Genomic DNA, 144,179 nt, shown 5'->3' with positions numbered 1-144,179 from the left:
TGGTAAGCTGTTCAGATAAAATAGTGTCATACTGTATATTTAATCGATATGATTACATTTGATCACTTAGGGACGCACCTGGGATTTAAAATCACACTCTCTATATTTGGAGTACGCTGATCTTTCTGCTGTGTCACAAAGTCTGTAGTATTCTCAGAAGTCCTCCACAGATTAATTACCTACAATGCATCTCTGCAATTAGCTCAAGAGTGCCATCTGCACTGCTATTTTAGTTCTAAATTAATCTGACGATCTCATCATTGATTTCCTTTACTTATTTCATCAATTTGGGGGTTTTCTATATAGTTGACAATATGTTGGTGGGGCATATTATTTACTTACTCCTGAATCACAATGATAGATATAATAGTTATTATTGAGTGTTTTGTTTTTTTAACAAAGCTGAGATTTACTTTGAAGTCCAAAGTATAGGAATAGAGGTAAAATCAGTTATTGGCACAGACATGGTGGCGTAGCAGGAAGATTGTACGTAATGCATTGAACCAAGAGGTTGTGAGTTCATATCCCAGGGGAGGGCATAAATAAATAAACAATGTAATCATGTGTGTCAACTATGTAAATTGAAAACACTGTGACTGTGTGACATTTTGTTTGCAGGGCATGGCCTATGTAATCATGTGAAATATCCCAAAATGTACTGTAAATCCTACCAAAACCACATGAAAGGTTATGTGATCACGTAAAAATATAATCTAATACAGTGGTAGAAAGGCTGTGACCTAGAAGGAGATTGTTGTCTAAAATATGCTATTGGAGTCACAGATGGTTGGCTGTATGAGATCAAATGTTGTGAAACTTCATCATAACAAAGACAACAATGCTACAGTATCAACATGCTAGGTTGATGAAGAGGTTGCTGGAGCTACAGTATCAACATGCTAGGTTGATGAAGAGGTTGCTGGAACTATTGTATCAACATGCTAGGTTGATGAAGAGGTTGCTGGAGCTACAGTATCAACATGCTAGGTTGATGAAGAGATGGCTGGAGCTACAGTATCAACATGCTAGGTTGATGAAGAGGTTGCTGGAGTATTGTATCAACATGCTAGGTTGATGGAGAGGTTGCTGGAACTATTGTATCAACATACTAGGTTGATGAAGAGGTTGCTGGAGCTATTGTATCAACATGCTAGCTTGATGAAGAGGTTGCTGGAGCTATTATGTTAGCCTTTGCATTGTTTTAGCACTAAATAGTCAAGCATATTGTAGTGGTGCTTTTCCATTCTCCGGCCAAGCTACACATGCAAGTAGCCCAAGAGCTACAAACTAACTCCACCAATCTGGTTTGGAATCTACTAACTAGCTACCAGCCTAGCCTATACATGACATTTGGTGAACCAACGAAGAGAGCAGACTAATCGGGGAGGAGAGAGCTGCTATCTGTTTTCACTCTCAGGCTAGAGGAAGGAGGCAGCTTTTGTTTCAGGGTGCCAGTAGGGAGGCACTATTTTGTAGGCTGTAATGGGGGAGTATGGATAGGGGTGAAGGGAAGGGCCTTGGAGTATGAGAGAGTAGGTTAGGAGGAAGGGCAGTAGTAGAGGGGGTGGGGTACCACTGAATGGTGGCAAACCTCTCCTAATTGGCACTTGACATTTTTCTGCCATTGGCACTAAAGTGGGCCGGCTTTCAAGCCCGCTCCGAGTCCTTTCAAGCCCGCTCCGAGTCCTTTCAAGCCCGCTCCGAGTCCTTTCAAGCCCGCTCCGAGTCCTTGTTGGAAAAGTGCCATATGCAAATATGGCGAATGGGTTCCATTATGAAGCCTCTGATATTAACAGCTCAGGGAACAATGAAATTGTGTGCTTACTCTGGACTCGTAGGTGTGTGAGCGAGAACAAGACAATGGCTGCCATAGCAGCTTCGGTCTGAACAGCCCCTTCACATGACGTTCTGACAAGTCATTTCACCAGAATGGCCTTCTGTGGACTGAGGCTCTGTCTGGCTCTGTCCAAAAGCTTTGTTCAAGACTGAAATAGTTTGTTTCAGTTTGTGCAATATTTTCCGAACTTCTGAAAATGTAATATTTATCTTTTTGTTGAGAGGCTCTTTTTCCTAACTGTTAAAATATACAGAAAATGATTTGCTTTTTTCAAAAAATGCATCCTGTGTTAAAGCATTACCAGTTGAGCACATTGTTCTAAATGCTAGAATGTACAGTGTTCTGAAATCCTTCTGATATTTCCCTATTTGGATTGTTTACCCTTCACTAGCTCCCTGGGGCAACAGTGGAAGGAGATCTAAACATAACTCCTGTCTTCCTTTGGAGACTTCTTGGCAAATCAATGATGAATTGTAGCAAAACTGAGAAGCATTTTCAAAGACCGAGAAATGATAAGAGACTGATCTTGGACAGCTAGGCCAAACAAACTCCCAGCACTAACTTCCAAGAGGAAACATATAAAGTAGATTGTAAAAGGCTGTAAAGCAGTTCCATCTTTATCTCCACACAAGTCGAAACTGTCAGGGAGGGTCCAACAATAGCACCCAACTCCGGTGTGGTCCGAACCAAGTCAAAGTACACCTGTTACTGCTAAGTTACCAAACTTGATCTCCTTTGTCTGGGTGGGCCCATTGACTTCTGTAAACGCATGAAATAGATTAATTTCTCTGTGAGCGACAGGGAGGCGGGGGCCACTTTAGAAATGGCAAAGTCTGCCCCTCTGTACCAGCCCAACAGTGAAGCCATTTTCCAAACTCTGTTGGTGTGTTCTGTTGAGAGAAAGGGAGGCAGAGAAATAGGGGTAAGATTCACTGGGCCTTTTTCAGAAACCCGTCTGGCTGTTAGGACCCGGAGGTGCTGAAATGGTGGTAAAGGAGCCCATTGTCTCCCTGTGACAAGTGGACTAAGTCTATTGACTGTAAAGTCTACTGGTGTGGGGCCGTCAGGGCCCGGCCACAATGCCTGCTTTTCTACTTGACACTTGGAGTCTAAATCTGCTTGCCTAGTGCCTGAAAGCTAAGACAAATCCACCAAACCCTCTCTCTGCCTCCCTTCCTTTCTCCTCTCCCTCCCTCCATCCTTTCTCTTTATCCCCCTCTCTCTTTCCCTGCCTCCACTCCAGACAGGGCTACAGTAGAGTCCTGGAGGTTTTGTGGAACTCCTGTTTTTGTGCCATTTTCAGGCAGGCAGTGCTAAGGCCGTCTTTCCTCTGGGGTAGGGTTGCAAAATTCCAGGAACTTTCAATGAATTCCCTGGTGTTCCAGAACTCCTGGTTTTGCAACTGTACTCTAGGGTCCCTAGTGTGGACTGTTATTGATATGACTGTGCCACACAAAGTTATCCTCCTTATCGCCACAAACAAAACAGCTGCACCAGTGCACACATCTTCATGGGCATCTGTTACTGACATCATATCATCGTTTCTTCAAATACTATTCATGCTTATCATACAAACTGTAGCTAATTGGAGAGAAAAAAAATGTTTTTACTGCCTGAAAAAGAAATACAAACTGATGTCAGAAAGTGAATCTAACTTTGCTGAAATCTCTAACTAGAAATGTTGTCATTCAATCAAATTTTACTTGCATAACACTTTGTAAAAAGCCAATTTGTCACATGAACAGCCGCAATGGCATGTATATAAAACCACAGATAACAGCCAAGAACAGTCATTGGGGCATTGTTCCAGTTCCCCTGGATTATTCCATTGTTAATGACAGTAGCTAGGGAAAACAGACAAAGAGCCAGGTACCACTGTGCCACCGGAGGTGGTGACATCACTGCCTGTCACTTCCTGTCAAGGCCCTCGTCTCTCTCACTCCCTCGCTGAGCCCTGAGCTCAAATGTCACACTCAGCACCTGCAATGCAGCAGGCAGGGACCACTGCACAACCCGCTAAGAATGACATTGTGAGTGTTGTTGCTATACAAACGCTCCAACAGGAGTTTCAGTCTAGTCCAACGTGCCATATTGGAGTCAACATTGTGTTTGTTATCAAAGCAGAATTCAAATGTATAAATTTAGCAGAGTGCATGTGATTGAAACCCTGTTTAGGCCATTGATCACCAGATGAATAACATGTTTTTCAAACATACTGGTGCTATAGTATACAATTTACTCTCCAATTTCTCTGTAATGTCTTGAAGCTATGGAAGGCTGATTTGGCCGAAAGACAGAAAAATCATACTAGAAGCCTCACTCGACATGATTCTTTTTCTAGTTGAAAAGAAATCAACATCATTGCCTTGATGGCTGATTGAAGGTGTGAAGATCTGATTGACCAATTACTCCCCACTATGGGCTGAGGCCCGGATTGTTCCCTCTCTCATGGCTCTGTCACTGGGGGCAGTTTCTGGTTGATTGCCCTCGGACCACTCCTCCACAGAGCCCCACACAGTGGCATTCAACAAGATCCATCAGGCCTTTCCACATGGTAGCACCTCATGCAATGGAGGCTTCCCATTGGCACATTCACAACCAAGCCAACTGTCACCTCAAATCAAACTCCCAAACAAAACCAAAATCAAACACCTTCCCATATGAAAGAAAGAGGGGGATAAATCAAATAAACAACCGTCTAGCTTAACAAAACTGGCCTCAAACAAATCTGTCCATTCGACTATGTGCTGGCAGGGGACATGATGATGGGATTAACTTAAAAAGTCCATTGTAAACTTCCACAATCCAAATAATGTATGACATTAGAGGCTATAATCAGCAACCATACTTTCTATTAATTTCACCTGTTTTCCAAACAGTCTTTTAACTAAAACCCCATCAGCCGAGTACAGAATTGCTACAGTGATGGGAAGCTATTACTTTCAGCTACTGACTGGCCAATTTGTTAAGCATTTCGGCAAAGTCCGCAGTCAGCACCATTCAGGTGCTGTGTTGGTGTTGGTTCTTTGGGACCCGCCCACCACTGCTGGCCATGTGATCGTAAGGATAAGCTGCTGCATGCAGCCCCACACAGAGGGATCGGGGGATTATTAGATTACAAGTGATCCTGTTGGACCAACCGGGCTGCGAGGGACCAATGCCATCGGCCATGTGCAAATATGAGGAAATATGTGTATGGCATTGTGTATAACTCATTATTTTTAGAGATCAATCTCAAAGCGATCAGGATTTCCCAACTCTACGGCTCAGGGGAAAATCTCAATGCCTCAAAAATGTGAATACTCAAAGACGTAAATTTATAAGAAACTCAACAAATACTCAAACTCTCAAATCTACTGCTAAAATTCTCAAAGGCAATTGTGATATATTTGACGCAATAACAGAGACAGATAGTTGTAATTGTCAAGCTGAGCTAAAAAGACACATGTACACATACACACATAAACCTGTGTAATTGGAGGACATCACACGACTTACTTGACTTTTTCTTCTGCTTCCGTTGTCCTATGATGTCGGCCATTTTCGTTGCTTGTTTTGCTGTGATTGGTAGAATGGGGTGGTGCAGCATGGGGGATATGTGTTGGGGATGTTGGTGCCTTTCAGGAGCGTAATGGGATTCTTGTTACTTTCGGTTATCTAGCTTTATGAAGAATGTACACCACTCATACAGCTAGATAACCAAAGATAACAACCAACCCCTAAGGCTGCCCATCCTCTTGTGCCACAGGTGATACGCAAGGGCCAGATTCTGACCTATAATCAGGAAAAAGACCGTATAAACAATCAGAAAAATTAAGACTTGAATTTCCCTTTTCAAACTTAAGAGCACCCTAAGTAAACTTTAGCAGTTCTATAGAGAGGTCTGGTCACATTCATGCAGAACCTAAAATGTAAGAAATGCTGATTATTTTAAATTAATCAACTTTAATCGAATGTGTACTTAACAGTTCACAACATACCAGAACCTCCTGACCCTCTGCTTAAAGTACTCATCAGCAATTGGCCTGCCAACATTTCCCTGCCAATCCACCCTCACTGTTCTGCTGTTACAAAGCCTTTGATTGGATGGCCAGCCCATAAAATGGCAGCCAAAGCCTTGACTCCTCAAAGTCCAATAATCAGCGTGAGGCTTGATCAAAACACCAGTCCAAACTGGTTACGGCGCCAGTCTTCCCAGACCACCCCTCTCCACCCCTGCGCCCACCCCTATGGTGAGGCAGTCTCTCACAAGGATTGGCTCCATAGGAGGGTGATGGCTTCAAACGCCACCCCCCGCCATGTCCAAAATGTATTTTTTAAATTAAAACTGTTTTACTGGAAGATGCAGAGAGAAGGGTTTGTCTCTTGCGTTTGCATATCTATCAGAGATTCCACACTAAATTGGGAAAGGCATGTTCAAGGTTGGTGTCAGAATATGCACAAAAGCACAAACACACACAAGTGCAAACCTACACACACAGATACACCCCCCCCCCACACACACACACACACACAGAGTACACACATTTATGGCACATTGCACAAGGGCCAATAAAAAGTTTTCCTGTGTGCCCAGCCTCACAACGAGGCTCCTCCCATCTATACGTGTTCTAAAGACTGACAGAAGAGATGGAGGGAGAGCGAGAACGACAGAGAACATTCTCCCCTTTAGTGTACACATCTTTACCTGTAGTCTCATACTGTTGGCAGACAACACATCCTCTCCTTACTGTCAGCTAGAACAAGGATTCAAGCTTGAAAATGTCTTCTATCTTATTTTGGTTCATAATCTACCAGTCACCATAAGGATTTCTAACCACCTTTATCATTTCTTACTACATTATGATACACAAGGACAAAGCAAGGTTCTTTGAAAGCCACCGCACTCGCAAACATGCATATTCCATACAGTGCATGCACATACACCCATGCACGCAAGCACACACACACGTGCAAACCAAACAAAAGCATGTACACATGCTGGAAATAAGAATGCCACTATCTTTCCTGAAAAAGTGACTATTCACTCAGGAAGGTATTTCTTCCTGCCAAGGACAAAATGACATCAAAACAAAATACTGATGCAGTTACAGAAATGTCCTGATCCTGAGTGTTTTTTTGTCAGAGAGAATTTACATGTTACAACATCATTTGAAATTATATCTGACATGGATATTAGATAAACTTAGATAAAATAATAAGACTTGATTATATAAGCATAAAGGGTTATCAGTACATCTATCGCAGTGATTAATTTGATTGTACTTATAAAGCATGAAATGATTTTGAATTATACTGTCCCAGGATTAATATTTGAAGTTCAACAAAATATACAAAATGTATATATATATATATAAATTTATACTGTACACAGTATGTGTTTTTAAATTGCTCAGTTATTAGTTCAAATAAATAGTCATAATACTACCACCAATAATAAGTAACATTATATTCTCAACATTATATTGAAAACAATCAAAAACATGTATTTTATGTTATTTTCAAGAAATTACATTTAACATGTATTTCATCGTTTGCAGCGGAGTTGGAATTGGAAAGTTGTTGTTTTTATCAGCCTATTTTATGAACCTATATTATTATCATTATTACTGTTATTATTATATTGTGCAAATTCCAAATAGTTTGATACGCAGTTGTGACGATTCCTTCTGATAACGTCAATGCATTTGACCAACTTTATTTCAAGTAATAATAATAAACATTATTTAAGGAAAGAAAGTAAGAAAGAATATGTTTCATATTAGGCCTACATTGCACCAGATGCGATTACAAAGAACTCACACTGCGCATCTGTAACGAAGCTCATGTCAGATTCAGCACCACAATAGTGGACAGCTGCCTTGTCTCATCGTAGCCTTCAGTGCCAGGATTTCAACACCAAAATCCCCGATAAGCATATTAACTATCATACAATCCGTTTGTTAATAATAACTGCATTTGTGTTCTTGTTTTAACAGTTGAACCTAGGCCTTGGTAAATTCAGATAGGCTTCTATGGCGCAGTAACATGCCAAGGAGAGATCCGGTTCGAATGTCTATTACTGCATCTTGCCAAACACATAATTGTCAAGGGGTATATCTCTTTCAGCCATTCATTCAGTCATTCATTCAAACAAACCTAATCACTCCTCGCCATTGTATAAGACGTTGGTGACGTCCTTCAAATGTATACTTAGGAATGTTTGAAAATGTTTGATGGAAGCAATACACAATGCACATATTTTCTGTAGTTTTATTTTAGGTAAAAAAGAAAGTAGTTATAGCTTTATAATAAAGTGATTATTGTATGCCATTGAGATATGACGTGATTCGATGTAATTAAATCCAACCTGATCTGTAATGTATTGGCACATTGCTGTTGCTCAGGTCTCAATGCTTATGCACGAGGCACGAACTGAGGTCATTTCTAAATGTTCATCATATGTAATTGGCGCGGTCGATGCAATCTGTTGGCAGAGGGCCTAAGCTACTGTAGCCTACCGCTGCACACTGGAACCTTGTGGCGTCATTATACCAACAGCGTCCACTGCTACTGAAAATTGACGAGCTTGACAAGTATGAACGCAAAGGTGAAGATAAGCAGTAAAATAACATTTAATTGATGTATTCTCTTGTGAAATGATGATTGATACAGTATTAATATCCATAGGCTTAGTCAATTTGTAATATCTTAACAATTGAATCGAATTGACTAAGTTTTCAATGGGTACTTGCACTGCACTCTTATGCACAAATAATATTATATAGGCTAATCGAATTACAAAAGGTTGGTGTTATCGAGTATACTTGGGACATCCCTACCCTAACCTTAACCTTAACCTTACCTCAACCATAACCATAACCATAACCATACCCCATTACCTAACCTTAACCCTTACCTTAACCATTTTACAAGTCGACTTCAACGGGGTATGGACGTTCCAAGGATCCCGGAGAGCACGAACCAACTACAAAAAGTTACGATTTTAGCAAAACACGTCCCACAATGTCTCTTCCATTTGGAATTTGTGCAAGTAATTTAACTGAGTTAAAGTGATCAATGTCTAAGCCATACCTGGCCAGTTATTAAGACTGTAAGAGTGTGTGGTGTATTTATATTACCTATGCCACCTGCTCTGTTGCGCCTATATGTCTCTCCATTGAAACCTGAAAAAAACAAAAACAAGAAACGCTTATTTTCCAACCCATCTGCAGTCGTAAGGTAATTGTCCGGCTAAAGTCAACAATTTCAACAACCCAGTTTCGTTTGAACTGAGTATATTAATTTTGTTATTGTCCCTACAGACAGGTACGAGGCCTCAAGCCTGCAACTGCCCTTCTATATATGACGTTGAGGCGACATAAAACCACTACATGGTCCAAGATAGTAGGCTAAAATTCACGAGAGCGTTGTTATGTAATCTACCTGTATAAAGGCATCTGAGCTAGACAGGTACCCGAGTCTAGAGGTAGGACACGTCTCAGATGACATCTCCAAAAACTCTTTAAAAGACATATAGGCAATAGGCAGATCGATTTTTAGACAAGGCTTTCAACAGTACTCGTCAAAAACCGAGTCAGACCTACATCACGCACAACCCACAATCCAGCTAGGTGCTTGGAAGAGATGTGCACATTAAATTATTAGCAATTTAATAAAGAAAACACGCACGTTTATGGATAGAATGTCACCAGATGTAGCACGAACTATAAAACCAAACCAAACAACAACCTGGCTGTGCAAAAACCAATCCGCTTTTTCATTTTAGGCAGCAAAATGCAAGCGTTACATTTCATGTAATTCTGCAGTCTCTTTATTTACACATCATACCATGGCCTATGACAACTAATGTGTACGCAATCTGCTATTGCGGATTATTAACGTATATATTAGTGTACTGTACAGGCATACCAATATATATATAAATATAGTACTACTTCACAAACCATAATGGAAATGCATATCCATGGTCTATGCTCCAGTAACGCGCACACGTGTGCTCAGAAGGCCGCGTATTCGACGTGCACGTGCGGATTTGATGGCCTTGTGATTCTCCATCCACCTATTGCTATTAAGCGTTTTCATAATCTGGACTCGAATCTCAAATGATCAATTGATCAAGGCCTTGCCTACTTTTTTAATAGGCGAATTGTCCTTCAAACTATAGAAGTTGAATAATAGCCTACATTATTGTAGACTATATGGCAAATTACACGGCGGATGACATGTAGACAATGTTCTTGTGATGTTTTATAAGTACGTCTGGCTACATTAATTATTTATGTAGAAATTGTATGGTATGTAAAATGACATGCGTTATATTACCTCTGTGGGTCTGCGTCTGTCTGTGTTGATGCATGTGGAACCTTGCAGTGTAAGGGGCATGGTTAGTCTACTCCATGGTGCGTAATGGAAGTCGTTATCAAGCTCCCTAGCCTAAGATTGACCATATCCCATCTTTCTTTCTTTGTGCAAAACTATTAAACTAATAGGTAATAGGTGAAGTGTTGGGTGTAATGAAAGCGAGAGCTGTGTCGTATCTAATACATTGTGAGCCTGCCCTTCCAGTCATTAAATTTAAGAGAGCCCAAATCCAAAATAATGTATATGTCGAAATGGTTGTTTCAATATGCTACAAATATAATTGCAGCCTACAAAATTAAGCCAAGCTGTAATGGATAGGCTAGTTGTTTTTTTGTCTTGTATGCTATCTAATGTCCGGACACCGTGCAATAGAAATTATCATACACAATCTTCAAATGAGCATAACCATTAGAATTGATAGCCTATTCGAATGATACAGGAAAACCGGTGCCAAAAACGCATTTATTGCGGCCGATATTGCACGAATATCATACCGTGAGTGCCAAACCCAGCAGGATAAAACGATGCGCGAGCGTGTTCTTTTATTTGTTCTGTTTTATGCTATACATGCATGCAAAATTACGACTGCGTTGTCCGCATCCGCTTCAATAGCACGCAACAGAACATACATTTTCTAGTCATATATGCCATACTCACCCCGGTGTCTGCCAGCCACGGTTACAAACGCTCTCTACAACAATCAACCAAGCGAGTCAAGAGATGTAGAACAACTGAGCGCTTGTAGGTTGGCTCCCGCCTGGTCTTGAGTTTCATGGCTGCAGCTCGCTGTGACGTCGCGCTGGCCCCATCCATTCATCTTTTCGCGGCTGGGTCCCCCTTGTTTATAATCGAGATTATTTCCCATAGAGATGGTGTTCGCCTCCCCCCGCGGAGAGCGAAGTGAACCGTTCGCTGTGCCTCGCGCTCGCCATTCCTCTTGTACAATGCATATGAACTTAAACATGCCTGCCAAAAAACATATAGCATTGCCAAGACCCTCCCCTTATGACACGACAGTAGGGGCCTATCTGACACGATGCAGCTCTATTGTGTCCCCTCCCCTCTGAAATTAAGAAAACTGGCTGCGATATGAATATATTCAACATCTCTCCCAACCATGGTTTTGTATAACGGTAAATGTTATCGCCCTCAAGAGTGCACGTGTCCAAGATATTCGTCTCATATAGGCTAAACTACTACAATCCTTTATGTCTGTTCATGGCGTCCATTTTCTTGTGATTTCATGCCAATTGTACGAGGTTGAGGTTATATGAATCAGTGATATGGGCTTCAATAATCCACTTGGGATATATTTCTAATATTGATTGAAATAACTCTATAACTCCAAAGTCTAAAAAGTGTGTCATGGCTGGTTGGAGTGAGTTTTAGACCCTGGCTCCTGTGGGATTATATGAATTCCATGTAATCTTGTCTAGTTACCAATATTCGTTTGACATGAAGGCCCCTGCGACTATGGACTAACTCCTGCGCCTGAATCAAGTGCGCGCATTCCCCATTCCCTTTGTCTGTCTCTTTGATACAGAAGACTCGTGGAATGTGACCACTGGATCGCCAGGGTGAGACCGTGCAAATCAGCTTTTACCGTCAGCACCGAGTCCAGACCAGCAGACAAGAGCCAAGAATGGGGTCTAGGTCGGTTGATTATCATAATAATCAGATCGTGGGGAGGAAAATCTCCTTTGAATAAATTACTTATTCAATAGGAGGTTCGACTGCCAAAGAGACAACTTTGTCAGCCACAGTTGTTGTGGGTTTCTCTCTATCAGTGTTCAGGGGTCCCCATTTCTTTCGCTCCAAATGTTGGACGCTTTCCTAGAGATCAAACTATAAATACGGCTACTGTTTCTTTCCCGGGCTTAGCTTGGTAAGCTTGTTTTCTTCTCTCCAGCACAGGTTACCAAGGGCAAGCCTAAAACCGTCCTTTGGTAGCGGCTAATGGGCTATGGGTTGGGACAATGGCTTCGTTTCCCCACAGCGACCGCGTGATGGGAACCCGGGGACCATGGTGGACAAGAGATTGGTCAGAAATGTATGATGGCAATTTGCACGTCTCAAGTTCATTATCACTCGTCAGGCATGTCTCCCAACCCCCGCCTGGCAGTACAGCCTCACTGTTTGCACAGTTTAGCCTAAAACCACACAAAAAATGTACACTCTTCTTATAGGTGCCTATTAGTCGTAGCATATTTTAGGCTAACATTTGACATAAATTCACCGTGCGTAAATACTTAGAATCTTTAATTACGCACACATCGAATATGTCTTGTAGAGCTCATTCTGTGATGTGTCTACTGACGGGTTTAATCTCTTGAACAGCTTCCTGTGAACAACTAGCGCATCAGTTTAGGAAACACTCATTTTTAAATGCTGTGGTAAATACATCATGTAATCATTCGTGGACTTTACGCATTGGTTAACAAAATGGAATATGATTGCCAAGGGAGGATTTTGATAATGAACTTATTTTGTGTGACACCACACTTGACTTAAACATTATGTAAAGGACAACACTCTTGTTATATCATCCAGATTCCGTACATCCATAACTATGATATCCTTCTTAATTTGCTTCTGGTAATAGATTGAGATTAAGATTCAGAACATCTTTATTGTCCAATTAGGCATATTGCAACAAAAACCCAAACATACAAGGAAAACACACATAGGCCTACATAAAAATACAAACCATGAAAACGTGAACTCTCTCTTGCAGAACATGTGTGTGTATGTGTGCGTAATGACAACCCGCCTAAGATCCATCTTTGCTCTTGCTTCTAGTGAAGCAATAGCCACATACTCACCGATGTCTGAGCATGGAAACTTGTTGATTCAGACTCCCAATCCATTCTTCTCTGTGCATATTTTAGACTCTTCTCAAGCCAATGTGAGAGCGTCTGATAAAATACTAAGACAATGTTTGATTTTGTAGTGGTTTGAACGTAAATTACAATTTTCCACGAATAGCTCCGTACCTATACAGGGGGGTCTCATGGAGCCACATTGCAAAGGTAAGACGTGGCACAACGTTTATAAGAGCACCGTAAATTATATCTGCACAGCGAGAAATTAAAAAGGAGATGAAGCAACCAAATTGAACAAACACCGACCAGTTGCCTCATGGTTTTGTGGTTTTGTGGCCTTATTCCTCCAAATAACATATTTTTGTTATTCACACATCAAGGCACATTAAAGTATAGCCTTTAGGCTACGAGCCCAAATCAGCAGAGGTGTGTATCCGGCAATAGCAAGGTTTGCCAGTGCAAGAGCTTTGGGTCAAAGGCACAGGTCACTCCCAATCCCTTTAGGGCGTGTACGCTATTTTTTAATTGAAATATGTGGCAATTATAGACTACTAATGCAATGCAACTTTGATAATATTTATGCATGTGTGTGTGTTTGTGTGTCCGCGCTTGTGAGAGAGAGAGATACAAGGGGTGTTGAAATTGAAAAACCACAATACCTCAATTGTTTTTAAACTTTGCCCATAACACGCCCACTCATATTTATCAATTATTTTTTAATCATATCACATTTCCCCGATAAACAATCATATTTGTGTGTCAGGGCTTAAAATTATGCGTTTTGCAATATATTTCCCAAGTCCAACCTAGCTCTTTCTAGTTTTCTCACCACTGCTAATAAATTGCCACCCTTGTCTTGGCAAACTAGAATCTGAGACGTGCTTAGCAACTCAAAGCTCAACGATCTTTTGTCCCCCTAAATCTGGACATATTGTCAAGACTCCATGGGGAGTCCATTGCGCACACACCCTCCTCGCGCCACATGAGACAATCCCTTCCCCCATATCATTCATCAACCGAGAGGAAGTTTTTACGTCAGGTATTTTATATACCGAGAAACAAGGCGATATATTATCGATATATTATCGCCTACACATTTCTGTAATACGGATATCAAATATGTATATTATTTGTCAAATATGTCTATTGCAAATAGGCTACACATGATACCTACATATATTCTTACCTTTACATTTGCCATAGGGCTGCACCTGTCCGTTTGCACTTTTTGATATATAATGTTAAAAATAATCAACATTGAATCTGCTCTGGAATTGTGTGAATAGCATTACGTTGAGAGAATTGCAACCGAGCGTTTCAGTAGTAGCGTACATGCCTCATGCAGATAAAAATACAAACTTGCAGGTCTACTTACAATTACATTTAGTAGGTCTACATTATTTGGTATTAAGTGTAGGAATGTCTTATGAATAATAAAGTAATCCAGGTCTGTTTATTGAAAAATGTTTCCTGTAAACCATGCAGGAACAAAAATGGCGTGTTGAAAAATCTCACACGCAAGAGTCATTACGCCTGCAATTAAAAATTCATTTGCATATGCTAATCAGTACAAAATTAATCTTGACGCTCAATTGGAGAAGAGAAGGAGGCCCTTCTTGTGGATCAGAAGCAAAAACATAATCTTTTTTTGGTGCAATCGGTAAAAATAAGGTTCGGTAAAGCCTTAAGAATGAAAAATGCCAATACATTTTACAGTAAGCTTTTCACTTCACTGCAGGTCTACTCATCATTGCACTTCAATGCACATTTGCACGCAAGACAAAATGCAGTCCAGGCCTATATTTCTAATGTCAGTGTGTGTTTAGTGTCTGTGTGTGTTCAAATTCCGAAAATGATTTCCTTGTCTTAGATTGTTCTATCTAATGCATGCTTATGGTCACATTGCAATGGTGCATAAGTTTAGTTCATGATTCATATCTTAATTAAACAATGTTTATGGGCCATATACGTTATAGCCTACTAACAATCCCAATGCATGTATTGTGGTTTTACAGGAGTGAGAGCGTTTTATTTCACTTCAAGTGTGTAGGAAACAACCTCTCCCAGATGCACTTCTGATGTTGCAAAACTTGCGGGGCAGAATGCTTATATAGGCCTTACACAAACCCTGTTCAGTATTCACGGATGATCAATGGTCCCGTTTATTTAGTAAAGAGACAGAATGGTGGGACAACACAAAACGCAGGGTACATCATGATTGAATAAATAATTGATAAGTAAGTAAACACTCCACCAAAGTTACGAAACAAAATGTATTTGCTTTGCACTGGTGCAGACGCTCAGTAAATCTGTCCATCTGAGTCAAAAATCTGTTTCCCCAATGCTTTAGACATATTTCGAAAGAAGGCTCTGCTTTGAGATAGTCTCTCACTGACCAAAAGTAGTTTTTTTCCGGTGGATCATGTTAGCTCGCAGGTCGGTGGCCACTAGTTTCTCCTCCCGATAGCAGTACTCTCGAAATGATGAAGAGTGATGCGTAGGCCCTAATGCCAAATTAATTGCTTAATTAATGCGTTCATAAATATGAATGCAAAGAGGCCCCAATTTGCTGACATGCGTGTAGGAGCTTTACGTAGCTACACGATGTCATCATGGGGAACACAATGTGCTTCAGAATGACAACGTTACAAAGGCTGGTAGCCTATAGATGCCACTCTTGTAATGGTATAATAATGTGGCTGAAGAATCTGGATCTACTTCTTCACCACAAATATAAGGGTGTAGGTCTAGTCCCTAGTTGCTAAGCTCCTTCATAATAGGTATTGCTCATAATGTCGAATAAAATAGAATAGAATACAGATCTTATATTGTAGGCTGGAGGTTTATATTTAATATTCGTTTCTACAATGTTGTGTTGTAAAAAGTGTTTTGCCACTTGCTTGCCTGTAGCCTGAATTATTATAGAATAGTGGGAGTCTTTTTGTATTTTAGGGAGACGTTTGTGGCCATGGCAAATCAATGGAAAACATATTTTGAAACTGCTCTACAATTTTCGAAACAATATGCCTAACAAGCATTTAAGGCTGTGAGTAATTACACTTGTATTACATTTTACAAAGTAAAAATCTTTAAGGTCTTGTGAGGGGGGCGATCCAAGCTTTCTAACGTTCCAATCTTGAATTGCTTGAGTTTTGCTAAATCCAAATACCCCTCCTTCAGTTGAAGTATTAATCAACGAAAATATTTTGACAATAACGAATACAGAAACACAATATAATATGTATGTAAGCATATTATGTACCCACAGTCCAAGAAAATAAACACAGGCAATTGAGGCGACTTTAATTCCAATGTAACTTGATTAATTTGTATAGGCCTACAAGCCAGTGTACTGTAAACTGTATGCATTTCAATTGTCGAATTCCTGCACTATTCTGGATATGTGCAGATTTGTGTACAATATTTTGATTGATCAGATGAATTTGTTGTACAGGAATTTGGCACAATTATAACCTCTTTATCGTATGCGTTCGGGCTAAACAATAATTTTAAACGACAAACTTGTGAAAAAGAAGAAATCACAGGCCATGTTTCTGAGGAGGAATATCAACAGGTGCCAACACTTAAAATGAGAAAGAACTACGAATATTTACATCGTATGATCTCTAGCGTGTCGTACCCGTTTCCATTTATTTAACTGAATAAGGTGAGGTTATACAGTCTATATGAAAAATGCCAAAACATTTAATGCATTTCTTTAGGCCCGTTCTGTCGGTTTCGTCCTACTCTGTCCTCCTTAGGACTTGATACCAAATGCTTTATTGTAGAGTAGAAATGTATGATGGGCTGAATATTGAACACACTTTGCCATCTTCTTTCATAATTTGCTTGGCCGAGAATTTACTTGGAGTAAATCCAATGCGTGAAGCACTAATTGGGTTTGGGGATTAAGGTACAGGCTACCCTTTGCGTTCTGACGGTGTCAGTGGTAAAAGACTGCTCGATTTAAACTTTCTCAGCACCGAGCACCCCTACACCATACCTGACAGGAAGGCTTTGTAGCAATTATTTCTATCGGCCTCCCTGCCCCATTCATAACCGTAAGAAAGAATCGAATGAAAAAAAAATAGGATTTGCAATAACACGACCACGCCCATCATGAAACGAGATGTTTTTTTGTGCAGGGGGTACAATGGTGAAAATCGGTCTTTTAAGCACTGTTCACCTCTGCCTGGGGGCGTTTAGACAACATTAGAGATATTTTCCTAGCACCAATCCCCTCCTATCCTTTAAATTTGGCCTAATTTAAAAGAGGTTATGCCTATGTGCCTGCACCAGTTGCTCTGGTTTAGTTTAAGTGCGGGCAGCCTTACGTGAAGGGGGTGGAGATCTGTGAATCATGTGTGAGAATCAATGGGAGTTTTAACTGAACTAATGATGGAATTCAATGGGATTATGGGTAACCAGGATCCCGAGTGGCGCAGCGGTCTAAGGCACTGTATCTCAGGTCAAGAGGCGTCACTATGGCACGTGGTTCGAATCCAGGCTGTATCACATCTGGCCATGATTGGGAGTACCATAGGTCGGCGCACAATTGGCCCAGCGTCGTCGGGGTTTGACCGGAGTAGGCCGTCATTGTAAATAAGAATTTGTTCTTAACTGACTTACCTAGTTAAATATGGGTTAATTATAGTCTTAACTAGGACTACTATTGGAATGATTAGATCTCAATGGACAAAAGGTTTTAACACAACAAGCCTTTCTCGCCTCTATGTTCAAATGGATAGGATATCAACTACCTAATTTGTATTAAATCCATGCGGTGCCTTGTGAGATTAGAGCAAAAATGCAAGGCTGTATTTTCATAATTTTAATCGGCGGAGAGCATCCCAACTTGCTTTATTTGTCGATGCTATATTATTACATACATTTAATGTCTCGTCTATTGAGAAAACAAACCGTTTAATATTGACAATACATCAACGTCCAGTTGCATTATCTTCCTGAATAAAATTACATGGAATTATATGGACTGTTTGTCCCTTCTTTGCAGGAATTAAACTTCCCCTCCTGCATTCAACAAATAGGCATATTCTTGGAGAAGAGGTAAGATTGTATAATACGAAGTATGTAACTGAGTGCGCCACCGCACCTGTATAGCCTTCAGTCAAGAGGCACTGTCCACTCCATGCATGACCCTGAAGTTACGCGTCACTCAAACTTCAGCCCCAGAACAGTGTTGGTATTTTTTATGTAAACTTATTCTTATCCTGGATCTAAATATAATTGGTGGAATATATAGAGTAGTGGCAATTATTAGTATCACATTTAAGTAAATGGATGCTGAGACCATAACCTTTTTTTTTTACTGAACCCAGATCACACATGACAGTCTGCACCCTTTTAAAATAGAAAAAACACGTCACATGTTCTCAATTATTGTTTTGTAACTAGAATTGGTCTAATATTTTTGGCATTACTTAAAGGCAACCCAAAGTTCCAATTAGGTTATACATATGTAAAGCCTATTATGTATTTAAAAAATGTGTATCCCACATGCTATTTTTGAATCAAGTATCATATGTGGTAACCAGGGCACTTAATTGATTTATTCAAAATAGAAGGCTCTATTCTAGAGGAATTTCAACAGGGAAAACCTACACATATTGCATGCCCCATGTATAACTAATATAGTCTAAAGCAACATTGATAACGTGTGTTCGTCTCTCCATTCTGCATATTGATATATTTCACTTACATAATTTTACTTACTTATATCTTACTTACTTACATACTTATCAGATAGATAGTCGACTAAAAGTAGTCCATCTCCAGTAATGGTAGTTGATCATAGGTTATTTCGCATGTTGGCCATACACGTTAATGTCCTTTAAAAGTCTTCCATATAGATAGAAAAATAATGAAAGATAACCCCCAACATTGTAAAACGGAAACCTCAACGATCATTTAAAGGAAACATGAATGGTAACTATAGGCCTATATATGGCTATACATAATTCTGGGATTGGCATTTACCTGCATATATTCTTTAAAGGCCCAGGGCAGTCAAAAACGTGATTTTTCTATATGTTCTATATATTTCCTTACTGTGAGGTTTGAATAATATTGTGAAATTGTGAAAATGATGATAATGCCCTTTTAGTGTAATAGTTGTTTGAAAAGTTTGCCTGAAATATCTGCCTGTCTTGGTGGAATGGAGTTTTGGCCTGCCTGGTGACATCGCCAGGCAGTAAATTAGCTAATAGACCAATAGTAAAGAGAGTTCCAAACCTCTCTGCCAATAAAAACTCGTTTTCAGATTTCCCTTCCCACTCAGACCACCCCCATACACTCCTAGCTAAATTATTGCTTGTGAAATTGTCCTTTGCTAAGAAACTATTTTGGTTTCTTTTTGACCATTTTAATTGGAAACAATCACAATAAGGTTATTATTATTTGATATTGAAATTAAAACAGCTGCATTAGACCTTTAAGGCTATTTGTATGTTCACGCTGAGAATAAACAAATATGAACTAGTCACTCAAAGTGTTCCATTGAACATTTTAAATAAAATAATAAGTGCGAAATGATAGCTGAATAAAAAATGAAATGTCCATCATTTTTTTACTTGGAAGAAGTCAATTACAGGTTCTCACTTGATATCAAATATTTTGATAGTTGTTTTCAACGAAGACACTGTCTTCAGTGGGCCTATCATGTTTCATATGGGTTTTACTCCGTTGTGCTGCCAACGCTACATTTAGCATAAATTATGCAATTTAAATAGCATATTTCAAATATCAAAAAATGGAAACATCCTATGCTGATGTAGCCTATAGCACTCTCTACACTTTGGCCTACTATTTTAACATTATGTAAAAAATCAGCAGGTAGGTTTTTTCAATTACCTTGGATCCTATTGAATAAACATTGCCTTCTGGTTGCTTACCTATGCATATAATTATTCGTTTTGTTTGTATTAAAAAAACACTTAATTTGCACAATTCTCATTGATGGGAATATTAATTTCATGACATTTCCATGCAACCAAAGACCGATAAGAATACGCCACTAAGCATGGCAGAAACGTGCTAATTGAACCAACTGCAGTCATAATTCAGAATTTGTTTTATGTCCATTGGCAGGGTATGCGGGCTACTTACGATGTTTCATAATTATGGGCATGTGAGTTGGTTTTAGAAATATTCCTCTCTTGCGGTAGTGCCGGATTAGCAGAGGAGAAAAAAATCTGACAAACACACACTGTTCATTTGCATGTTGTATCCCACGGTGGAAATTACAATGGCGTTCAATTAATATGCACATAAATTAAAAGTGAGAGAGTTCTAAATTCCAGGCACAGGCGGTCTTCCGAGAGGAAGAGAAAGGCCTCCGTTGGCGGAGTAACAAGCAGAGTGTTCACACGCTAAATTAGGGAAGGATGGAGGAAAGTGTTTCTGCAAGTAGGCTACATCAGCCCTATACCACCCCCCCAACCACCCTTCCCAAGGACAAAAGTAGGCCTATCGATGAAATGACGGTATGCAGAATACCTAGCTCCTTATAAAGGTGGGCGTTTCCACTTAACCACTCCATAAACATCATACAATATTATATTAAAAAACATATAATTATGGAAATTGTTTGCAGTTCTGTTATTGCACTATAAATGGTAATGTTCAGATGGTCCATTTACGTTTGACATATTGCCCCACCCCTTATGTCATATATAATTGTCTGGATACAGGTTTACAAAAACCTTTTTTTTGATTACCAATTACAGTGCCTAGTGAAAGTCTACACACCCTTTTCACAGTCTTCACATTTTGCTGCCTTAAAATTGAATTTACATTTTTTTTTTATCCTACAGTTGGTGGAAGCACCTTTTGCGGTCTTTAATTACAGTTGTGAATCGAAACAACACAGCAATATTCAAACCTTGTCTATGATTTTCAAGCATATTCAAATCAGAACTGAGACTGGACCACTAAGGGACACTCAATAACTATTGGAAAGCAATTATGGTTTATCTTTGGCATTGCGTTATTGTCCCGCTGAAAAATAGAACTATCCCTGTGTTAGGTTATCAGAGAACTTAAGAGTGTTTTCCTCCAAGGTTTTAGCCTGGCTTTGCTCCTACCATACCTATAACATGATTCTGCCACCACAATAGTTTAAACTACGGAAGGTTTCACTCTGTGTTGTGCTGTATTGAATGTGATCCAAACCTGTAGTTTTTAATTTAAGCCAAAAAGTTAATTTCCGTGTTATCTTGCAATATTCCTTAACAGCCTTGTTGCAAACAGAATGGATGATATGGAGTGGATTTAAAAAAATCTTCCTTCTTTGTCATACAGGCCAGTAATGTGGAGTGAAGTCAATGTTGTTGATCTTATTTTCAAGTATTGTTGTGGCAGCATCATGGTATGCTTGTCACCAGCATCAGGATCAAAAGAAATATGAAAGGAATGTATCCCAACTAAAGAAATGTAGGAAACCATCCATAGACTTCTGAAAACCTAATCCTGGGGTACTGTTTCATTTTTCAGCAGGACAGTTACACACATTTTAATGGCAAAGACACACCAGAATGGATTTTCAAGATGTTAGTGTTCCTGAATGTCCCAGTCTCAGTCCTGACTTAAATAAGCTTGAAAATCAGAAACGAGGTTTGCTTATTTACAAATTTACTGAGCTTGAGGAATTTTTACAAAAACAACGGATACACATTGAGTGTACAAAACATGCTCTTTCCATGACATAGGCTGACCAGGTGAAAGCTATGCTCCCTTATTGATGACACCTGTTAAATCCACTTCAATCAGTGTAGATGTAGGGGAGGAGACAAGTTAAAGCAGGATTTTTAAGCCTTGAGACAATTGAGATGTGGATTGTGCATGTGTGCCATTCAGAGGGTGAATTGTCAAGATAAAATATTTAAGTGCTTTTAAATGGGGTATGCTATTAGGTGCCAGGTACACCATTTTGAATGTGTCAAGAACTGCAATGCTGTTAGGTTTTTCACGGTCAGCAGTTTCCCGTGTGTATCAAGAATTGTCCACCACCCAAAGGACATCCAGACAACTTGACCCAACTGTGGGAACCATTGGAATGAACATGGGCCAACATCCCTGTGGAACACTTTGGACACCTTTTAGAGATCATGCCCCGATGAGTTTAGGCGGGTGTTCATAATGTTTTGTTGCCCTGAGAGTTGAGCAAGGTTGGTAGAATCCTATTTAAAATGATTCACAGCTACCAATTATTAACTTGGGGGTAACCTTTTATTTTTGTAATAATTTGGAACATTTTCCATAATTCTTTCACTTTGAAAATGTGGAGTAGGTCGGTACTCCCTATAGGAGAAGTTCCAGGGAGAACCCTTTTGGGTTCCATGTAGAACCCACTTTGGAAAGGGTCCTACATGGAACCCAAAACGGTTCTTCAAAGGGTTGTACTATGGGGACCACCAAAGAACCCTTTTGGGTTCTAGATATCACCTTTTTTCTTAGAGTGTAGGGACTGTATATGAAGTGCTTACTCATTGACCAGCATAATTTGGGGTGGCAGGGTAGCATAGTGGTTAGAGCATTGAACCAATAATTGAAATGTTGCAAGTTCAAATCCCCAAGGTACAAATCTGTCATTCTGCCAATTTACCCACTGTTCCTAGGCTGTCATTGAAAATAAGAATTTGTTTTTAACTGACTTGCCTAGTTAAATAAAGGTTAAAAAAATCTATTATTTATTCACAAATGACAATGCAAGGAAAATATAAAACTGGGTCTTAACTAGGTCAACCATATATGGATATTATCTTATAAGTGTCAGTTATTGGGCATCATCTGCCTAAAGATTTGTAAGTATTCATAATGCTGCAGATAATGAAACCTCATATTGAGGTTTAGTTCTGTTATGGATCTACCAGTATGCAAATCTTATTGATAGGTCTAATATCAACATAGAATAATATCATAAAGAACCACAACTATATATGTCATTTTTGTCACTTTTTTTTAATAGTCTTCTAATGAATTATAACCTCTTCATAGCCTTATTGCCATGGTTATTGTAAGCATGGTTTGAGCCTAGGGGTGTTGAATGTGGAGAAATGTAGCCCTACATTTCTCCACATTCAACACCCCTAGGCTCAAACCATGCTTACAATAATAATAATAACAATAACAATAATAATCAAGGAATTGGTCTATCCTGCACAAGCTATTTTTTTGCATCAAGGATGGGGGATCCTTGATGCAAAAATAATTTGTGCAGGATAGACCAATTCCTTGATAGAGGTCGCCACCAAGTGATTTTATTTGTCCATTACATAATGTCTCTTCCTAAAAACAGTGTTTAAAAAAAGAAAAAGGCCTAATTATACCGATTTCCATTCTATTCATTTGCATGCAGTATCCTAGCACTGTAATAAAAAAATGTATGGGCTCATAGACTTTGTTTAAATTGTATAGGCCTTTAAGCCTAACAATACCTGGCCATTCTATATCCATCATCTGCTTTAAAATGGGATACTTTAAATAACATCAAAAACTGAGAGAGTAGGCATAATGTACTGACTGTGTAGAACCAAAATCAATCAAACCCTAAACAACAGGGGTGAAATGGCATTTTACAGGTGTGTAAATACTACATGCAGATTCAATTGAATGAAGCCGACACACAGTTAAGTCCTCATCTCAATGTGAGCATATGTCAAACCAGTTAAAAAGCAATGTAAAAATGGCATAAATGGTGTGAGCCCTCAACAATGAATTCATGATATCTTTAGAACAGATAAACTACGACCTTGCTGTCAATTTTGTTGTTATAGACCCCCCTCAGCCCCCAGCTGTGCCCTGGACACCATATGTGAATTGATTACCCCCCATTTATCTTCAGAGTTCATACTGTTAGGTGACCTAAACTGGGATATGGTTAACACCCCGGCCGTCCTACAGTCTAAGCTAGATGTCCTCAATCTCACACAAATTATCAAGGAACCAACTAGGTTCAACCCTAAATCCGTAAACACGGGCACCATCATAGATATCATCCTGACCAACCTGCCCTCTAAAAACACATCTGCTGTCTTCAACCAGGATCTCAGCAATCACTGCCTCATTGCCTGCATCCGTAATGGGTCTGCGGTCAAACAACCACCCCTCATCACTATCAAACGCTCCCCAAGACACTTCAGCGAGCAGGCCTTTCTAATCGACCTGGCCCGGGTATCCTGGAAGGATATTGACCTCATCCCGTCAGTAGAGGATGCCTGGTTATTCTTTAAAAGTGCTTTCCTCACCATTTTAAATAAGCATGCCCCACTCAAAACATTTACAACTAAGAACAGATATAGTCCTTGGTTTACCCCAGACTTGACTGCCCTTGACCAGCACAAAAACATCCTGTGACGTACTGCATTAGCATCGAATATCCCCTGCGATATGCAACTTTTCAGGGAAGTTATACACAGTCAATATACACAGTCAGTCAGGAAAGCAAAAGCTAGCTTTTTCAAACAAAAATGTGCATCCTGTAGCACAAAGTCCCAAAAACTTTTGGAACACTGTGAAGTCCATAGAGAATAAGAGCAGCTCCTCCCAGCTGCCCACTGAACTGAGGCCAGGAAACACTGTCACCACTGATAAATCTATGATAATCAAGAATTTCAATGAGCATTTTTCTACGGCTGGCCTTGCTTTCCACCTGGCTACCCCGGCCAACAGCTCTCCACCCCCTGCAGAAACTTGCCCAAGTCCCCCCCGCTTCTCCTTCACCTAAATCCAGACAGCTGATGTTCTGAAAGAGCTGCAAAATTTGGACCCCTACAAATCAGCTGGGCTAGTCAATCTGGACCCTCTCTTTCTAAAATGATCCGCCGCAATTGTTGCAAACCCTATTACTATCCTGTTCAACCTTTCTTTTGTATCGTCTGAGATCCCCAAAGATTGGAAAGCTGCCATGGTCATCCCCCTCTTCAAAGAGGGAGACACTCTAGACCCAAACTGTTACAGACCTATATCTATCCTGCCCTGCCTTTCTAAAGTCTTCTAAAGCCAAGTTAACAAACAGATCACCAACCATTTTGAATCCCACCGTACCTTCTCCGCTATGCAATCTGGTTTCCGAGCTGGTCATGGGTGCACCTCAGGCACGCTCAAGGTTCTAAACAATATCATAACCGCCATCGATAAAAGACAGTACTGTGCACCTGTCTTCATTGACCTGGCCAAGGCTTTCGACTCTGTCAATCATCGCATTCTTATCGGCAGACTCTATAGCCTTGGTTTCTCAAATGACTGCCTCGCTTTGTTAACCAACTACTTCTCAGATAGAGTTCAGTGCGTCAAATCGGAGGGCCTGTTGTTGGGACCTCTGGTAGTCTCTATGGGGGTGCCACAGTGTTTAATTCTCGGTTCCGGCTCTTTTCTCTGTATATATCAATGATGTTTCTCTTGCTGCTGTTGATTCCACTTTTAGGCAGACGACACCATTCTGTATACTTCTGGTCCTTCTTTGGACACTATGTTAACAAACCTCCAGACGAGCTTCAATGCCATACAACACTCCTTCCGTGTCCTCCAACTGCTTTAAATGCTAGTAAAACTGAATGCATGCTCTTCAACCGATCGCTGCTCGCACCCGCCTGCATGACTAGAATCACAACTCTGGATGGTTCTGACTTAGAATAAGTGGACAACTACAAATACCGAGGTGTCTGGTTAGACTTTAAACTCTCCTTCCAGACTCACATTAAGCATCTTCAATCCAAAATTACATATAGAATTGGCTTCCTATTTCTCAACAAAGCCTCCTTCACTTATGCTGCTAAAGATACCCTCGTAAAACTGACTATCCTGCCGATCCTTTACCTCGGTGATGTCATTTACAAAATAGCCTCCAAAACTCTACTCAGCAAATTGGATGCAGTCTATCACAGTGCCATCTGTTTTTTCACCAAAGCCCCATATACTGCCCACCACTGCGACCTGTATGCTCTCATTGGCTGGCCCTCGCGTCATATTCATCGCCAAATCCACTGGCTCCAGGTCATCTATAAGTCTTTGCTAGGTAAAGCCCCTCCTTATCTCAGCTCACTGTTCACCATAGCAACACCCACCCGTAGCACGCGCTCCAGCAGGTATATTTCACAGGTCATCCCCAAAGCCAACACCTCCTTTTGCCACCTTTCCTTCCAGTTCTCTGCTGCCAATGACTGGAACGAATTGCAAAAATCACTGAAGCTGGACACATCTCCCTCACGAACTTTAAGCATCAGCTGTCAGAGCAGCGTACCAATCATTGCAGCTGTACACAGCCCATCTGTAAATAGCCCACCCAACTACCTCATCCCCATATATTTTATTTTTTGCTCTTTTTCACCCCAGTATCTCTTCTTGCACATCATCATCTGCAAATCTATCACTCCAGTGTTAATGCTACATTGTAATTATTTTGCCACTATGGCCTATTTATTGCCTTACCTCCCTAATCTTATTACATTTGCACACACTGTATAAAACATTTTCTATCGTGCTGACAGTACGTTTGCTTATCCCATGTGTAACTTTGTGTTGTTTTTGTCGCACTGCTTTGCTTTATCTTGGCCAGGTCGCAGTTGTAAATGAGAACTTTTCTCAACTGACCTACCTGGTTAAATAAAGGTGGAATAAATAAAAATTAAATTTAAAAAATGTCACTTGGGTGTAATGCTTACTTATACCCACTAGAGGGGGCACACTACCTCTAACCCAGGGCTCTCCAACCCTGTTCCTGGAGAGCGACCTTCCTGTAGGTTTTCACTCCAACCCTAATCTACCCTGATTCCAATAATTAGCTGGTTGATAAACTGAATCAATTTTGGATTGGAGAGAGAACCTATTGGAGGGTAGCTCTCCAGGGACAGGTTTGAAGAGCCTCCTCTAACCAGAGCCATAAATGTATTGTTCACATGAATGTAAAGGCCTATATGCATCCATGTCTGTCTCTAATCAGAGCGAAAACTCAGGTGGGCTTCTGTACCATGTGTTAAGACACAGTTACAGTTTTTTCATATCGGAATGAAAGACAAAAAGGTAAAAGTTGAAAACTAATTTGACCCTGGCTTAGTTACATTTTATGCTGTATTCTCTTTACAAAATAACAGATACATCCTCTGCACTTTGGAAACTCTACACCGGTGCAATTACTTGGTCTCCCTCGAGTCTCTTATTTGGGCATCCTGGTTCTCGAGAACCTGTCACCCTTTTTGAAACCTCAGAAGTTTGGTAGTCTTAGCTGAAAATTGGTGGGCTCTCATCCCCCAAAAACAACTAGTATTAAGACATGGGGATTGCTTTACTGTAACATTTGACTCCACCTGTTCACTATAGCCCAGATACAGGATTCTAGTCCTGCTCCTGATTGCCACATTTAAGCTCTATTGTGAGGGTACAGCTGATGGAGGTGGGAGGGTTTGTTGGCTCCGTTGCCATGGACACTGAGTGTTGCTAGGCAGCCGACAGGATGCTTTGGAAGCCAAGTGCAGCGGAGCAGCGGGTCACTGCAGAGAGAGGGAGCTGCACCCACACACCTTTCACGTGGAAGAACACACTCTCCACACAAAGAGAAAGAGAGGGAGAGAGGAATTGAAGGGACAAAAGAAAGGAAAATATTGGCTTATGAAGAGGGAGCGAGAGGAGAGAGCAAGGGTGAAGAAGTGAAAAACAATATTTACAAGTATGTCAGATATTGTCTGACCTCAAAAGTGGTCCAATATCAAGATAAATCCATGTCTCACGATATCTATTGATAAGTGTTAGCTGTAGCCAATGCCTAAAAATATAAATATGGGCACCACACACGCGCGCACACACACACACACACACACACACACACACACACACACACACACACACACACACACACACACACACACACACACACACACACACACACACTCTGATTGGTACTTATTCTGGTCTGCTGGACACGAGCTCTGATAAAGAGCAATCCGGTTACATCACTATAACAGCCTGCTTCCCTCCCTCAAAGCCTCTTGTTGCTAATGTGTGTGTTTGGATGGGATGAGGGGTTTCTAGCCTGCAAAAGTCTTGGGTGAGAGAGGCAGCTAGGTCACCAGGGACACTGCATTTAGCTAGAACGCCAAATCAACTGAGACAGAGACAGAGACACCATAATATTAGTTCTGTAGACAATATGCAGGCAGCACTATGTGGAGGATCCTGATTGTGGAGACACATATATGATCATATTGTTGCATGAGGTTCATGTTTTTTAGTTGAAAGAAAAAGGGTTCCACAATGACATTATGAGTGACTTTTGAAAACATTGCTTAATCGTGAGAAGTAACTATTGTGTGGAATGTGCTTGGACACTTACCTGATCTTCCATAACATTACCTATGTTTCAGAATAAACACAGTTTTCTAACTGCAAGTGAACCTCTTACCAAAATAATAACATATATGGAACAACAATATAAACGCAACATGTAAAGTGTTGGTGCCATGTTTCATGTTTCATATGCATAAAAAGCTTATTTCTCTCAAATGTTGTGCACAAATAAGTTTACATCCCTGTTAGCAATGAGCATTTCTCCTTTGCCAAGATGATCCATCCACCTGACAGGTGTTGCATATCAAGAACTTTATTAAACAGCATGATCATTACACAGATGCACCTTATGCTGGGGACAATAAAAGGCCACTCTAAAATGTGAAGTTCTGTCACACAAGACAATGCCACAGATGTCTCAAGTTTTGAGGAAGCGTGCAATTGGCATGCTGAATGCAGGAATGTCCACCACAGCTGTTGCCAAATAATTTAATGTTAATGCATCTACAATAAGCTGCCTCCAACATAATTTTGAAGAATTTGGTAATACATCCAACTGCCCTCACAACTGCAGACCACGTGTAACCACGCCAGCCCAGGACCTCCACACCCAGCTTCTTCCCCTGTGGGATTGTCTAAGACAAGCCACCCGGACAGCTGCTGAATTTGTGGGTTTGCACAACCGAATAAGTTCTTTACAAACTGTCAAAAACCATCTCAGGGAAACTCATCTGCATGCTCGTCGTCCTCACCGGGGTCTTGACCTGACTGCAGTTCGGCTACGTAACCGACTTCAGCGGGCAAATGCTCACATTCGATGGCCACTGGCACGCTGGAGAAGTGTACTCTTCACGGATGAATCCTGGTTTCAACTGTACTGGGCAGATGGCAGACAGTGTGTATGGTGTCATGTGGGCAAGCAGTTTGCTGATGGCAACGCTGTGAACAGAGTGCCCAATGGTTGCAGTGGGTTTAATGTATTGGCAGGTATAAGCTGCGGACAACGAACACAATTGAATTTTTATGGCATTTTGAATGCACAGAGATACTGTGACCAGGTCCTGAGGCCCATTGTCGTGCCATTCATCCACCACCATCACCTCATGTTTCAGAATGATAATGCACGGCCCCATGTCACAAGGATCTGTACACAATTCCTGGAAGCTGAAAATGTCCCAGTTCTTCCATGGCCTGCATACTCACCAGACATGTCACCCATTGAGTATGTTTGGGATGCTCTGGATCGAAGTGTACAACAGCGTGTTCCAGTTCCCGGCAATATCCATCAACTTCACAGAGAGAAGAGGAGTGGGACAACATTCCACAGGCACAGTCTACAGCCCGATCAACTCTGAAGGAGATGTGTCATATTGCATGAGGCAAATGGTGGTCATACCAGATACTGACTGATTTTCTGATCAATGCCCCTACTTTTTTTAATGTATCTGTGACCAACAGATGAATATCTGTATTCCCAGTCATGTGAAATTAGGGTCTAACTGGTTCCAAGTCCAACTGGTTGAACGTCTAGGAACAGGCCAGTGTGAGAGGCCAACAGGGTGTCCATCTGTTTGCATTAATTCTCCTCTGCAACACCACACTACGTAAGCTCCTTACACAAAGCATAAAGCACAGTGTAATCTCTCTACCTACAGCCTATTCCTCCCCTCTACTACTACTGTTGCTTGATTACCCCCCAATTATCTCTCTTTCTGTTTCTCTGGCTGCTCGTTGATGGATCACAAAAAGTTCAATGTACATTTAGGGATACACAGATTACAGTTTTTCTCTATTGCTAAAACACTATAACCATTGGCTGAACAAAGTTCTCAGTTGCCTGGACTCATTTAGCTAATTATGCAGTCTGTTGTCAATACCTTAAACCATTGCACATGGTAAAACACAATTTGCAGATCTCACTTAGACTTTTCAGCAGAACTCTAAACACATTCTCATTCTCAAATCACTTTCTGCACTCTAATGCACATGTCATCCATACTGGTAAACACAAGTGGCAACAATCAAATACAAATAGAGAACATATGTCATTGATTGAACACAATCACTCAAAATTTATTTAACCTGTTTCAAATGATGTGAAACAACCAATATAAGCCAGTTCAGAGAGCGAACAAGTTGTTGAAGGTGGGAAGGAGAAAGTCTGAGAATGGATACTGTAGTACAGTGCATTGTAGGCTGTATACTGTACAATGGACAAATTGTATGGCCCTGAACATTGTGCTTTCCATTTATTAACAGTACTGACTGCTCAATAGATTTTGACTGGTTGCAGGTTCATATCAAGAAAGAACAAGAATTAGAGTATCACAGACAAAGGGGTACAAGGAGGACGAAGAACAAAAAAACAAAATTGCAAAGAGCAAAGCAGAGTAGTAATTTATGATCAATTTTGAGCGACTATGATAGAACAAGTTTTCGTTCATCAAAAGACAATGACGGAAAAATATGAATACTTTTTTTAGATTAAAAATGTACTTCTCCCTGAGAATTGTATGTTTTGAACAATGTGCTTTCTATTTTTCGGTGTATTGTTTACTGACTGCTTGATAGTGTATATCATGTTGATCACTTTGTTTATGATTTGAGAGCAGTGTTTGATTTTGAACACAGGTAAAACTGTTTTGAGGTGAATGTATCATTTTGCAAGAGGAGTCAGAGGTTATGTAAATAGTGCTTGAAGATGAGGTTTTGTGTTTAATGTTTTCAGGAAATGGAGCAAGTTTTCAGAAATTGTGTTTTAGCAATTGTGTGTGTGTGTGTGTGTGAGAGAGAGACACCAAATGTGACTGGAAATATTACAACAGGCACAAGAAGGCACATTTGATCTAATAAGAGGAACCTCATCTACAGTTTGATAAAATGCAAAACGTGGGAAAGATTGAAGTAGGCCCATTAAACGTTTTATAATTTTTTTTTGTCTTCAAATCAAATCAAATCTTATGTTATTGCGGGTATAGCGAAATCCTTGTAAATTAGTCTGTCTAATAATAAACGGACACATTTGTTTCAATTATGGAGATACTGATACTGTAGGCTACTTCCAGATACAATATAATTTCATATTTCTGTGAAACCATGTCCTGTGACTTTACATTTGACAGCCCTTACCATCTGCTTCATAGGCTACAGACTAGGTGGTGACGTAGGCTATGTGCGACAGACTGTAATATGAAACTAAATAAGATAGAAATACTGTATTAATATTTTCATTAGTCTGGAATAAATAACATTACGTGTTTATACTGGTGAAGTAGCCTTAAAACTTTACAGATGATTATGAGCAAATGAACATTCAAGCGTGTCATGCGCTTCACACTACATCCGTACATTTTCATTTCTATGCAGACCAGCATCACACCTTTCCTCACTGTAAACACCATTTTCTTCCGCAGTCATGAGATAAAGTAGTTCATCATTGAAACGCTGCTCTGCTTTTCGCTCAGTGCGTAACCTACCCTTCAAGTCTGCAGAAATCGAAGTTTCCAATTCTACCTCATTGGGTGATACCCATTGTACAGGATTTGTATGTTACTTTCCGTAGGTTATGCTGTACCTATGTGTGAGCTACTACTACCTACCTACTACTATAGAGCTTATGGATGCACTTTTGTCCAACAACATATAGCCAAATAATAAGACTAAATGCAAGATAAATGTATTGGGGGAAAACAGACACTTATAAAGTCAGATTATTGGCCATATTCAATAGCCTTTAACATTTATTTTGTTATTATGCTACAAGGCCAACACATAAGAAATCACTGGCGTCACAATTGAAATGACACACTGCATTGTTTCAAACACTGTGCGTAAATTCGAGAAGTAAGACAATGGATATCATGATTCAAATAGAAACGTTAATTGTTACAGTAAAACAGAAGTGGCGGAGGGATACAAATGATCTCACCATTAGTCCTTCCTACTTCACGGTTCACCTTCTACTAACTTCACGTTGACGAGTCAAATCCTGTGACGTATCCAGTGATTGGTTAAACAACACGAAAATATATTGCCTATTGGTCCGGCTAGTGTCAATCATGAAGCAGTGCCAATCATGATAGATTGGGCAGCAGCAGCTACATTGTATCGTTTGACAGAACTAAATAGTTACCTTGTACTTCAAGAGGAATGATTTAAAAAAAATATCTACTGACGTCGGTAGACAGCCTGTTTACATAATTTTTATTCCTCAATCAACATTTTAAATACATAGTCATATATTTTTGAATCTCCAGTTTCACCAGACAGATGTGGATACAGTTCTACAGGGTAAGTCACTCTTCACAAGCTCGCTAACGTTACCCAGGTTAGCTACCTGCTAGTGAATGTGTTTGGTCAGTAACATTAGGCAACTGTTTACTTTGAATAACTTATATTTAACAACATGTTGCTTTCGAGTGGCCACTTTCGGATGTCATTGAACTGAGGGCAACTCTAAGCAACCATATTTCGGTGTGGTGGTCGCGTGCTGTCTCGTGCTTGATTTTGAGTGTCAAGGGTAGACTACATGATGGAGAGTTTGCTTGCTGATTTGTATTACTTGCAAACTAGGGACTACTTTATGTCGCCTCAATGGTATGATACTAGCACAGTTAATAAACGCCAATAATTGTTGATTGTATGGATGCTGGGATTCTCTTCCTTCATGAGCGCAACAGCCGTGGTGACCGTTCACCAGGAGCTGTCAGAACGATTTATGGAAAGTGTCACCGAGGTTTTGACACGATTACTCTTAATGTATATGAATTGATTTCACTTAAGTGAGTAGAATTAATAGTTTACTGCACACTTTATTCCTATGGAGAGGCTTTTGTTGGTTGTTCCTTCATGGCAGACACGCAATTCGATGAAATCTTTCTCCATTGGCAAGAGAGTTACAGTACAGCATAGCGCAAAGAGAGCATCAATGTGTCAGAAAAAAAAGTAATTTAAGGAACCTTTGGTATCAACGGAATGCGCATGTAAGCCAACGTTAATGTTTTGCGTCCATCAAATGGTAAACATTGGCAAAACACTTTTGACCTGACTGTATATGAATTTAACGGCGCAAAAATGGTTGCCTGTGGTATAATTGCTGTTTTCTCAAGGGAAAAGTGTCAACAAACTATTGATTTATTCTAAAATCCGGAATCCATTTTGCGCATGAAAGTGTTGGAGATAGGATGTGTAGACTAAACCTAAAGTATAACAAGCGTGTTGTATTAAGACTTCTTTCCCAATATTCTTTGAGGGAGAAATTATATTCTGTCAGTTTTTCCATTACCCTGGCATGTTGTTTTTACAGTAACATAGGAAGTCTAGTGATTTGAATTAATGCTCTGCCTAAACCTCAATATGTGACAGTTCAGTGTCTCACTTGTGGGATTAAATGTATTAATGTATTTGCCCTCCCCCCACAAATGAGGGGCATAAACTGATGAGTGTTTCAGCTATGCAGGCAGGTATAGTGCACGTTGTGATTCCCATCAGGGTGTCACATGGCAGAGACAGGGTCCTCAGGGACACAGTCCAGATAGTGGTTCTCACCAGCCCTGGCAAGCCTCAGAGCAGTCAGAGACCGAGTAGGAGATTACAGGACAATGAGCTGTCCCCGTAAGGACATGTCCCCGTGTTTCCCGCTGAGATGTACTTACAGGTAAGACAGGGAACACGATCAGAAACAAATAAGAAAAGGTAAATTATACTTTTCACCCAGATAAAGGCTAATCTGTTTTCATCGTTGAGACGCTATGGGTCAGGACCAGTGCCATGGACTGGGTATTCCAAACAATACAAAATAACTCTGCTGTCTCTGACATTGATGTCAGAGCTAATGGGAGCTTAACACCCCTCCCCCTCACAGCTCCCCTACCTTATCTATTCTTGTCTCTCTGGAAGACACTGGCCCTCATGAGTCTCCTGTGCTGGCCTCAATTTTGACATCATTAGAGGCTCCCACCATCAGCCACAGGAGGATGTCATGAAATAGTTTAAAGTGTTTGGGTATTGCAATTGGATGATTTGCACACTCTTTCTTTCTTAACATGCACACACACTTTTATTTATTTGACCTTTATTTAACTAGGCAAGTCAGTTAAGAACAAATTCTTATTTTCAATGACGGCCTGGGAACAATGTGTTAACTGCCTTGTTCAGGGACAGAACCACAGATTTTCACATTGTCAGCTTGAGTATTCGATCTAGCAACCTTTCGGTTACTAGTCCAACGGTCTAACCACTAGCCTCCTGCTGCTAGGCTACACACGGCATAAACTGGCAGATTGAGTGTAAGTAGACCAGTGTACTTTCTCCTCAGACAGTGAAAGGCTTTAGCGACAAATAACTTTTAGGCTCAGCAAAGTAAAAGCCTTTTGTGTGCTTGAGAAGCGTGACTGCAAGCAAGGGGGCATCCTACTAGCCTCTGCCAGAGAAGTCTCTTACTATTTAATAACGGGCAACTCGAAAATCTAACTTAAGTTATATTAAGGCAAATGGGTAACACTTTAGATTAAGTTGGTCTTATACCTATGTAATAGCACTGTAATTACACAAGTAAAAACATAATGTTTATATGGCGCCCTCAGAATAGCCATGCCACATGGTGGCTCCAGTCAAAAAAAGAAGATTCCTCTTGTTAACTCAGTCTCCAAGGAATAACAATCATCCTCTCATGCTGCAGCGTCCTGCTGAATTGCAAACACAGATGGTCAGCTATTGTGCTCTTCAGACATCTCACATGTGGCAGTCTGTATGGAATAATGACTGAATATGTTTTTATGTAAGTGTTTGAGTATGTGCCCATACAATTACTGTATTTTTATGTGTGGTACGTGTGTGTTTGTAAAATATTTGTTTTGGCGTGAGCATCTGTGTAGGAAGGGAGGGAATGACAGAGACACAGAGAGAGTAAGGATACTTAAGAAGGGATAGAAGTGGTGGTCTAGAAATCTATAGATTAGACTAAAGAGCAAGTGATCAGCATAGCCTAAATCTGCTGCCCAGAACATTCTATTGGTCAAAGCCTTCTCTCCTCCAATTACAGTGTAATTTCAATTAAGCACTAATCTCTGGGACAATCAATGGTGTACTGGCGACCCCTTGCCTGACACAAATATTGATGTGATTTAATCACTGCCTAACCCTAGGCTGAAATAATGCCTGGATAGTTCAAGTTAAATGTCTGTCTGAACCCCCATACACCGGCTTACAGCTGACCTCATGTTATCTCGCTCTATTGCGATGGAAGACATCTTATCTTCACTTCACAGTCAGGTCAGATAACTATACCCTCTGCTTATTGTCACCCCCCCCCCCCCCCCAAAAAAATAAATTAAAAAAATAAATTGTTCCACCTGTAACAAACCAACAGCTTTGGAAAGAATGTGAGCATTTTAGTTATATCAAGTGTCACATAAGAAGTGTGTGCTTTCGCCGTGATCGTTTCATGGCCTCTTTTGTGTTCCTTTATTCCAGGGCAGCTTTGCCCACTGCTTTTCCCACACTGTGTGTGGAAAGCAGGAAGAACTCCGCTGCACAGCAGGGTCCTACCTTCTGCCATTATGGCTGTGATTCAATCATCACAGGGCCTCACTTTACTCCAGCACACTATAAGGGAAAGAAATGTCACTCTCTTCGCTTAATGGAGCCACAAGCCAACAGTGCTGTTCATCATGGCTAAGACCAACAGTCGCTTAAAGTGAGAAGTATACTGGCAAGCTTCACCTCCATCCCCTTTCTTTCCATGTAATTTCAAAATGGCCTCCCCTCAATGCTTCATCCTGAAATTGCAGCCAGAGGATCTCCACACAGGGCAAAGACCTACAGAGGTGTAATGTGGGAAGCAGTCCTGGCAACCTTTGTCTCCCAACCATCCCTCCAAGGATTAAAGCCCAGTGAGCTCTGCTTCTCCTCAGCTATAGGGCAGAAAACTCTTTACTTACCCAGGACTAATCTCTCCTCCAGCAAGCTGTTAATTGAGCCATCATTAGCAGCTGATTCAGGGGTTAAACATCAATTAAGGTTATGTGCAGAGAGGCGCAGGGAGAGAGTAAGGGCTCCAGTCCAGAGGGCAGGGGAGGTCAACTAGGCCCTACAGTCCCTGAAGGAAAGAGGGGGATGGAGTGGGCCAGTGGAGGAGTTAGGATGCTCTGGGAGAGGTGGAGATCTGAAGTGCCCGCTTAGGGATGAGTGGTTTGGACAATGGAGTGGAGCAGGTTGATGGTGATCGTGCTGGAGCCTGAGATTCTCTACCGATCAGTGGTAACTAGTTTTGCACATTATGCTGAAACTAAAGTACTTTTTCGATAATAGAACATGAAACGGTTCAGTACTAGAATTTGTTGCTTTCGGTACTACTGTCAAATGTGTCTCCCGTTGTCTACTGATTGAGAGAGCATTAAGTCTACCAGCGCAGCCGATGTCCCCTTATAGCACGAGAGCACCGTGCATGCTCCACTTACTCTTTGCTAGCTTTAGCCTGTCCTGCGGAACCACTGTTCTCACTGGTAGTCTGGGCTGCATCACCACTTATGCTGCACAGAAGTATACACACTTAGAAATATTGAAACCATTAATTACTGTTCACAAAACAATGTCCATTACAGATGAGAACACTTTACAATGCAAGAAGATAGTCTCAAAACTGGAAGCTTTTGATACCATCTTCCCTTGCCGGCTTACAGTTGAAGCTAACATCAATTCACTTACCTAGTACCTTGTTTGTGGTAATATGCAAACCATAACGCAGATTATTGGCAAAAATGTGATTAATTCACTTCGTGTCTCTCCCAGCCAATATTGTCTTTGCTGGAGCCTTGAACTGTGTGTGTGTGTGTGTGTGTGTGATGTCATGGGTCTTAACTACAGAGACAGCACACTTTTTTTGTAGAAGAAGAGATTGCTTCTTCTATTCAAATGTTGTTGATCAGTTTGGGCTGGGATTCGGGGCTTAGATTATATCTAATTTAGGTTTTAGCGCAATATTTCAAATGCCTATATTGCAAGAATCAAGTTTTTATTTTGATGAGTGTTTGTCCGCTAGTTCTCATGTTGTCCTTTTGGCCTTGCCTCCTCTGCTCCTTCTGTGCACCTTTTACTCACATACCAAGCCCCTGCCACTCACAACAACAAAGATGAGAGATCACTTCTTCCTCTCTGACAAGCGGTTTCAACTCGCTATTTGCATTTGAGGTTTGGTCCAACAGAATTGGTCATATGGACACCGAAACACATTGAGAGATTATTGTACTGTAATAGAGGAGAAGTGAACCTTTCTAACGATACCATTTGTATGTCTCAACTCCATGCATGCAGAGCAGACACGACTCAAATGGGAGTATAAATGAACATTGATTCAGGAAAATGTATGCTCAGTTTGTCGCGTGTGGAATTGTGGTAACAGATACTGCTAGCAACATTTTAAACAATGACTGCTATGCCAGCTGTCTAGTCTGTGTTTTATAAATGTGCAATAACCATAAAAAACATAATTTATATGTAAGGAATTGGCAACTCATTCTCATTTTGAGAAATAAGGTAGGTCACTTGATTTCAACTTCTGAACAAAGTGGACGGGCTAGCATGCTGTCCAAACAGTTGGAGACAGACAGAAGGGTGTGTTCATAACATTTCAACTGTTCTACCTTGTTAGCTAGCAAATAGATCCAAGTTGGCTAAACTTAAAGTATAAAGATTAGATGGCTACTCACTATATATAGGGCTGGGAATTGCCAGGGACCTTACAATTTTATCACAATACTTAGGCGGCGATACGATATGTATTGTGACTCATAATTTAATATTTATTACGATTTAATACTGTGATTTTATTGCGATTTGATGTTCCAAACATATTGTTTTGATCAGTTATATGAATAAAAGTGCTTGAAGCAAATTGGCTTCCTATTTAAAAATAAGAAGGAGAACGAGCTATGAAGGGAAAATACATGTGTTTTGGTGCAGGTACAGCCAACTAGTTCAAAATTATATTGCTTTATTGTCAAAACGATACAACAGTGTCAAATAATATCCCGACATGTAACTATCGATTTGTATCCACCCCATCACTAACTTACTAGCACCTGAGCTTGTGCTTAAGAGATTGTTTGAGACCTGTGATACTTTTTTATAATGCATGCTACAAGAAGTTAGTCATTAATAGTGAATGTGTATTATGTGTGGTTCTAGTTAAATCTAACAAAAATGGCCTTTTCATAGACAGACTTGAAAGCCAGATCAGTGATTTATAAGTTCCAAATGGAAGGTAGACATATTGTTTTTATTCTGTAACCCCATGAAATCAGCCAAACAAGCTCAATAATTCAACTCATACACACACTCCTATTGAATATGATTCGCCTGTATTGTGAATAGGTCTAGGCTACATCTTGATTTACCTAGTTTATCAATAGACTGGAGATTTACCATTCAAATAAATTATTACTATTATGTGGTAAACAAAGTAAAAATAATATAATGTAATGATATTGAACTCAAAAGGTCTGGATCAAGTGCCATTCTGTGACTTTGGCTAATAACCGTATTTTTTTGACGTATCATATTGGTATCGAGTTTTGTGATTCTAAACCTGGTATCTGTGTCGAAGTCAAAATTCTGGTAACGGTCTGATGGTCTTATTCCAATTACCAAAGGGTGGTTTTTGGCATATCCCCAATCTAAAGGTGAAGTAGAGAGGATTGACATATTCTCAACACGATTGTATGTAGCCTATTTGAGGCTCTCATTTTGCATCTTTTACTACCCTTCAGATTTGATTCCCACCCACCTTTCTTGGTCATTTTGAATAAGCAGAGGTGATTGAATGTTATGAAATAACCTGAATAGCAGTGAGAAACAGCTGAAAACCTCTCATATTATTTAGAAATACTTGACCTTTTAAAAAAACTTGAAACGGCTGCTTGCTCTCTAGCGGAGGTTCAAACACCTTCGACCCGAGCATATAGAACTTCGCACCAGTTAATTGGGTACAAGGACGCAATGTGTCAAACAGCTCCAACACACCAAAGAGTAATCTCATGAGCATTTGAATCTGTTACATCTGTTCTCTGAACTGAACAACTATGAGAACTGACTGGTGTCACTGAAAAACTAGTTCCCTGAAACGAGGTGGTTGCTTTTGTGCGACCACCGGTGTCAGCTTACAACAAAAATAACAGCTGCTCGCGTCTTGAAGGGGAAGTTAGGTTCCAAATCTCTGCTTAAAATTCAACCATAGACTTAAAGCCATAAATGGTATAGGGATTAGCGTTCCATTGAACTGCCGGTCATAAAAGCATACCAATCAAAAGTTGGTTTATCATCAGATACCATTGTCTTGTGATTGGTTTGCGCATCGTGTTTCTATATGTATGTCAATCATGCATCAGGTTATAGCTTAGAGTGATCAATCCATGAGGATCTGTTTCATAAAAATATAGCTGAAGAGAAAAAAATGAATGGTAAATCCTTACAACCAGTTGTTGCTTTTCTCTAAAAAATAGTCTGCTCAGAGCACTACATTTATCCAATCCGCCTCTAAAGACATTTCTTGAAATATACAGCTTTGGAGCAAAACATTGAAATCTGGGTTGACCTCCTTTTGGCTAGTAGGTAGAAACAGATGAATAAATCAAAATGATGAATGCACGTAACATGTATTTTTATCTGGGATTATGAAATCTGTAGGAGTATATTAAAACTCCCTCATTCTGTTTCATGACGGTGTCCATATCCTTTTGTTTTCATTGTTCTTCTCTATCACTCAGTTGTTTTGCCAGAAGCTTTATCCAGATTAAGTCGAATTTCTCTCCTCTTAATATACTCTTTGCGAATAGAAAGGGTAATCTTGCATAAAGCCAACCGAATGGGCTTTTGTGGGGGTCTTTGGTGGGATCAAGGGGCGGTGGGATCAAGACATCACAACCTACGTAGGCTAAATGCAACTTAGCTGTACATATATGCAAGATTATCATTAACAATTGAGTCTGAGATGAGCAAGGATTTGGAACACACTACACACTACTAAGTGTTACACTACACCACACTGGGGCCAGCGTGACCTTGACTAGTGTCAATGTAATTACATTTTGTGTTCATTCAGTTCAAATCAGGCAAGCCTTTTTTGTCATTTTCTACAGAAAATATGTCAAAGAAACGAGGTAATGAGAACAGTATTTAGAAAAACTATTGAATTGTGCACAAATGGAGGAGCTTTTTAGAGGAACCAGAAAGAGGCCATCTTCCCTCAATGCAGAGTAATTATGGTGATGGTCTTGTCCCCTTTCCTCACAGCGGCTCCCTAACAAACATGGTTCATAACTAACCTGAACCAGTGTGTTCAGGTAATGTTAGATTTAATGTAAGGGGACAGGACTTTGGATCAGGATCAGCGACCACCAGTGAACTGTATTTAATCAGAGTATTGGATGAGGCCTTTGGGAAAACCAACCTGTGTTCTTTGGAAAATGCAGCTGAATCCATTGGACAATGTGAAAACGTCAAGTACAGTGGGAAGGTCTGTCATTGTTACGAGAGTTCAAAATCATCCAGGAGAGAGACAAAAGTAGAAAGGGAGAGAAGAGACTTCCACAACTGTAGAGAACTATAATAATCCCAACTTTGAGACTGAAAGAGAAAAGGAGTGAGTGAGACCAAGCGCCAGCTTTGCCGCTGTGCTGACGGGGTTACAGTGTTGCGAGAGCAGGGGCTGGCCATCACTTTGGCACAGCTGAAACGGCAAGCGCCCGGCCCAGGAGCTGAAACACTACACCTCCGCCTCTCACACACCTTTCTCTTCTTCTTCTTCTCCCTCTTTCCCTTTGATCTCAACTCCTGCCATTACTTGGTCTTCATCTTTTCCAAACTCCCCTCCCATCTTATTCCTCCCAAACCTGTGTCTTACATTTCTCATGTTACTGATTTACGGCATATGCTGTAAGTTGTGCTCTCAATTGAATGTATATCACCCTTTCCTCACTGGGGTGTGGTATGGTTGTACAGTAACAGGGCCATCTGCACAGGGCTCTTTGAGTTAGCTGTGCTCTCCATGCAGGGTGTGTTAGTTTACGTTGGGAGGGAAGATGACTGGCTTATTCCTTTTCTCTTGTGAAGCAGCCATTACCCAGAGCTGGGAATGGTTCCAGTGAGTCAGAGATAGAGAGGGAGAGTAAAAAATCCCCTCTCCACCCTTCCAAAGTGACACACTTCCCATTTTGTGTGTGTGAGAGCATGCTGGTCTGGTACTGATCTCCAGCAGCAATCTGAGTAGTGTGGACAACAACTGGGAAGGGCAATCTGATGTTACCATGGAACAAGTTTTGAAATGGCAGACAACTTATCATAATACAGCCTTTGGACCACTGAAATACAGTCTATAACCAGGTTTGCATCCAACCTTTTTATGCGAGTAAAGTACATGTCGGATAAAAAATGTCACGACATGCCTGATGGAAACAGCTAATTTGTTGGTCAACTTTCCAAATGTAGACCAAACAAAATAAGGTGGGATCTGTTTGTGTCTATAAAATTAAATATGCGTGAAATGGCGGTGGCAAGTCTGTGTGGTCTTCCAACTAAAAACTGTAATATCCTATGTTTCACCGAGTTGTGGACACGGATAATATAAAGCTGGTGGGATTTTCCATGCCCCGGCAGAACAAAGGAGAAGGGTGTGTGTCTATTTGTCAATAACAGCTGTCTAATATTAAATAAGTCTCAAGGTATTGCTCGCCTGAGGTAGAGTACCTTATGATAAGCTGTAGACCACACTATCTACCAAGAGTTCTCATATAAATTATTCTTAGTCGTCTATTTACCACCACAGATCGATGCTGGCACTAAGACCACAGTCAACCAACTCAATAAGACTACAAACGAACAAGAAAATGCTCATCCAGAAGCGACGCTCCTAGTGGCCGGGGACTTTAATGCAGGCAGACTTAAATCAGTTTGACAACAGTTTTACCAGCATGTCACATGTGCATCCAAAAAACTCTAGACCACCTTTACTCCACACACAGAGATTCATAAATCACACACAGAGATTCATTCAGACGCTTATAAGATATCCTGCTATGCCCTCAGACGAACCATCAAACAAGCAAAATGTCAATACGGGATTAATATTGAATCCTACTACACCAGTTCTGATGCTCGTGGGATGTGGCAGGACTTGAAAACTATTACGGACTACAAATGGAAACCCAGACTCGAGCTGCCCAGTGACACGAGCCTACCAGACGAGCTAAATGCCTTTTATGCTCGCTTTGAGGCAACAACACTGAAGTAGGCACGATGGCACCAGCTGTTCTGGATGACTATGTAATAATGCTCTTGGTAGCCTATGTGAGCAAGACTTTTAAACAGGTCAACATTCACAAAGCCGCCGGGCCATACGGATTACCAGGACGTGTCCTCAAAGCATGCGCGGACCAACTGTCAAGTGTCTTCACTGACATTTTCAACCTCTCCCTGTCCAAGTCTGTAATACCTACATGTTTCAAGCAGACCCCCATAGTCCCTGTGCCCAAGGAAGCGAAGGTAACCTGCCTAAATGATTTCCGCCCCGTAGCACCCACGTCGGTAGCCATGAAGTCCTTTAAAAGGCTGGACATGGCTCACATCAACAGCATCCTCCCGAAAACCCTAGACCCACTCCAATTCGCATACCACTCCAACAGATCCACAGATGACGCAATCTCAATCACACTCCACACTGCCCTTTCCCACCTGGACAAAAGGAAAACTGTGAGAATGCTGTTCATTGACTACAGCTCAGCTTTCAACACCATAGTGTCCACGAAGTTCATCACTATGCTAAGGACCCTGGGACTAAACACCTCCCTCTGCAACTGGATCCTGGACTTCCTGACGGGCCGGCCCCAGGTGTAAAGGGTAGGCAACATCACTTCTGCCACGCTGATTCTCAACATTGAGGCCCCTCAGGGGTGTGTACGTAGTCCCCTCTGCGTGGCCAATTATGACTCCAACACCATCATTAAGTTTGCTGACGACACAACAGGCCGGATCACCAAAAATGATGAGACAGCTTATAGGGAGGAGGTCAGAGAACTGGCAGTGTGGTGCAAGGACAACAAACTCTCCCTCCAATGTGAGCAAGACAAAGGAACTGATCGTGGACTACAGTAAATGGTGGGCCGAACAGGCCCCCATTAACATCGATGGGGCTGTAGTGGAGCGGGTTGAGAGTTTCAAGTTCCTTGGTGTCCACACCAACGAACTATCATGGTCCAAACACACGAAGACAGTCGTGGAGAGTGTACAACAAAACCTTTTCCCCTTCAGGAGACTGAAAATATTTGGCATGGGTCCCCAGATCCTCAAAACGCTCTACAGCTGCACTGTCGAGACCATCTTGACCGGTTGCATCACCGCCTGGTATGGCAACTGCTCGGCATCTGACCGTAAGGCGCTACAGAGGGTAGTGTGTACAGCCCAGTACATCACTGGGGCCAAGCTTCCTGTCATCCAGGACCTATATAATAGGCGGTGTCAGAGGAAAGCCCATTTTAAATTGTCAGAGACTCCAGTCACCCAAGTCATAGACTGTTTTCTCTGCTACCACGTGGCAAGCGGTACCGGAGCGCCAAGTCTAGTTTACTAATTACCTCAAATAACCTGTACCCCCGCACACTGACTCAGTACCGGTACCCCCTTGTATACAGCCTCGCTATTGTTATTTTATTGTTACTTTTTATTATTTTTAACTTTTATTTATTTGGTAAATATTTTCTTAACTGATCATGAACTGCACTGTTGGTTAATGGCTTGTAAGTAAGCATTTCATAGTAAGGTCTACACGTGTTGTATTCGGGGCATGTGACAAATAAAGTTTGTTTGGCTGCCATTTGACAAGTACAATAATCTCGCTCTTTTGTCCATAATAATCTCATCATGTTGGCTATACCCACACTGTATCTGCAAGCTTTTGGCTTAGGCGCACATGCCAATACCATAGTTGGCACATTCGCTATATAACTCTACATTTGTTGTGACAAAATCGTCAGTAGAGTAGAAAATGCGATGGAAACCCATTTAACTTTTTTTTTTAAATTCCGTTACATGGGAGTAATTTTTACGTGCGCTACGTCATCAAACACAGCCTTTTATCCGCAAATAGTCCATTTTGATGGAAACACATCTCTGGTGCATATTGTTTTTATGCAGATTTTGAAAATATTCTTATGAAAATATTTTTCCAGTTCGATGGAAACCCATCTTATGACTCTCAAAACCTTTCCCCTATTCACCACAATGCAATCCCACAGGAAATCCATTGAATTCTAATTCAACAGGCGTCCAGACTATAGCAATGCAGGTGGTCAGTTAGTTTGCCATGGGGCAAATGCAGTGACGTTATAGATGGTGAGAAAAATACACTATTTTTAACCGGCAGCCTCACCGTTCCTCTCCATGTATTAGATAACATTTCATTTCAGCGTGTTTGCTGACTGACTCGTCCTCACCTCTCTCTCTCCCATGCCTCTTTATGCTCTTTATCCCACACACAGTCATATGTGCACACACAGATACATCTATCCACTGAGACACACTCACACTCACTTTCTAACACACATGTGTTTACAAGTCAGCTTCCATGTGCGCTTTGGCCTCGACACTCCAAGTGAAACTTAACCACTCCTTCCTCTGGAGGAGTCTGGCTATTGTTTATATAATTGAAATGGTTATCACATTACAGCTGAAAGCTAACAGTCTCATTTCCTTCAGAAAGAAAGAGAAATAGAAAAGTATGGAGAGGAAGAAAAATAGTGGGAGAAAATGGAAGAGATTCAGCAAGGATAGATGGAGAAATTGGAGGGTGAGAAGGTAGGGTGACAAGAGTGAGAGAGTTCTGCTCCATTTTGCACACACAGCAAGAATACCTAAATCCTAAATTATTTTCTTCAACCCATGGTTGGTTTTCCCATCCAATCCCAAGAAGTGCTGTGCTTTCAAATCCCCTCTCTTCTAGAGCTTTACCCCTTTACAAACTGTCTACTTGTCCTAAATATGAAGACAGCATTCCCTCACAATTCAACTTTCACGAGCCTTTCAGTCAGTCTGTCACCCTAGATACTCTGTGATCACAGCTCCCTGTAAGAAGAGCGCTGCATCCACTGGTAGTTTAACTGCAGCCCAAGGCCCCTTCAGCTGCTTTGACCTACCACTACCTGTAAAACTGGCATTTTGGACATTATTTTCTCATAAGGCCACTGTTGTCCATTCTATTTTGAATGTGAACTTCATTGTGTGTGTCAGCCTTATATGCTCCTGAGAAGGTTAATAACATCTTACTTGTATACCTGTAATTAATGTATTATTTAATAATTGAAAGCAAAAATGTAATACAAAATAGGGCATCATGTAACACTGTCTACAGATTACATAAAAACATTGAGAAATGATTGTGGATTTAAACAGTAGTCAATGATTTATTTCCATTGTGGTCTTGCTGTTTGGTAATACCACTGAGGACATCCGTAAGGGAAGCAGCAAAGGAGCTTAGCGGGTTTGCTTGTGCCATAGTTATAGTCGACACCAGAGTAGCATGTGTTGCTGCTCTCACATACTGTACACAGTGCCCACACACTGAGCCGCATGGTCAAACCAAGCCTCTCCAACACATGCTGTCAGGTCATAAAGCTCTTTTTAAAGGTCCAGAGAATAGGTGGGTTCGAGATGGCGAGGTCAACTGAGTTGGACGGGTGGTTACTGGTAAAGCTGAGTTTTTATGCAGTACAATTCCTATGGAGTCACAACAGGTGTGGAAATGGGACTCTGTGTGTGTGTGTGTGTGTGCAGCTCAGAGGAATTATTGAGCTGGGGACTAAGAGGAGAGGAAGGGGGGTTACAAAGGGTCCCCTCTGACCCACCTGTAGCCTGTCAGCTGTTAGAAGTCTGTTAAAACGTCAGCTGTTTCTGAGAAGTGTATGTGTGTCTGTGTGTCGTGCTAGATGGGGGATAAGGAAGGGAGGTGTTTGTGTGGAGGCCTCTCCGTCCCACTGTGTACATCAAACGTCTCGTTGCCTGGGTGATTTGTTTGTGCACAACACAGCGCCTCATCTGCATTGTGTGCAATGACAGTTGGGACATGTTGCGCCGTGCCATTCCAGCAGCTCATATACCCCCGCAGTCTTATTTTCCCTTGGGGTCAGCTGCCTCCATCTTAAATACCGAAGTAGTCATCTAGCACAGGTCTTGTGGTCCATACCAGTCCATGGTGCTTTGAAGGACAGACTTCTGTACCCAATATGAAAAAGGTTTACTGAAAAAGCACAGGGTTCCTCTTCTGTTAAATCCTATTTTGAATCTTCTAGGACAATACTTTCCCTTTGAATCTAATGGCTAGAAATATCCATTAGGGTTGGGCGGTATCCAAATTGTCATATCTTCATACCGTCCTTCTCTCACCTTGAGATATACGGTATTACAGGCTTAGTACACAAAAGGGCACCAACAAAAAGCACATTGGGCGTCTATTCCCAGAATGCTAACAAAATTAGCACAAGTAATGGCGAATTTCCATGAAGGCTGATAGCTAAATTTGATAATGAGCGAAAAATGAAAATAAACCAATTGCAAAGACAGGCAAACCGGCTCATAAAGTTATACATATATGTAGGAGCTTCCACATGTCGTTTTTGGTGAGTTTGGACATTTTACAAGCGAATGTGAACGAGAGACATTGTGCAAAATGAACAAAGTTTAGATGCATGCTTGTCTGAAGGAAGAACAGCACTGGTTCTCCAGCAGCATGTCTACACACTGTCTGTCTGGAGTTGCTAGGGCAAAGGAAATCAAGATGGCAGATGTACAAAACCCTCATCCAAAGGGCTTTGACTTCTCAAACATGGCAGAAAGCTAACACAATATGATGCCCCGTCACCTTATTAATTCAGCCACGTACTTAGATAACACTACCCCTAATTGTAACTTGCTAAAACATAATTATGCATTTTTCACGCAGGGAAAAAATATAAAACGCATTAAATATTTTGCTGCGTTTAATAAACGCTGATCTAAAATATTTCTTGTTGTAATTTATGGTCGGCATCAGACAAATTTTGTGCTTTAGTTGCATTTCTAAACTCTGATGACAATTCATGGATGGGCATTTTATCAGCAGACAGCACCCTGACTGATGTGGAGCTACTTTTCTCCATAATTTCCCCAGTGTAGCCAACCAATTTTTCTCTGGTAAAATGCAAGATTATCTTTAAGCAAAACATTACGAAATGTAGCTGTCTACATTATTTCTATGATAGGCCTAAACATTAGAAATATGATGGCCATGCATTGTTTTGGAAAAAAATACCTTGCTTTTTCATTTTAAACTAATTTACTTGTGTGGCTGCCAGCCACATACAGTGGGGAGAACAAGTATTTGATACACTGACGATTTTGCAGGTTTTCCTACTTACAAAGCATGTAGAGGTCTGTAATTTTTATCATAGGTACACTTCAACTGTGAGAGACGGAATCTAAAACAAAAATCCAGAAAATCACATTGTATGATTTTTAAGTAATTAATTTGCATTTTATTGCATGACATAAGTATTTGATACATCAGAAAAGCAGAACCTCTCTTCAGGTCATTGACCAGGTCCTGTTGTGTAGTTCTGGGCTGATCCCTCACCTTCCTCATGATCATTGATGCCCCACGAGGTGAGATCTTGCATGGAGCCCCAGACTGAGGGTGATTGACAGTCATCTTGAACTTCTTCCATTTTCTAATAATTGCCCCAATAGTTGTTGCCTTCTCACCAAGCTGCTTGCCTATCGTCCTGTAGCCCATCCCAGCCTTGTGCAGGTCTACAATTTCATCCCTGATGTCCTTACACAGCTCACTGGTCTTGGCCATTGTGGAAAGGTTGGAGTCTGTTTGATTGAGTGTGTGGACAGGTGTCTTTTATACAGGTAGTTCAAACAGGTGCAGTTAATACAGGTAATGAGTGGAAAACAGGAGGGCTTCTTAAAGAAAAACTAACAGGTCTGTGAGAGCCGGAATTCTTACTGGTTGGTAGGTGATCAAATACTTATGTCATGCAATAAAATGCAAATTAATTACTTAATCATAGAATGTGATTTTCTGGATTTTTGTTTTAGATTACATCTCTTACAGTTGAAGTGTACCTATGATAAAAATTACAGACCTCTACATGATTTGTAAGTAGGAAAACCTGCAAAATCGGCAGTATATCAAATACTTGTTCTCCCCACTGTAGCTTTGCACTTCTTTTGTCATCTGATGAAAATGATGCTATTTTCTGCTGATTGTGTTGCAGTAATGTATTTAGTAAAAATGTGAAGTAAAAAACACTGACTTTCATTATAAAACTCGACCCCTGTTAATGCAAAGCTTGACTCATCTGCTCCTGCTTTCTCCCGTGCTATTTACGAACACACACGACTGTCTCAACTGTACTGGGGAACTAAGGTAAGCTTCATAATATAAAATAAGGTGAAATGAAGAACGCAATCTGCTTTATCTCCTAACGCATTGCACAAGTTGACTGCAGGTATTTACAAAATACAAATTGCTACAAATATGAAAATGTATTGAAAAACATAAAATAAATCATTTTTCAATGGTATTGAAAAACCATCTTGTGGCTATTTGCAAATACCCCGGTATAAGGTATACCGCCCAAGCCTAATACCCATCACCACAGATTAGAATGTGGACTGTATGCTTTCTTGTTTTCGTCACTTCTTTTTTTTTATCCAGTGATCATGTATAATCTGAAGGCTGTAGTAGATTCATACAGATAATCAACATCAAGTATACTGAAATTGGATTTCAACATATGCTCAATTTGAGCTGATATCATGATTCTATTCTTACATTGATTCCATTATTTGTCTTCACAAAAGAATGAAACCACAGGCATTTGTTTTATTTAAATATCCTACTCTTTTCACAATCAAAACAACTTCCTGAGGAGCTGTTGATAAACCTTTGCGTATAAATGTTACGTCTCATTCTGTCTCAGCCTAGACTAAATGTCCGCCACCTCCCAGGTTGGTCATTCTGGTGTGTGGTAGTCTCCGAGTGTCGTGGCTGGCGACTGCCTCCATGTGTGAAGGCAGAGGCCCTTTGTGGTGGCAGCTGAGCGAGGCGTGGCAGAAGGGAACAGGTTGACACGTCTGTTAGGACTCGTCCCGCTCCTTTTGACCTCTACCCTTTAGCTGTGACTGCTCCCAGGGTTGGGAGATACCAAATTTCCCCTGATTAGGAGAATGAGGCAAGGCTTTCAGGGAGGGACACTAACATAAATCCATGTTGTTGTTGTTGTTGGACAGTAGTCTTGTTCAGAGAATTTGGGTCAAGTCCTTTGGTTTTCTCTCCCAGCACTGTTGATATTCATGAATGAGATCATATTAGTTACTAAATGTTAATGATGTTGGAAGGCTGTTTAGGGTAAAGTGGGTCGGATGTGTTGGCATCTTTTCTTTTGAGAATCCATATATATCTTGGTGGCAGCTGTTGCCTCCTAGGACTGAAAATTGTTCTGAATGGTCAAATCCTGAAGGAATGTCTGTCAAGACTCACCCCAGGTCAGAGGTTTGGGGGTTTACTACTTTTACCCTGCAGATTATTCCCCTATAATAATGCATTAGAGAAAATTGTTTTCATATGTTACTGAGAAGTTATTGTTGTTATGGTTGACACAATTGTAATATCAATTGTCACGAAATTAAAATGCTGTACTGCAGTTTATTTTTATTAGTTATTTTTGTGCGGTCCCTGAGAAGGAAGCAGATTTGCATAATTAGGGTATTCATTGTCAAACACTTGAAAGCATATGAGGTTTGTTCACAAATCTATTAGTCACTTACAAAGAGAGTGGGCTTGTATTGAACAAAGCATCTGTGAATTTTCTATTATACTGTTAGAGCAGAGAGTTCCTTCTAAAGACACACCTTTCATGGTTAATTTTCTATTCCTTTATTTTATTTTAAAAGTGTCCTTTGTAAGTTAGTGTTGTCAAGATACCAGAATTTTGACTTGGATACCGATACCAGGTTTAGTATCACAATACTCGATACCATCATGATACTAAATACCAAAACGGTACCATAGTAAAAAAAAAAAGAAAATGTATATTATCAAGTCACAGAATGGCACTTGATTCAGACAGATAAACTCAGCTACTGTTCTGTTCAATTGTTGGGCATCTTTTGAGTTCAATATCATTATATTTGCAAATGTTTGCATTAATTGAATCAATTATACAATGATTTGACTTTGGTAAAAAACAACACGGTCAATCTCTATTGCTAAAACAGGGTAAATCAAGATGTAGCATAGGTCTTCACAATACAGGTGAATGCATATTATTCAATACTGTGTGCATGCAGTTATTGAGCTTGTTTTAGCTGATTTCAGGGGGCTACAGACCTATTTTCTTGGCAACTGCTAGGAGAACATAACTTTATTGTACTGATTATCAACATTTGCATATGTTCTCCCGAGTCGCACAGTGGTCTAAGGCACCTCAGTGATCAGTACAATAAAGTAATGTTCTCCTAGCAGTTGCCAAGAAAATAAGTGTGCCACTAGAGAACCTGGTTCGAGTCCAGGCTCTGCCGCAGATAGCCACAACTGGGGAACCCATGGGGCGGCGCACAATTGGTCCAGCGTCACCCGGGTTAGGGGAGGGTTTGGCCGGCAGGGATGTTCTTGTCCCATCGTGCATTAGCGACTCCTGTGGCGGTCCAGGCGCAATGCACGCTGACACGGTCACCAGGTGTATGGTGTTTCCTCCGACACATTGGTGCGGCTGGCTTCCGGATTAAGCGGGCTTTGTGTCAAGAAGCAATGCGGCTTGGCTGGGTTGTGTTTTGGAGGACGCATGGCTCTCGACCTTCGCCTCCCAAGTCCGTACCAGAGTTGCAGCGACATGACTGTAACTCATTGGTAGTAGACCACGGAAAGGGGATAAAACAAACAAACATTTGCATAGAAGAAGCAATCTAACCTTTTATAAATGTGTGCGCTGCCTCTTTAAGAAATGTAATGAGGTCATTTGCTGAGGCAGAATGTGGCTGTGGAATCTGACTTTGTGGCTATGGAGTCTAGTGTAAATCAGACGGGAGGCAAGGGAGACAAAGAAGTTAATGAGTTTTTGGTGGCGAGGTAGACGAAGTGAACTAATAAAGTTTTTTTTGGTGACAATCAGCTTTGAAATCAGCATATTTTGCATTATGGTTATCACAAACAAAGTACTAGGGTACTGAATTCAGCTGTAGCCTAAGCTAGCAAGGAAAGTTAACCTACAATTTAAAGCTGGATTCTACCGGTGTCGTCTTGCATTGTAAAAGTATTCTATCCTGTCTGGACATTGTTTTGTGAACAGTAATGAACAGTTTCAACATTTCTACATGCTGTGTTGCATTTTTCAAGTGTGTTAACTTCTGTGCAGCATGAGTGGGAAGCTAATGCAGCCCAGACAGCTCTAGCAATGAATGAGTAAGTGGAGCAGGTGCTTTACTCTGCATGCTCTAAAGCCGTAGCGCAAAGGACCTGCTTTATTACAGGGGCTGCGGTCAGTGTGCTGATAGACAGACTTGACCCTTTCAATCATCGTTCAGGTAGACCCTGAGTGACGTGAATCTAGACTCCGAGGGTAGCTGTCCAGCACAGAGCGGTGGAAGAGCTCTATGGATGTTTATTTGCATGTCCTTTTCTAAAACAGAATGTCCCTTCCAGTATGGTTGGGTATCACAAGGGATCTTACGATATGATATTATCACGATACGTTGGTTCCGATACAATATGTATTTTGATTCTCACAATTCTATATGTATTGCTATTCAATACTGTGACTTTATTGAGATTCTATGTTCCAAACATATTGCTCACCAGATGTTTTTCGACAGAGGGACAAGAGAGATTTTGGGAAAAAGTAAAAATACTGGAGTTTTGGTGCAGGTACAGCCAACTAGAGCAAAATAATTTTGTGATATTGTCAAAACTATTTTTCCCCCATCACTATCTTTCAGCATAATAATTCAATGATACATTTGGTATTGTGATTTTGCCAATTTGGTATGTGACTTTATTCAGGGAAAAAATAAATGCCTTCATTCTTTAATTCTCTCCATACTCTTCATACTGCAGCGTTACCACCATCCCTCTCCCTTCTTGATGCCCATACTCCACCACCACACGTGGGCCAGCAGCACCACATAGTCCTGGGCATCATTCACATTAGTCACCGGAAGAGAAAAGGCAGTCACATGGATCCCCTTATTAGGCTATGGGCCAACACAATGTGTTCAACATGGAGAGCCCCAGTCTGCCTTACTAGCACATGGATGATAAGAGGAGAGGAAGGGAAAAACCTGGAGAGGGGCAGCGAGATAAGGCCATTACCAATCACTGGTGTTTGTTGTGGAAGTAATTGTGTCCTCAAAGTGTCTTGTTGTGTTTAGGGCTGTTGTGCATTTTTCCTCTCTGATACTCAAAGGGAGCCATTTCATTTCCTTCCCTCGGGTGTATCCATATGAGTTATTGATATGAGCATTTCAACCCTTTATTAACCAGTTGGGTTCTGGACATAGACGTGCCTTTACCCATAAAGATATTTGCTGTATTTTGTGGAAACTCAATGACACAACTGTTCAACAGACTCCTGGCCTCCCATTTCCCACACCCTCTCGACCCCCTCAGAGATTTGAAGGTCATGGTAGGGCACAGCCTGAGATTTACTCCTTGGGAAGCGGAGTCATTCTTGAAAACAGACACAAATGACATCTTGTACATATGGCATTACTTCTCAACTCTCGTATAGATTTCTCCAGTTTTCCAGCTTTTAATTGGGCTTGATTGTGAGATTATAGTTAATCAAGTCAGAGCCTTCAGTTGTACCCTTGAAAGTTTTGCCTTCTTGCATGACACAATAGCAATTTTAGAGGCAAAATATGTGACTACACGCAACGTGTAACAGAAAAGATAAGTCAAAAGACCATTTCAGAACATCTACAGATTTGGGGCTGCATAGATCAGCACTAGTCCGGCGTGCCCAACCTTTCAACAGCTGAGCATGTGTGAGGAGATGACAGGGGGTAGCGGAGAGGGGCTGTTGGAACAAAAGGTGTGTAGGGGCAGCTGCCACTGCACTTACAGCAGCTTGTGAATCCAAAGGGAAAATGTACACGCACTTGTACCGGCCAGGGAATAGAGGGGGGGGGGGGGGGGGTATAGAGGATCTGATAATCTACACAGCCTAACTGCATATTAGGGCAAAGGATGACCTGGGAAGAGTATGATAAGGGATTGACCGGGGGACGAGGGGGACGGGGGGGGGGATGAGTTGACCAGGGAATGGATGGTGGTTGACCAGGGGATGGAAGGGGGGTTGGTTGTCCAGAGGGAATGCGAGCCTGGGGAGTGGGTCTCCAGTGTGAGGGGCTCTGCTGCAGTTGTCATTTCTACCAGTTGTGTGCAGGATGGACACACAACACTTTGTTTGGACCCCTCTCACTGGGAATATGCCTGAACTTTGACTTAGAATACTCTGGGTGCCTCTGTAACTGAGAGTCTTTTGGATTAAATTCAAAGTGCTTGTTGGTGCTTTCTGCTTTTTAAAGAGTCTTTTTAAACTTGCGCCTCTGTTTTTTGACTGCGGCCCACTGATCAGCCAAGGGTAAGGGCAACCAACACTGGCATTGCATTATCATATAAGATTTGTTACTTCCTTACAACGTGACTTGTGCATTAACTCAAATGTTGCTCCAGCTAAATGCCTAATGAATTTAAAAGAGAAAAATGTCCCTCCTGAGCACAGTATGAGGCCTCTCCTCAGGCTTAAGTTCTAATGAAAATAAGTTGTCTTGGTGGAATAATATTACTATAAGACCGTGCTTTCAGCATATTCTTTCACAGAACAGCCACACATTCAGGGTAGTTACTGTGTTTTATGTTTTGCTTTTGTGGTTTAGTAATCAGTATAGGAAGCTAGTGATGGCAGATGTCAGACTGTGAGGTGACTTACTGTGTGGCTTGTGCTTCACTAACAGTTTCCATACTGGTGGTTTGGTAAAGCCTACTTTGTGAGATCCCCACTTCTTCTACAGCAGCTCATGTGGCTCTGTAGGCCTAAGTGACATGGTTTATTTGATAGATTTTTGGTAGCCAGTTTTCATCCAAGTGCCATCTACATACAGTATTAGCCTAAGTGTATGCGTTTTCACTGAGAGTTTTTAAATGTTAGCATTGTGCTAATATGCTATTAAATATGGCCTTACATTATCGATTTATTTTTCTGTTCTTTCGTGACTCGCATAACTGTGAGACGAATAACTCTTTCAAGCTACTGATCTGTGAAGTGTGGTTAGTTAACTCCAATTTTCCACGTTTCCATTGCAATTTGCTGCTCACTGCAAGTCTGTGTTTTCAATATGTGTTTGAGACTCTAATTAAAAGGAGTTGAGTTTTTCAAGACGTGTCAATTCTACTTCTTTTAATTATAATCATGTAGCATGCTTAATAAAGTCACCGATCATATACTTTAGAGCAAATGGCCTTGCTAATGATCATGCAGCCTCAATAAATGCTCCTATAAAGAATAACAGAATGATGAGAAATGTTGTGAGAGTCACTGCAGGTGCATAGAAGATGTGCAGGATACAATAGAACTAGGTTGAACTCTTCAAATGAGGTTAGTGAAAGAACCTTTGTTGTCTAACCAAAAATGTACACTTATTACACGTTTGGTAAACACATTGCAAGCTCCTTCTATACATAGAGTTGTGCAAAACATGGGTAATCTCCTGAAAACAACATCACAAGTTTTGGTGTGCCATTGAGTAGTTTCAGACTCATTATCATGTTTATGTCATAGAAAGGCCTCATTGACAGAACATGTTCGACTGGTGACAACCAACATTTGCACACACAGACCTGTGCACACACACCCTCTCCCTTAATGTCACATTGATGTCATCAGTGTTTTGTCTAGAGGGTGTTTTTCTCTCAGACCTTCAGAGGTGGTTGGCCCTCATCTGATGCGAGGTGAAAAAGGGAAGTTTTTGGGAGGGGCATCCAGTAGGTTTCTCTACCCGAAAGGCTGAGAATAAATAGAAAGATGATGGGTTGAGTATTCCCATTAGAGACATACTGGGGGAAGAACCTGTGGAAAGCAGCAAGGGATACTATAACCTAGGCACCTGTTATTATTTTTGTTCTGGCATGGCCCCAGGAGCGTTCCAGGTGAATGGGAGCAGTTGCCAACTCCCAGGGCTGAGTGAGTGGGTGTGGTCCTGTTTGTATGTGAGTCTGTGATGTCACCTGACAGGTCAAACCACATTGCCACAGGAATGGCGTGGTGATGGAGACAAGCCTCTGTCAACAACAAACCTGACTACACCAGTGTTGTGGACCTCTTTATGTGTGTTTGTGCACAGTTAAGTGACAGTGCCTTCTGCGACAGACTTGTTTGTGATTTGTTGTGCACTGCCGGTCAAAAGTTTTAGAACACCTACTCATTCAAGGGTTTTTCTTTCTTTTTTACATTGTAGAATAATAGTGAATACATAAAAACTATGAAATAATGCATATGGAATCATGTACTAACCAAAAAAAGTGTAAAACAAATCAAAATATATTTTATATTTGAGATTCTCCAAATAGCCATCTTTTGACTTGATAACAGCTTTGCACACTCTTCGCATTCTCTCAAATCAAATCAGATTTTATTGGTCACATACACATGGTTAGCAGATGTTAATGCAAATGTAATGAAATGCTTTTGCTTCTAAACTCAGCAAAAAAATAAACTGTCAACTGTCCTCTCACTGTCAACTGCTTTTATTTTCAGCAAATTTAACATGTGTAAATATTTGTATGACCATAACAAGATTCAACAACTGAGACATAAACTGAACAAAAACTGTCAAGAGGGTCATGTCAGGATGAGCCTGCAGGAAGGGTACCACATGAGGGAGGAGGATGTCTTCCCTGTAACACACAGCATTGAGATTGCCTGCAATGACAACAAGCTCAGGCCGATGATGCTGTGACACACGGCCCCAGACCATGACGGACCCTCCACCTCCAAATCGATCCCGCTCCAGAGTACAGGCCTCGGTGTAATGCTCATTCCTTCGACGATAAATGCGAATCCGGCCATCACCCCTGGTGAGACAAAATAGCGACTTGTCAGTGAAGAGCACTTTTTGCCAGTCCTGTCTGGTCCAGCGACGGTGGGTTTGTGCCCATAGGCGACGTAGTTGCCGGTGATGTCAGGTGAGGACCTGCCTTACAACAGGCCTACAAGCCCTCCATCCAGCGCCTCAGCATATTGCAGACAGTATGAGCACTGATGGAGGGATTGTGCGTTCCTGGTGTAACTCGGGCAGTTGTTGTTGTTACCATCCTGTACTTGTCCCGCAGGTGTGATGTTTGGATGTACCGATCCTGTGCAGGTGTTTTTACACGTGGTCTACCACTGCAGGACGATCAGCTGTCCATCCTGTCTCCCTGTAGCTCTGTCTTAGGCGTCTTACAGTACGGACATTGCAATTTATTGCACTGGCCACATCTGCAGTCCTTATGCCTCCTTGCAGCATGCATAAGGCACGTTCACGCAGATAACTGTGACCTTAATTGCCTACCGTCTGTAAGATGTTAGTGTCTTAACGACCGTTCCACAGGTGCATGTTCATTAATTGTTTATGGTTAATTGAACAAGCATGTGTTTAAACCCTTTACAATGAAGATCTGAAGTTATTTGGATTTTTACGAATTATCTTTGAAGGACGGTCCTGAAAAGGGACGTTTCTTTTTTTGCTGAGTTTAGTTCCGACAGTGCAGTAATATCTAACAAGTAATCTAGCAATTCCCCAACAACTACCTAATATTGTCACGTTCTGACCATCGTTCTTGTGTGTTTTCCTTGTTTTAGTGTTGGTCAGGACGTGAGCTGGGTGGGCATTCTATGTTGTGTGTCTGGTTTGTCTATTTCTATGTTTGGCCTGATATGGTTCTCAATCAGAGGCAGGTGTTAGTCATTGTCTCTGATTGGGAACCATATTTAGGTAGCCTGTTTTGTGTTGGATTTTGTGGGTGGTTGTCTCCTGTGTCAGTGTTTGTACCACACGGGACTGTTTCGGGTTTTCATGTTTCTTGTTTTGTAGTCTATTTCATGTATGGTTTTCGCTATTAAAAGAACCATGAATGAAAACTATGCTGCATCTTGGTCCGATCCCTACTACACCTCTTCTTCAGAGGAAGAGGAAGAAGAGAACCGTTACAAATATACACAAATCTAAATGGGTGAATGAGAATATGTACATATAAGTATACGGATGAGCGAATGCCGAGCGGCATAGGCAAGGTGCAATAGATGGTATAAAATACAGTATATACATGTGATATGAGTAATGTAAGATATGTAAACATTATTTACAGTGGTATTGTTTAAAGTGACTAGTGATCCATTTATTAGTGTCCAGTGATTAGGTCTCAATGTAGGCTGCAGCCTCTCTGAGTTAGTGATTGCTGTTTAGCAGTCTGATGGCCTTGGATTGAAAAACAGCTTCTATCTCTCAATCCCAGCTTTGATGCACCTGTACTGACCTCACCTTCTGGATGATAGCGGTGTGAACAGGCAGTGGCTCGGGTGGTTGTTGTCCTTGATGATCTTTTTGGCCATCCTGGGACATCGGGTTCTGTTCGTGTCATGCAGGGCAGGTAGTTTGCCCCCGGTGATGCATTGTGCAGACCGCACCACCCTCTGGAGAGCTTTGTGGTTGAGGGCGGTGCAGTTGCCATACCAGGCTGTGATACAGCCCGACAGGATGCTCTCGATTGTACGCCTGTAAAAGTTTGTCAGAGTTTTGGGTGACAAGCCAAATTTCTTCAGCCTTCTGAGGTTGAAGAGGCGCTGTTGCACCTTCTTCACCACACTCTGTGTGGGTGGACCATTTCAGTTTGTCTGTGATATGTACGCCCAGGAACTTAGATATTTCCAACCTTCTCCGCTGCTGTCCCGTCAATGTGGATGGGGGGTGCTCCCTCTGGTGACTTCCCTCCTGAAGTCCACGATCATCGCCTTTGTTTTGTTGATGTTAAATGAGAGGTCGTTTTCCTGACACCACACTCCGAGTGCCCTCACCTCAGCCAGCTTCACGATGTAGTCACATGGAATGCATTTCAATTAACAGGTGTGCCTTCTTAAAAATTAATTTGTGGAATTTCTTTCCTTCCTAATGCGTTTGAGCCAATCAGTTGTGTTGTGACAAGATAGGGGTGGTATACAGAAGATATCATATTTGGTAAAAGACCAAGTCCATAATATGGCAAGAACAGCTCAAATAAGCAAAGAGAAACGACAGTCCATCATTACTTTAAGACATGAAGGTCAGTCAATGCGGAACATTTCAAGAACTTTGAAAGTTTCTTCAAGTGCAGTCAGAAAAACCATCAAGAGCTATGATAAAACTGTCTCTCATGAGGACCGCCACAGGAAAAGAAGACCCAGAGTTACCTCTGCTGCAGAGGATGAGTTCATTAGTTACCAGTCTCAGAAATTGCAGCCCAAATAAATGCATCACAGAGTTCAAGTAACAGACACATCTCAACATCAACTGTTCAGAGGAGACTGTGTGAATCAGGCCTTCATGGTTGAATTGCTGCAAAGAAACCACTTCTAAAGGATACCAATAATAAGAAGGGACTTGCTTGGGCCAAGAAACATGAGCAATGGACATTAGACCAGTGGAAGTTTGTCCTTTGGTATGGAGTCCAAATTCAAGATTTTTGGTTCCAACCAAAAAGGAGGAGGAGGTGTTATGGTGTGGGGGTGCTTTGCTGGTGACATTGTCTGTGATTTATTTAGAATACAAGGCACGCTTAACCAGCATGGCAACCACAGCATTCTGAAGTGATACGCCATCCCATCTGGTTTGGGCTTAGTCCCACTATCATTTGTTTTTCAACAGGACAATGACCCAACACACCTCCAGGCAGTGTAAGGGCTATTTGAACAAGAAGGCGAGTGATAGAGTGCTGCATCAGATGACCTGGCCTCCACAAGATGGTTTGGGATGAGTCGGACCGCAGAGTGAAGGAAATGGCTTCCAACAAGTGCTCAGAATATGTGGGAACTACATATTGGGAACTAAAGACTGTTGGAAAAGCATTCCAGGTGAAGCTGGTTGAGAGAATGTCAAGAGTGTGCAAAGCTGTTATCAAGTCAAAGGGTGACTACTTTGAAGAATCAAAAATATAAAATATATTTTGATTCATTGTATACTTTTTTGGGTTACTACATGATTCCATATTTGTTATTTCATAGTGTTGATGTCTTCACTATTATTCTACAGTGTAGAAAATAGTAAAAAAATAAATAAAAACCCTTGATTGAGTAGGTGTTCGAAAACTTTTGACCGGCAGTGTGTGTGTGGTGGCGGTAGTTCCATGGCAGTTGGGTGCTTTGAGGTTGTGTCTTTGTGTGTGTGTGTTTGTTGTTGGGGTAGACTGCAGTATTGACAAGACTGGCAGCGGGGGTGTGATTCACGAGCCGAGTAGCGCAGATCTATTTACCGCCCATCCCAAACCTGTCCAACCTCCTCCAATTTCCCACCCCTTTCTAGAAGTGCTGCTCTTGCACTGCAGCTACCCCCTCACAAAAAAACACCCTACGATTGGTGAAGAGGAGGAGGGGGGTGGGATCATATTCCCCTGCCAGTGTTGGCAGCATGCACACAGGCACAAGCCCAGTCACAACCAAACAGCAGACCCAGGTCCAGCCCCCATCCTTCCTTCCTTTCCTCAAAATAATCCAAGCCTACCATCATACATTTCTCCACCATATCACTCATACAGATTCACCTTCACACTGAACACTTTGGTTAATAAGGCACAATGCACACCCGTCTAACCAAACAAGCGGTCAGTCAACAGGCAGAGTGGAGCGGGCCAGCCGAGCGGAATGGCTGTGCTGGAACATGAGGCAACAGGCTGTAAATATCCCACAGCTGGTGCTGGGACTACAGCCCAAGGTTGGGGTGAAAGCACAGAGTCCCACTGGGCAGGATGAGAGAGAGAGATCAGTAGCTTGTTACTGCCTGTGTTTGCGGATACGTCTTCCCCAATGAAAGGCTAACTAATCAGACTCCTGCTCCTCTGTTCAGGTGGCCTCCATGCCTCAGGTGTGGATTGCAATGATTATACGCAATACCATGGTGGCACTCTGGTTTGATTGAATTAGATTCGATTTTGAGTAGCAATTTCATTTGTATGGAGCAGCCAGACTGTCATCGTTCATACAGGGAGAAGGGATTTTACCTTTACCCTAGCTAGGGTGACCATGGTGATACTGAATATAAGTATTGATTTGCCTGGACCACAAACTGAGAGCGAGATCTGTCTTGTTGATAGCCTCCCCAGAGACCGCAGCCCCATGCAACCAGAGAGGGAGATTCTGGCTGCTTCCAATGAAATCTGAGTCCTCAGCAGAGCTGTAGGTGACTCCTCTGATATTGGTGATGTCTGCCAACAAGGCAGTGTAAGCATATACACAGCAAAGCTTGTAACTGCTCTCAAACAGATCTGGATACATAAAACATAACCATTAATTAGTTGCCAATGAGAGGTAATTCAATTGTAAAGGTTAGTTTTCTCCTGTTTTGGGAGTAAGTAACAGTTTCCTAACTATAGAGTAGCTGTGTTTGTTATGAGCAGACTGTGGTCAGTCCTGGTAGGCTCTGGTGCTAAGTGGGAAAGGTGATGGATTTCTTTGCAGTGCTCCGGCCTGACTCCAGTAGCCTCCACCTCTGACTGTTGTCTCTGCGCCCCTGGGTGCTCTGATCCAACTTACAAAGAGATGGACGTGTGTGTGTGTGTGTGTGTGTGTGTGTGTGTGTGTGTGTGTGTGTGTGTGTGTGTGTGTGTGTGTGTGTGTGTGTGTGTGTGTATATACACACACATGTCCATCTCTTTGTAAGTTGGATATATATATATATATATCACACACACAATTGACAGCTTGACACGTATAGCCGCCTACACTGACAGTCATACATACACGTATATACAGTATGCATTGACAGAAGGACATACATGTGCACAACCTCTCCAACACATCTCTCTGCACATATGCTCTGCTGCTGTGGCATGCAATTGTCTTTTGTGCTATATGTCATGACTCAGTCGTGACCCCTGTGCCTCTGCACTGTAGGCTATGACACACGATGCAGGATGGGTGGTGGCAACTCTATGCGACACTGTGGCTCCTACTGTGTTGCACCACCTTGTAGCCAATGACTCTGCTCCCTCATAGGCTGAACAGGAGGTGGTCCTCTGAAATGGTTGAAAGAACAGCAACAGATGTTCTGAACTCTTACACACAAATGATGCACCATTGTGTATCTGTTCTTTTATGGATTATTCTGTCGTGAGTACCTTACGGTTCAAAGATCTTCCCCGTGTAGTGTAGCTGTTGATAGTATACTGCACACTAAAATATCTTCAACAATACAGATACAAATTGCATATATTTTAGGGGGTTCCTCGGGGCTCAATGCAAGGACCACTGCAGAATAGCTTTTATCAGTGTTAATCTGTTACTTGTCTAAAGTGTCTCACACTCCCTTGTTCAGTCAGTCAGTCAGTCAGTAGACACTCTCCAGGCCTTCTGCCTTCAATGTGAGAGGAGAGATTCTACCTGACATCAGACATGGGAGGCTGACTCCCACAGCATGAAGGGTAAAAGGTTGAGGTTTGAGCACCCGGGCAGATAAAGCAGCCTTTTCATGTGTGACCGGCCCGCAGCCCAAAACAAATCGCACGGACCGCTGCCTTTGAACTGTAGACCAATGTTCCTATGGCAGGAGTAGTGCTCTGCTCACTCACTAGTTCTCTACTATTTGAGTGTATAACATAAAACTCAAAAGTGTTTTCTGTTTTAGTTTGAGTATTTTCAGTATAAACCTGTTACTTCTACAGTCTTTGGCAAATATAACAACCCCCTCCAGAGTTTCTCTTGTTTGCTAGTATATAATGGGCATTCACATCTAAAAGGACCCATGAGCACACACATGTGAAGTTCATAGGAGCATGTCAAATTGGGTGTCAAATGACATGTTTTAGAAATTAAGGCATATATACATTTTGCAACCATATTCCATCCAACAAATATGGAATAAGGAAAGGCTTTCATTTCTGGTCAAACATATGGAAAAAAGGGTCTTGGACAACATTGACCAGAAAAATTATTGAAAGGTATTAGATTTACATTAAAACACAATAATGTTGAAGTAAAGACCCCTGGACTTTTTACACCATTTTGTTACGGCCTGAAGTTTTGATTTATTAAATTGACTGGCCTACACACAATACCCCATAATGGCAAAGTGGAATTGTCTTTAGAAATGTTTAACCCCTTTGTTATGGCACGCCTAAATAAATTCAGAATTAAAAATTTGCTTAAGTTGCATGGACTCACTCTTTGTGCAATAATAGTTTTAAGATTATTCAAAATATATATTTTTAACATGATTACCCCACACATACAATTATCTGTAAGGTCCCTCAGTCGAGCAGTGAATTTCAGACACAGATTCAACCACAAAGACCAGGGAGGTTTTCCAATGCCCCGTAAAGAAGGGCACCTATTGGTAGATGAAAAAAAGAAAAGCAGACCATTGAATATCCCTTTGAGCATAGTGAAGTTATTAATTACACCTTGGATAGTGTATCAATACACCCAATCACTACAAAGATGCAGGCGTCCTTCCTAACTCGGTTGCCGGAGAGGAAGGAAACCACTCAGGGATTTCACCATGAGGCAAATGGTGACTTTAAAACCTAGTTTTAATGGCTGTAGTAGGAGAAAACTGAGGATGGATCAACAACGTTGTAGTTACTCCACAATACTAACCTAAATTACAGAGTGAAAAAAGGAAAGACAGTGCCATATTGCAAAGAAATTAACTTTATGTCCCGCATACAAAGCATTATGTTTGGGGCAAATCCAACACAAAAATCACTGAGTACCACTCTTCATACTTTCAAGCATAGTGGTGGGTGCATCATGTTATGGGTATACTTGTCATTGGCAAGGCTATGGAGTCTTTTATGATAAAAATAAACGTATAGAGTGGTATGCAAAATGGAGTTGGTCTGGGGTTTCCGGCATGATGGTGTTGACCAGCCTTTCAAAGTACTTCATGGCTACCGATGTGAATGCAACAGGGGGAAACCTTTTAGGCAGGTTACCTTTGCTTTTTTAGGCAGGTTACCGTCGCTTTCATCAAAAAACTTTTTCCGCGATGTGGCTGACGCAACAGATCAGAACATTTAGCTTAAAATGTTGATCAACTACTAGGCTATTTCACATTATAAGCGCAGCACTGCGCACATGGTAGTAGGCTATGTTCCATTAGTGGAAAGCACCATTATCAAAAGTGATTCCAAATGCAATTATGCATGTAATGCTTTTATTATAAAGGTGAGTTTTATGGTGAAAATGATCTTCCCCACACTTGAAACTCACGTGCTGCTTATGTGTGCCAGTTAGGCTCTACGCCCCTTGTGATACAAACCTTATTAAAATATATAGGTCTATGTGCTAGGCTTCATGAGGTGTGCGACAATGATTCGAAAATCGCACAAAAAAAGGTCTCGGCATCATTCACAAGTGTTAATATATAATTCACAAGTGATAGGCTAATATTGTCACCCATCAGACTATTCTTGATTTAATCTTGTCTTTACATATACTAAATAATATATGTGTGAAATTTATTTGATTTAGAATGGACTATTATCATGCACCTGTATCGAAACGGGGGCAGTGGGAAATTGTACACTTAAATAGCGAGTGGAGGACTCTTTTCCCCGTGGTTTATTTTCATGCCAGGCTATAATCCTGTTGTAAATATAAGCAATATACTTAATATTAAGAAAGTTGAGAAATTAATATAGTAAACCTAGCCTATAGAAAGCTGATCCTCTTTTTAGTAGAGGCCATCATTGATGACAGTGTGGTTAGAGGGACAATAGAGTGCTGAGTACCAGGCAGTTAGCAAGTTTGGTAGGGCTACTAATGACCATTAGCACAATCAGAGCTTGGAGAAGCCTAATTACCGTGACTATATGGTCACATGGAATTTGATTGCCTTCATGACTCGTGACCACCAGTGTGGCGGTTCGCTTTTACTGCAACAGTCCAACTTGTGCCTTGAAATTCCGTTACCAAAAACCCTCGAATCTTGAAGATATGTTCTTATTTATCTCCCTCATGAGGAGGGAGGATAATGAAAGTTCACAAAAGTAACAAGTAAAGGAAGACCAACCAAATAGTTGTAGTGTTTTTACTAATATCAAGTTTGTTAATGAATTATTAAGTTATTCAAACTCGGAATTCTGTTACCAAATCATTAATCGAACTACTGATAAATCTGTAAGGGAATTGCTGCAATTGAATTGCCTACAATGGGAAATCATAGTAGTCACAAACCACAGTTGGGTCACCTGCTACTGTCCTCCCTTCCACTGGCATACTGTTATGTTCAGATCATAACTGTTTTTCTCTTTCTGTCATCTGGTGGTCAAAGCAACACTGTAAAAACAGTCTGGACATCCTCTACCTACTCACTCACTCACTCACTCACTCACTCACTCACTCACTCACTCACTCACTCACTCACTCACCCTCTCTCAATTTCAATTTAAGGAGCTTTATTGGTATGGGTAACATATGCTTACATTGCCAAAGCAAGTGAAATAGATAATAAACAAAAGTGAAATAAACATTTACATTACATTACATTTGTCATTTAGCAGACGCTCTTATCCAGAGCGACTTACAAATTGGTGACAATAAAGGATTAACAGTAAACATTACGTTCCAAAAGAATAAAGGCATTTCAAATATCATATTATGTCTATATACAGTGTTGTAATAATGTACAAATAGTTAAAGTACAAAAGGGAAAATAAATAAATATAGGTTGTATTTACAATGGCGTTTGTTCTACACTGGTTTCCCTTTTCATGTGGCAACAAGTCACAAATCTTGCTACTGTGATTGCACACTGTGGTATTTCACTTAATAGATATGGGAGTTTATCAAAATTGTATGTGTTTTCGAGTTCTTTGTGGGTCTGTGTAATCTGAGGAAAATATGTGTCTCTAATATGTTCATACATTTGGCAGGAGGTGAGGAAGTACAACTTAGTTTCCACCTAATTTTGTGGGCAGTGTGCACAAAGCCTGTCTTCTCTTGAGAGACAGGTCTGCCTTCAGCAGCCTTTCTCAATAGCAAGGCTATGCTCACTGAGTGTGTACATTAGTCAAAGATTTCCTTAATTTTGTGACAGTCACTGTGGTCAGGTATTCTGCCACGGTGTACTCTCTGTTTAGGGCCAAATAGCATCCTAGTTTGCTCTGTTTATTTGTTTTGTTTTCTCATGATTTGGTTGGGTCTAATTGTGTTGCTGGACCAGCTTGCTTAGGGGACTCTTCTCCAGGTTCATCTCTCGGTGATTGCTTTGTTATGGAATATTTGCTTTGTTATGGAATGTTTGGGAATAGCTTCCTTTTAGGTGGTTGTAGAATTTAACGTCTCTTTTCAGGTTTTCGATAATTAGCGGGTATCGACCTAATTCTGCTCTGCATGCATTATTTGTTATTTTACGTTGTACACGGAAGATATTTTTGCAGAATTCTGCCTGCAGTCTCAATTTGGTATTTGTCCCATTTTGTGAATTCTTGGTTGGTGAGTGAATCCCAGACCTCACAAACATAAAGGAGAATGGGTTCTAGAACTGATTCAAGTTTTTTGTTGTTGCCAGATCCTAATTGGTATATCAAATTTTATGTTCCTTTTGATGGCATAGAAGGCTCTTCTTGCCCCTCTCTCTCCTCTCTCTCTTTCTCTCTCTCATTAATGTCACCTCTCCCGGTTCTTACTGACACCAACCCTCTTTCCATTTACTGTAACAAGCATCCTCACCCACTGGGCACTGACCAACATCACACTTCCATGGATGTTGAAATTTGGTCAGTCTGCCCTGTTCGGACCAAATCTGTACCAATCATAGAAGTCTATGTTTCACAAGTTTGGACAGTAGAGTAAAGTAGAGTACAATACACCAGTAAAGTACAGTATAATTGAATGTACTATACTGAACATATTTACTTTACTGTGCTCTACTGTACTCGACTCTACTGTGATGTCCAATCTTGTGAAACATAGACGTCTATGATTGTTTCAGATTTGGTCTGGTCCGGACCAACCAAATGTGGTCTTGTTTGGGGGCGGAGCTCATTACAATCATAAACAGTGTGTAGAATAATAACCAAAAGAAGGATGTTGCATATTTATACTTTTTTTGTGTACCTATTCAGGATACATCACCATGAAGAGAAATATATTCATAGCCATAATTATGCATTTCTATATAGTACAGATCAGGGACTCATGATGTAATTCTGTTACCGTAACTCTGTTACCAGATGTTTATTCACTTCACCTACTGTAGTTCAATAACCAAAATATTATTTTTCAAACTAAAGGTGTTGAATGTTCTTTCTGCAGACATATTTTAATCTTAATTTGAGCAGATATTTACTTTTTTTCTAAAATGTGGTCGCTTAACAAACTGAGGGAGATTTTACCGTAATTATATTACCAAACTTTGCATCTGCACAGTTCTTCCAGTAAATGCGTTTTTGTGAAATGTTCCATTTAAATGATCAAAGTAGTCCTTGTGCATTGAGTTATATGCTTTGTTAAACTTTGAAATCAATTGTTTTTGTTGAAAATGTATGCCAAAGTGAAAAAGCGTAATTCCATTGCCATGGAAATGCCCTAATACAACCCCTCCATATTTTACATGTAAAACGGGAGCTGAAGATACCTCTATTTATTTTGCTAGGGCTTTATTTTTAAGAGAACAATTATGACATGCATAACACCCTTTTCTCAGACTTCTCCTATTGTCCTGCCTCCAAGCCAAATACGTAGGGCATAATTCATGGAGAACGCATTGCCATAGTGAAGGCAATTGATTCAACTAAAAGAAAATGTGTGGTACCTGCACACACCGACACACAGAACCCGTTCTATCACGTCACTGTTTTTTTTATGGTAATGGTAGCAGAACAGGCATTAATCAGGGGGTGGTTTTACTATTCTCTCAGGTAAACAATGTGGGTGATGTAGTGTTGAAACTGCACTCAAGGCTTTCCAGATGCACTCACTCTAATGCAATGTCTCGGCTCCCACTGTCATGCGGGTGTGTGTGAACAGTACACAGTCTGGATGTATATATAGAGAGCTATTTTTAAGGCTGAACCACAAATAGTAGTAGTAGTGGGGCTTAATTAAAATGGTCCATGCCTCTGTTGCCATTCCTAGGTTGCTGTCTGCTCGTTCGTTCATTCATTCATGAATTCATATGCACACATGTACTCTGCACTCTCTCATTTGCCTTCTCTCTTTTTGTTGTTAGAAATTGCTATACATTGCAAAAAATAAATAATAAAACCCTGTTTAGTTAAAGGGGTAATCTGCAGTTGCTGCACCCACTTTTGAACTAATTAAAACAATGATATTTACCTAATGATTCTTAAAAGAATATAACTGTAGAAATGCCTCATGAGCTTAGTTAGTCACACCCCATCAGAACCCAAAATAAAAGCTTGTTTTTACGCCAATGTTTGTAAACATTATAAGTATAAACAAACACTATATAGCCTCAAAACATAGTTAAAACAATAATTTAGAATCTTATAAATGGTCGGTCCATAGCTCTTTCTCAGAATTTGAGTGGTTACATTTATCCAGTCCCTTCCCTCAGCCTTTTACCAAAACAGAGATGGGGTGGCCAGCTTTGCTATTAATTCAACTGCGGATTTAACCTTGACCTTTCTGTCTTCAATTAAATATTGATTTTTAAATACACTTATTTTCATTATATTAAAGGAACACTGTGTTATCTAACATGGAACGGTGCCAAATTACCACAGTTTAGATAACAAAACCTAGTGGTAATGATAACATTACTGGTTCAGTGACAGAATCCAAGAGCCTACTTCAAAACGCAACAGAAGCTCTGAGCACTAGCGTCCCGCCCACACATGGCGAGCATTCTCACTGGGCCATGGGGCCGGGCTCTGCCTTCGATTGGGAATCACATGCAGCGTATCAGGTTGGGCAGGCAGGTAGTTGCTGCGGGAAACCAACAGATCAGTTATGTGGCGGTGATGCCTCTAATAAAGCTGACACACACAGCCTCTCTCCCTGTGGCCCCCCTGAGGGGCACACTTGCCCCCATAGAAACACTAACCCCAAGAGAAGGGTTCTCCATCCTTCAGTTCCCCCCGCTGCTGCTGCGGCTGCTCTTTCGAATCGTGCTTCTAATTTGTCCGAAAGGAGTCCTGACTTAAATGCATCGCTTTGGTTTCTCTGTCGAATACTGTGGAGGTTAAAAGGCTAAGACAATTGTTGATTCTGAAGGATGTTGGCAGGAATGGTACATGAACAATACCTCTACCTCTCCCGAATGTCATACTGATCCGATGCTCTGTTTTCCAGGAGTAACACACCTGCATTAAAGAGGGGAAGAGGATGCTAATTCAGAGGACCAGTGGATGACCTGCTTGCTGTACAGACCATGATCTGAAGGCCCTGCCACGTGGTCCCATTCTTCTTCCTTATTTCCTGCAGGGGTAAGAGCTCCTTGACCAGCTGCCATAGACAGGTGGAGCGGAGGGAGATAGAGAGAGTGTGTACGAGAAAGAGTGCGACAGCCAAGCGCCTAGTCGGCAACAGTGCCCACCAACCACCTCCACAGGACAGCCGTGCCCTCCGACCCCGCCACGCCCCCTGCCCCTCCCACCGCCAGACCGGAACCATGGGAAGGAAAAAGATCCAAATACAGAGGATCACAGACGAACGGAACAGACAGGTGTGTGTGTGTGCATAATGTTTATTTGTATGTTAGAACTCTATCATGCCTATGACTACACCAGTATTTTTCCAAGACGATGACAGGCTAAATGATCTTTCTAAAAATGATTAACTGGTTAATGGGCTTTGGTTCATTTGAGCTTATTGAGTAATGGATGTGATGCGTCTGCCATCCCCAATCCCCAGGTGGATCGAGGTCCTGAAGTCATCTTAAGTTTTTGTATTTCTTTATAGGTGCCCATTTTCATAGAGCAGCACACAGAGACTCAAAATGCTTCAGGCATTCAAGCATTATGTTGATTCATAAAAAGTTGATAGAAATATTGGTGAACCATCATCCTACTAGATGTTGATCACAATATACTGTCATTAGCACTAATGGATTGGCCCCGTCCCCAAGGCTATAGACTCTGACGGAAATTCAACAGCATGTGAAATACATGTTGTGAAAAGAGAGCGTGAGAACCACAAATACTTTACATAGTAATGGATTATTAACTGAACGCCGAATGCTACAGAGACCATGAACACTCCTGAAACATTGCAGGTGCAGAAAGTAGAGCAGCTGGGGAGGTTGTGGTTGTCACTGTGGCTTCCTCCTCTCCTCGCCACACAACCGCACTTGTCAGGACACGGCCATGAAACAACTCATCCCTCTCATGGCGGATTTCTTGTTCTGTCGTTCGTTGCCATTGGTTACTTGCAATTCTATTCTTAATGTCAGTTATGTTCAGCTTGTTTATCTTGGCATTCATGTCGAAGGAAGGATCAAGACTAATTATTGTTGAAGACTCTGTGTACCTCACGCCTCCGACAAATCAGAGCATTTCTATTTGTGATAAACCGTCTTATAATTGGTTATGAGAGTCATTGTAATAGTATTGTTTATCAGCTCTGTGAGCCTGGCTTGCCATTGTCCTCGCTGAACTTTCTTCCCCTTGTTTCTATGTTGTGTGTGTGTGTGTGTGTGTGTGTGTGTGTGTGTGTGTGGAGTTGATTGTGGGAGTGTGTGTGATGGGGTTTGAGGGAGGGGGTGGTAGGCGGTTGCCCATGGATACGACCCCGATATAATTTGATTTGTGGCAGCGGGAAGCAATGAGTGAGCAAGAACGACACCGAGAGGAAAAGGGAGAGAAAAGGAAATGAGGGCGAGGAAATGAGAGAGACGGAGACAGTGAGAGAGGGAAACGGAGACCGTGGGGAGGACAAGGAGAACACAAGCTGGCTCCTGTCCCATAGAGAGGCATCAGTGTAACATGGGGGTGCTCAAGCAATTATAGAGAGAGAGGGGAGATGGAGAGAGCGAGAAAGAGAGAGCGAGCAATTGAAGGTCTCACATGGCAGCTGTAGAATCTGCTTGTGTGGTTCCTTTCCATGCGTCTGCTTCCTCGCGCTCCTCTCTGATCCTGTCTACAGCAAAACAAACAAACTCAAATTCCCCCATTGCATAAATGCCTCAAAACCAAGGGAGTGGTATTAAACACAACCACAACACACTGCAGGACCTCATCCCGGTTGTCACCTTTAATTAGCTGTCTGTAATGTGTTGTTTGTTCACACATTGGCTGTTCTCTAAGAGACTATTATTTACTGTTATTGATATAGTCCCTCCCACTTTTATTACATTTAACCAATTATTACTACAAATTCCTTCACTTTTACAATATCGCTAATGTTAATGCTCTTCCTTTTTCCTTCTATGCCAAATGTCCCCTTCCCCTTCCCAATATCACCTGCCAATCCCCCCCTTCTCCCTCCCAATACCCCCCCCCCCCACACACACACACAACATCCCTTCCCTACCACCCTCTAATATACCCCCCCAATATACCCACACCCTCCCTCCCCTCACAGGTGACGTTCACCAAGAGGAAGTTTGGTCTGATGAAGAAGGCGTACGAGCTGAGTGTGCTGTGCGACTGTGAGATCGCCCTCATCATCTTCAACCACTCCAACAAGCTGTTCCAGTACGCCAGCACCGACATGGACAAGGTCCTGCTCAAATACACCGAATACAACGAGCCCCACGAGAGCCGTACCAACGTCGACATCATGGAGGTAATGGAGGAGGGAGAGCGAGGAGGAGGAGTTGTAGTCCCTGCAGGAGAGAGTGAACAGGGTGGTTGTGTGTTCTGAGGGGGAGGGGAGAGGTGTTACAATATGGTATTTTAGTACAGTGCCATGGTGGAGAGGCAGTAATGAAATGGCTCGCTGTGTTTCATTTTGTTTTTATATCCGTGGTTGTAATATAGTTGTAATTTGGTCATAATATGGTCATAATATGATTGTTTAGAAGGTAGTTTACATTTGATAACACTTTATTTTAGGGTTTGCCTATAACCTGTTGACTGTTTTATTTTGTATTATATATTTTTAACAAATTAAGTAGGCAATATTTCTGTTCATGATTTATATTTGAAAGCAGGCCCACATGACCTGGTGTTATGTTTTCTTGATATCAAGAGCTGTTTTATTTTTGACTACCACCACTCTGGTCTGGATGAGCGCAATCAATCCAAAGCCATCAGCTCCATCCGGTCTTTATTTATGTAGCAAGAGAAAGGGATGTTTATTTCTTTCTCTTTTCTTTTTTAGAGTATTCAAGATCGCTTTTATTTTTTGTGTGTGCTTTTCTCTGAATCTTTGGTTGAATCCAGAGTTGTTTGGATGTGTTTGTCATAGCCAGAGTATACAAATATAAACACAAGCTACAAGCCTTAATTCCTCTTAAAGCAAATGTCTAGTGAGAGGGCAGGTACAGTAACTTCCATGAGATTACCTCAGAGAGACCAAGAAGGAAACAGATCGAGAGAGACTGAGAGGGCAGTTAGCCTAGCATGGCCGCCCCTAGCTAACATAGGCTGGCTCTAGAAGGCCTTAAATGTACACCAGTGTGCTGTGGCCAGATTACAGGCTTGTGTGGGGCCTGTTCCAGTAGCCATCCAGGCCTGGCCGGCTGCCTGGTGCCTGGGATCATGGCGGGAGGGCAGAGGTAGGGACAGCTGGACCTGCTGTCACCACCCCCTAGCCTTGGCCGGGGCTCCAAGGCCACTCCAACAAAAAGCCTCCGGTCCCCATGAAACCATGCTATCACAAAATGGAGGGTTGCACAAAGGAGGAGGAGCATAGAGAGAGTTTCTAGATAGGGAATGTGAATGAGGTTACATTGAGCGAATGAGCCCTCAAGTGGTATCTTTTTTCCACCAACATGGATGTGCGGTATCATTTATCTGCCTTGACCCTTTTATACACGCAGGTTTTTTCATGGGTTCATAAAAATGGGCAGATACATTTTAACTGGCTATTTAAATATTAACTTGCCACTTATAATTCATATACAGTGAAGCCTTTTCGCTCTATAAAGACCATGTCACTGGATCATGAAATTCTTGGTACAGCCGTTGCAGCCGTCCATTACCACGTGGAATAACTGAGATCGCATTCAGAGTGTCTCTCTCGCTGTTTCTCTCTCCTCTGTCTCCTATGTCTTTCTGTCTGGATGGCAGAGGTGAGGGCTTTCAGTGGGAGAGCTACATGGAGCTCCAGTTGCAGATGGCTCTTAAGTGTGTGTGCTGTGGCAGGGATTTGGGCCGCTCCGGGCCACATTAGCTTAAGCTCCACTGGCTGTGTGTGTGTGTGTGTGTGTCTGTGTCTGCCTGTATTTGTGTGTAAAGCCTTCATGTTTGTGTGCATGCGCCCGCTCTGCAGTGGCCCGTGAGAATGCCTCATACAATATTCAGGCCAGATGCCTCGGCGCGGGAGTGTGTCACTGCCTGAATCCATATGAGGGTTCCCCCATGCATCTCCATCTCCTTCAGCAAGCCTCAGGCCCAGAGGAGAACCACTGTTCTACTGCCATTCCTCAGACCGAGAGGCTCCATCTAGCTTGTTTAGTTTGATCTGTATTGTGTAGCGAGGGAGATGGGCAGAGTTGAGATGAATCTCTTGGCACTGGTGAGTGGGGAAAGAGGAGGAGAAAGACAGAGGAAAGAGAGGAGTGGGGTTGAGCGGATGGGCACAAAATGTGTCCATTTGCCGCTCTGCCTCCCTCCAAGCAAGTGCTTTGGTGTATGAATTATGGAGTTGGATGCAGTCACGCACACACACTTAGTCATATGTTATGCTTATTATGTACCCTACTCTCTCTCTCTCATACACACACAGTACATTAATATACACACTCATAAATATACAGAACATTAATATACAAACACACAGATATACTGACCCAATACTCAAAAGCACTTGTACTAACACTGAAATGTGCAGCTACATACAGTACCAGTCAAAAGTTTGGACACCTACTCATTCAAAGGTTTTTCTTTAGTTCTACATTGTAGAATCATAGTGAACACATCAACACTAAAATAACACATATGGAATCATGTAGTAACCAAAAGTGTTAAACAAATTAAATATATTTTAGATTCTTTAAAGTAGCCACCCTTTGCCTTGATGACCTCTTGGCATTCTCTCAACCAGCTTCATGAGGTAGTCACCTGGAATGCATTTCAATTAACAGGTGTGCCTTGTTAAGTTAATTTTTCGCATTTCTTAACTTGTTATGGCTGCAATCCCACTAACGGGATGAGTGTCATCAACAACCGCTTAATAGCATAGCGCTACATTCAATAAATATTACTATAAATATTTATATTCATGAAATCACAAGTGCAATATAGGAAAACACAGTTTAGCCTTTAGTTAATCCACCTGTCGTGTCAGATTTTGAAATTATGCTTTACAGCAAAAGCAATCCAAGCGTATGTAAATATATCGATCGCACGACAAAACATTAAGTACACTTAGCATCAGGTAGCTTGGTCACGAAAATCAGAAAAGCAATCAAATTAATCGTTTACCTTTGATCTTCAGATGTTTTCACTCACGAGACTCCCAGTTACACAACAAATGTTCCTTTTGTTCCATAAAGGTTATTTTTATATCCAAAATACCTCCGTTTGTTTGCCGTGTTATGTACCACAGGAAAGAGCGGTCACGACAACGCAGACGAAAATTCCAAATAGTTTCCATAATGTCCACAGAAAATGTCAAATGTTTTTTATAATCAATCCACAGGTTGTTTTTAAAATATATAAATGATAATATATCAACCGAAAATGTCTTTCACAGTAGGAGAGGGAAACTCTGTCATTTTTCAAAATAAAAGCCTGAAACTATGTCTGAAGACTGTTGACCCCTTGAGGAAGCGATAGGAAAAGGAATCTGGTTCATATCCCTTTAAAACCAGCAAAGGGAGGCTATGGAACATGGAGTTTTCAAAATAGAAGCCACTTCCTGTTTTGATTTTCCTCAGGGTTTCGCCTGCAATATCAGTTCTGTTATACTCACAGACAATATTTTGACAGTTTTGGAAACTTTAGTGTTTTCTATCCAATACTAATAATAATATGCATATATTAGCAACTGAGACTGAGGAGCTGGCCGTTTACAATGGGCACCTTTTCATCCAAGCTACTCAATACTGCCCCTGCAGCCATAAAAAGTTAATGCATTTGAGCCAATCAGTTGTGTTGTGACAAGGTAGGGATGGTATACAGAAGATAGCCCTAATTGGTAAAAGACCAATTCCAAGCTCAAATAAGCAAAGTAAACGACAGTCCATTACTTTAAGAAATTAAGGTCAGTCAATCCGGAAAATGTAAAGAACTTTGAAAGTTTCTTCAAGTGCAGTCGCAAAAGCCATCAAGCGCTATGATGAAACTGGCTCTCATGAGGACCGCCACAGGAAAGGAAGACCCTGAGTTACATCTGCTGCAGAAGATAAGTTCATTAGATTTACCAGTTTCAGAAATCTGCAGCCCAAATAAATGCTTCAGAGTTCAAGTAACTGTTCAGAGGAGACTGTGAAATCAGGCCTTCATGGTCGAATTGCTGCATAGAAACAACTACTAACGGACAGCAATAAGAAGAAGAGACTTGCTTGGGCCAAGAAACACGAGCAATAGACATTAGACCTGTGAAAATCTGTCCTTTGGTCTGATGAGATTTCTGGTTCTAACCGCCGCGTCTTCGTGAGATGCAGAGTCGGTGAACGGATGATCTCTGCATGTGTGCCTCCCACCGTGAAGCATGGAGGTGTGGGGGTGCTTTGCTGGTTACACTGTCTAGGATTTATTTAGAATTCAAGACACACTTAACCATCATGGCTACCACAGCATTCTGCAGCGATACACCATCCCATCTGGTTTGCGCTTAGTGGGGCTATCATTTGTTTTTCAACAGGACAATGACCTAACACACCTCCAGGCTGTGTAAGGGCTATTTTTTTATTTTTTTTTATTTCACTTTTATTTAACCAGGTAGGCTAGTTGAGAACAAGTTCTCATTTGTAACTGCGACCTGGCCAAGATAAAGCATAGCAATTCGACACATACAACACAGAGTTACACATGGAATAAGCAACATACAGTCAATAATACAGTAGAAAAAAATCTAACAAAAAAGTCTATATACGGGTGAGTGCAAATGAGGTAAGATAAGGGAGTAAATAGGCCATGGTGGTGAAGTAATTACGATATAGCAATTAAACACTGGAATGGTAATGTGCAGAAGATGAATGTGCAAGTAGAGATACTGGGGTGCAAAGGAGCAAGATAAATAAATAAATACAGTATGGGGATGAGGTAGATAGCCCATCTGTAAACAGCCCATCTATGTACAGGTGCAGTGATCTGTGAGCTGCTCTGACAAGAAGGAGAGTGATTGAGTGCTGCATCAGATGACCTGGCCTCCACAATCACCCTACCCTAACCCAATTGAGATGGTTTGGGTTGATTTGGACCGGAGAGTGAAGGAAAAGCAGCCAACAATGTGGGAACTCCTTCAAGACTGTTGGAAAAGCATTCCAGGTGAAGCTGGTTGAGAGAATGCCAAGCGTGTGCAAGGCTGTCATCAACGCAAAGGCTGGCTACTTTGAAGAATCTAAAATATATTTTGATTTGTTTAACATTTTGGTTACTACCTTATTCCATATGTGTTATTTCAGTTTTGATGTCTTCACTATTATTCTACAATGTAGAAAATGGTAAAAATAAAGAAAAACACTGGAAAACAAACATTTGACTGGTACTGTATGTACACACACAATTTTCTTCACACAGTTGGGCATTCCTTCACTCTAGTACACAGCTGGGAGGTGATGCATATGTACATACACAGCTTCTCTCTGTGCTGCACGTGCAGTGTGTGTTTGTGGGCAGCCTGCCTCTCCTGCCAGAACGTGTTAATCCGCTTCACTGCAGATCCCAATCAGGGGCGAGGGAAGGAAAGGTGATGGAGAATGAGCTGTGAATGAGGAGGGAGATGAATCAAATCAAATCCAGGGAGAGGAGAGAGGAAGAAGAGGAGGGGATGCCCTTTTTCTTAAGCAGCTCAGAGGAAGATCTTACCATAGCATGGCTTAAAGACTTTGTCACTGCCCTGATTCAAGGTCACGGTGAGAGGAGGTCCTCATGACACGCACCACAAAACAGCACTTGACAAGATTCCCCATAAGTATTTGATTCTAATTAGAACATATAATTGCCCATCACTTTTCAATATGGAGGCCCAACACCAAAAAGAGTTCTGGGTAGAGGCCAGGGCCCTTCGGAACTGTCCTATCATGACGCTGAGGGTTCCTCATGAGGCAGGCCTCCCTCAGAATAATCCCTTTTTGTCACATCAGCCAAATTCCTGGGACGTGCCCTAAAACCTGTCATATTCAAATATCCTAATCGGGACAGGACAGGGTCAATGGGGGCTTCTCCTTATCAAGTCACCTCCAAAGGTCATGGAGATGACTTGATCGCCATGGAGACGGTAAAAGGTTTTATTATGATGCATCAGGGTGTGATGGTAAATGGCATCTAATCAGATTCAGTTTTTTGTTAAACAGGCACTTAGTCTGCATCATGTTTGTTGTTGTTACTGCCAGGAACATTAATGGGGCATGATTGATTATTTAAGAGCAAATGAAAGCTGCATTTATTTATTCATCACGGCAAGCTAAATAAATAGTGTGATGTGATGCCTAAGTTAAAATGAATCTCAATTTTTTTAAAGAGCAGCATTATTCCCATTTTAGACAGACTGTTAAATGGGGCGGCAGGTAGCCTAGTGGTTAGAGCGTTGGACTAGTAACCGAAAGGTTACAGATCGAATGACCGAGCTGACAAGGTTAAAATCTGTCGTTCGGCCCCTGAACAAGGCAGTTAACCCACTGTTCCTAGGCTGTCATTGAAAATAAGAATTTGTTCTTAACTGACTTGCCTAGTAAAATAAATAAAAAAATACAACAGAATACGATTGCTTGGTCTGTGATACAGATCATATGGGCCTCCTCGTAGGGATAAGTACACTGTCATCCGGCAGATTCCAGACCATCCATATCCAATGAGGGCATGGTCCGCTATCTCTGTACTCTGTGAGGAAGCAAGACATCGGCCCCTCCTGAGATAGAGGGGGTCCATTAACCACACCCACCGCTGGCCATTGTGGTAATGGCACAATGTACCTGAATGCGGGCAACTGCAAAAGGGACGTGACATTACCTTCTGCCTTTGTGGTCCTGGGCCCCGGCCCGTACTGCTCACCACATACTTCCATGCTAAAGAGAGAAGGTAGAATTGGAGAAAAGGAGAGATGGATGGCATTTTGAGAGCAAAAAGTAGGATGAGAAGCTGTGGGAATAGGTCAAGAGAGGAAGAGGTCAAAAGAAGACAGAAGTGAGAGATGGATAGATGGGAGATGGAGGAGAAATGAAGCCCGGATAAGAGGATAAAGGAGAGCAGTGCAGGAGAACATGTAGGAGGATGACGTGAGAGGACTGTATGGATCGATTATTAGATCCTGAGAGAAAAAAGATGGAGAAAGAGATGAATATAAATGGATAGAGTGAAAGAGAAGAGGGTGAAAGGTGAAGGAAAGCGAGAGATACAGCTGGAGAGAGAAAGACCAGGACCGAGCAACCGCGAGAGAATGAAAGAGAGAGCAGGAGATAGGACGAGAGTGCCAGAGGGGGAGGGGCAGGGAAGCTCACAACCCAGCCAGTCAGACTGTGTGCTGCTCTGCAGGGGAATCTTACCCTGGCAACACAATAGAGGGCAGCACTTGAAAGAGTGTGCCAGCGGGGGAGAGGTGCGGAGGGACCGGTGAACAGATGGAGCTGACTGAAAAAAGCTGATCAGCTGACCGACTTCTGTGTGTGTGTGTGTGTGTGTGTGTGTGTCATTATATAGGACTGCCATGTCCTATTGTCAGGGTAGGTTTGTATGTAGCGATTTTGTTTTTGTTGACAGTCGGCTGCATATGTCCATGACTCTACCACGTCCCCGCACAGACTTTTGTCAGATGTTGTCATTGTCAGTTTTTAGTTTTTTAGGTCAGCACAGACACATGGATCATGTTTTCTATGAACAGTGCAGAATAAACAGCATGGAGGCTAAACAGTGTCAGGAAGTTCTAGTGTCTAATTTGATCAGTGCACTGATTTGAATTTATATACCTGAACAGAGAAACCGGGTACAGATGAAAGAATCATCTCTGTGGGTGGAATGTATTTCACACTGTGTGTAATAATATATATATATTATGGATATCACAGTATACATTATGGATGATAATATTTAGAGTGAATTTGATCTGTATCGGGGGGTTTAGCTCAGTAAACCTGGATTTAACTTCACAGTTGGTTAGCTAATGACTGCATTAGTCTTTTTACGTCTTTTATCCTCTCTACCTCTCAGCTTGGCATTGAATTTCATGTTATTGAGTCATCCTCACTACACAGAGAACAGTGATAGTCCCCAGTGGGTGTCCTAGAGAACATCCACTTATCTACTAATCAAATCTCCATCAGGCAGCACTCACTGTATGGTGGATAATACAGTCATCTCTCTGCCACGCAATACTGTAGATACCCATTTATTTATGTTGCTTTACTTAAATACATATTCCCCTTTTCCATATACAATAGAACTGAATAGTACATCTGTCATGTGGAAGAATTTGCGACACTAGGTGGGAATCCATTTTGCTAGTGTCAGGATCTGGTTTGCTGTTTGGTCCAGATCCCACTGGAAAAGCTACTTACAGTTAAGCTTGTTTCCAGAATCATGTCAAAATAAGACCCTTTCCACTGTGCATTTTGAGCTGAAATGGCCTGACTGCCCAACTCTCTGGCTGGCTAACACCGCAGTGTGCTTCTGTTTCACCGCCTACCCTTTACCTTTGCTCAATGGCTTTTGTTGGCATGCCGCTTCACACCAATTTAGAGGTGCTCGAATATCCGAGCCAACAGAGGGAAACAAAATATGTTGATGTGCCCTTAGGCAAGGCACTTAACCTTAATTTGCTCCAGGAGCGCCATACTACTACTATATACAGTACCAGTCAAAAGTTTGGATTCCTACTCATTCCAGGGTTTCTCTCTATTTTTACTATTTTGTACATTGTAGAATAATAGTGAAGATAATTGTGTATGTTATTTCATAGTTTAAGTGTTAAACAAATCAAAAATAGATTTAAGATTCTTCAAAGTAGCCACCCTTTGCCTTGACAGCTTTGCACACTCTTGGCATTCTCTCAACCAGCTTCAAGAGGTAGTCACCTGGAATGCTTTTCCAACAGTCTTGAAGGAGTTCCCACACATGCTGAGCATTTGTTGGCTGCTTTTCCTTCACTCTGCAGTCCAACTCATCCCAAACCATCTCAATTGGGTTGAGGTCGAGTGATTGGAGGCCTTGTCATCTGATGCAGCTTCATTAAATAGTATCCGCAAAACACCAGTCTCAACGTCAACAGTGACGAGACGACTCCGGGATGCTGGCCTTCTAGGCATAGTTGCAAAGAGAGCCATATCTCAGACTGGCCAATAAAAATAAAATATTAAGATGGGCAAAAGAACAGTTATTGGACAGAGGAACTCTGTCTAGAAGGCCAGAATCCAGGAGTAGCCTCTTCACTGTTGACGTTGAGACTTGTGTTTTGCGGGTACTATTTAATAAAGCTGCCAGTTGGGGACTTGTGAGGTGTCGGTTTCTCAAACTAGACACTAATGCACTGGTCCTCCTGCTCAGTTGTGCCCTGGGGCCTCCCACTCATCTTTCTATTCTGGTTAGAGCCAGTTTGCGCTGTTCTGTGAAGTGTGTAGTACACAGCATTGTACGAGATCTTCAGTTTCTTGGCAATTTCTCACACAGAATAGCCTTAATTTCTCAGAACAAGAATAGAGTGACGAGTTTCAGAAGGAAGGTTTTTGTTTCTGGCCCTTTTGAGCCTGTAATCGAATGCACAAATGCTGATGCTCCAGATACTCAACTAGTCTAAAGAAGGCCAGTTGTATTGCTTCTTTACATCAGAACAACAGTTTCAGCTGTGCTAACATAATTGCAAAAGGGTTTTCTAATGATCAATTAGCCTTTTAAAATGATAAACTTGGATTAGCTAGCAATGTGCCATTGGAACACAAGAGTGATGGTTGCTGAAAATGGGCCTTGGTATGCCTACGTACAGTTGAAGTTTACATGAACTTAGGTTGGAGTCATTAAAACTTGTTTTTTAACCACTCCACAAATTTCTTGTTAACCAACTATAATTTGGCAAGTTGGTTAGGACATCTAGTTTGTGCATGACAAGTAATTTTTCCAACAATTGTTTAGACAGATTATTTCACTGTGTCACAATTCCAGTGGGTCAGAAGTTTACATAGAGTAAGTTGACTGACTTTAAACAGCTTGGAAAACTCCAGAAGATTATGTCATGGCTTTAGAAGCTTCTGATAGGCCTTGAAATACATCCACAGATACACCTCCAATTGACTCAAATTATGTCAATTAGCCTATCTTCAAACTCAGTGCCTCTTTGCTTGACATCATGGGAAAATCAAAATAAATCAGCCAAGACCTCATAAAAAAATTGTAGACCTCCACAAGTCTGGTTCCTCCTTGGGAGCAATTTCCAAATGCCTGAAGGTACCACGTTCATCCGTACAAACAATAGTACGCAAGTATAAACACCATGGGACAACGCAGCCGCCATGCCGCTCAGGAAGGAGACTCGTTCTGTCTCCTAGAGATGAACGTAACAAAAAGTGCAAATCAATCCCAGAACAACCGCAAAGGACCTTGTGAAGATGCTGGAGGGAACAGGTACAAAAGTACCTATATCCACAGTAAAACAAGTCCTATATTGGCATAACCTGAAAGGCCGCTCAGCAAGGGAAAAAGCCAATGCTCCAAAACCACCATAAAGAAACCAGACTATGGTTTGCAACTGTACATGGGGACAAAGATTGTACCTTCTGGGGAAATGTCCTCTGGTCTGATTAAACAAAAATAGAACTGTTTGACCATAATGACCATTGTTATGTTTGGAGGAAATTAGGGGGAGGCTTGAAAGCCGAAGAACCCCATCCCAACCGTGAAGCACGGGGGTGGCAGCATCATGTTACGGGGGTGCTTTGCTGCAGGAGGGACTGGTAAACTTCACAAAAAGGGTGGCATTATGAGGAAGGAAAATTTGGATATTTTGAAGCAAGACATCAGTCAGAAAGTTAAAGCTTGGTTGCAAATGGGTCTTCCAAATGGACAATGACCCCAAGCATACATCCAAAGTTGTGGCAAAATGGCTTAAGGACAAAGTCATGGTATTGGAGAACACCAGCGATTAAAACAGTCTCTTTGTTCCTAGCAAACTCAACAAACTTACGGTGAGAGGGTTTTTTGTGGTTCCTGAAGCGCTGCCAACAAGCTTCAGGCACCAACTCATAAGCAGGCAACACGGTTGTTTTAACTATATCACACTGTAAACTGTCTTCCAGGGAGAGAGCAGCTACTACTTCCTGGGCTTTCCCAGACAATTTACATTGCAACAGGAGCGGCCAAACCTCGAGTGGCCAATGCAGCGCAACGGCCACACGCTCAAACGCAGAGAAATAGTAATCAACTTCCGACTCCTGGAATGGAGGGAATAAAGCAATATTTTTACTCACATCGAAGTGGGCTTGATGATGGGAAGGTTGTGAAATCGCACTGGAGCCAGCGTCTAGCTCCAGTTGTCGGATCCTCACCTCCTTGTCGATTTTCATTTTCCTAATTTCTAAATCAAACTTCATCCATCTATCTTTTTGCTTCATTTCCAAACAGGCCAGCCTCACCTTTAGCCTTGCGACCCGAAGCAAAAGATAAAGGGTCATATCGGGGCAATGTAAAGGGGGTACGAGCAACTCCTTCCTCCGCGCCGTCCTCAGACTTGGCATCGGAAGGTCTACCCGTCTCCTCTCGCTGAAGCCTCCCTCTCCTCATCTTTCAACGACAAAATTAGTTCTCACTAAACCCTCCCTGACTAGCACCAAAGCTCAGCCTTTCGGGCTTTCTCAGGGACGAAGAGTCCATAATCATCAGCTATGGCGCAAAGGTCTACTTTACGCAACCCAACCAACAGAGGGCGCTTCAGTAAACTGGGAGACTGCTGAGGCAGCCATGGTACACAGCAGCCTACTGAACACGCGTAACTAAACAAGTCATCCAAACTCAACCTACCAGCACACCTCAATCACAGAGAGCTCAGAGCAGCAGGGTCCGGTGGGTTTAATGATCCCGGATGAGCCCCCATTATGTTACCTACACCTCTTGGAAGAGGGAACCCAACACCCTGCTTCACTCAACTCCCCATGGAGTGAAAGAGGTGTAGGTGACTGTAGGTGCGGGTAAGGATGACAGAGGCAGAGAATATTACCGTTTACAGGGAATATATTCTTCCTTCATATGGTAATTTGGGGGAAAGGGGCTGGACAGAACCAAAGTAAAAGTTAAAGATCCCCCTCTCCTACCTTACCTACCCACTACTTACTTATTCTTAACGCCACATGGCGTGCTAACCAAAATACTGGGGGTGGCCCACCCAGGTCTTACCTAGTGTGCATAGACAGATAACATACTACGTGTATATGTATGCCCACAGGCCTATTGCCTAAACACTCCCATGGTGCCTTCCCCTTCCCCCCTGGGAACAAAAACAGAATAATTACTAACGGAAATTAACAATTTCAAAAACACTGAGTCCTTTTGGCATACACATACCATTGCAGGACCGGCTACAAAATACTTGACAAAAACTGTCTAACCAACACAGCACATACCAAGAAGTTCTCTCTCCTAACAAAGGAACACTGGCTTTTCAAGCTGGAGAAGGAGTTGGTAATTGCAGACAGCTGTGTCTTTTGACGAGAGGGCGGGGTCAGAGCTCCAATCTGCAATGGGACCAACCAATCAGCTGATTGGAATCCAGGAGGCCATCCTGAAAGATATACACATCCAAACACATCCAAACACATCCAAACCCAAAACACAGAAACTGGGGAACGTAACACTGTCACAAAGCCCAGGCCTCAATCCTATAGAAAATGTGTGGGCAGAACTGAAAAAGCGTGTGCGAGCAAGGAGGCCTACAAACCTGACTCAGTTACACCAGCTCTGTCAGGAGGAATGGGCCAAAATTCACCCAACTTATTGTGGGAAGCTTGTGGAAGGCTACCCAAAATGTTTGACCCAAGTTAAACAATTTAAAGGCAATGCTACCAAATAATAATTGAGTGTATGTAAACTTCTGACCCACTGGGAATGTGGTGAAAGAAATAAAAGCTGAAATAAATCATGCTCTCTACTATTATTCTGCCATTTTCACATTCTTAAAATAAAGTTGTGATGCTAACTGACCTAAGACAGGGAATTTTTACTTGGATTAAATGTCAGGAATTGTGAAAAACTTGAGTTTAAATGTATTTGGCTAAGGTGTATGTAAACTTCCGACTTCAATTGTAGATATTCCATTAAAAAAATGGCCCCAAACCTTTGAACGTGTGTGTGTGTGTGTGTGTGTGTGTGTGTGTGTGTGTGTGTGTGTGTGTGTGTGTGTGTGTGTGTGTGTGTGTGTGTGTGTTAGTCATTGTCCAGTGATAACTTCTTATTTCAGACATTTTGTTGATTTGTGTAGAGTAAACCTTTAAAGGTGGTTAGCTTCGAAACGGTCATAGATGTTGTGAACATTGACATTGACCTTCCTGGAATGGATCGATTTTAAATATTATCTGAGGCTCAGAATCATGTTACTGGTTTTGTTCGAATGCCATCGCTGTTCCTTTCCTTATCATTATTAGAATTTAAATGATGGTACAGTCTGGTTAATGGGTGCTGTTGACATAATTGTGCATGAAAATTAAATGTTTTCCTCCTTCCTCTGCTTCTTCCTCCTCTAACCGCTTCAGACGTTGCGAAAGAAAGGCTTTAACGGTTGCAACAGCCCCGAGCCGGACGGCGACGACTCCATCGACCAAAGCCCGTTAAACGATGACAAGTACCGCAAGAACGAGGATCTGGATATCCTGTTCAAGCGCTATGGCGTGAGTACCATCGTCCTCTCGTCACGTTCTCTAACCTCCCTCTCTCTCCTCTCCTCTCCTCTCTCCGTTGTGGGAACGAACGGACCAAGGCTCTGAACAAGAAAGAGCACCGGGACTCAGAGAGCCCAGACCCCGAGGAGCCCTTCTCCCTCACCCCCCACACTGAGGAGAAATACAAAAAAATTGACGAGGAGTTTGATAAAATGATGCAGAGCTATAGGCTGTCAGTGAGTACCGTGAGCTGTACCAGAACTGCTGTGTTACCAGACCGGACTGGATTTTACCCAGATCCGGTTGCAGACAGCAACCCAAATACTCACAGAGCACCCCACCACCCCCCACTCCTCTCCATCTCTCACCCACCTCTGTACCCACAATCCCCCTCTGATCGTGTGTGCCCGGGCAAGGATGTCGGGGCGCGGAGCTCAACAGTCTGATTGGAGAGTGGTCACAGTGCTCAGGAATCATTCATAAGCTATTGACAGATTTCATAAAGACTACATAAAAGTGGCATATGAGGATGCCATGGTAAACGGGGCAAAACTTCTCATTATTCATTGTCACCCCATTGTTAGTGTGAGAAGAATCGTACAAGATTCATGCTTTTCAAGGGCGTTAGTTTTACAGATAAAGTGTGACCGTCTAGGTTCGGATAGGCTGTTCCTCATTTTCCAGGGTGTTTTTCAGACACTCTCCAGGGCTGCCTCATAATTGGCACGCTGCCACGCTTTATTGCCTCTTTTATTCCTCTCTCCGGTGCCAATTTTTTTATGATTCATTATTTTCCACCAGGGCTCAATAATGCCATTAACGTCAGTTTAATGAGGAGCACTCAATTTCAACCAGGCTTCCTGTCTGATCTGGCCTCCCTATTGGTCACGAGGGATGGGACTTTGTCTATCGAGTTCCCGTCGGGCCAATGTGAAGGACTTTACTGCTCACAGGATGAGCTGAACTGGAGATATACACACCTATCCCTGACTTAAGCCCTGTTTTTTTAGAATGTATTATACAACATGTACTACAATGTATTGCGTAATCTGTATTATGCAGGATATTGTAACTAAGACAAAAAACTCAATGGTGATGGAAAGATTTTGTTCTCCAAAACTGATAATATTATCACACACCCAACCACTCACTTACATTAAAGCAGCGGTTCAGCAAAAAAGGTTATCTCTCTATTGAATGAGTTCAGTGAATACCACTTATCCTGCATTTAACCTAAGCCGTATCTCCAACACTTTGGTGTCTGTGGTGAGCTGAAATAGCTCCTAAAAGCATTTCTGAGTAGAAAAAAGAAGAATAGAATTCAATCTGCCACCCCCTGGACAGTGTAGCTCCCACCCTAGACGATTGAATGCAAGCTTGCACTGGCTTTGGCCCCCCATCCCCCACCTTGCCCGGCACACCTTTCACAGGGCCTACTGTAGCAAACGGAAGCATACAGCACCAATCTCCCTCAACAGCATCATAATCTACCAACATGACAGCTAGGGGGCTGGGATATACACGCTTAATCCCATTCGTACTGCAATCCCAGGAGTCGAGTAGAAAGTGCTAGGGAGCATAGGGAGTCTAGGCAGGCTACAAGCATGTACAGGATTATAAGGCTAGACTGGAACTTGCCAATTGGTGACACAGCTGATTTAGCTTTTCAGATTTAAGAGATGTTCCTTAACATTGCAAACAATATTATGTGTTGTGTTAGTTTGAAATTGACTGTGACTATCAGAAAATTTGTACTAAAAAGAGACACATTTTCCTTATTTCTCTGTCATTTGAAATTATTTTAGACATTTTTAAAGCACTCGTTTTCCCTCCTGTATTCCAACAATACTAAGATAAAAGCTGAGCATTATTTTTGTGAAACGATTCGATCTAATTGCATTGTACAGAGTATTCACTGGTAAGATCAACATTGTAGTCAAATATCAAGGACCTTTAAAGGTCAACCGAACGTTGTTTGAAAGTTGTTTTTGTGGTTTTAATCCGTCACTGCTAACAAATAGGATGAGACGTTCCCAAAAGTTGAAAGGAAAACTTTCAAAGGCTTCTAGGACAAGAGGGAGGGAAGGAAAGTAGGGCATTGGTTTAATTCATTCTGATACCCTCGCATCTAGGAAATACACCAATGTAGCACGCCGCTGAGAAAATAGGTTTGTTTTTTGTTATGCTGTTGAAGGCCTTGAGCTGCCTTCAATGAACCCACTTAGCCCGAGGAAAAGCTTAAAGACTATTATTTATCCAATATGATTCATTTTAGGGCCTTTATAATGACATGTACTTGACACAATGAATGAGTCACTCTTCTCTAGTATTAAAATTATGCCCACGGGTAGTTATCTGACCTAACTTAGCAATACCACTGAATAACTTGTTATCCAAGAGATATCTGTCCAAATGGCACAGCGCAGTTTAGTGTACATCAGTCTAGTATTAAACAGTATTTTATTGAGTGTACGATAAGTGTATGTAGGAAGTGCTGTCCCAGTGCTGTATGCTTCACGTTTCCACACCTCTGCCCCATCACACTAACCCCACTTCTATCCCTCCACCCATCCATCCATCCCTCCCTCCTCTCTGCCTGGCCAGTGTGCAGTGCTGCAGTGCTGTAACCTTCTGCCTTATATTGTAGACTACCTCTCGAGACGCCAGACCTGCCCACCAGCTTGCCCAGTAGGCTTACCCATTTGGGCTTTCTCTCTCTCTGTCTTTGTCTTTGTCTTTATTTCTCTTTTTTTCTTTTCTTCTCTCCCCTACCCTCACTTGTGCTTTCCTTCTTTCTCTGCCTCTTTCTCTCTCAGTTTCTGGTGCTTTGGGATTTGAGACATCTCTATTACTGTGGAGTCCAAGTCAGATTGGTTTTGTCACCATAGTCCCCTGAACATTTTTGCCATATACAGCATATTGAGTGAAGTTGTGTACGTGACATGACACCCTCGCAGGTCTTATGGGTCAGAGGAGCTACAGCACTAGTGACAGCCCAGATGCTTTTCTGTCTTTACGTTACCTAGCACTGTTGTTGTTCGTCACTAGAACAGGATAATTCAGACAAAGACTAATACTCAGTCTACTAAAATGCTATAAAGAAAGGAAAACGTTACACTCAGTCTTGCCACATTGACAAATAGTTTGTCACAAGAATGACAGGACTCTTATCAGATTATGACCAATACATTACAAAACACACAATACCAAAATAATTTAGTCTCCTCTGCTCTCCTTTCTTCCCCTGTATAGCATCGCACATACATCCCAGATGTAAACTTGTGGAATACGCTGTAGGCTAACGGGAAGGAAGGTCGATAGGATGGACAGAGTAGAGCATCTTCTTTCTCTCTTTTTAAACTGGGTCCCACTCAGCACATACAGTACCAGGCCACGCTTGGCCCATATTCTATATATAGAGGCCCTGCCTGCTTTATGCCATGATGAGGAAAACAGGGTGAAATGGGTTACAGGCAGAAGAGTGGACAACCCTGGCCTGGGTCCTGTCTCTGACTAGGACCTGGTGTTGGTCTGGGTCACACGGCTAGTAATATTTAGCTGACTCAGGACCGGTTCAAAGCTATTTGCTAACTACACTTCTTATACTTTGATAAAGCAGTCCTTGATACTTTAGAGAATGTTTTAGTGACTAGTTATATGCATTTTTAAGGGTAAACGTTTACTTCAAGGTAAAATTAAGAAAATCAGCAGTCAACTTCTCAGGTAGAGGCTACATATCAGATACTCAAATTTCCAAGCTCTGTGCAAAAATAAAACACTTTTATAGTTTCTCTTCAATTTTCCCTGCAATTAAAGATACTATGTGGGGTCATGAGATGTCATATTATACATGTCACCAATAACCAATGCAATAACAATCCCATGTAGCTTTTATGATGTACACATAACCTTGCATGTGATCTGAAAGCAAACACTTTTTCAGCTTCTTGTTTCCATAAGTCACTTGCATGGTAACGAATCATGTGGGTGTGCTTGTGCGTGCACATGCTTCTGAGAGTGTGTGTTAGTGTCTTTAACATTATACATGTGCCCATCGTGCGGTTACATTTCTAAGCCCCTCCTCTTCCTGTCTTTCCTCCAGTCAGCCGTCCCACAGCCCACCTTCTCCATGCCCGTCACGGTGCCAGTGTCCAATCAGAACGCTCTCCAGTTCAGTAACTCTGGCGGCCTGGTCACCACCTCCTTCGTCACCTCCACCCTCACAGACTCCCGCCTGCTGTCGCCACAGCAACCATCTCTCCAGAGGAACACTGGGTCTCCAGGGTTACCACAGCGACCGGCCAGTGCAGGTAAGGAACAGAGTGGACGGTGGTTAATGGTTGACTTCATCACAAGTTCAAGTTTTATTTGTCACATGTACAAGTACAGTGACATGCTTAACTTGCAAGCCATACACAACAGTGCAGTAATTTTGAAAAAATGCATTATCAAAATGGTGTAACTAATAATACAAAATAAAAAACAGGAGAAATAAGAGAGGAAGCTATATACGGGGGCAGAGCCAATACAACATGTGCAGGGATACTGGAGTATTTGAGATGTACAGTACATGTAGGCAGGGATTAGGATAAAGTGTCTGGTAACAGGATAGATGATAATAAAGTAGTAAACAGTATGGCAGCAGCATACGGTGTGTGTGTGTGTGTGTGTACGCTCAGGAGTGTAAATGAAGGCGTGATAGGTGGATTATACAAAACATTAAGAACACCTGCCCTTTCTTTGACAGACTGACCAGGTGAATCCTGGTGAAGACTATGATCCCTTATTGATGTCACTTGTTAAATCTACTTCAATCAGTGTGGATGAAGGCGAGGAGACAGGTTAAAGAAGGATTTTTAAGCCTTGAGACATGGAGAGTGTATGTGTGTCATTCAGAGGGTGAACGGGCAAGACAAAAGATTTAAGTGCCTTTGAACGGGGTCCGGTAGGTGCCAGGCACACTGGTTTGTGTCAAGAACTGCAACGCTACTGGGTTTTTCACGCTCAACAGTTTCCCGTGTGTATCAAGAACGGTCCACCACCCAAAGGACATCTAGCCAACTTTACACAACTGTGGTAAGTGTTGGAGTCAACATGGGCCAGCATTCCTGTGGAACACTTTCGACACCCTGTAGAGTCCATGCCCCGAAGACTTGAAGCTGTTCTGAAGGAAACAGGGTGGTGCAACTCAATATTAGGAAGGTGTTCATAATGTTTGGTATACTCGGTGTACATGTAAACAGGGCTGAAAAGTGACTTGTAGCAGGAATATATAAATATTTATGGTAATATACTAATGGTAATATATACATGTAAACTGGATAAATGGTGATGACAATCAATAATCAATGAGCAGCAGCGTAGTGGTAGTAATAGATCAAATCAATAATCATTTTAGCAGCAGGGGAGGTGTGAGGGGGAGCAGTAGTTGTTAGCCATTGAACAGTCTTATGGCCAGGGGATATAAGCTTTCGTAATCTTTCAGGCCTTTCTCAGACACCACCTAGCATGTATGTCCTGGATGGCTGAGAGCTCAACCCCAATGATGCACGTGGCTGTCTGCACCGCCCTCTGTAGGTCCTTCCTGTCGAGGGTGGTGCAGTTGCCATAGCAGACAGGATGCTCTCAATGGTGCAACTGTAAATGTTCCTAAGAATCTGAGGGGCTCTGCCAAATCGTTTCACCCACATCTGTGCTGGTGTGAGAGGACCATGTTAAGTCCTCAGTAATGTGAACACTGAGTAACTTGAAGCTCTTGACCCTCTCCACTGCGGCCCCGTTGATATGGATCGGGGTGTGCACCCACTCCGGTTTCCTGTAGTCCACAATCAGCTCCTTGGTCTTGCTGACGTTGAGGGAGAGGTTGTTGTCTTGGTACCACACTGCCAGGTCTCTGATCAGGCCTACCATCGTCATGTCATCAGCAAACTTGATGATGGAGTTAGTTGTGCGTGGCCACACAGTCGTAGGCGAACAGGGAGTACAAGATGGGGCTAAGCACACACCACTGAGGGGCCCCCTGTTAAGGATCAGTGTGGCTTAGGTATTGTTGCCTACTCTTACCACCTGAAGTTTACCCGTCAGGAAGTCCATGATCTAGGGAGGTGTTCAGTCCCAGGTTCCTGAACTTGGCGGGCACTATGGTGTTGAAGTCTGAGCTGTAGTCGATGAACAGCATCAATGTTATGGATTCAGCATTGTTCATGTTCGTCATGTTTTCTTAGCAATTGTTACCATTCACATCCACTCGTATGTGCAACTTGTCCTTTTCAACATGGCCGCCATCTTCTGTTCTTACCTCCACAGGTGCTCTATTAGGAGGTGAACTGAACAACTCCAACGGAGGATGCCCGAGCCCAGTTCGTAAGTGACGTCTACTTCTGCTAAAATACCTAGTTGGGTTTGAGTAGTTTTTACTTAGCAAATAAGATGATACTGTATACACAGTGAACTGCGTCTCTCTGTTATAGCTGTGACAATAGATCATTAGCTTGTTAGTTTTTACCCTTCATGGCTTTTCTTGATGTGATGGGAGTTGTGGGTTATAGTAAAGCATAAAAGGTGTATGGATTACACTTTGGGACAGACTCCACTGTTTGATGGAAGAGAAAAAGATGTCAGGATAGCTGGTCGATGGCAACCGCCACAAACACCGACACCTATGTACTCAAACACACACATACGCACACACCTGTTGGCCAGCGACAGCTGAGGGTCACAGGAAAGCCACTTGTAAAAATCTCAGGGGGTTGATGGGAAAGAGAACGAGAGAGAATGAAAGACTGAGGAAAAAAGGGAGCAAGAGGGGTAGAGAGAGACATGAATGACATGAACACTCTGGCCTAGCATCTACGCCTTCTCCTCACCCCCCTTCTTCTGTTTCCCCTGACCCTGCTTTCTCCTTTTCGCTCTCTGTCCTTCTCTCCCTCTATCGCAGCTGTTCCCCCATGTCCCCCCCTTCCACACACACACACTCTAATCCCCCTGGTTCAAACTGTAGGCAGAGCCATCTCCTCAGAGGTGACTTTGACACCGGCCAGAGCCTCACTTTTAATCTAATTCCTCTCAGCATACAGTCATAGGTAGATGACAATATTATCAGATATTGTGCTACAATATCTTCCCCAAAACTGAATGACTGTATTATTGTATTGAGAATAATATGTTTAACTATTTGTGACTAAGGCACTAAGCACCAAATCTTAATTTACATTTTGTGAGCATAGGTTTGGCTTTCACATTGATATCAATGAAAGACTCGTACGACAATGAGTTACACACTCATATCTGAAGTTTCAGAATCAGACCCAAGTCACAAAGTCATGGAACAGGGACCACAGTAGTCACGATGCCTTTCTCTCTCTAAACTGGGGCTGTCTCAGTAACCCTCCAGTGCAGTAAACAGTGCAGTGGTCCCAAGGCGCAGCTCAAGTGACTCACCCTGCTAGCCCGCTGTCTCTCTCTCTCTTCCCCCTCCTCTCTCCACATCCCGTCCTCCTCCCCCTCGCTCTGTCGTTCTCAGCTGTTGAACACAGAACCAGGCTCTGGGCTCAGGGAATGTCACCATTGACGTCACCCGGCATTCCTGAGATTCCCACACCCGGCACTGGGTGTAATAGGAGTAGAACCTGGGAGAGAGAACACACACACACACTCACACAGCACACACACTCACACAGGTACACACTAAAACAGAGATGGTGATGCATACATACAACACATAAACACTTAGAAACATACATGAACGTACAGTTGAAGTCAGAAGTTTACATACAGTTAGGTTGGAGTCATTTAAAACTGTTTTTTCAACCACTCCACAAATTTCTTGTTAACAAACTATGGTTTTGGCAAGTCAGTTAGGACATCTACTTTGTGCATGACACAAGTCATTTTCCCAACATTTGTTTACAGACAGATTATTTCACTTATAATTCACTGTATCACAATTCCAGTGGGTCAGAAGTTTACCTACACTAAGTTGACTGTGCCTTTAACCAGCTTGGAAAATTCCAGAAAATTATGTCATGGCTTTAGAAGCTTCTGATAGGCTAATTGACATAATTTGAGTCAATTGGAGGTGTATCAAGGCCTACCTTCAAACTCACTGCCTCTTTGCTTGACATCATGGGAAAATCAAAAGAAATCAGAAAGACCTCAGAAAAAAATATAGACCTCAACAAGTCTGGTTCATCCTTGGGAGCAATTTCCAAACGCCCGAAGGTACTGCGTTCATCTGTACAAACAATGGTACGAAAGTATAAACCCCATGGGACCATGCAGCCGTCATACCGCTCAGGAAGGAGACGCATTCTGTCTTCTAGAGATGAACGTACTTTGGTACGAAAAGTGAAAATCAATCCCAGAACAACCGCAAAGGACCTTGTGAAGATGCTGGAGGAAACAGGTACAAAAGTGTCTATAAAACAGTAAAACGGGTCCTTTATCGACATAACCTGAAAGGACGCTCAGCAAGGATGAAGCCACTGCTCCAAAACCGCCATAAAAAAGCCAGATTACGGTTTTCAACTGCACATGGGAACAAAGATCATACTTTTTTGGAGAAATGTCCTCTGGTCTGATGAAAAAAAAATAGAACTGTTTGGCCATAATGACCATTGTTATGTTTGGAGGAAAAATGGGGAGGCTTGAAAGCCGAAGAACACCATCCCAACCTTGAAGCATGGGGGTGGCAGCATCATGTTGTGGGGGGGATTTGCTGTAGGAGGGACTGGTGCACTTCACAAAAAGGATGGCATCATGAGGATGGAAAATTATGTGGATATATCGAAGCAGCATCTCAAGACATCAGTCAGGAAATTAAAGCTTGGTCGCAAATGGGTCTTCCAAATGGACAATGACCCCAAGCATATTTCCAAAGTTGTGGCAAAATGGCTTAAGGACAACAAAGTCAAGGTATTGGAGTGGCCATAACAAAGCTCTGACCTCAATCCTGTCGAAGATTTGTGGGCAGAACTGAAAAGCGTGTGTGAGCAAGGAGGCCTACAAACCTGACTCAGTTACACCAGCTCTGTCAGGAGGAATTGGCCAAAATTCACCCAACTTATTGTGGGAAGCTTGTGGAAGGCTACCCGAAACATTTGACCCAAGTTTAACAATTTAAAGGCAATGCTACCAAATATTAATTGAGTATATGTAAACACTGAGTTTAAATGTATTTGGCTAAGGTGTATGTAAACTTCCGACTTCAACTGTATACTTACACAAACACATGCATGGATGAACATTCACATAGACACATAATGAATGTGAATTCTTACACACTAGAGCCCTGTTGTTCAAAGAGCCCAGGGCCTGAGGCCAACATCTGACTAACACACGTACTTTCTCCTCCTTCTTCTCCCTCTGTTGCTGGGGTAGATGAGTGAGTGTCCGGTTTCTTAGAGGAAGGACTGAGCGAGTGTCTCTCTCTGCTAGTTCGGGTACAACACAAAAAGCCACCATCGCCCTGTTCCACTTTTCACTCGGCTGTGGCTCACACTCACCTATATTCCCATATTCCCATCCCTAAACACCTCAGTACAAAGTAACCTTCACTGGCTGCCCAGAGTTCTTTATCCAGTTGTGAATGGCGTGAGCAAACTTATGATAACTGTTACGCATTTGTATGTTTGATGGAGGTAGTGTGTTATTGATACTGCTGCCACAAATGAGTCTGGAACAAACATCATTCGCTCCTTGCCACCCGTCAGTGTGTGTGTGTGTCTGAACTGAAGTATGTGTGACTAAGATGAAATGGTGTCACATGCTGGTAGCATCTGGGACACGTCATGGAGCAACTTTTATCTGCTGTCGCAGAACCCTGCCCAGCTCTAGGGAGTGTGTGAGCGTGCGTGCGTAGTTGTGTGTCTGACTGTGTCTGCCCACAGTACGTTCGTATGCCTCTTTGTATCTCTCTCTCTGTCTCTCTCACTCTCAGTCTGTGTGTGTCTAATGTCTGTGTTTGCCTGGTTGTGTTCCTGACAGTGCTGGGAAAGTCCCCCGCTCCCCCATCCACACAGTGAGCCTGTCTTTCTTTGAGTCAACGGCTCCTTTTAACCAAGTAAGGGGAAATCAGTCTGACGGTCTGTCCCATGGCAAGAAGGAATGCTGTTGTCTGAGTAGCTTGATGCTGTCCCAGATTAACACTGCTCACCGTTGAGCCTTTCGATGGATAGATCTTCATAATGAGTGAAACCAAAACGAAGCGTACGCTGTTTGATTTGTTCAAGATACAAATATTAGAGGTATTTATTTGTTTTTAATTGTCTTATGAGACAACAACACATTAGGAGGTTGGAATGTCTTGAGAAATAACAAAAGGTTGTTTCTCTTAGGGGTGTGTCACATGACATGAACTAAAGGGGACTTTCTGATTGTTGACATGCTGTAGGGATGCCGTAGGGTTGACATAGGTGTGACATTGCTCCTGTAGAGAAAAGCTATGACGTTTTGTAGTGTTACGGTGTAATGCGTGAAAGGGTCAAACAAGTAATGTTTACAGATTCATGCTGTTATTCACAGTGTTACATTTGTCCTACAGTAAGTGAGAGGTATACACACACCACACAAACACTCCATACATTCCTTAACACCATATTAATATCTCCTCTCTGTCTCCCTCTCAACCAGCGAACGGCTACATCAGTGCCAGGGCCTCCCCCGGCCTCCTCTCCGTCTCCAACGGCAACAGCCTGGGGAAAGTAGTCCCGGCCAAGTCTCCACCTCCGCCCAGCCCTCAGATGGTGAACAGCCGCAAGCCTGATCTCCGGGTCATCACCTCCCAGAGCGGCAAGAGCCTGATGCAGCTGGTGAGCCGCAGAGAGATCTACTACGTGAGCCCTACTGGCCCAAACTGAGTCTGTTGTTTTCTCACATTGATAAAGGCTTCATTGGTGTCCCGCCAGTCACAAAACAATGGAGTGCTGAATCTTTATGAATTTTTGGTATTTGGTATTTTATTTGGATCCCCATTAGCTGTTGCAAAAGCAGCAGCTACTCTTCCTGTGGTCCACACAAAACATGAAACGTAATACAGAATAACATAATTACAGAACATCAATAGACAAGAACAGCTCAAAGACAGAACTACATACATTTTTTAAGAAGGGCACACAGCATACATATCAATGCATACACACAAACTATCTAGGTCAAATCTCTGTTCCTTCTGAGATAAACATTTAATACCTAAACGAATTGTACGCTGTTTGATTTGTAAACGGTTGAAATATGAGAGGTATTTATTTATTATTGTGTCTTGTGATTCAACTCAACACATTTTAGGAGGTTGGAATGTCTACAGTAATAACAGCGTTTTGTTTCTCAGAGTGATGTCACTCGGAAGTGCACATTTTTCTACAAGACAGATGCTGAGTCATTATTAGTTTCTAAAGTAATTGAACAATTAATAGGACAGCAATTATAGTAAGATTCAATTCAAAGGTTGATTTTTGCACTCAAACTGAGTGTGGCTTTAGACGGTGCTAATTGATGTCAAAATGTATCCGTGCATCCCGTCATAATTACGGTTCTGAATTTGATATTTTTGTGAGGAAATAGCCCCCTGGATGCTGACTCGAGTTCAGTTTTGCATTTCCCCTTCATGAGCCCAATGGTTAAGGTTAGGATTGGGGGCTGATCCTAGATCAGCAGGTTAGTACAGAACTGTAACCCGTGTTCTCTGTCCTACTGCCCACTGCAGACCGATGAGGAGCTGGAGTTGGTGAGTGAGGTGAATAGAAACTCCTCCTAGACTTGACTGTGGATGCTGTGTCAACACTGTGATATCACAGGCATGAGTGTCATACTGATATACTGTCATACTGGTATATTAGTAAATCATGAGTATACAGTACTTACAGTGTAGTATCGAATAGGAGCACAGTACAATGTACAGTACCAGTCAAATGTCTGGACACCTACTCATTCCAGGGTTTTTCTTTATTTTTACTATTTTCTACATTGTAGAATAGTAGTGAAGACATCAAAACTATGAAATAACACTCATATCAAAATATATTTTATATTTGCGATTCTTCAAAGTAGCCAGCCTTTGCCTTGATGACAGCTTTGCACAGACCAAAGGACAGATTTCCACCAGTCCAATGTCCATTGCTCGTGTTTATTGGCCCAAACAAGTCTCTTCTTCTTATTGGTGTCCTTTAGTAGTGGTTTCTTTGCAGCAATTCGACCACAAAGGCCTGATTCACACAGTCTCCTCTGAACAGTTGATGTTGAGATGTCTGTTACTTGAACTCTGAAGCATTTATTTGGGCTACAATCTGAGGTGCAGTTAACTGTAATGAACATATCCTCTGCAGCAGAGAACTCTGGGTCTTCCATTCCTGTGGCAGCCAGTTTCATCATAGCGCTTGATGGTTTTTGCGACTGCATTTTCCGGATTAACTGACCTTCATGTCTTAAAGTAATGATGGACTGTCTTCTCTCTTTGCTTATTTGATCTGTTCTTGCCATAATATGGACTTGGTCTTTTACCAATTAGGGCTATCGTCTGTATACCACCCCTACCTTGTCTCAACACAACTGATTGGCTCAAATGCATTAAGAAGGAAAGAAATTCCACAAATTAACTTTTAACAAGGCACCCTTGTTAATTGAAATGCATTCCAGGTGACTACCTCATGAAGCTGGTTGAGAGAATGCCAAGATTGTGCAAAGCTGTCATCAAGGTAAAGGGTGGCTACTTTGAAGAATCTCAAATATAAAATATATTTTGACATGTGTGTTATTTCATAGTTTTGATGTCTTCACTATTATTCTACAGTGTAGAAAATAGAAAAAATAAAGAAACCCTGGAGTAGGTGTGTCCTAACTTTTGACTGGTACTGTATGTTATAGAATAGTGTGTAGCCATGTATACATACTATGTGTGGTAAATCCAAAATGGAGCAAAAGCTCTCTCTGTGAATGCATTGTATGTATCTTGGCACGTGCATGGGTCAACTCCATGTGTGTGTAATCCATGTCGGGTTGGGCAGGAGGAGGTCATTGTGTGTAGTCTACAGTATTCTCTGGAGTGTGTGTATCCATTGACTAGGACAAACTGTTACAAGGTGACACCAATGGCACAATGACCTCCACCCCTGGAGCGTCTGAGCCCAGACTCACACACTTATCACCACGCACCAACACACACACAAACACAATCAATTTATCGCTCACTCTGGTTGTTCTGCCCGATGCATGTCTCTCATTCTATCCGCATGACTCTCCATTGAGTGGAACACTTCCTAACACCTCTACCAACTATTATTTCACGTGGCCGTGAATGTTGGTGTTTTCGTGTCATAGAGAAGTCAAGAACCGTACAGGCCAGGATGTTCCCACCTTTGTTTGTATTTGATACTGTTAGTAAATGTCATGGTACTGCGTGGGCACAACATTTTTGGTTTAAAATAAGTCTTTACTTCCTGATGTTCAAGCGTTTTTCCTGTGTCCTCTGTCTTCCCAGAATGCTCAGCGGTTAGGTGGTTCTCAAGGGAACCTGTCCACACCAGTGGTTTCCGTGGCGACGCCCAGTCTCCTAGCCCCCTTCTCCACCATGCAGACGACCTACAACACTGGTGAGTGAAAGAGGACAAGGGTACTCTCTGCTCACGGGCAATTGGGCACACACTGTATGTCTGTAGTGTGTCTTAAAGCAAGTGTATTAGGACCCGTGGATGATAGAAACACAAGGGTGAATACTTTTGATTCGTTTATTCAGTTATTCTCTTTTTGTCAGTCTGCTCTGTAATTGCCCTAATTGGCAAAGGCAGAAAGGAGCACAATTTAACACTATAAGTGAATCCTATGCATATTCACTTTGATCAATGTGTGAGTATTTCTCTCCCTCTCTCTCTCTCTCTCTCTCTCCCTCCCCTTCCCTCCATCTCAGAGTACCAGCTGACAAGTGCGGATCTCACTGCGCTCCAGACATTCACACCATCAGGGCTGCTGCCTAGCAACATGTCCACCTGGCAACAGCAACCAGCAGTGTCTCAGCAGCAACAGCAGCAACAACAACAACAACAACAGCAGCAGCAGCAGCAACAACAACAACAACAACAGATTAGCTTGGCGTCACTCAGTAACTTGGTGTAAGTACACTTCACCGGTCACCCTATTGTATGAGTGTAGCTAGCTACATAAGTGTGGCTAACTGCACCCTAAACCAGTGGTATTCAAAGTCGGGGTCACGACCCCTTGTAGGCTCACGGGGGAACTTTAGTGGGTTCACCCCCCAAATAATGTAAATAATAATAATACAATTAAGAGTATAGATTATTGTGTGGAGCAATATACAAAAAAATATTATTGAGTAAATGTATTTATTGGCTTCTTTTCATTTTGATAAGAGATGAAAATGCAATTCATTGAAGGTTGTGTCATTAGATTTGAACATTGTGTCGCTTGATTTGAGGTGGGATGGGGGAAATTCTTGGGTTAAAAATGAGGTCCCCAGAAACTCTAGCTGAAAAAAATGAGTCCCCACTGCCCTAAACGCAGATATTGACGTTTAGGCCAGTGAGATTCAGAGAATTAACCCAAAACCATTTCCCAAAACTATGTGACCAATACCTGTACTGACCTACCAGTACTATAGCCCTTAAACACACATGCACTTACTGTATGCACACAATTTCATCAGCAATTCTGACTCACCAAAGCCGTGCGTCAATGGCATTTGACATGAAATTAAGTATTTTTCCTCAAGAGCAGCTTAGCATGGTTGCTAGCTACAATAAAGACCCAAAACTGCGAACACCTCTGACCGTCACTGGTATCCACTAGCTATGGTATAGTATGCATCAGAGGAGGCTGGTGAGAGGAGCTATAGGAGGACAGGCTCATTGTAATGGCTAGAATGGCATATATGGAATGGTATCCAACATATGGAAACCACGTTTGACTCCTTTTCATTGATTCCATTCTATACATTACAATGAACCCGTACTCCTGTAGCTCCTCCCACCAGCCTTCTCTGGTATGCATGTACCTCCACTTTTAGTTTGAGTATGTCAGGGGCTAGCCTAAATAACTCCCTCTCCCTTAACATCTCCCCACGTGGATCCAAGAGCACTTTAGGTTTAGGTGTGCGTTGACCACCTGCTGAAGGCTAATGCTAGCTAGTGATCCTCATTAGCCATCAGCTTTGTCTCATTACTGGCATTGCTAGAGCTAAATGCAGGTTTCTGTGATTGTGGAGGCGAGGCTAGCCGCGGGGTAGCTGTATGTAACCGCCTGTTTGTTCTCCCCCTCTTGTCCACAGCATGTGGGGCGCAGAGAAACAGAACGGGGAGATGGCTAACTGCATCTCCAATTTCGCTGCTAACCTGAGGTGAACGAATTAGCATCTAGCGCTACATGTGTGGTTATCGTCATGCTTTTCCTGTCTGTCGTATCAAATTAAGTTTGTGCGGCTCTCATGTCGGGTTCAATTCTGAGGAACATAATGAAGGTATAACAGTTTAGATTCCATGTAACTTACACTGTACATTTACATTTTTAATTTTGGCCCTTTTTCTCCCCAATTTCATGGTACCCAATTGGTAGTTACAGTCTTGTCCCATCGCTGCATCTCCCGTACGGACTCGGCAGAGGTGAAGGTTGACAACCATGCGTCCTCCGAAACACGACCCGCCAAGCCACACTGCTTCTTGACACACTGCTCCCTTAACCCGGAAGCCAGCCGCACCAATGTGTCGCAGGAAATGCCATACACCTGGCGACCGTGTCAGCGTGCATGCGCCCGGCCCATCACAGGAGTCGCTAGAGTGCGATAGGACATCCCGGCCGGCCAAACCCTTGTATAATATCTTGTTTCTGAGGCTTTGAGTGTTGGAACCAAAGAGAGAGATATGCAGGAATATGGCAGCCGCCCCGCACTGTGTGTTTCAGTCTCACAGGACAGCATTGACTCACACACACCCAAACACACACCAAGAATGAGTAATGTAGTCCTCCTTTTTTGTCTTGAAGCACAGGTCTATTCATCTGTATATCACCTGGATGGCCTGACAGTAAGATCAATAGTCAGATTTCACCCATCCATACTTCATATAGATCAGTGAAACTGCTGCTTCAAAGTAAGGCACTTGAACAAACCGTTCTCATTTTGCCCTGAAGTTCCTCCCACGATTTGTTCTCTCACACTAGCGTTTGATTACATAGGCTATACGTACAGTCCCACTGTTTCTGTTATTTATTCCCTTGCACGGTAGCCGCAGTGAGCAGACACTTCCAATCAAAGGTGATTGACGGTTTTGCACTGCGAGCCTCGCGTTCCCTGTCAGCCCTGGTTACTCGCTGTGAGAAGCGAGGGAGAAATGATTTCTGCTGTTTTTTTCTCCCCTTCCTTCTCTTGCACTGAGTGGCCAGTCATTCCAGAGCCTCCTGTAAAGACTCACTGCAACTAGCGTGCACCTGTTGACTAGCACACCAATCTAAATGTTAATGCTGTGTCAAGGGTGTCCCGCTAGCCTTCCCGCGTTGACTTGTTTACTTGTTTATTGAATCGTTTTCCACACGTCAATTGCTGCCTTCAGCCTTGCAGGATGTGTTGGTCTCTATGTTTGAAGAAGCCAGCTGATGCATTCAGGAGATAAATGATCTGAGTTGAGGAGTTTTAAGGGGTTTTGGAGAAATGCTTCCTGTTTAGATAACATGTCTGTCTGTCTGTCAGTCAGTCTGTCCTTGCATTAAGGACATGTCCTTTTTCATTGGAGAAATGGTGCACACACACAACTCGCTACCTCAGTAAGTTTACAGGTGGCAGTTTTTGCCATTACCTTGCTATCAGTCTCACTATTAACTCGCTCTCTGTCTGTCTTTTTCAATATCTCCCTCTCTCTCTGTCTCACTCTCTCTCTGTGTCTACCTCTGTGTGTGTCTCTCTCTCTCTATCTCTGAGTCTCTTTCCCTCCATCTCTCTCCCTCCGTCTCTCTCCCTCTGTCTCTCTCCCTCCGTCTCGCTCTGTGTCTGTCCCTCTCTCTCTCTCTCTCTCTCTCTCTCTGTGTCTGTCTGTCTGTCTCTGTCTCTCTCTCCCTCTCCCTGACTCCAGCTGTTTTATTCTGGGAAAGGCTTACCTTTATGTTTCTACCTTACGCATATTTTACAATGTACACAGAAACAAATAGTTGTTTATGTACACACTGCTGATTTGTGTGCTGTGCACATAATATCCTATTTAGTTCAGAGAAAGCTCCTTTATCCTCAAGGAATAGATTGTTTGCACAGACAACCGGATAGGGAATCATTGGGTCAACACATCCACTCCAGCTTGATTACACTACATTGCAGGAAAGGGAAAAATAATAGAATTGATCAAATAACATTTATTTAGGGACTAGATTGATGTCTTGGTCAATACATTCAAAATGACAAGTCTATAATTACATTTTATTTAATAAATGAATACCCAATGTTTGACTAATTTTGAATGTAAAATTATTTAGCCAAGTTGTTGGGCTGTCTGTTATGTACATCAATGGAGAGCAGGTTTCTGAATCACCCTCCCTGTGTTAGTTTCTCAAACTTTCTTTTTTGCCCTCCTTTTACAGCATGGCCTCTCAATCAAACTTGCTATTTGGCAGGGAAGAGGGTCTCTGCTGGTACTGTATATCTCCTCAGTCAGAGGAGGCTGGTGGGAGGAGCTATAGGAGGATGGGCTTATTGTAATGGCTGGAATGGAATAAATGGAACTGCATCTAACATGTGGTTTCCAAATGTTTGATGTATTTGATACCGTTCCATTAATTCCATTCCAGACATTACAATGAGCCCGTCTTCCCATAGCTCCCCCCACCAGCCTCTTCTATCTTCAGTCTATAACTAGCCACACAGCATGGCACTGTTTCCCAAACCTGGTCTTTGAGGACCCCCATGCATGCTGGTTTTCATTTAAAACCAGATCCAATAATTATTTGACAGAGACTCCATATGGAGATGCTGGTAATAGTCATCCATGAAACTCACTATCAACTCAGTTTAAGCAAATTTATTGAGAGATTGGTTTAATTTGAAAACTGTGCACACAATGGTCCTTCTGGACCAGGTTTTGGGAAACGGCACTATACTTTACTGTATTGTAACCATGTGCTTCTGACTACGCTAGCTGTGTTAGCGCCCTGAGCTAGCCTGAAGAGCGAGCCTTCATCACTGTCAACAGCCTGCTGACTCTGTTCGTTTTGTTCTCCATAGCAACAGGACCCTTGTGGCACTATAATCCATCTACCTGTACAAGTCCATAATGCCGGGCTTACACTTGATAAAGTGGCACATAGAGGCAGAGTAGCACAGTCAAGGGTTTAGGGAGTGAGTGTGGACATGAGCGAGAGTATGTGTGTGTGTTGTAGGGTACAGAATCACATTCTTGCATCTTTTATTGTGCAATTGTGAATATATAAAATAATATGAATGGGTCATTGTGCCCTATAAGTACACTATCTTAAAGGCCCAGTGCAGTCAAAAACATGAAGAGAAAAAAACTATTGGGACAGTGATTCTTTTTGTTTGTTGTTTTGGCTCTTTACTCCAGCACTTTGGATTTGAAATGATACAGTGACAAAATGCAGACTGTCAGTGTTAATTTGAGGGCATTTTCATCCATATCTGGTAAACCGTTTAGAAATGACAGCCCTTTTTGTACATAGTCCCCCCATTTAAGGGGACCAAAGGTATTGGGACAAATTCACTTATGTGTATTAAAGAAGTCAAAAGTTTAGTATTTGGTCCCATATTCCTAGCATGCAATGATTACATCATTGTTTTGGTTGTGTTTCACATTATTTTGTGACCAATCATTTGAGTCACTTTTATTGTAAATAAGAATATAATATGTTTCTTAACATTTCTACATTAATAGGGATGCTACCATGATTATGGTTCATCCTGAATGAATGGTGAATAATGATCACTGAGAAAGTTACAGACACACATATCATACCCCCCAAGAATGCTAACCTCCCCTGTTATTCTAATGGTGAGAGGTTAGCATGTTTTGGGGATATGATATTTGTAACTTTCTCACTCATCATTATTCACGATTCAGGACTATCCATAATCATGGTAGCATTCACATGAATGTAGAAGTGTTTAGAAATATATTCTATTCTTATTTGTCCCAGTACTTTTGGTGCCCTAATTTCTCAACTGTTCACCCGAAATGGATGAAAATACATTCAAATTAAAGATTGACAGGTTAGCCTCATGGTATCATTTCAAATCCAAAGTGCTGGAGTACAGAGCCAAAACAACACAAAATGAGTCACAGTCCCAATACTTTTGGAGCTCACTGAATATTTCTACTCTGAGGTTGGGATAATACCGTGAAAATTATGATATACCCTTTTAGTGTAAGAGCTGTTTGAAAATACTTTTGGGAAAACAATGGCAGCCTGTTTTTGTGGGATGGAGTTTTGGCCTGCCTGGTGTCATCACCAGGTGGTAAATTAGTGAATAGACCAATAAAAGAGTTCCAAACCTCTCTGCCAATAACAGCTAGTTTTCAGTTTTCCCCTCTACACTCATCAGAAATGTCTCGTTGCTAAGAAGTTTTTCTTTCTTTGTTTTCAATTCAAATAGTCAAAATCACAGGAAGGTACTTGATTGTGAGCCAGAAATTATTTCATATTGAGATAAAAACGGCTGCGTTGAACCTTTTTAAGGGTGACCTGATTGAAGTGATTGTTGGCTTTTACAATTGTGGGGGGTGGTGTGGGAGAGAGAGGGGGGGGGGGGTGCTGAGGGCTGTGTGAATTTACAGATGGGACTTGTTGGAGGGGTGTGTAGTTGGAGGTGTCTGGGTACAATTGCATGAGTTACTAAACACAAAAGATTAAAGTGACTGTGGACACATGGCAAAAGGCATGGTCTTTCGGAATCCAGAGTCAGTCTGCATGGCTTGTGGACCGTGCGCTTCCGTGTGGCCTTTTCATCCAGTCTGTTTGCGTATCTGTCCATTTGTCTAACCTCAGTCCATCAACCTGTAGTCTCTTGTAAAAGCTACGTCATGACACTTTGTTCCCTAAAACATTAGCAGTGAAACATTACCTGTCGTTAGCAATTAGCCAAACATGAGCTGTCAGCCCAGGGTGTGTATGAACAGTAGGGTGGAACACAGAGCACTGCACATAGAAATGAAGACCTACGCAGTTCATAGAAGGGACACTTATCTACCACTCCCATAAACAATTATATTCTTTTTCTCCAAGGTTCTGTTTGTTTTTCCGCTACTCAATTTGCTGACACATTTGTTTTCTAGGATCCCCCCCCCCCCCTCCACCTAGTGTGTGGAGGTGTTGACTCTATGTTCCATCAGCGCTTACTTCACTGTGTTTTGTTGAGCAGGTCCCTGTCTGGGCTCCTGTGTTAAAAGTGATGTTCATGGTGATGTTGATATGTGTTCGTAAAGAGTGTTGCAGTTACCCTGGCTGACCAGCAGATGTCAGCACACGTCTCACCATTTCTCTCTCTTTTCTCGGTCCCTCCAGGCCGGTAGGCCACTTACCTCAGGGCACCATGCTGACAATTAACACCAACCCCAACATCAGCATCAAGTCGGAGCCCGTGTCGCCCAACCGTGACCGCAGCACCCCGTGCTCCACAGCCGGAGGTGGCGGAGGAGGAGGCCTCGTGACCATCACAGGGGCCCCTATGTCAGGCCAGTACCCAGGGGCCCTGCGTCTGGAGCCGTCCACCCTGCAGGGCCGCTCGCCCGTCGGCAGCCTGAGCAGCAACGGCAGCTCCTACGAGGGGGACCGGGACGATGGGGCCCAGGGGCGGGCCCAGGACTTCCACCACCAGGGAGGGGCCTCCTCGGCCATGGGGATCCTGAGGCCCTCGTCCACGCAGGAGCAGCAGGAGCAGGAGGGTGCCAATGTGAAGAGAATGAGACTGGACACTTGGGTAACATAGATGTGTAGAACAAGGGAGTGAAGGGGAGAGATGCCCCCCTCTCTCTCACACCCCCCCGACCCCCCCACCCAATACCTATTTACCGTATGTACAGTAAATGCTGACCTCCACACATGCCTCCACCACACACAAACACACACACGTGCACCGGACACGCCCATTTGCGCATGCTCTTACACACTTTCTCTCACAAATGTATGCATTGACGCACAAGCTGCATACTGTTTTACCCTATGTTGTACTACACACACACACACATATTCTCACACATGCACCCTCAATAGGGGCAGAGTAACCGAACCAGGGATTACATGTCAACATAGTGTGTTGGGCAAGATTAGGATTGGAATGAATGAGTTCTCTTTTGTTCAAGCTGGCTCTGTCTCCTTTTCGTTTTGAAGGGAGAGAGAGCGTCTAGAAAACTGACTGACTATTGACTGACTATTGGCTTTGCTGGGTTTGCTGTTTACCCTCTACATCACATAATACACATCTGGTATCCTCCTGTCATTTATCCACAGTAGGTCTCTAGTCCAGCTGCACTGCTCTGTTGAGAAACAGTATGACAACCAAAATGAATCCACTTCTTTGTATCTGCCCAGTGGTACTGTTATATCCAGCTTTTGGTGTTTTTGTAAAGAGTATGAGATTGGTGAATGAGATTTAAATGGTTTTGTTGGAATATTACGTACTCTCTCTGTCTGACTTGTCCATCAGCCATCTTTACATTTCTATAAACATTTCTAATTTAGATTTAAGAACCCAAAATTCACCATTTGATAAGACAGGATTCACTGTTCTAAAGTGGACGATCCTTGTTTTGTTTAGTTTTAGCCAGGTATTTAATCAGAACCATGCAAATAGCTGTTTAATCTGAAACATCGATACCTTATCTCTATGACACATGCTACAGATACCTACAGATCAACTTCAGATTCTACGTGTGTGTTCCTGTTTTTGATATTTATTTCAAATGCTCTTTTTGTGTAAAGTTTTTTTGTTACTACCTTCTTGACTTTTTTTGATTTTTCCACGCTCAAATCCATCCGCACTCACACACGAAAAGTATTTTTGTTTAACAATGCCAGTGTTTCAGAAGGCTCTGAATAAGAGATGTAAACTGGGAGAAAAAGCAAAGAACTGTGTATATAAGCAATTTGTTCTGTTTCCTTCTGTATGGCTTTTGTAGCGATAGTAGATTTTGAGAGTAAGGGATGAACTGCATACGATGCAGAGAAAACGATAGACGACAGGGATTGTATATAGAAATATATGTTCACATATGTTCAGCAGGATATCCCTAAAAGCCAATGTGTTGATTCTCAGTGGAACTGTCTTTCTATTTGTGTGTACATTAGTGTACTACGTTGCAAAGCCAAGTGAGGGTGCTAGAGGGACAGAATGGAAAGTAGCAGTGGATTGGACTGTTTGAGTGAGCAGTGGTTAGTACTCTGATGGAGCGCACTTTAACCCCTTCCTCCCCCAAGCCTCCAAAATGCCCCCTCTCTTTAAAAGCCAGGTGTCCTCCAGAATGGGACAGTCATGTCTGCATGTCCTCAGGCACATCAAACTCATCCAACACACACATACAAACACATTCACACACATTAGCCAGACAAGTATCCCTTGTGCTTTATGTTAGATGAGAGTACCTCCCTGGCCACATTAATTAATTACAGCATTTCACTCGCTCCCTACCCGTGATTTAAAAGACAAGTCCATCTCACTCTCATTTGACCTCTACCACTATCAATTTTCTGCCAAAACGGCTCATTGCTCCACACACTCAAACACCATACTCACATATACTCTGCACTCTGTTCAAATGACCTCACATTGGCTCTTTATTGTTTTATATCGTTGTAGTTGTTGCTGTAGGGATTGTGCAGCCTGACTCTTCTGGAGTCTAGACGATCGTCTAGAGACGGATGGCAGAGAGAGAGCTATCACGACTGCCGGCATGTTCACACACCCTTGGACTGTAAGACTGTTGTGTCCTAAGCTTTGAACAAAACATTGACCCTGATGTTTTTTTTCTTTTTTTCATAAAAATGGTAGCTATGTCTTGAATAGGGCCACACGCCATGAAGCGATGTTTCATAACTAGACTAAATGGTCACTAGTGGAAGCAGACTATGGGGAGATGGTTGGTTAGTACTCTGGACATTGGCCAATTGATGTGTTGCATAAAGCCCTGACATTATCTCAGAACAACACTAAGGGTCACTGTAATCACAAATGAAAAGACAATCGTCATGACAATAGTTAACCTGCGCCCCCATATTTCCCATGTATAATGAATGATGTTTAGAGAATCTCACTTTCCAGTGTTAATTTGTGCTGGTGACAGTTCTATTGTCTGTTTTTATTACAATTGTTCTATGGTAATTGCTATTATTACTGTTAATATTATCATTATTGTGACCATCGATGGTAATTGTAATGATGATATAGAAAAGACAATTTTATTTCTTGCGGTTTTGTGTAGGTTAGGAATCTTTATTTGAATTTTATTTTATTATATATAAATATTATATTTTTTGTTTTCATTTTTTGTTTTGTTTTTTTCTTCAAATGGTGTACAAATATTGCACGATTTATGACATAAAACAAAACGGCTGTAGTAATATTAGTACATGTGAGATCATGGAAGGTGGTAAACAAGTTTAATACAATGCTGCAATTTTTAGTCAAATGTATAAAACTTAGTCTACACATAGTAAAGTGGGGACAAGACACATTTTAATTTATTTCCGACCAGACACAAAGATGTCAATGCATGGGCATAACACAAAAATAGAATGAATCATGTTATAGGAAATAAATATGAAATGTAATATCAATAAGAATTTACATCACACAGAAATCAAATAGAAATTGAAGAAAAAAGTTAATAAATTATAGTTAATATATTGTGTTCGGCTAGTCTGATTTCCGTTGTAAAAAAATATATAAAAAAATAAACATTTTTGTTGTTTTTGGAGAATGATATACAATTTGTGTATATTTTCATAAATAAAGTATGCACTGATATGTTATTACAAATTCTATACTGCTTTTACAAAAAAAGTGTTTGTTATTGTACCAAAGTATCCATTTGTCCCTTCTTACCCTTCCCTTTTTGCGTATGTTTTATCGTATTTTATATATTAAATAGACAAGTTGACCTACAAAGAGGTTTTGGTTTGTTATTATTATGATTTACATTAGAATGTGGATTTGATCATGTTTGACAGTTTGATAATTTATCAATACAAACTTATTTTCTGAAAAAGTTTTCTGAAACGTGATGTATCAGCTATGTTTGGTAAGTGACATAAAATATGGGACTGTTGAGAGAGTTGCTCGTTAATTGCCAGAGATATGTGAAGTGGAGTGATCTATTCTTACTATAAGATGTCACCACGTGCTGGTAATGCTTTGGTCATCATTATCAAGTGTTCAGATCTACTGAATTATTTTACAGCCCATAAACCTAAGCCAAATATGTTTTGGTTTTTCTTTAGTTTTCAAAAATGGAAATGTTTCTAGAAATCATTTACTATATCAAATCACATTTAAAGCATTACATTTTTTGCAAGCAAAGTGATCAACTTAATTGACTTAAACTGCATGTTATGTGAGACTATGCCACGGTATTTGAATGACATAACGACAAAGATTAATAATAATAAAACAAAAACGTTAATATAAAATGACTCTTTGTAAATCATAACTGTCATGGGAGGAAAAGAGAAAGTCGAATGATCTTGGAAGGAGAGACTTGGGGAGTTCTCATGGAGAAATGTTGTATTGAGTCGTCTATTCATTGCATGATTACCTTTCCACTGACATAATCTCTATTTATTTAAAGAAGTGCAAGATTTCAGTTTCTTAGTCATCATTGGACAGTAAACAAATACTTCATAAATAATAGCGTGTTTAGTCCCATTTTCTAAATGAGAGAGATGAAGTAATGAGACGAGGATTGGAGCGATGAGGTGGGGTTGTATTGTCCCCTCCTCCAGACAGTTGAACATAGTGGCAGCTGTTCTGTCCTGTGTAGCTCATGTCTCAGACAGACACACACTTCTGTCTCCAGTGACAATGGCCAACTAGTAATCATTTATAATCGAGACCACTCAGTCTGTGGAAGTATATTTCGCAGGTGAGCGTTTTTTGTCATGAATCTTATTCTGGAGGCAGCTCTGCAGAGTGGTCACTAGCTGGCGCAGCCACAAAGTCATACAATCTGATTTGAAACCTAACCTTAACCACACTGCTAACTCTAATGCCTATCACGTGGCCAGGGATGAGCCAGGGTGTGGCTCTAATATTATGCATGGCCACATTGGCTTGTATATAACTGATGGAGTGAATTCACAGGGGGTCATCTTTGATTGGATTAGAGTGGGCATCTGGTACCATCCGGCTGTCTCGAGGCAAAATAAAATAATCCACTAGCTCCTGCAGCACAGTGTGGACAAAATATGCATCCGAATATGTACACTGAACAAAAATATAAACGTAACGTGAAATGTTGGTTTCATGTTTCATGGGTTGAAATAAAAGATCCCAGAAATGTTGCATACGCACAAAAAGCTGATTTCTCTCATTTTGTGCACAAATGTATTTACATCCCTGTTAGTGAGCATTTCTCCTTCGCTAAGATAATCCATCTACCAGACAGGTGTGGCAGGTATCAAGAAGCTGATTAAACAGCATTATCATTGCACAGTTGCACCTTGTGCTGTGGACAATAAAAGGCCACCCTAAAATGTGCAGTTTTGTCAGAAAACACAATGCCACAGATGTCTCAAGTTTTGAGGGAGCATGCAATTGGCATTCTGACTGCAGGAATGTCCACCAGAGCTGTTGCCAGATAATTGAATGTCAATTTCTCTACCATAAGCCACTTCTAGCATTGTGTTAGACCACAGTCTCCTCTGTTTCCTCTGTCTGGCATCGTGTTGGTGAGCGGTTTGATGATGTCAACGTTGTGAACAGAGTGCCACGTGGTGGTGGAGTTATGGTATGGGCAGGCATAAGCTACGTATAACAAACACAATTGCATTTTATCGATGGCAATTTGAATGCACAGAGATACCGTGATGAGATCCTGAGGCCCATTGTCATGTCATTCATCCACCACCATCACCTCATGTTTCAGCATGATAAAGCACAACCCCATATCGCTGAAGCTGAAAATGTCCCAGTTCTTCCATGGCCTGCATACTCACCAGACATGTCACCCATTGAGCATATTTGCATTGGTGTATAGTACTTAAGTAGTACTTTAAAGTATTTTTACTTAAGTAGTTTTTTGTGGTATCTGTACTTTACTTTGCAATTTATATTCTTGACAGCTTTTACTTTTACTTCACTACATTCCTAAAACAATTATGTACTTTTTACTCCATACATTTTCACTGAAACCCAAAAAGTACATTTTGAATGCTTAGCAGGACAGGGAAATGGTCCATTCACGCACTTATCAAGAGAACATCCCTGGTCAACCCTACTGCCTCTTATCTGGCAGACTCACTAAACACATATGCGTAATTTGTAGGTTCATGCTCTACAACATCCGCAGAGTACGACCCTGCCTCACACAGGAAGCGGCGCAGGTCCTAATCCAGGCACTTGTCATCTCCCGTCTGGATTACTGCAACTCGCTGTTGGCTGGGCTCCCTGCCTGTGCCATTAAACCCCTACAACTCATCCAGAACGCCGCAGCCCGTCTGGTGTTCAACCTTCCCAAGTTCTCTCACGTCACCCCGCTCCTCCGCTCTCTCCACTGGCTTCCAGTTGAAGCTCGCATCCGCTACAAGACCATGGTGCTTGCCTACGGAGCTGTGAGGGGAAACCGCAGTACCTCCAGGCTCTGATCAGGCCCTACACCCAAACAAGGGCACTGCGTTCATCCACCTCTGGCCTGCTCGCCTCCCTACCACTGAGGAAGTACAGTTCCCGCTCAGCCCAGTCAAAACTGTTCGCTGCTCTGGCCCCCCAATGGTGGAACAAACTCCCTCACGACGCCAGGACAGCAGAGTCAATCACCACCTTCCGGAGACACCTGAAACCCCACCTCTTCAAGGAATACCTAGGATAGGATAAGTAATCCTTCTCACCCCCCCTTAAATGATTTAGATGCACTATTGTAAGTGGCTGTTCCACTGGATGTCAGAAGGTGAATTCACCAATTTGTAAGTCGCTCTGGATAAGAGCGTCTGCTAAATGACTTAAATGTAAAAAAATGTAAATGTCTGAGTGTTGGTGTGTTCTCCTGGCTAGCCATAAAAAATTTAAAAATAAATGGTGCCGTCTGGTTTGCTTAATATAAAGAATGTGAAATGATCTATACTTTTACTTTTGATACTTAAGTATATTTTAAACCAAATACTTTTAGACTTATACTCAAGTAGGATTTGACTGGGTGACTTTCACTTTTACTTGAGTCATTTTCTATTAAGGTATCTTTACTTTTATTCAAGTATAACAATTGGGTACTTTTTCCACCACTGCATGTTTGGGATTCTCTGGATCAACGTGTACGACAGCGTGTTTCCGTTTCCACCAATATCCAGCAACTTCGCACAGCCATTGAAGAGGACTGGGACAACATTCCACAGACCACAATCAACAGCCTGATCAACTCCATGCAAAGGAGATGTCGCGCTGCATGAGGCAAAGTGTGGAAACACCAGATACTGACTGGTTTTCTGATCCAACAGATGCATATCTGTATTCCTAGTCATGTGAAATCCATATGTTTGTATTTAAATGGACTGATTTCTTTATATGAACTGTGACTCAGTAAAATCTTTAAAATTCTTTGTTGTGTTTATATTTCTGTTCAGTATAAAAACATATTTGTCATTATTCAGATTCTTGTCAGTGAGGCCAAACTCATATTCATAACCATAATAAATACACCCTTCTTTTAAAGCTAGGGGTCAAGAGCCTGACTGTCTCTTTCCTGCATATCAGCGCTACCATTAGACGACTGCACATTTTAGAACAACTTATACTCTATTACAATCAAGGTCATTGGCTGGGCGCGTGTGATTATTTCTGTTACCCTGTTGCTGATTGCCAGACGTGTCCTTATCTCGTCATAAGGGGACCTTTTATGTGGGAATGATTCACACATTCTTTAGAGCAGCTGATGTGGTTGTGAGATAGCAGCTGAAACCCTGTCAGAAGCGTCTGTCTGAAGTGCTTTGTCATTTGTCTGTCCTTGGTACTGTAAGTGGCACTTGTCCTTAGTGAGGTATTCATACAATTATTTGAGTCTAATAGAACGAGTACATACTGTATATGCATCAGGTTGAATATATTTTTATATTCTGTTTACAGCATGGCACGTATAACATATTTCTCTTCCTTATAGCCCATTGTTTACAGGGGGTGGGCCAGTCGTAAATTTAGAACAAAGGAGAAAATGAAGGCCTGTCAAGGAGCCACCCGTTCCTCTGTCTGATTTTACAGGTCTTCCTTCACATGGAGTAAATCAATAGAACGGGGATAATGGATGACAGATGGATGTCGAAGGAGAACAAACACACTCCCTGTAGGGAGCTGGTATAGTTTTACACCCCTCCTGTGTCAAAGTCCCACACACACACCAGCCCTGCAGCTGAGCCCCTCCCCCCAGGTTAGCCAGAAAGGCCCAGCTGAAATGGAGTCTCTGGTCGCAGCCAGACATAGTGACCAAGCACTTTCAGCGTCTTCCATCAGATGTGGTCATCCTGGCTGTTTGTCGGGAAACTATTCTTCTATTAACAGCACTGGGCATGTGTTCCTGTGATAGAAATAGCTTGTCCATCCACAACATCTCTTTAAATAAGTATTGTTATTTCATATACTGTAGATCATCTTATGCCGAAATAACCTAGTTAGTTTATTCTTATTCCCCAAACTGAATATATAAAGTTGTATTGTCATAGCTAGTTACAAGGCTGAGTAGGAGACATAGACGTTAGAAAATAAGAGCATGCCAGACAGCTGCCGTAATGCCATTCCAGCACCCAGCCCTTCTCTCTGTGATTGGCTGTGGTTTCCCCCTTTATTCAATCAGTCATTGCACAGATTTGGGCAGTGAGCAGGCAACCGGCAGCTAAAATAGACACCATTGTTCTGAAGACTGACTAATGAATGACAAAAAAGGGGGAAAGAAGGCCGTGAGGCGGGAAGAGTAGGAGGGGAGGTCATCCATTGTTCCTTGTTGCCTATTTTCTCCCTCGGTCTTCCCATGGGATGGTTGTTTGTTATGGAGGGCCCAGTGCGGCTTTGTTAGCTAGCCTGCTTTGAGGTCAGTAAAGCTGGGATGGTGCCAAGTCTCCCCTCCCACACTGCCCCTGGGTCTCACTCACTTTAATGTAATACTCAGAGGAAACAGATAGATGCTGAGGGAGAAGCCAGCTGTTTTCTTGGCCTGGTCTAAGTGTATGCTTTCCTCTGTCTTTAAAGAGCTTTGTCAAGACACTGGATATTTATTCTCGGAAGCAGTTGTGTGCTAGTCTTTCCTCTATCAGAAGAGACAACTGGATAATAGACCGTCATTGTAAAATAACTGACAGTTTCTTAACTGACTAAACTTAACTTAACTAAATAAACATATATTTTTTTAATGGACCAGAGTGTGTTTATTTGTTTATATTTCTATGTTTTTCTCCCTTAATTTTCCAAAAGCTTTATTTATAAAATTTAAATATTTCAATGTAGAGTATATCAAAACTGCATCATGAAATAAGTCATAAAACGTTCTTAAGCAAATATACAATTATAAACATATTTGTCAATTAGTTTTATTTTTCCATGTACATTTTTTGTGTGCATTTCTACAGAGAACACTAGCCAAAAAACAGCACAAGTGTTTTTGCTGTAATCGTTAACAAAGCATGCTGTTTCATTGTCTGTTAGTTATATTTATTAAAATGAAGGCAAGCTGTTCTTCTAGGATTTCAAACCACTGCACTGCTGCTTGTAGTGTTTGAGTTGTAATTCAAATTATAATCATAAATGACACTTTTCATTGGAGTAAGTCATGGGGAATGAGTACTTTCTGAGGGTACTGTATATATCAACTGGAGTCCTTATCAAATAAACTTGCTTACGATGTTAAGATAAAAGTTGCCACTAGAAAAACGAGCTCCCGGGTCTTGTGCATTGAAATACCTGGGTTCTCACTTTTTCTCTAATTGATTTCCTTCAATCAGTGCAATCAAATCAAGAATGCTTTGACTTTCAAATGTCCTTTATTTGGTTTTTAACTAAGTTACTTTTGTTCTCCAAAGAATAGAAAAATGGCTATTCAAACATACATTTGTAAAACTTACAAAAATGGCCCTCAATGTCTTGAAATGGAGTAGGTACACTGATGGTTAGTGTCAGCAAGGTGTGCACCAAGGCACAACTTTGGTTTTTGAAAACAGCATAAATATTTGACGGTCCATGCTATCTCGCATCCTTGGGACGTCCCTACTCCATTGAAGTTGACATTTTAAATGGTGTAGGTAAGGGTTATGGTTATATTTAGGGTTAAGGTAAGGGTAGGGTAGGGGTTAAGGTTGGGGTTTAGGGTAGGAACATCCCAAGGATTCCAGAGAGCACTGAATTGTCATGACATTCTGTGACATATTATCCTTTCATTTACTTTTCACTGTAAGGATCAATGTGAAACAATGCTCATATTCAAAGCCTGTAAAGTGTAAATAGTATTACACTCTCAATAACACTTATACTTTACTCCTTATAGAAACCATGCTGAAATTGTTCTTGTTCTTCCCCAGATGACCTGGAGTCTCCCTCATCTTCAGAACCTTCAGAAGTAACATTCACACCCTCTACTACATATCTACACACCAGCTGCTTCACCTGTGAGGGCATCTGTTTGTTCTCTTCTTCAAGGGTGGAAGCTTTAGGTGTGTCACTGTCCATCTTTATGTTCCAATTGGCCGCCTGTGGATTCCAAATCCACCCAGGATAGGTTATCAGCCAAGGCTAGGTTCTGATTGGGTAGCTTGGTCACATGGTCATATGGCTCGTCCGGTTGATAGGAGGCTCCTGTTTCCAGATTGGAACCCCAGAAGTTGCTGTGTACACCAGAGCTGAGGAAGCTGTGGAGGTCCCGGCCTTTGCTGTCAGTTTTGGATGATCTCTCCGAGTCTCTCTTGTGACCTGCAAAAGGATCTCCAGATTCCAGGTGTTTGTTTGGACTTTCTAAGACTTCCCATTTGTCTGTCTGAAGACATTCATGACTTGCCTGATAGCTAGTGACCTCCTCTGCAGAATGTTCTATAAGAGCATTGCAATCCTCATAGTGAGAGACTGCCACATCTAACAAGTCTACCTGATCTGGAGTTAGATTTGCTTCGTTGGCATGTTGCAAATACTGGCTTGCATTTGGAGACTCATCATCTGTGCTGTTGGACTCTTCTATATCCGAATTGTTCAGGGTGGTTTGACTCTCAGGCCTGCTGTTTAAACTGCTGTGGATAGAATGGCTTTCAGTAAAGTCTTCATGAGTCAGCATAGAAAGGTTCTGGTCATCCTGTCCTTCTATTTTGTCTGGTACAGCTTCAGTTCCCAGTTCCTCACTGAAGACCTTACCTTGAGCCAAATATTCTGCTTTGGATATTTCTGCTGAACTTTCTCTAAGAGATGTGTGTTCAGGTGTCATTCGAATCATAGAGTGCATTGAATACATAACCTCTGAGGGTATATACTCTGGCTCAGATTGATTCAGTTCCTCTCCACCTGAGGGTATATACTCTGGCTCAGATTGATTCATTTCCTCTCCACCTGAGGGTATATACTCTGGCTCAGATTGATTCAGTTCCTCTCCACCTGAGGGTATATACTCTGGCTCAGATTGATTCAGTTCCTCTCCACCTGAGGGTATATACTCTGGCTCAGATTGATTCAGTTCCTCTCCACCTGAGGGTATATACTCTGGCTCAGATTGATTCAGTTCCTCTCCACCTGAGGGTATATACTCTGGCTCAGATTGATTCAGTTCCTCTCCACCTGAGGGTATATACTCTGGCTCAGATTGATTCAGTTCCTCTCCACCTGAGGGTATATACTCTGGCTCAGATTGATTCAGTTCCTCTCCACCTGAGGGTATATACTCTGGCTCAGATTGATTCAGTTCCTCTCCACCTGAGGGTATATACTCTGGCTCAGATTGATTCAGTTCCTCTCCACCTGAGGGTATATACTCTGGCTCAGATTGATTCAGTTCCTCTCCACCTGAGGGTATATACTCTGGCTCAGATTGATTCAGTTCCTCTCCACCTGAGGGTATATACTCTGGCTCAGATTGATTCAGTTCCTCTCCACCTGAGGGTATATACTCTGGCTCAGATTGATTCAGTTCCTCTCCACCTGAGGGTATATACTCTGGCTCAGATTGATTCAGTTCCTCTCCAACTGAGGGTATATACTCTGGCTCAGATTGATTCAGTTTCTCTCTGTCTGAAGGTATATTCTCTTGCTTGCATTGATTAATTTTCTCTTTGCCTTGGGGTATATACTCTGGAACGGATTGATTAATTTTCTCTCCGCCTAAAAGTATATGCTCTTGCTGGGATTGATTTAGTTTTTCTCCGTTTGAAGGTATATGCTCTTGCTCAGATTTATTCAAATTCACTCCGCCTGAAGTTATATACTCTGGCTCGGATTGATTTAGTTTCTCTCCACCTAAAGGTATATTATCTTGCTCGGTGAGATTCATTTTCTCTCCGTCTGATGGTATGGGTTCTTGCTCATATAGATTCAGTTTCTCTCCGCCCGAGGGTATATACTCTTGTTCAGACTGATTCAGTTTCTTTCCGTTTGAAGGTATATGCTCATGCTCAGATTGATTCAGTTTCTCTCTGCCTGAGGGTATATGTTCTTGCGCATACAGATTGGTTTCTCTCTGCCTGAAGTTATGTACTCTGGCTCGGATTGGTTCATTTTCTCTCCATCTGAGGGTAAATACTCTTGTTCAGATTCATTCAGTTTCTCTCCGCTTAAAGGAATATTCTCTTGCTCGGATTGATACATTTTCTCTCTGCCTGAATTTATATATTCTTGCACGGATTGATTCAGTTTCTCGCCGCCTGAGGTCATGTGCTCTTGTTCAGATTGATTCAGTTTCTCTCCGCCTGAGGTCGTATGCTCTTGCTCAGATTGATTCAGTTTCTCGCCGCCTGAGGTCGTATGCTCTTGCTCAGATTGATTCAGTTTCTCGCCGCCTGAGGTCATATGCTCTTGTTCAGATTGATTCAGTTTCTCTCCGCCTGAGGTCATATGTTCTAGCTCAGATTGATTCAGTTTCTCGCCGCCTGAGGTCGTATGCTCTTGCTCAGATTGATTCAGTTTCTCGCCGCCTGAGGTAATATGCTCTTGTTCAGATTGATTCAGTTTCTCTCCGCCTAAGGTCATATGCTCTTGCTCAGATTGATTCAGTTTCTCTCCGCCTGAGGTCGTATGCTCTTGCTCAGATTGATTCAGTTTCTCCCCGCCTGATGTCGTATGCTCTTGCTCAGATTGATTCAGTTTCTCGCCGCCTGAGGTCGTATGCTCTTGCTCAGATTGATTCAGTTTCTCGCCGCCTGAGGTAATATGCTCTTGCTCAGATTGATTCAGTTTCTCTCCGCCTAAGGTCATATGCTCTTGCTCAGATTGATTCAGTTCCTCGCCGCCTGAGGTCGTATGCTCTTGTTCAGATTGATTCAGTCTCACTGAGTGTATCTGCTCTACCTCCTCACTGTATAATATGTCTTGTGTCTGGGAAAGTTCAGTGTGAGACACAGTTTGAAGACTCAGTACTGACTCGCTCTCAATCATCTGCCCATTAAAGTGTTCACTGTAACTGGATATAGATAAATTCTCTAACTCTTGCTCCACCAATCTATCAATTCTTTCTTCATTATTGTCCTCATCAGAGCACATCATGGAGTACTCTCCAGGTTCTGTAAGTTCCTCATAGGATTGTTCCTCTTCTGCCTCCTGAATCAACTGATCTACTGCATTCTCCTCATCGTTCTCCTGTGTAGCATGCTCCTTTGTTTGGCTAGCATCCACGTCCTCTTGGTGAGTGGAGCCCATGTTACGTTCCTGATCTATGACATCCCCTTCTGACTCTTCATACAGATCCTCCATGGTGTCAAACTGTTTGGACTTGCCTTCGCCCCAGGTGCCTGATCCTGTCTGGCAAACCTCCCTGTCCTGTTCACCATCACTGGAGTCACTTTCTCCCATGTGTGAAGCCTGAGTGTTGGCATCCGTCTCGTCACTCTTGTAACGGATCAGGGGGTGTGTGTCGGCCAGTGTGTTGTCCTGAGCGTAGCTGTCACCTTCTAGCTCAGCCCTCCATGAAACAGAAGAATTTTGACAGTAGTTTGCCTCATCATGATCCTCTTTGTCATTGTCGGATATATTCCATTTCTCTCTGCCTAAAGGTATATGCTCTTGCTCAAATTGATTCAGTTTCTCTACATTTGAAGGTATATGCTCTTGATCAGACTGATTTGGTTGGGTTTCTCTGTTATTCCACATCTCTTCCTCTTTCATATGATCCTTTCCTTCTTGATCCTTTCCTTCATCCATTCTTTCTCTAATTCCATTCTCTTCATTGTATCCTCCCACTCTATCCCATTCATCATTTACATCCCCATTGGGGTGCAATGCATATTGTTCCTCACGTTTATTATACATATCATTTTCATCATCCCCTTTTGTGAAATGTATATCACCTTCCTCCAGTCTTTCAACATGGTGAAATACCTCTTCTGACCAGTGAGAAGCTTGAGCAGATTCATATGAGATAATCGCCTCTCGGTTGAACTTATCGATTCTTTCTGTCACACAATTTTCCTTATTGAACCCTGCCAATCTTTCACAATCATCCTTACCATACCCATAGGGGCGCAATTCATCGTCCAATTGCTCCTCATCTTTGTTAGACATGTAGTTTTCATCATCCTCTTTTGTGAGATTAATAACATCTTCCTCCACTCTTTTAACATGGTGAAATGCCTCTTCTGAACCGTGGGAGGATTGAGTAGATGCGTATGACATATTGTCCTCTTGGTTGAACTCTTTTGGCTTGTTGTACTCAAAAGCTTGACTGCTTGTGAAGGTCTCAAATGCAGGTTCTAGCACTGATTTAGTTTCAGACTCCAAGCCTTCTTTCCCCACCCATTCAGCGTCTTTCCTTGCTGTTTTGAGATGTCTTTCCTCCAATGCATTCATGGGACTGTAAGGCAGATCTAGTAGAGGGTCCTCCTTTTCAGAAGACATTTCAAAAGGTACATCATTATCATCATTCGCCGAGAAAGCAGAATGTGCCCCTGTCACTGAACCTGCTCTCTCATAGCTCACTGAAGGGCTGTAGAGCTCTTGAGCATCAGTGCGGAACACAGTTGGCATACTGAAGCTGATCTCAACCTGGTGACTCATGGCAGGTTCCAGAACTGGTTTCTCTTTAGCAACCCAGGTTCTGACTATGTTCTGATCCTCTTCCTCCTTTTCTAAATCCCACATGGATTGTTCCTTATGGTCAGAACCAAGCCAAGATACAACATCAGCTTCTGCCTCTTCAGTGGGAGGAGAGAGAGGCTCAGCATAGTTGACTTCTTCATGGACATCTTGGGGTCTGAAGTGGTCGACTGAAATTCCATCCTGTGGTACTTTGGGGTAAGGCGTTGACCAAATAACCTGCCGGGTGGACCCTAAGTCAAAGTCAACATGCTCTTCCTCTGTCTTTCGACAACTCTCAGGTGTTTCGTTCAGGGTTACCTGGTTTTGAGTCCAGATTGGTGATGCGGACATCGTTGTTACATTGGATCGTGGGCTTGCTCTATGGATGGTAAAGAAGGGACTGATCATGTGACTGGTAGCCAGCTGTGTCTGGAAGCTTTGCTTAACCCCTTGAGAGCTGGGGACTCCATCTGTGAATGGCATAGGAAGATTATTGAATAGGTAGACCATGCATAATGGTAATGGGTAGGCCACAGGCCAGGGACTATCATAGATAGACATCAATAAAGTTGAAATGACACTGACAGTAATCTTGACAATACCAGGAAACATTCACCAATGTTTTGATTGCTTTTTGAATGCAAATCTCTGCCTATTCCAAAATGTCTTCAGTTTTATCTTAGGTTGACAGATCTTGAAATCCCACCCCAAAGGCAATATTAGGAGACATGTTCTCCTGAGGTTAGACAGTAATGGAAAGATATTGATCATGACTTCCTTCCCCTCCAGTCTGAATTACCGGAAAGCAAAGCCATATGGCTCAATGACCTTTGGGGACCCTCTTAGGTAGCTTGTGTTACAGAGCACAAAGCATCTAGCTCAGCCCCCTAACCAACCCACACCATCCCCCAGTCTTTTTGGTCTAATGTGATTATATACAGTACAATACAGAGTCAGGACTCTCCTACCTCTTGGTTTTGAGTAATAATATACAGTAACAGGAATACATGTCATGGAGGTGATGGCTTTGACGCCTATCAATATCATGTTGTATTACAACACAGTCACTGATATAGCTGGTTGATTTCTGCATGAAGTGATCATTTACCAGATGTGTAGGTACTCCTTAGCTGATTTGTTGAAGAGAAATCCCCCATCAGACTTTCATTGTCCAGTAAAGCTCTGAAGGAAAATAACAGACATAGACAAATGAGAGAAGGATTCATGAAGGGAAAGTGATGTAATATGTTTTGCATCACTATCTAAAAAATCTTATGTCCTGGTGAGAAGCAGCTTGAATACTAATGTGACAAATAAGCAAGATAATTTTAGCTTGGCCATACTAGGGGGTTTTCTGAAATAAGTGTCGTAGGGTGGGGTCAGAGGAGTGAAGTGGGAGGGCTTTTGTTGCCTACATGTTATTGAAATGTGGGGACGACATTGTCATTGACGAGCTATCTTGCAGTGCACACCACTACCATCAATTCCCCCGCTCACATACTCACAGACTAAAATACAGGCATGCATGCCATGACATTCTGATTAGCCCAAGCAGAACAAATACCATTTGTATTCACAGATGTGGACCATGCCCATTCACACACACATTTAAACCAGCATCTCTAATGAAACAATACTCTTAAATACTTATAAACTGGTGCCCATGAATATCCCAATATGATCCCAGCATGCCATTCCAAGTGTTGCTCAATGTGTTGTATTGCGTGTTGGGATGCACTGTGTAGGTGCAGAAAATATGAATTTGACGCATTTAGCAAATCTCTTTGAGACTTGCTCTCTGCTTCTCCCCCTGCCTCTTATTCCTGTTACTCTAGACTCCCATAGTGTCACTTCCTGACCTTAGTTCCTTTTTTATGTCTCTATTTTAGTTTGGTCAGGGCGTGAGTTGGGGTGGGTATTCTATGTGTTGTTCCATGTTTTTGTATTTCTGTGTTTGGCCTGGTATGGTTCCCAATCAGAGGCAGCTGTTTATCGTTGTCTCTGATTGAGAACCATACTTAAGCAGCCTGTTTTCCCACTATGTTTTGTGAGTAGTTGTTTTCTGTGTCTGTGTTTTCACCATACAGAACTGTTTCGATTTTCATTTCTGTCCTTCACTTTGTTATTTTGTATTTTTCGTGTTCTGATATAATAAATTATCATGGACACTTACAACGCTGCATTTTGGTCCGATCCTTCCTACTCCTCATCAGACGAAGAAGAAGTTCATTACACATAGCTCATACGTTGATCATTCCCTGCTGATACCTTGGGGTCACTATGGAGGGGGAAGAGACCAGGGGAAAGAGAAAGGCGCCACTCTAGAGGCCATATAAAGTTACCCTGCTCAAGACAGCCAAGACTGGCCTTTTCAAGGGGATGACCTCTAGGCCAGACGGCTGAGCCCTATTGGACAACAGGCCTTGGGCATCTACATATTGTTCCACATTCTCACAGGGGGAGGGGTGATGGGGCTCAGTCTGAACTTCCAGTTGAAAAGCCATCTTTGAATGTGATAAACTAAATCAGTATGGACATGGGGCTAATAATGACGGCTTTCTCACATATCGGTAGAAAGGTATATAAAAGAAAAAGAACATGTTTGGCAAATCACTCTTGGAAAAGAAGGGGAAGATATTAGTGAAGATGGGATGAGTGGGACATTTGCCTCAATTTTCATATTCTGATCGACAGGCTTTTTTTGCAGACGTCTCTTTTTCATCTGTTTCATCAGAGCATGTTCAAACCAACTTCAGGTGACCCTTTTATTTGAACCTTCCCACGCCTCTCTTACATAAAAAATGGCACAACCTCTGATCACCTTTGGCTGTGGACCAATGGTCTTTCATGGCTTCCTCCCCTCGTTTACTTCCCCTCTACAGCTGATGAGTAAAATAATTGGATGGATGGCCATCATAACACTTTCACCTGCCATGGTCTATCAGATCAGTGGTTGTGAAGAAAAACAGACAAGGAAAACAAGTTAAGACTGAAGTCCAACTTGAGATCCTTGTATGTAAGTAATATTTTCAAGCAAAGCTCCAATTGACATTAATGCATGATTTACTAGTTACCCTTTAGCATTTGGCCCAAAATGTATATAGATTAGTGCTAAAGGTATGATGAGGGAGGTACTGTAGCGTCTGATATATGTACTGTGACATGTACCGTACCTGTATGTGGCCACCTCCATGCCTAGAGACATTTTCAGCTGCACCAGACCCCTACTTTTTGTCAGAAGAGCGTCAATCTGATTTCCCAGTTCCCCCTTCTCCATCTCCAACACCTCCAGATGGGCCTGGGGAACAGTGAAAGGGAAGAGAATTGATTAGAAGTAGCATTGATGTCATCCAACAATAGCACATGAACAATAGCACATGTATTGAAGCCACTGAATTCTAGTTCCTGGCCCCATGTCAAGAGCTTATGCCCAGCATAGAACATAGAATGTTCAAAGTTGTGTTCCCTGCATCTTATGGTTGGGCACCCAGTGTGGATTTTTGACCTTTCTAGACAAATGCTGACCTGGAACCAATTCCCTGAGCCCCAGCCTATGCAGAGCCCAATATGTTGTTTCTGTCCAAACATTTCATTAGCATTTCAAATGAAAGGAAGCACAATATAAGCCTTCTCAGCGATACTGCGTTGGTGTGTTTCTTCATCATAGATATCATCAGACACATTTAGACAAAAACACCTCTGTGCGTTTTCATAAAATTACCATCTTTTCCCCATTTATATTTTGGGCCATGTCCATTTGAAAAACGTTCTGCTATGACTGACATTTCAAACGTTTTGTTTTGCTTTGGTTTGCTCAACTGGAAGCAGCTTTAGCTGTCTCGATTACCTGGCAAAATACACAACAAGCACATTGTCAATTGTCTTTGGACTGAAGTCATTCGAAGGTCCTAAATCCCACACAGCAGTCACATTCAAACAACACACTCAAGACATTTTAAAGAATGTATGATTATTCAAGCGTCACTCTATATGTAATTTAATAGTATGGTTAGGAATCTCACTTTTATGGCTCAGTTCAGGTTCAGGTGATTGATCTAATTGATACTGTTAGATGATTGCATTGGCAAATGACACTGTTATAACAAAGTTACCTATAAATAAACCCACACCCATTAATATGCCCACAGCAAAGATCAAGGTCGGCTACGTTAACTGTTCTTACCTGCAGGTTTTGTATCTCTTGCCTCTGCCCGTCTCTCTGTTTGGCCACACTCCTCTCCAGACACTGCCTTCTATCCTGGGCTGATTGCAGCTCATTCTCCAGGGCCTGAAGTTTCAGCTGGCTCTCAATTTTCTCCTGGCCCACCTGGGCCAACCGGGTTCTGGCCTGGTTTAGAGACTCGTCCAGGCTGTCTACCTGGCCCTGAAACACCATGGCCGCCTCATGCCACGCCCTGACAGCCATCTGGGAGTACTCCTCACCCAGGTCCTGGAGGCTGGGAAGCTGGGTGCCCGTTTGGGGTAGAGGGGATGGCAGGGCAGGTCTGACTTGGATTAGTGTAGCCTGGAAGCCAGCAACATCTTCCTGGTGGGTTTGTATCTGGAACTGGATTTGTTTCTCTAGCTGGCTCACCTTCTCTCTTAACCAGATCTGAGCCCTCTTCTCCTCCTCCATCTCCTTCCTGCTGTCTGCCAGCTTCTTCTTCACCTCCCCATGGGCGTCCGCCTCCCACTGTCTCTGCAGCCCCAGGACTTGGAGCTCCTCACCCAGACTCCCTAGCTCCAGCTCCACCCGGTCCTTCTCCCTCCAGGCTTCCTCCACCTCCTGCCTGGCCAGGCTCAGCTTGTCTTCCAGGCCCATCCGCCCCCCCTGGCCACTGACCCTCAGGCCCTGGAGCTCCTGGCATAGTAGCTTGTTCTCCTCCTCCAGCAGCCTCACTCGGCCCAGGTAGGTCTCCAGGCGCTGGTTGAGGTTCAGCATCTGGAGCTTGTTGTCGGTCCGGTGGCTGTGGTGGTGTCGGAGGCTGTGGAGCTCCATGTCAGAGAGAGAGGACAGATAGTGATGCTGGTTGAGTAAAGAGGGCCTCGCTCTGGAGCGAGCAGTTTCTGTCAATGTGTGTGAGGTGCTGATTCGGTCTCTCTCTCCAAGCCTGTGTGTGAGGGTCAGAATGTGCTGTGAGGCTGCTTGCCTCCTCTAGTGTGACCGCTGGTGAGATACTCTCCTTTCATACTGGAATTAATGCAGGGGAGGGCAGAGGGTAGGAAAAGGGAGGAGGGATGGAGAGGAGGGAAGAGAGGGAGGTGGGAGTGAGAAGTGATGTCATTTAGGGGTTAACTCTAGCACTGCTGGAATGTCTTCTGCGTCTTATTCACTGGGAGAAATTCACATTTTGATTGAATGATATCTGTTATCTTTCTACAAGCACATATTCAGTTATTTTTATGAAATCATGTATTTCTTTACACCAGTTTTTTTTCCTGATACACACGTTGTGCGCAATTGTGAGACTACTGATTGTAATATGTAAGGCTAAATGCAATAGCATAAATACAATACTCTATGATGAATAGACTTGACAGGAAGCCTAGAGGAAACATTTATATTTGAACTAAGACAACTCCGATTGTCACACGTGATGTAGGTTTAGAAATTATACGCTAAATCAATCTAATTAGATAATTGATGGACTTAATAAAGGATAGACTACCATCTTGATTAAAAAAGTGATGTAGCTACTTTCCAGATCAATTTTGGCCTCACTACTACCATCTGGTGACAGTATTTCAACATTGCAGCAGTCCCACGTCGACATGGTAACAACTCCACTTGTGATAAGGTGCGTCTCGGTGAGAGGTGTAGGAGTCAGGCGCAGGAGAGCAGGGATTTCTGAGAAGCGTGTTTAATATAGCAAGTACACACAAGCTTAATCCTGCACGAATTAAGGCAGGCTTCAAGACGGCCACCATTGTTCCTGTTCCCAAGAAAGCTAAGGTAACTGAGCTAAACGACTACCGCCCCGTAGCACTCACTTCCGTCATCATGAAGTGCTTTGAGAGACTAGTCAAGGACCATATCACCTCCACCCTACTTGACACCCTAGACCCACTCCAATTTGCTTACCGCCCAAATAGGTCCACAGACGATGCAATCTCAACCACACTGCACACTGCCCTAACCCATCTGGACAAGAGGAATACCTATGTGAGAATGCTGTTCATTGACTACAGCTCGGCATTTAACACCATAGTACCCTCCAAGCTCGTCATCAAGCTCGAGACCCTGGGTCTCGACCCCGCCCTGTGCAACTGGGTACTGGACTTCCTGACGGGCCGCCCCCAGGTGGTGAGGGTAGGCAACAACATCTCCACCCCGCTGATCCTCAACACTGGGGCCCCACAAGGGTGCGTTCTGAGCCCTCTCCTGTACTCCCTGTTCACCCACGACTGCGTGGCCACGCACGCCTCCAACTCAATCACCAAGTTTGCGGACGACACAACAGTGGTAGGCTTGATCAACAACAACGACGAGACGGCCTACAGGGAGGAGGTGAGGGCCCTCGGAGTGTGGTGTCAGGAAAATAACCTCACACTCAACGTCAACAAAACTAAGGAGATGATTGTGGACTTCAGGAAACAGCAGAGGGAACACCCCCCTATCCACATCGATGGAACAGTAGTGGAGAGGGTAGTAAGTTTTAAGTTCCTCGGCATACACATCACAGACAAAATGAGTTGGTCCACCCACACAGACAGCATCGTGAAGAAGGCGCAGCAGCGCCTCTTCAACCTCAGGAGACTGAAGAAATTCGGCTTGTCACCAAAAGCACTCACAAACTTCTACAGATGCACAACCGAGAGCATCCTGGCGGGCTGTATCACCGCCTGGTACGGCAACTGCTCCGCCCACAACCGTAAGGCTCTCCAGAGGGTAGTGAGGTCTGCACAACGCATCACCGGGGGCAAACTACCTGCCCTCCAGGACACCTACACCACCCGATGTTACAGGAAGGCCATAAAGATCATCAAGGACAACAACCACCCAAGCCACTGCCTGTTCACCCCGCTATCATCTAGAAGGCGAGGTCAGTACAGGTGCATCAAAGCTGGGACCGAGAGACTGAAAAACAGCTTCTATCTCAAGGCCATCAGACTGTTAAACAGCCACCACCAACATTGAGTGGCTGCTGCCAACACACTGACTCAACTCCAGCCACTTTAATAATGGGAATTGATGGGAAATGATGTAAAATATATCACTAGCCACTTTAAACAATGCTACCTAATATAATGTTTACATACCCTACATTATTCATCTCATATGTATACGTATATACTGTACTCTATATCATCCACTGCATCTTTATGTAATACATGTATCACTAGCCACTTTAACTATGCCACTTTGTTTACATACTCATCTCATATGTATATACTGTACTCGATACCATCTACTGTATCTTGCCTATGCTGCTCTGTACCATCACTCATTCATATATCTTTATGTACATATTCTTTATCCCCTTACACTTGTGTATAAGACAGTAGTTTTGGAATTGTTAGTTAGATTACTTGTTGGTTATTACTGCATTGTCGGAACTAGAAGCACAAGCATTTCGCTACACTCATATTAACATCTGCTAACCATGTGTATGTGACAAATACAATTTGATTTGATTTGATTTATTACATTTTACTTTTAAACCAGTCAACCACAATGTGGATTGGCCAACTTCTCAAAAAAACTTCTCAATCAACCACTGACAAGAGGGTATGGCAAGTCTTCAGAGGTATCCTCACACTAAAACAAGTGAGCAGAGAATGAGAGACACTCCGATTTCTATTTCTGTACAAAACTATTTATGTTTTCCATTCAAAGTTGTAGGCCAATGGTTTTCCATACAGATTTTCATACTGAGTTCTGCAGTGCCATTCAGTACCATCATGACGCCCATGGCACTTCAACACGACTTCCTCATTGTCTGACATGAATAACGCAAACCAGAGTCAAAGCAGAGGTACTAATACAGGTCCTAATAGGGATATAAAAACAGGGACCACCCTATAATATAGTTCAACACTGGGTAAGGTTTATCTGTACACACTGTTGACGACAGGTCTAAAGGATGGCAGAAGAGCTGCATTATTCTTCTGTGGTTTTCAAGAATCCCATCGTTTCTTCGCCGAAAGGTGGGTCATGGCCTTTCTTTCTCATCTCTTCATCAATGTCACTGTCTTCTTTTAGTTCATTTCTATCGGTTTACAAAAATGTTATAGACGGAAGACTATAACAACCACAATTATTTGCGAAAATTCAAATTGGAGGGTGCTTAAAGAAAGTGAGCCAGATATGGCAGCTATCTGGATAAGAGTGTCTGCCAAATGACTTAAATGTAAATGTAAATGTATTTATGCTGAATCATGTTCATGTTTTTTTTTGTCTTTGATGGAAAATCTACTCTGCCATTATGTGTTAATCAAATATCTTTGATTAAATCAAGTAAAAAAACGATTTAATCCATTTTAGATTGAGGCTGTAAAGTAACAAAACATGGTTAAAGTCAAGAGGTCTGAAAAATTCCAGAATGTACTGTATAAACTGAATTAGCGTAATAACTGAACAAATATTTAATGTCAACAGATTTGTTTACTGTCTCTTGCACAATGATATTTCTTCGTATTGGTATTTGGGCTGAGATGCATGTAGATCTGGAATGGAATGGAAGAATGACGCCAGAAGGGATGGCTGATGTTTTCCTGTGTGTTTTTTCGAATCGTAACTTATTTTGTACCTAATGTTGATGCTACCGTCTCTTATGACCAAAGGAGCTTCTGGAACAGAGATTACTCACCTCGACAAGGCTCAAATCCCCGTCATTCACATGAAGGAAATAAGGAAATACAGGGGGTGCGGATCAAGGTGCCTTGTGAGAATTCGTTTGCGAGTGGGTAACCGGCCTCTACCATCCGTTCTATTGGCCAACGTTTAATCACTGGAGAATAAACTGGATGAGCTCAGTTCAAGACTATCCTACCGACAGGACATTAAAAACTGTAATATCTCATGTTGGCTGGGTTTTCTGTGCATTGGCAGGACAGAACGGCTATGTCCGGGAAGACGACGTGGGGGTGGGGGTGAGGATGTGTGTCTATTTGTCAATAAAAGCTAGTGCGCGATGTCTAATAGAGAGTAGCTCATGAGTACCTCATGATAAACTATCTACCAAGAGAGTTTTCATCTACATTTTTCATAGCTGTTTATTTACCACCACAAACCGACGCTGGCACTGAGAGCGCACTCAACGAGCTGTAAAAGGCTGTAAGCAAACAAGAAAATGCTCATCCAGAATTGTCGCTCCTAGTCGCCATGGACTTTAATGCAGGCAAACCTATATCTGTTTTACCTTGTTTCTACCAGCATGTCATATGTGCAACCAGAGGAAAAAACTCTAGACCACCTTTACTCCACAAACAGAGACGTGTACAAAGCTCTCCCTCGTCCTCCATTTGGCAAATCTGACCATAATTCCATCCTCCAAATTCCTGCTTACAACCAAAAACTAAAGCAGGAAGTACCAGTGACTCGCTCAATACGGAAGTGGTCAGATGACACGAATGCTACGAGACTGTTTTGCTACCATAGACTGGAATATGTTCCGGGATTCATCCAATGGCATTGAAGAGTATACCACCTCAGTCACCATCTTCATCAATAAGTGTATCGACGACGTCATCGCCACAGGTACATATCCCAACCAGAAGTCACGCAACATCTGCACCAAGCTAAAGGCTAGAGTCATCAGATTCTGATGTTCGTCTGATGTGGCAGGGCTTGCAAACTATTGCGGACTACAAAGGGAAACCCAGCCACAAGCTGCCCAGTGACATGAGCCTACCAGATGGGCTAAATGCCTTTTATGCTCGCTTTGAGGCAAGCAACACTGAAGCATGCACGAGAGCACCAGCTGTTCTGGACGACTGTGTGATCACGCTTTCCGTTGACTCACTTCATCCACGACTACGGGGCCAAGCACAACTCCAACACCATCATTAAGTTTGCTGACGACACAACGGTGTCGTTAGCAAAAAGAGTCCTAGAAGTGTGGTGCCAGGACAACAACCTCTCCCTCAACGTGAGAAAAACAAAGGAGATGATTGTGGACTACAGGAAAAGGAGGGCCAAACACACCCCCAGGGCATGACAATGCCTTTTCCTACTCAGGAGACTGAAGAGATTTGCCATGGGTCCCCAGATCCTCAAAAAGTTATACAGCTGCACCATTGAGAGCATCCTGACCAGTTGCATCACTGCCTGGTATGGCAACTGCTCGGATTCCCACCATAAGGCGCTACAGGGGGTAGTGCGTATGATCCAGTACATCACTGGGGCCAAGCTTCCTACCATCCAGGACCTATATACCAGCCAGTGTCAGAGGAAGGCCCAAAAATTTGTCAAAGATTCCAGCCATCCAAGTCATAGACTGTTCTCTCTGCTACCGCAGAGCAAGCGGTACCGGAGCACCAAGTCTAGGTCCAAAAGGCTTCTTATCAGCTTCTACCCCCAAGCCATAAGACTGCTGAACAATTAATAAAATGGCCACCCGGACTATTTGCGTTGACCCCCCCCCCCCAAATAACAGGGTGAGATGTGCAGCAAGTGGCTGGAAATAGGTTACTGTTGGTGACTTGGGTTAATACAGGACTAGGCAAAGTGAGTAACAGGGCTGAGATAGTAAGGCTACAGGGATGAGGAGTTTTGGCAAAGAAACTGGGGTCTATGACTAACAAATAGGGCAATTAAGGCTAGGATATGGGTGTATCGGTAGTTGACTGTATGAATATTAGGGTACTGACATGTGTATGTTAGGGTTAGGGGATGGGGGTAACTGGGCTGGGGTGTGTGGGTATTTGGGTTTAGGTGTGTTGGTAAGTGGACTGAGGTACTGTATGTGTATTCCTTTCTATTCCCCACAGAGAAAAAAGAGGAAGAAACAGCATATGCTGAAGTAAAGGCTAAGGGAAGTGCAGTCACTCAACAAAATCCTGCCACAGCAGGTGTGTTTGAGAGAGAGGGCTAGATTCAATCCGGACTGTGGAAGATCTGAGTTATAGCATGATTAGTCTCTCTAGAGATCCAGGTTGCCTCCTACAATTTTCAAATGTTCCGGCTTAGCACCGTCTGTCTGTACGTAATAGAACGTCAGTTTGGCATAGAGGAACGACGTCACTGCCTAGGTCAATACCTTATCCGCTTGAATAAAATACAAAATAGTAGCTAGCAAGATGGAGATCACAGAGGTTATTTTTTAATGATATTATTTTACAAGTGGCTATTCATTTGTTTCAAAGTGCAACGTTCTGACACGCCTGCCTCGTGATGTGTTGGGAGAGTTGTCTGTTTATCCTTTATTGAAATTGCTGAAAGATTCTGTCATAAGACACCAGACCTTAGTCACTGCTGTTGCCAGACTTACGAGACTATAGTGCAATAGAAATATTAAGGTCATTTCTGAATGACCTGACATATGCAGCGTTTACTGTGAATGCAGTCTCCACAAATGTCTTTAAAATGTCAATGGCGCTATTAGCACAAATCTTCCATGGTCCGCATTGAATCTACGCCATGATCAAATTGTCCACCTTTTATTGTTCAATTATTAATTTCATCAGCCGATGGAATAATACTCACCATTAAATGTATATTCTTATGCTAACAGTATGGTTATAATAACATGACTCTTATCTTTGCTATTCCTAGTGGACGAGAAGTCTGCTCTCCACTCTCAACCCTTTCGAGGAGCGGCAGTGTGTTTGGGGCTTCTTTGTGCCCTCTTGGTTTCAGCCATTATAGGCCTCTGTGTCTACTGTGAGTATGTGGATCATAAAGTATTATGGATTTTGGAGGGGTGTAGAATGACATCGTAGAGTAAACATGTCCGTCTCTCTCCATAGTCAGCACTGCTCTCTCAGAGCACAACACAAAGTTGGTGGGGGAACTGGCGGCCAATCAGGACCTAATGAATCTCAATAGCAATCTGAGTACAGCCAATCACATTTTGCAGAGTGATTGCACCAATCTCAGCACTACAAACCGACGTTTAGCGGCAGAGATAGAAAATGTGTCAAGAGAGAGGGATAGACTGAACTGGAATCTTCAGTTCATATTTCAGTTTGATGACTTTCCGGTCAATAAATATTGTTCACAAAACGTTGGCACAGGAGGTAATCCCCTTTCTTGTACATTAAAATACATTACTTATTAGATATTACACTTAAAATGAATATACAGTATTAACAAAACTCATTTTGTTTATATTGTAGCGTTAATACTGTACATGTTTTATTGTTGTAGAGAGAGTGTGTAACTCTTGCCAAGATGGCTGGATTTTGTTCCAATCTAGTTGTTACCTGATTGTGCAATATGACACTCCATGGAAGACCTGGACAGAAAGCCAACAATATTGCAAACAAGAGAATGCTGATTTGCCCGTCATTGGCAGCCGAGCAGAACAGGTGGGACACTGGTGCAAACAAGAGTTTAGAGCAGTGGTGTAAAAATACTTTAAAGTACCTCTTTAGTCATTTTTTGGGGTATCTATACTTTACTTTGAGATTTACTTCACTACATTCCTTTAGAAAATATTATACTTTTTACTCCATACATTTTCCTTGACACCCAAACGTACTCATTACATTTACATTTAGCAGGACAGGAAAATGGTCCAATTCACACACTTATCAACAGAACATCCCTGGTCATCCCTACTGCCTCTGATCCGGCGAACTCCCAAATCACACATGCTTCGTTTGTAAATGATGTCTGAATGTTGGAGTGTGTCTTTGGCCGTAAATTTAAAAGAAAAAAAAGAAAATGGTACCGTCTGGTTTGCTAAATATAAGGAATTTGAAATGACTTACACTTTTACTTTAACTTTTGATACTTAAGTGTATTTTAGTAATTCCATTTACTTTTGATACTTAAAAGTATATTTTAAACTAAATACTTTTAGACTTTTAGTCAACTAGAATTTTACTGGGTGACTTTTACTTTTACTTGAGTCATTTTCTATTAAGGTGTTAGGTTGAAATGACCAGAGTAAGAACTCGACGGACAGTATGAAAGCTTAACCCAAGTTTATTCTTCCCAAAGGATCGAACAGCTGAATCGACAAAAACATGTCAACAATAGTAGTGGTATTTGTACCCCGCTTGGGGTGGAGTCTCCTCCTTCTCGCTAAACATTGTATCTTTATTGCTAGGCAGGAAACTAAGTGATACGGGCAATAAACTTTTCTTTCCTCGACCCCCTTCATCACTAATTCATGGCCCTCCCCCCTTTTCAATGCCTGGCACATTTGATCACTTTCCCTACACTCAGTACATTCCAAGATTAAATGCATCCACCATATACCTTCCCCCTACAGATAACCATTAACCTCTGGTGTAGCCCCTCGGCTATTGCATCCCTCAGGTATCTAGTATAACTAATGATAAATAACATTTCATGTTCAGAAATCCAAACCCATCAGAGGTATCTTCACTTGTACTCAAGTATGATAATTGGATACTTTTTCCACCACGGGTTTAGAGGGACAGATTCACTCAACCTTTAAGTCAATCAAACAATGAAAATGAATGAAAAGTGAAATAGGAACTAGATTAAAATGTGTGATAGCCATGAGCTCAGGGTAAAGCAGTCATAACTAAAAGACAAAAGGGGCAAACGCGCATGACAATGCTACTTCCTGTTGTGCTCTTTGTTATTTCTCATTTGGACCTGATTACATTCACGAGATACAACATTTACACACTGCCTCCTGGAAAATGTGGACATGACTATAAAATGTACCCTTTCCCTAACACTTCATTTGTGGTTTCACTCACTTCTCAATAAGGAATTCATTCATAGCCACACTAAAGAATACTATGATAAGTACCATGGGTATTGGATCGGTTTGACGGACAAAGCCGAAGACGGCAACTGGCTCTGGGTTAATGGAGGTCATCAGAATCTGACTGATGGGTAAGGACGTTTTATTCAGTGTAAACACAACAAAGAAGCATTGTTAAATCATTATTTGACTCTGTAATTTGTTTTCATTAATGGTGGTGTTCTTTTTTCGCAGGTTTTGGAACAGTCAAACTGGGGGTGATTGCGTGTTAACTATCCCAAACAATGCACCGTTGGCTAATTGGAATGCAGTACGGTGTGATATGCAGAACAGTTGGATCTGTGAGAGTAGAGCATTAATAAAGGTCAAATACAAAATAATATGGTCAGATTAAATTGCAGGGACACTCTCTTAAGAGGTATTCTCACATACTGAGCTCATATATTATGGCATCTTCCTTTGAGAATTCCATTAAGTTGTATTCTTCTCATTGAAGGACCCCTGCATCTGCTTGTTGGGGTCAAATCAGATTCACTCAATTCAGGAAGTGATTTTAATATAGAATTCACAAAGGAAAACCTTAATTGGCTGACGCAAACACAGGTCTGTTTTGTACGTTTTTGAAATGTTAACAATCAACGATCTGTTTTAATGTAGCTTTGGTGAATTTAAAAAATAATGTTTAGTTTTGAGCTTTCATATAAATCAGGCACATTTTCTTTCATATCAATTATTTCATTATGACAATGAATTAGTGCTCTTATATTGTCTTATTGTATTATGTTTCATACAGCTGTTCCCATGTTCACATTCAAAGATCAACTGTATGTATAGTAGTGTTTTAGTATAACATTTGTTTTGGCCTTTCATAGATCAGAAATCATATAATATTCAGTTTACAAAGTAAAGCTGGACTTGCCAACCAAGATTTTCTTCCTTCAATTTTGAAACATCTTAGCATATGAAGTACAAGTTTATGATGATGCCTTCACCACCATACTCCACCGTAGGGATGGTGCCAGGTTTCCTCCAGACGTTACTCTTGGCATTCAGGTCAAAAAGTTCAATCTTGGTTACATCAAACCAGAGAATCTTGTTTCGCATGGTCTGTGAGTCCTTTTGGCAAATTCCAAGCTGGCTGTCATGTGCCTTTTATTGAGGAGTGGCTTCTGTCTGGCCACTCTATCATAAAGGCCTGATTGGTGGAGTGCTGCAGAGATGTTTGTCCTGGAAGTTCTTCCATCTCAACAGAGGAAATGTTAAGCTTTGTCAGATTGACCATCGCATTATTGGTAACCTCCCTGACCAAGGCCCTTCTCCCCCGACTGCTCTGTTTGGCCGGGCAGCCAGCTCTAGGAAGTGTCTTGGTGGTTCCAAACTTCTTCCATTTCAGATTGATGGAGGCCACTGTATTCTTGGGGACCTTCAATGCTGCAGACATTTTTGGTACCCTTCCCCAGATCTGTGCCTCGACACAGTCCTGTCTCGGAGCTCTACGGACAATTCCTTCGACCTCATGATTTGGTTTTGCTCTGACAAGCACTGTCAACTGTGGGACCTTATATACACAGGTGTGTGCCTTTCCAAATCATGTCCAATCAATTGAATTTATGACAAGTGGACTGCAATCAAGTTGTAGAAGCATCTCAAGGATGATCAATGGAAACAGTATGCACCTGAGCTCAATTTCGGGCCTCATAGCAAAGTGTCTGAATACTTATGTAAATATGGTATTTCAAATCAAATTTATTTATAAAGTCCTTCTTACATCAGCTGATATCTCAAAGTGCTGTACAGAAACCCAGCCAAAAAAAAAACAGCAAGCAATGCAGGTGTAGAAGCACAGTGGCTAGGAAAAACTCCCTAGAAAGGCCAGAACCTAGGAAGAAACCTAGAGAGGAACCAGGCTATGAGGGGTGGCCAGTCCTCTTCTGGCTGTGCCGGGTGGAGATTATAACAGAACATGGCCAAGATGTTCAAATGTTCATGGATGACCAGCAGGGTCAAATAATAATAATCACAGTGGTTGTCGAGGGTGCAACAGGTCAGCACCTCAGGAGTAATGTCAGTTGGCTTTTCATAGCCGATCATTCAGAGTATCTCTACCGCTCCTGCTGTCTCTACAGAGTTGAAAACATCAGGTCTGGGACAGGGAGCACGTCCGGTGTACAGGACAGGGTTCCATAGCCGCAGGCAGAACAGTTGAAACTGGAGCAGCAGCACGGCCAGAGAAAGAAAGAAAGAATTAGAGAGCATACTTAAATTCACACAGGACACCGGATAAATGAGAAATACTCCAGATATAACAGACTGACCCTACCCCCCCCCCCGACACATAAACTACTGCAGCATAAATACTGGAGGCTGAGAAAAGAGGGGTCGGGAGACACTGTGGCCCTTTCCGATGATACCCCCGGACAGGCCAAACAGGGCCAAACAGGCCCTTTAGGTTATTTATGTTTCTTATTTTTAATACATTTGCTTGGGGGGATTTGTGTGTAGATTGATGAAAAAAATACATATAAATCCAAAATGTGGAAGAAGTCAAGGGGTCTGAATGCTTTCCAAATGCACTGTATAAGTTATATTCTTCAAGAATCAATGGGTACATATCATTAATTTATAAGTCCAAAAAATGATGCCCCTTTAAGCATCATGCAAATGTGTGACATCACAAAGTGTAGTAGGGAAAGCTCATTGAGCAAGAAATACATGGACATTACTGTGCTCATATCTAGCAACTTCATATCTGATATTGATATCACATTGTTTAAAACATCCATGTTGAGAATATCAACAATACAGAACACCGTACAAGAATCGGCATATAAACACCAGTTTAAAAAAGGATTTCTAATATCAATTCCACTATAAATCTCTATTGTTGAATTGCTGAGTCTGTTGTTGACAGGAAACAAAACGCCCTTTTTTTCATGGTTTTGCAAAAATTTCAGTTGAGTCTAGATTAAATGTACCGTATTTAATTTGATGGTTTCATTTGTCTATGAGATGAACTGAACATTGGAGCTCTGCCACAAGCTCATCAATGGCTGATCTCTTTGCCTCTCCAACAATCTTGGGCAAGTCCTCATCAATCTTGTTCTAAATTATATTTTAAAAAATTGAGGTATGGACTCAATGTGTAACCTATCCTCTACTGTCTGCTTGTCCTCTTTGCATTTTTTTTGGTATCTTTTATTTTAGGTTCCTCCTCCACTGTTCTCCCTTCCTTTCTCTCCCCTATTGCTGCATCCTGTTTCTTTTTCTTTTTTGGAGGAGAGTCCTCCACAGTTTCTGATTGGTTGGTTTCTTGACATTAGTGTGTTCCATCTCCACTGGATCCTCCTCTTTGTTCTTGGATGACTTCTTCTTTTTGATATTGGTGTCTGAGTCAGTCACTTGGAGAAACTCACGATTTGACTGACATTAATGTTTTGTAGAAGATGGTCTCTGCAAATACATTTGCAATTATTTTATTAAATGTGTACACAATGGTTTTAATTTATCTGATACACACATATCATGAGACTATTTTGTGTACAAAATAAACAGATCAAATTCATCTTATTGGATAATTGATGGACTGAAGAAAGGATTGGGAATAACAAGTTGTGTAGCTATTTTCTCTGATCCATTATGACCTCACTACTACCCTCTGGTGACAGTATTTCAACATTACAGCAGCCCACATCCACATTGCAGCAACCCTGCATCCATTCAATCTCTTAGTGTTCGCTCAATAGTGTACTGAAGATCTATTGCATTCATATGGGAAATTACTTAATATATCTATTACAGACAGATGGGAAAAGGATTACTACATTTTCTGACATCTTAGCAAGTCAGGGCATTTCAGGGCATTGAACTTATAACCAGTCAATGTGGCTCGGGTCAACTTATTTTTTAAGAATCCATCAGTGACTGGAGGGTATAAGGAGGGAAAGGCAAGTCTTCAGAGATATGCTCACCATAAAACAAGAGAGGAATGAAAGACAATCCTATTTCTGTTTCTTAACATAGTTATTTCTGTTTCCCACAGCTTTACAGCTTTACATATTGAGTACAACACAGCAATGTTACCATCATGACACGTAAACATACCCGTTTGACTCAGATGTGTGAATCTGTACAGTGAAATGTCTGTCTGTGAAGTAACCTCATCCCCAGGCTCAATTGCTACAGAGAGAGAGAGAGCCGGCTGGGTGGAGATTATCAGTGAGTTATTAATGCAGACCAGAGTCAACCCAGAAGTACTTATACAGATCCTATTGAAGATCGTAACAGTAGTCACACTTGTAGAAAGAGAGTGTACCCAAACAAGCTTCAGCCCAGCTTGAACAAAAAAAAAAAGGAATCAGGTGCTCGACTGAGGGACTTGAAAATCAAAAAAAGGCCTTCCTCACCCCAGGATACTTCAACGGGTAAATAAATACCTTTAAATAAACAGGAAAATAAAGAAAAAGTGCTTATGAAGGCGTCCAATGACGAAACATAAGCCTGTTCGAATTCTGCTTTAAATAAAACAGATCAATACAGACAGAGAACCATTTTTCTTTATTTTCCTGATAGTCACCTGTTGAAACGTCCTGGAGTAAGGAATGCTTTTTAACAGTAGTCACACATGTATTTCAGACACCGTTGGTTATGACTGTCTTTTTATCTGAAGGATGCCAGAAGAGCTGCATTAATCTACAATGGTTTAAAAAAATCTAAAATGGTCTTTACCAAAAGCTGAGTCTTAGCATTTCTTTCTCTCTTCATCTTACTCTTTTTTAGTGCATTTCTACCAATTAAGCTAATTCTCACTGCCAGACCTAGCACTAAAACGGTTTTATTTAAATCGCCATGTTTTTTCATCTTCAAATTGATGGATGCTTAAAGCAAGCGAGCCAGTTATGGCAGCTATTTAGTCCAGATTCTTTTAATATTTTATCAATTCTGTGTTGGAGAACATTGATGCCAAATGTATTGTAAATGAAGGTTTAATCAAGTACCTCTCTGTGACAAGTTACATTCTTACCACAGTAAAACCTAATGGGAAAAAAAGATAAAAAGGAAGAACATACGCTATATGTTGAAGTAAAGGCAAGGTGCACCAAGTCAACCTGGTCCTGCCACAGCATGTGTGTTAAATAAGAGATCAATATCCACCATTTATTGTTCAATTATTAGACTCCTTCAAATGATAGCTTACTGTCAGATCCACCAATGAAGCATATTAAAATGTAACTATAATGCACTCCTACCTTTGCTATTCCTGTGGAGGACAGCCCTTGCTCCCCACTCTCAACCCTTTCGAGTAGTGGCAGTGTGTTTGGGGGCTTTTTGTGTCCTGTTTGTGCTTGCCATTATACCTCTCTGTGTTTACTGTGAGTATGTGGATCATAAAGACAAAATTATATGACATTTGGAGAGGTGCAGGTTGAGTAAGTATGTCCTTCTCTCTCTCCACAGTCAACACTGCCCTCTCAGAGCACAACACAAATTTGTTGAGGGAACTGGAGCAGCTAACAGATGAGCATATATCCCTACTGGCAGCCAATCAGGACCTAATGAATCTCTACTGCAAGCTGAGTGTAGCCAATCAATTGCTTTTAAATTGCTGAAAACCAGCAATTGAAGGCAGAGAGGATGAACTTGTCAGGAGACAGAGATGGGCTCAATTGGACTCATGGGGGTCATATTTCAGTTGAAGACTTTCCCAGTTGATAACTACTGCCCATATAAAGATGCCAACACCAAAGTTAAAGTTTCCATCCGAGTTAATATTTTCTCATATGCTGATGGTCCAGAATGTATGTCACAGTGATGCTTTATGTTACTTTAAAATGTCAAAAACACTATGTAGCTGATCGTAGTGGTCCTCTGTTACTCAGTTGATAGAACATGGCACTTGGCAGGATAGTGGGTTTGCTTCCAAGGACCACTCATACAACAAATGTATACACGCATGACTGTAAGTCGCTTTGGACAAAAGCATTGGCTAAATGGTATCTGTTATTATTATATTACTTTGCATGTTGCACAGATAGAGAGTGCAAACCTTGTCAAATTGGCTGGATGCTGTTCCAATACAGTTGTTTCCTGTTTCTGCACATTAAAGTCCCCCTCTGTCACCTTTGGAGGACCTGGCAATGAAGCAGACGGCACTGCAAAAAACAAGACAGGCAGTCAAGAGGAACAGATAGGACACTACTACAGGTAAATGCTTTAAGGGAGATTCACACAGCCTTTAAATGGTTACTCAAGCAACACAAATGTACAAAAAGTGAAATAGGAACCATATTCAAATATGTGATACAGTTGAAGTCGGAAGTTTACATGCACTTTAGCCAAATACATTTAAACTCAGTTTTTCACAATTCCTGACATTTAATCCCAGTAACAATTCCATTTTAGGTCAGTTAGGATCACAACATTATTTTAAGAATGTGAAATGTCAGACTAATAGTAGAGTGATTTATTTCAGATTTTATTTATTTCATAACATTCCCAGTGGGTCAGAAGTTCACATACACTCAATTAGTATTTGGTAGCATTGCCTTTCAATTGTTTAACTTGGGTCAAATGTTTTGGGTAGCCTTCCACAAGCTTCCCACAATAAGTTGGGTGAATTTTGGCCCATTCCTCCTGACAGAGCTGGTGTAACAGTCAGGTTGGTAGGCCTCCTTGCTCGCACACGCTTTTTCAGTTCTGTCCACACATTTTCTATGGGATTGAGGTCAGGACCTTCTGATGGCCACTCCAATACCTGGACTTTGTTGTCCTTAAGCCATGTTGCCACAACTTTGGAAGTATGCTTGGGGTCAATGTCCATTTGGAAGACCCATTTGCGACCAAGCTTTAACTTCCTGACTGATGTCTTGAGATGTTGCTTCAATATACCCGCATAATTTTCCACCCTCATGATGCCATCTATTTTGTGAAGTGCACCAGTCTCTCCTGTAGCAAAGCACCTCCACAACATGATGCTGCCATCCTGTGCTTCACGGTTGGGATTTTGTTCTTCGGCTTGCAAGCCTCCCCCTTTTTCCTTCAAACATAACAATGGTCATTATGGCCTAACAGTTCTATTTTTTTTTAATCGGACCAGAGAACATTTCTTCAAAAAGTACGATCTTTGTCCCCATGTGCAGTTGCAAACCGTAGTCTGGCTTTTTAATGGAGTATTTGGAGCAGTGGCTTCTTCCATGCTGAGCGGCCTTTCAGGTTATGTCGATTTAGGACTCGTTTTACTGTGGATATAGATACTTTTGTACCTGTTTCCTCCAGCATTTTCACAAGGTCCTTTGCGGTTGTTCTGAGATTGATTTGCACTTTTCGCACCAAAGTACGTTCATCTCTAGAAGACAGAACGCTTCTCCTTCCTGAGCGGTATGACGGCTGCGTGGTCCCATGGTGTTTATACTTGCGTACTATTGTTTGTACAGATGAACATGGTACCTTCAGGTGTTTGAAAATTTGTCCCAAGGATGAATCAGACTTGTGGAGGTCTACAATTTTTGTTCTGAGGTCTTGGCTGATTTATTTTGATTTCCTCATGATGTCAAGCAAAGAGGCAGTGAGTTTGAAGGTAGGCCTTGAAATACATCCACAGGTACACCTCCAATTGACTCAAATGATGTCAATTAGCCTATCAGAAGCTTCTAAAGCCATGACATAATTTTCTGGAATTTTCCAAGCTGTTTAAAGGCACAGTCAACAGAGTGTATGTAAACTTCTGACCCACTGGAATTGTGTTACAGTGAATTATAAGTGAAATAATCTGTCTGTAAACAATTGTTGTTAAAATTACTTGTGTCATGCACAAAGTAGGTGTCCCAACCGACTTGCCAAAACTATAATTTGATAATAAGAGATTTGTGGAGTGGTTGAAAAACGTGTTTTAATGACTCCAACTTAAGTTTATGTAAACTTCCAACTTCAACTGTTTATAGCTACTGTATGTTCAAGGAAACTCCCTCACAACAAGACGTTCATTAACACTGCTACATCTGTGCTCTTTGTTATACAGTATGAAAGTGGTACTTCCTGTTGTCTCGTTTTGTAGGCTAAGAATGGGCTTCAAATAAGACCTTTCTAACTTTCGGCGATGTATCTTACTTCTTGAGCGTCAAATATGTTGATAAAAGGAATTGGGTATGAGCAAATCAATACACGAATACGAATAGAATTGTATATATATCTTATACCCTGAGTATACAAAACATTAGGAACCTCAGTTTGTCAGGGCGTGAACTCTACAAGGTGTTCGAAAGTGTTCCACAGGGATGCTGGCCCCATGTTGACAATGCTTCCCACAGTTGTGTCAAGTTGGCTGGATGTCCTTTGGTTGGTGGACCGTTCTTGATACACACAGGAAGCTGTTGAGTATTCAAAAAAGAAGCAGCTTTGCAGTTCTTGACACACTCAAGCTGGTGCACCTGGCACCTACTACCATATCCCATTCAAAGGCACTTCAAAAATAATGTCTCGCCCATTCACAAAAAGTAGGGGACTGACTACAGGAAGTAGGAAGTACTTTCATACCGTAATCTCTTTCATTTGGACCAGACAAGATGCATATATCCATAACGTTTAGACACTGTCAGGCTGGCTCACAGAACTGTGGCTAACTGTTAAATGTCGCCTATGTACTCATTTGTATCGAATTGGGGTTTCTTAATTTCTCATTCAGGAATTCATTCTCAACCCTCAAACCTACTATGATGATCATGAGTACTGGATTGGCCTGACTGACATAGCAGAAGACATTCAATGGCTTTGGGTTGATGGACGTAATCAGAATCTGACTGATGTGTAAGGACATTCCAATCAGTATAAATACAACAAAGAAGCATGTTGAAATACAACAACTCTCCACCAAGGGCTGGATTCAATCGGTACCATCGAAGGTTTCCATTGTAGCTCGATTGAAATTTAAAATCAGTGTTCCCACGTTCGCAGACTGCATTCACGGTAAACGCTGCATGCCGGACCAATCAGAAACCATTACCTTCAAATCTTAACGTGGATCTTCCTCGACAGATTGAATTCAGCCCTAAATCATTATTTTATTCAGTTGTTTTTTCATTCATTGTATTCTTTTCATAGGTTTTGGAAGCATCAACCTGTGGGGTCATGATTGTGCTTTAACTAACCCAAACAATGCACCTTCGGCTAATTGGAATGCTGAATCATATGGTCAGGGTAAATTGAGCCACGTTCACAGTCAAAGATCTATTGTAAAAGGTATATAAAAAATAAACACTCATTTGTGTAGGGCTTTCATAGGTTCCGCTTTTAATAAAATCACTGTTTTATAAACAATGTAATACTTCTAAAACAGCAGCTTTAATTGGCACTTGTACTTCATCACACAAAGTAGTAAGGAAAGTTTATTGAGCAAAGAAAATACATTACTGTGCTCATACATAGCAACCTCATGATGTTGATATCACATTGTTTAAAACATCCATGTTGAGAATATGAACAATACAAGACCACCATACAAGAAGCTGTATAAAAACACTAGTTGACGACTAAAGATATATTTTCTTAATAGTCTGTAGTTGAATCTTTCCATACAAATAAATATGTTGACAAGAAACAAAACATCCTTTTTGCATGGTGTTGCAATAAGCATTAATTAAAAATATACCTCATTTCATTCGATGGTTTCATGTGTCTATAAGATGTATTAGAGCGCTGACCCAAATCCCTGACCTGTTTCCTTTCCAACAAGGCAACCACGAGTCCTCATCAAAGTGGTTCCTGTTGTTTAGCTTTCTTCTTTTTCTTTTTTAGAGGTATGGAGTCCAATACATCGTGCAAACTGTCCTCTACGGTCTGCTTGACCGCTTTGCATTTATTTTTTTACCTTTTATTTTAGGTTCCTCCTCCACTGTTCTCTCTATTGCTCCATCCCGTTTCTTTTTCTTTTTTGGAGGGGTGTCCGCCACAGTTTCTGATTGGTTGGTTTCTCTATCTGTAGAGTGTTCCATCTCCTCAGCCACCTTTTTGTTCTTGGAGGACTTCTTCTTCTTGGTAGTAGTGTAGGAGTCCGTCTGTTGCCGAGTGGCACCTTCTCCCTCCGAAGCGTCTTCACAGCCTCCTCCGCCTTCACTCTCTATAGAAATGATATCAGTTTCACACACCTCTCCATTTAGATGACAGCTCTCGCCCTCTTCCAACACCTTCCTCTGTTTTGAACGTTTCCTCTTGGTTGGCTGAGCATTGTCTGCTGTATTATCTTCCACAGACGTTAGTTCCTCCTCTACAGGAACCACTGTCACCTCCCCAGTGTTCTCCTTTAAACTTTC

General features: G+C 41.9%; 4 protein-coding genes and 1 long non-coding RNA gene across 10 annotated transcripts in view; 2 read left to right on the top strand and 3 right to left on the bottom strand.

The window, feature by feature from the left end:
• The window catches only part of LOC135520245 (uncharacterized), a 13,059-nt gene extending 7,584 nt beyond the window's left edge, over nucleotides 1-5,475 (bottom strand). Inside the window, exon 1 of the long non-coding RNA XR_010452361.1 lies at nucleotides 5,336-5,475. This is a non-coding gene — a long non-coding RNA (uncharacterized LOC135520245). The remainder of the gene's footprint in view (nucleotides 1-5,335) is intronic.
• Nucleotides 5,476-32,391: 26,916 nt separating this feature from the next.
• LOC135520244 (myocyte-specific enhancer factor 2D homolog) lies at nucleotides 32,392-109,383 on the top strand. Of its 6 annotated transcripts, none has more exons than XM_064945649.1 (13): nucleotides 32,392-32,610; nucleotides 68,889-69,261; nucleotides 71,118-71,321; nucleotides 84,532-84,666; nucleotides 88,760-88,967; nucleotides 90,964-91,020; nucleotides 95,287-95,465; nucleotides 96,359-96,379; nucleotides 98,129-98,240; nucleotides 98,555-98,756; nucleotides 99,929-99,997; nucleotides 102,220-102,270; nucleotides 105,151-109,383. In XM_064945649.1, the coding sequence occupies exons 2-13, from the start codon at nucleotides 69,208-69,210 to the stop codon at nucleotides 105,572-105,574; spliced, it is 1,716 nt and encodes a 571-aa protein (XP_064801721.1). In that variant the 5' UTR covers nucleotides 32,392-32,610; nucleotides 68,889-69,207; the 3' UTR covers nucleotides 105,575-109,383. The 6 variants fall into 6 exon arrangements, with proteins under 6 accessions (XP_064801721.1, XP_064801720.1, XP_064801722.1 ...); XM_064945648.1 differs by having other exon boundaries at nucleotides 96,359-96,388; XM_064945650.1 differs by lacking the exon at nucleotides 96,359-96,379 and having other exon boundaries at nucleotides 105,151-109,382.
• Nucleotides 109,384-115,398: 6,015 nt separating this feature from the next.
• On the bottom strand, nucleotides 115,399-125,202 carry nes (nestin). The gene is made up of 5 exons (XM_064945647.1): nucleotides 124,212-125,202; nucleotides 123,202-123,326; nucleotides 121,137-121,210; nucleotides 118,261-120,498; nucleotides 115,399-116,410 (listed from the first exon to the last, which is right to left on the bottom strand). The coding sequence occupies exons 1-5, from the start codon at nucleotides 125,025-125,027 to the stop codon at nucleotides 115,485-115,487; spliced, it is 4,179 nt and encodes a 1,392-aa protein (XP_064801719.1). The 5' UTR covers nucleotides 125,028-125,202; the 3' UTR covers nucleotides 115,399-115,484.
• Nucleotides 125,203-127,987: 2,785 nt separating this feature from the next.
• LOC135521265 (asialoglycoprotein receptor 2-like) lies at nucleotides 127,988-137,381 on the top strand. Its single transcript, XM_064947188.1, has 7 exons — nucleotides 127,988-128,176; nucleotides 130,961-131,041; nucleotides 131,745-131,852; nucleotides 131,939-132,208; nucleotides 132,339-132,499; nucleotides 133,882-134,009; nucleotides 134,113-137,381. Exons 1-7 carry the CDS (start codon nucleotides 128,113-128,115, stop codon nucleotides 134,270-134,272), a joined length of 972 nt encoding a protein of 323 aa, XP_064803260.1. The 5' UTR covers nucleotides 127,988-128,112; the 3' UTR covers nucleotides 134,273-137,381.
• Nucleotides 137,382-143,131: 5,750 nt separating this feature from the next.
• The window catches only part of gpatch4 (G patch domain containing 4), a 4,153-nt gene continuing 3,105 nt past the window's right edge, over nucleotides 143,132-144,179 (bottom strand). Inside the window, 2 exon segments of the mRNA XM_064945646.1 lie at nucleotides 143,132-143,729; nucleotides 143,732-144,179. The exon segment at nucleotides 143,732-144,179 is cut by the window's right edge and continues 304 nt beyond it. Coding sequence (XP_064801718.1) covers nucleotides 143,620-143,729; nucleotides 143,732-144,179 — 558 coding nt within the window. The 3' untranslated portion in view covers nucleotides 143,132-143,619.

Source organism: Oncorhynchus masou, chromosome 29, assembly GCF_036934945.1.
Source record: "Oncorhynchus masou masou isolate Uvic2021 chromosome 29, UVic_Omas_1.1, whole genome shotgun sequence".
In the NCBI taxonomy this organism is placed as follows: domain Eukaryota; kingdom Metazoa; phylum Chordata; class Actinopteri; order Salmoniformes; family Salmonidae; genus Oncorhynchus; species Oncorhynchus masou.
This window is presented reverse-complemented; position numbering and strand designations above follow the sequence as displayed.

Excerpts from the sequence above, each read along its gene's own strand:
- LOC135521265 (XM_064947188.1), top strand. The coding sequence starts at position 128,113 with ATGGCAGAAGAGCTGCATTATTCTTCTGTGGTTTTCAAGAATCCCATC. Across the intron at positions 128,177-130,960 it reads CATCGTTTCTTCGCCGAAAG|AGAAAAAAGAGGAAGAAACA; the intron begins GTGGGTCATGGC and ends TATTCCCCACAG. Across the intron at positions 134,010-134,112 it reads CATCAGAATCTGACTGATGG|GTTTTGGAACAGTCAAACTG; the intron begins GTAAGGACGTTT and ends CTTTTTTCGCAG.
- nes (XM_064945647.1), bottom strand. The coding sequence starts at position 125,027 with ATGGAGCTCCACAGCCTCCGACACCACCACAGCCACCGGACCGACAAC. Across the intron at positions 120,499-121,136 it reads AAGGAGTACCTACACATCTG|ATGGAGTCCCCAGCTCTCAA; the intron begins GTAAATGATCAC and ends TGCCATTCACAG. Across the intron at positions 116,411-118,260 it reads GAATCAATCTGAACAAGAGC|CCTCAGGTGGAGAGGAACTG; the intron begins ATACGACCTCAG and ends CAGAGTATATAC.
- LOC135520244 (XM_064945648.1), top strand. The coding sequence starts at position 69,208 with ATGGGAAGGAAAAAGATCCAAATACAGAGGATCACAGACGAACGGAAC. Across the intron at positions 98,757-99,928 it reads GCGTCACTCAGTAACTTGGT|CATGTGGGGCGCAGAGAAAC; the intron begins GTAAGTACACTT and ends TCTTGTCCACAG. Across the intron at positions 102,271-105,150 it reads AGGGAAGAGGGTCTCTGCTG|GCCGGTAGGCCACTTACCTC; the intron begins GTACTGTATATC and ends CGGTCCCTCCAG.